General features: G+C 46.5%; 2 protein-coding genes and 1 long non-coding RNA gene across 5 annotated transcripts in view; 1 reads left to right on the forward strand and 2 right to left on the reverse strand.

Moving 5' to 3' along the window:
- Positions 1 to 12,553: 12,553 nt before the first annotated feature.
- On the forward strand, positions 12,554 to 90,538 carry LOC121271679 (transmembrane protein 184B-like). 2 transcript variants are annotated; one of them, XM_041177817.1, is made up of 10 exons: positions 12,554 to 12,984; positions 30,562 to 30,783; positions 45,794 to 45,959; positions 70,268 to 70,358; positions 75,624 to 75,699; positions 76,923 to 77,014; positions 78,325 to 78,494; positions 83,391 to 83,585; positions 85,245 to 85,265; positions 90,301 to 90,538. In XM_041177817.1, the coding sequence occupies exons 2-10, from the start codon at positions 30,562 to 30,564 to the stop codon at positions 90,525 to 90,527; spliced, it is 1,260 nt and encodes a 419-aa protein (XP_041033751.1). In that variant the 5' UTR covers positions 12,554 to 12,984; the 3' UTR covers positions 90,528 to 90,538. The 2 variants fall into 2 exon arrangements, with proteins under 2 accessions (XP_041033751.1, XP_041033752.1); XM_041177818.1 differs by lacking the exon at positions 85,245 to 85,265.
- A 14,724-nt stretch (positions 90,539 to 105,262) lies between these two features.
- On the reverse strand, positions 105,263 to 109,940 carry LOC121271555. The gene is made up of 3 exons (XR_005941738.1): positions 108,857 to 109,940; positions 106,336 to 106,525; positions 105,263 to 105,636 (listed from the first exon to the last, which is right to left on the reverse strand). It is a non-coding gene; the product is annotated as an uncharacterized LOC121271555 (long non-coding RNA).
- An 11,052-nt stretch (positions 109,941 to 120,992) lies between these two features.
- The window catches only part of LOC121271554 (transcription factor MafK-like), an 87,332-nt gene continuing 64,145 nt past the window's right edge, over positions 120,993 to 144,179 (reverse strand). For both annotated transcript variants that reach the window (XM_041177553.1, XM_041177554.1), the window contains 2 exons: positions 125,188 to 125,250; positions 120,993 to 121,445 (listed from right to left, as the gene is read on the reverse strand). In XM_041177553.1, the coding sequence (XP_041033487.1) occupies positions 121,035 to 121,445; positions 125,188 to 125,220 (444 nt within the window). In that variant the 5' untranslated portion in view covers positions 125,221 to 125,250 and the 3' untranslated portion in view covers positions 120,993 to 121,034. The remainder of the gene's footprint in view (positions 121,446 to 125,187; positions 125,251 to 144,179) is intronic.

The raw sequence follows: 144,179 nt of genomic DNA on the forward strand, positions 1-144,179 counted from the left end.
GCTCTCCGTTGGCCAACACTCAAAGGGCAGCCAAAGGAAAAGTTATAAGGATACGCTCAAGGCTGCTCTAAAGCATTAACACCACTGACCAGGAGGACAATGCTGCCAATCGCTCAGCATGGCACTGCCCGGTCCATCAAGGTGCAAGACACTTGGAGGCTCAGCGACTCGACAGTGAGGCAGAGCGGCGGTGACAGAGGGAGGAGAAGGAAGCCAACCTGGGGCTGCGATTTCTACTCCCCTGAACAACAACGTCCTCCCCCCCCCCCCCAACCCCATTGTGGAAGAACATGTGGATCCAGGATGCGGCCCCTCAGTCACCTGAAGTCTCACCACACCTGACGGACGTCATCTTCGATTCTGAGGGACCGCCAACTCTGCCAAGTGGCCCTACTCCTGTGAGATGTGGTTTCAAATCCAACTCCACGACTTGATGGCCACGGAAGGTGTGGCCAAACCAGCTGTAAACCTTTCCGATGTGCCCGATGGTAGGAAGCAGGTGTGGGAGGGTTTCCTGGGCAGCCATTCTGCAGAAGGCACTGCCGTGCTTTGCCAAGCGTAATCGTGGGCCGTTCCAGTGGAAGCCCTCCTGGGTTCGGTACCTGAAGGAGGAGGAGGAATGATACAAAGGCCTGTGAAAGCAGGATAAGTAAACATGATTAACAGAAGCTGGAAGCACAGTCTGTATATTGTACCGCATCACAAAAGGAGGACCGTTAATGGAAAACCAATCTGTGTTGTCTTAGATGCTACGTATTGACGTGCAACGGAGCCCACAATAAAATAAGCTCTTGAACCTGTAACAAATGAGATTGAAAATGACAAGTGGCTTGTTCAATGATTAAATGTCTAATGAATGGGATTCTACTCAACATAGAATAATCAATGCTAAAATGTTCAGTGTGTTCCATTTTAATAAGGAACTAAAATTCCAGCAACACTGGGTTCAAAGGGCCATTTACAGTAACATTTTATTACGGGTAAGAATGAACCTGAAACAGAGGTGGAAGCTGCGGCTCAGGAAAAAATTTGTTAAGATATGGCCAGAAGCACAAATAGACTGAATGTTTTCACCATGGGAAGGTATTCTCTTCGTTTACTCTCTCTCTCCCAAAAAAAGCTTGTACTTGAGATTCTTCTTATGTGCCTTTCAAAAGTGAGTAAATCAGCTCTCTCGCTGATCTTCTGGGTAATAACACTCGCCAGCATGCTGCTGGATCTAGACCAGATTCCCTGGTCAGTCCTAGAATTGCATTATCCTCCTGAGCTATGCAGAATTAAAAAAATCATCAGCTGTATTCTCCAGGTCCTGATTCCTATCCAGAGATTGCAGCTGGGGAACAGACATTAGGCGGTGCAGACGTGAGACTGGATGCCCTGCGCCCGGGAGTCCAAAACTCTGTCCCATTCCACGTGTGAGGAACGATGACTTGGGAGATTATCAGTGATCAACACTGCACAGAATCTACAGCACAGAAACAGACCATTTGGCCTAACTGGCCTACCTTGGTGTTTGTGATCCACACGAGCCTCCTCTTGCACCAGTTACCTTCCCACCCTAACCCTATATCGCTCCCCTTTTTCCTTGCATACGTATCTAGCCTCCCGTTAAATACTCAATCCTATCTCCTTCAACCACTCCACGTGGCTGCGACTTCCACATTCCCACCATTCTCACGGAAACCCTTTGAAATTCTCTGTTTGGCCTGTTGGTGGCGATCTCATCGTTGTGCCACCCCTCCCTGTTCTGGACTCACCCACAAGTGGAAGCAGTTTCTCTACTTAACCCATTGAGAACCCCTCCATAATTTTAAAGAACTTCGTCGCTTCTCCTCTTTGCCTTCTCTTTGCAGTGAAAAGAAGTCCAAGCTTGCGCGATCTCACCTGATTATCCTTTTAATTCTGATAACACCCTTTAGAAATCCTTTCTGCAACATCTTCAGTGCTTCAATATCCTTTTTGTGCTGCAGACTGTGGTCTAACCAAATTGCTGTGCTTCTGTAACCTATTCCTCTAGATATGAATCCTGGCAACTTAGCTGCTCTCCTGGTGGGCTTATCAACCTGTGTTGCTGCTACTTTTAGTCATATTTGCATTTTTAAGAATTCTCTTATGGGAAGTGGGCATCGCTGGCTGGGCCAGCATTTATTGCCCATCCCTAATTGCCCCTTGAGAAGGTGGTGGTGAGCTGCCTTCTTGAACCACTGCAGTCCATGTGGTGTAGGTACACCCACAGTGCTGTTAGGGTGGGAGTTCCAGGATTTTGACCCAGTAACAGTGAAGGAACGGCCAATATATTTTCAAGTCAGGATGGTGAGTGGCTTGGAGGAGCACTTGCAGATAGTGCTGTTCCCATGCGTCTGCTGCCCTTGTCCTTCTGGATGGTAACGGTCGTGGATTTGGTCTTTGCTGCTACACCCCTTTTAACTTTTTACCTTCCAACCAATGAGTGACCCCCAATTTCTTGTGCCAAAATGAATCATCTCACACTTCACTATATCCCAATTTAATTTGTCTTTTAACCACGCAGGCAGCAGTCTTGTGCATCACTTCCCCTGGATTTTGAAGCCAGATTCCCTTCACATTATTGTCTAAACATCTCAATGCTGTGCCCCCTACAAATGTTGACATCATTCTTCCGACTCCCAAGTCCAAGTCATTTATATCAATGATATATAACAGCAACCCTAGCACAGATTCCTTAGTAACACCACCTTTCACTTCTCCCCAGGCAAGACACTCCCCTTAATTCCTACCCGCTGGTTTGGATTTGTAGACATCTTTCTATCTATTCTGCAATGTGGTTCCAGACTCCGCACGGTCTAACCTATGTCCTAAGTCTCTCGTGTGGAACCTTATCGAAACCTCCATCTATACCACATGCGCTCCATTACTCTTGCCTACTTTTGACTTTTTAAAAATTTGTTCATGAGATGTGGGCATCGCTGGCTGGGCCAGCATTTATTGCCCATCCCTAATTGCCCTTGAGAAGGTGGTGGTGAGCTGCCTTCTTGAACCGCTACAGTCCATGTGGTGTAGGTACACCCCCAGTGCTGTTCCAGGATTTTGACCCACCGATCTATCACCTTAGCTAGAGCATCTCCAGAAATGAGCTCTGAAGAAGTGATATGGACTCAAAACGTCAATTCTGTTTCTCTCTCCACAGGACCTGCTGAGTTTTTCCAGCACTTTCTGTTTTTATTCCACCGAGAGCTTGCCTTCCTGCTCCTGTACAGCTGGAAACCCCTCCCTCCTCCTTCTGAATGTTGTCTCCTGGCAACATCCTCTGCAGACATAGGGCCAACTTTTACCTGAATGTTTGTGATACCCGGCTTCACCTCTCCATCACCTAGTCATTTGGTACTACAGAACTTGAGTGTTGCTGAAAAAAGAGACATGTGGAAACTTTTCGTCTTGCACTCATCAGGACACTCGCAAGAACCCTGACATCAGTAATCTTGCAATTGTCCTGATAAGTGCAAGACAAAAAGCTTCCATATGTCTCTTCATTCTCCATCACCTCTTGTGGCCCCCCTACTGCCTGACTGCTGTCAGAATTCTTCATTGTCATCAAGTCTTGGGTGAACCGCAGTTTCCTTGAGTTGAACATTGGGAAGACCAAAGCCATTTTCTTTGGTGTCCAGCGCAAATCCCTCATGATTGACCCCATCCCCCTCTGTCCTCACCAGCTCAGACTGAACCAGATTGCTCACAACCTTGCTGTCCTACTTGACCCACCCTGTGCCCTCTCCATCACAAAGAATGTCCACTTCCATCCCCATAACATCCCCGTCTTCACCTCTGCCCATTTGTGGCAGGAGGCCCCGTTCATTCCTTTGTAATCCCTAGAGTCAAATATACCGAAGCTTTTCTGGGTGTATCCCATACTCACTCTATCTAAACATCAGCTCATTCAAAACTCTATTACCCACATCCTGTCTCATTTGCCCATCACCTCTTGTCCTTAATGATTCACAATGACCCCAGTCCCTCAGCTTTGAAACTGTTCATAGCATCACACCTTCCTATCTCAGTGCTAAACCTCAACTCTCCCAAACTCCCTGTTCCTCTGACTGCAGCCTCTTAAGTGCTTCCCTTCCATTAGTGTCATAGAGTCATTTATGGCAAAGGAGGAAGCCATTTGGCCCATCGGGTCCATACCAGACCCCTGCGCAGCAGCCCTGTCAGTCCTACTCGCCCACTCGATACCCAAAGCCCTGCAGGTTTATCTCCTTCAAGCCCCCACCCAATTTCCTGTTCAAATCATTAATTATTTCCACTTCCCCCACCCTCTTGGGCAGTGAGTTCCAGGTTATTACCACTCACTGTGTGAAAAAAGTTCCTCCTCACATTCCCACTCTATCTCTTGCCAAAAAAAACCCTTAAATCTGTGTCCCCCTAGTCCCATCAGCTAATGGGAAGAGTTTTTCCTTGTCTACCTTATCTAAGCCTGTCATAATCTTGTGCACCTCTGTCAAATCTCCCCTCAATCTCCTTTGCTCCCATCCTTTCCAATCTCACCTTCTATCTAAAATCCCTCATCCCTGGATCCATTCTGGTAAATCTCCTCTGCTCCCTCTCAAGGAGCTTCACTTCCCTTCAAAAGTGTGATGACACTTGCACTACCATTCACAGCTGTGCTGCCAGTAGCCTAGGCTCCGCACTCTGCAGTTCCCTCTTTAAACCCCCCATCTTTGCACATCCCACTCCAGCTTTAAGTTGGTCCTTAAAACTCCCGTCTTTGCCCAAACACATTGGCATTCTTCCCAATAACTCCTTCATTGGGTCAACCTCCAAAGAATGTAACTCGTCACCGCCCCCAACCAGCCTAACCTACATATGGCTAAATGTCTGTAAAGTAAATAGGAATCTGTAATAAATGCCCATTTGGCAAGAGCAAGAACAAATGAAAAATGAAGTAAAGCATTGAGGCTGTTTATAGTAGCAACTGTTTATGTTTGGTGAGAATATTAAAGGATATGGAATGAATGCGGGAGTTAAGATATAGATCAGCCATAATCTAATTGAATGGCAGAATACTCTTGAGGGGCTGAATGACCTACAAAAGAGACTTTTGGTGCCTTTAATGTGGTAAAACATCCCAAGGCTAATACTCACAGGAGTATTAGCAAACAAAATTTGAAACAGAGTCACAAAAGGAGATAGACTTATAGACGTTTACATTGCAAAAGGAGGCCATTCAGCCCATCATTTCCACGCTGGTCAACAAAGATCTGACTACACTAATCCCATTTTTCTAGTGCTTGGCCCTTAGCCCTGGAGGCTATGGCAGAGCAAGTGAATATCTAAATACTTCTTAAATGTTATGAGAGTTTCTGACTCAACCACCCTTTCAGGGAGTGACTCCCACCACCCTCTGGGTGAAAATATTTCTCCTCAACTCCCTTCTTAGCCTTCTACCACTTACCTTAAATTTATGCCCCCTGGTTATTGACCCCTCTACTAATGGAAAAAAGTACCTTCCTATCCACCCTATCTATGTCCCTCATAATCTTATACTCCTCTATCAGGTCTCAACCTTCGCTACTCCAAGGAAAACAACCCCAGCCTATCCAATCTTTCCTCATAGCTCAGACCCTCCAGCCAGGCAGCATCCTGGTAAATCTCCTCTGCACCCTCTCCAGTGCAATCACATCCTTTCTATAATGTGGTGACCTGAACTGCACACAGTACTCCAGATGTGGCCTAACCAGCATATTATACAGTTTCAGCATAACCTCCCTGCTCTTGTATTCTATGTCTCAGCTAATAGAGACAATTATCCCATATGCCTTCTTAACCACTTTATCTACCTGCCCTGCTACCTTCAGGGATCTGTGGATATACACACCGAGGTCCCTCTGATCTTCAGTATTTTCCAGGGTCCTATCATTCATAGTGTAATCCCTTGCCTTGTTAGCCCTCCCCAAATGCATTACTTCACACTTTTCTGGGTTGAATTCCACTTGACACTGCTCTGCCCACCTGACCAGTCCATTGATCTCCTCCTGCAGTTTACAGCTATCCTCCTCACTATTTATCACCCTAGTAATTTTCATGTCATCCGTGAACATCTTGATCATACCCCCTACATTTAAATCCAAATCATTTATGTACACCACAAACAGCAAGGGCCCCAGCACCGAGCCCTGCAGAACCCCACTGGAAACAGACTTAAGTCACAGAAACATCCCTCTACCACTGCTTCCTGCCTCTCAGCCAAATTTAGATCCAATTTGCCACTTTGCCTTGGATCCCATGGGCTCTTACTTTCTTGACCAGTCTGCCATGAGGGACCTTATCAAAAGCCTTGCTAAAGACCATGTAGACCACATCAAATCATTAAGGGAGGCAGTAGCATAGTGGTATTGTTACTGCACTGGTAATACTCTGGGGACCTGGGTTCAAGTCCCAGATGGTGAAATTTGTAATTCATTAAAAGTCTGATGATAACCAACAACTAATGCCCTTTAGGGAAGGTCTACCATCCATACCTGGTCTGATCAATACTGCCCTCTGATCATGCTGGCTTAGCCAGTGACCCCCACCAATGAGCAATAAAACAAAAATTGCTCTCATCAATGCTCCTCAAATTTGTCAAACATGACCTTCTCTTAATAAATCCAGGCTAACTACCCCTGATTAATCTTTATAGATGTATTCTGTCCCTCAGAATTCTTCCTGACCAATTTCCTGGTTTATCCCTTCCTCATTTTTTTAATAATGGGACAATGTTAGCAGTCCTCCAATCCCCTGGCACCTCACCTGTGGCTAGAGAGGATTTGAAAATTACTGCCAGGGCCCCTGATATCTCTTCCTTTGCCTCCCTCAACAGCCTGGGATCCATCTCATCCAGGGCCTATGGATTTATCCACTTTTAAGGCCATTGAACTCACTAGTACCTCCTCTCTCTCTATGTTAATTTCCTCTAATATTTCCTCCACCCTAATGTCTATATCTGCATCGTCCTTTTCCATTGTGAAGACCGACACAAAGTATTCATTGAGGACTTCCGGGTCCACACACACATTACCTCTATGGTCCCCAATTGGCCCTACTCTTTCCCTAGTTATTCCCTTGCTCTTTATATATTTAAAAAACCCCTTTGGGTTTTACTTTATTCTACTAACCAATGCTTTCTCATGTACTCTCTTATCTTTCCTAATTTCCTTTTTAAGTTCCTCCCTACACTTTTTACACTCCTCTAGGGACTCTGCCATAGTGAACCCTCAGTATCTGCCATAAGCTTCTCTTTTTTTCTTAACCCTAACCTTTATGTCCCTTGACATCCAGTGTTCTCCAGACTTGATCCCCCACCTTTGTCTTTATGGGAACATATTTGCCCTGTTCTCTCACTATTTCTTTCTTGAATGCACTTCACCCCCCCCCCCCCTCCCCACTACTCTGACACAGTTTTATCTGCAAGTAGCTGCTCCCAGATATTAGGACCAAAAGATTAGAGGTAGTTTTAAGGGACATCTGAAAAGTGGAGGTAAATGTAGAGAGGGTGGAGTGGCTTAGGGTTGGAATGTCAGAGCTTAAGGCCCAGGCAACTGAAGGCATGGCCGCCAGGGGAGGAGCGATGGAAATCAGGGGTGTGTAAGGGACCAGAATTTGGAGAGGTGCAGAGACCTTGGAAGATGGCCGTGGTTATAGGGTAAGGTGGGGTGGGGGTGTGGGGGGCAGGGGTCGGAAGAGGCCTGGATAACACAGATGAGAATTTTAAAATCAAGGCGTTGCTGGACTGGGAGCCAGTGTAAGTCGATGAGCGCAGAGGTGAAGAGGCGCTGAGCGAGGTGATGCGCATAGCAGCAGAGTTTTGGATGAGCTCATTTCCCTGCTCAATGACTGCTGCAAGTGTAACGCTCTAAATAAGGTGAATAATGTAATTTTATTAATGAGAGGTGATCTTATTAAAACATGTAAGATTCTGAGGGGCTTTGACATGGTAGATGCTGAGAGAATGTTTCCTTTTATGGGGGAACCTAGAACTAGGGGTCACAGTTTGAAGATAAGGGGTCAACCATTTAAGACAGAGATGAGGAGGAATTTCTTCTCTCAAAGGGTTTGGAATTCTCTTTCACAGAGAGCATTGGAGGCTGGGTCATTGAATATATTCAAGGCATAGTTAGACAGATTTTTGGTTGACAGGGGAGTCAAGGGTTATGGAGTAAAAACAGAAAGTGATGGAAAAGCTCATCAGGTCTGGCAGCATCTGTGGAGAGAGAAACAGAGTTAACATTTCGATCTAATATGACTCTTCAGAACCAGTGGGGTGGGGTTATGGGGGACAGACAAGAAAATGCAGTTATGGACATAATCTGATCAGCATGATCTTATTGAATGGCGAAGCAGGCTTGATGGGCCAAATGGCCTCCTCCTGCTCCTATTTCTCATGTTCTTAAGTTCAATGACTGCTGCAAGTGCAGCAGAGAGGAGTGATGGTGGTGCCGTGTTAATGTCACTGGGCTAGTAATATGGAGGCCCAGTCTAATGCCCTGCAGGCACAGGTTCAAATCCCACCATGGCAGCTGGTGGGATTTAAATTCAATTATTAAAACCTGAAAATCACAGTAATAGTGACCATGAAGCTCTCACTGATTGTCATAAACATCCACCTGGTTCACTAATACTCCTTTAGGGAAGAAAATCTGTCATCCTTACCTGGCCGGGCCTACATGTGACTCGATAGGAAGTAGGAGAAGGCCATTCAGCCCCTCAGGCTACTCCACCACTGTTCAACTGATCTTCTACTTCAATGCCATTTTCTCCACACTATCCCCATATACAGATCCACAGCAATGTGGTTGATTCTTAACTGCCCTCTGAAATAGCCTAGCAAGCCACTCATAAGGTTGCCAACTGTGATTAAGTGTATTCCTGGAGGTTTTATCACATGACTTGCCCCCACGTTCCAGCCATTAGTTGGCCAACATGTCCATCCTTGTGACGCACTGCCTTCCTACACCAATTGGAAAGCAAAAAGACTCAGTCCCCAATTGGATGATGCTTGACTGTCAGCCACACAGCCCTTCCCCACTGCAACCCCCATCCCAACCATTTTCACTATATTTATATCTGGTAAAGAAAATGACAAAAAAAAGTCCCAATCTTTTTGAATGTCCCGACGATTTTTCTCCAGGGAGATTGACCTTCAATTCCTGGAGACTCCAGGTCAATCCTGGAGGGTTGGCAACCCTAGCCACTCAGTTCAAAGGCCATCAGGATGGGCAACAGATTAGGTTGCCAACCCTCCAGGATTTCCCTGGAGTCTCCAAGGATTGAAGATTTGTTTCTTGGACATGGACAACGTCAAGGAGAATAATCACTGGGGCATTGTGGGGTTTTTAAAGGCAATTCTTTTAAACTAATAAACAAACGTGCTCAAAGTATTGGAAATGGGGGTGGGGTGGGAAGAAGCTATTTGACTGGGTGGGGCAGTTGGAGTTGGCAACAAATGCTGGCCTTTTCATCATGGACTTCTCTATTCATAATTTGTTTTTAATACATATTTTTTCTTTTTTTTGTAATTTTAGTTTTAATAATTTAATCCTGATGAAATTTCTTCTGTTTTTATTTTCACAATCAGGTGACGGTGGGGTTTACTGACACGGACAGCTAAATTCCCAGCTCTCCTTGAATTGGTTTCCCTGCTGGTGAACTCTGCAGCTCCGATGTAACTTCCATCTACCCCTTCCTTTCTTTCCTCTTTAGGGAATTTGTTTTTTATTTTACAAACAAGATGACAACATGGATGAGCTATGTTAAACATCAAAATGTACACTGTGGTTTATTAACGTTTAGCAGGATAGTCTCGTGGCACAGTGGGTAGTGTCCCAACCTCCGGGCCAGAAGCTCTGAGTTCAAGTTGGACTTGATGGCCAAGGAAGGTGCATTCATTGTAATGTGGCCAATCAGGTTGTTAATCATTCCAATATGCCTGGTAGCAGAGTGGGAGAGTTTCCTGCCAGCCATACAGCTGAAGGCAACAGCCAACCACTGCAGTACTTGGCCAAGCATCATCATGGACCAATCCAATGGATGTCCATTGCCACCAATGCCCTCTCAGGGCACGGTATCTGGATAGGGTTGCCAACCCTCCAGGATTGGCCTGGAGGTCTCCAGGAATTGAAGATCAATCTCCCAGGACACTGCTGTGTGTGCAACCCTGGAGAAAAATCTTTGGGATGTTAAAAAAGGTGGTTTTTTAAAAAATTCTTTTGAACATTTCTCTTTACCAAGTATAAAAAAAAATTGAAAATGATGGTGGTGGTGGGGGTGGGGGTGAGGGGGTGGTGGGGAAGAGGGGATTGTGTAATGGGGTGGGGGAGGGCTGTTTGGCTGACAATCAAGCATCATCCAATTGGGTAATGAGTCTTTTTGCTTTCCAATTGGTTTAGGATGCAGTGCGTCACAAGGATGGACGACTAATGGCTGGAGTATGTGGAAAGCAACAAAACCTCCAGGGGAGGAGGTGGCATAGTGGTATTGTCACTGGACTGCTAATCTAGAGACCCAGGTTTGAATCCCACCATGACAAAAGGTGGAGTTTGAATTGAATAAAAATATCTGGAATTAATGGTTGAATGATAACCATGAAACCATTGCTGTAAAATCCAACTCTGTAGAAGAGTCACACAGACTTGAAGTGTCTTTCTGTCCACAGATGCTGTCAGACCTGCTGAGTTTTTCCAGCATTTTTTGTTTCTGTTTCAGATTTCCAGCATCCGCAGTATTTTATGTTGTAAAAACCCACCTGGTTCACCTTTAGTTTAGGGAAATCAAATAAAATTTAATAGGAAAATAGTTTAGAGAAGGAAATCTGCTGTCGTCTCCTGGTCTGGCCAACATGTGCCTCCAGACCCACAGCAATGTGGTTGACTCTCAACTGCCAACAACCCCCCCCCCCCCCACCCCCCCACTAAAATGGCCCTAGCAAGCCGCTCAGTTCAAGGGCAATTAGGGATGGGCAACAAATGCTGGCTCACATCCCATGGGAAGAATAAAGGAAAAAAAACAGGAAATTTATACATTCCTTAGATACTATCACCACCTTCAACACCTCTTGTCCTTTTATTTGTGACATTTTTTGTCTATCTCCACCTATCACTGGCCCTCTATCCAGCTCTACTTGTCCCACCCTCCCACCACCACCACCCAAATCAGCTTTTCTTTCACCTCTTTTCTATTTTTCCTTAGTTCTGTTGAAGAGTCATACGGACTTGAAGCGTTAACTGTGTCCCTCTCTGCAGATGCTGTCAGGTCTGCTGAGTTTTTCCAGGTATTTTTATTTGTTTTGGATTTCCAGCATCTGCAGTTTTTTTGCTTTCTTTTAAAAAAAAACAGGAACTCTGGCCAATTTCAATTTCAACAATGGGTAAAAATGCCCTCTGAACAAGGGCAATTAGGGATGGGCAACAAGTGCTGCCCACATTAAAAAAAATAAAAGAATATATTTAGTTGGAGTTGGCAAACACTGGAGGAGGTGGTGGAGGAGAAGTTGAGAGATGTCCACCTCCCATGAAAGAATCAACAATAATGTTTCCTTAATTAAAAGAAAAGAGAGGCGGGTTTTTTTTTTGCAAAAATATACTTTATTCATAAAATATCTTCAAGAACATTCCAAACCATTTCGAAATCACCATCACCAAAGTACAATCAGGTTCAAAACAAAAAACAAAAAACTGCGGATGCTGGAAATCCAAAACAAAAACAGAATTACCTGGAAAAACTCAGCGGGTCTGGCAGCATCGGCGGAGAAGAAAAGAGTTGACGTTTCGAGTCCTCATGACCCTTCTGTCGAAGGGTCATGAGGACTCGAAACGTCAACTCTTTTCTTCTCCGCCGATGTAGAAGGGTCATGAGGACTTGGAACGTCAACTCTTTTCTTCTCCGCCGATGTAGAAGGGTCATGAGGACTCGGAACGTCAACTCTTTTCTTCTCCGCCGATGTAGAAGGGTCACGAAGACTCGGAATGTCAACTCTTTTCTTCTCCGCCGATGTAGAAGGGTCACGAGGGCTCGAAACGTCAACTCTTTTCTTCTCCGCCGATGTAGAAGGGTCACGAGGGCTCGGAACGTCAACTCTTTTCTTCTCCGCCGATGTAGAAGGGTCACGAGGGCTCGGAACGTCAACTCTTTTCTTCTCCGCCGATGTAGAAGGGTCACGAGGGCTCGGAACGTCAACTCTTTTCTTCTCCGCCGATGTAGAAGGGTCACGAGGGCTCGGAACGTCAACTCTTATCTTCTCCGCCGATGCTGCCGGACCCGCTGAGTTTTTCCAGGTAGTTCTGTGTTTTTGTTTACAATCAGGGTTCAACTTTTACAGCGTGGATCACGAGGTGCATCAATACAATCAATGAATGTTACAGTCATTAGCAGACGTTCGTTTTCATGCCTGTGAAGTGCAATGTCCATCCAAACCCTCACTGCTCCCTCCCCGCGCAAGGCTGTGAGGCGCGGCCCCTTTAAGAGGCTGGAGGGATTACATCATCCTGTTTGTCTGTCTGTATGTGTGTGTGTATGTGTATGTGTGTGTGTGTGTGTGTGTGACAGGGCTGGGGAGACTGGCAGCCGTCAGTACGCAGGCGCCGGGAGCTGTAGCCCCTTTAATCCTGGATCGTTCGTGGAAGCAGCGCTGGTCCCCACCGAGCTGCAGCGCTCATTTCCCAGCCTGGCCATTGTGCTGGGTTGTTGCTGGCGGTGCTGGTGCTGCTGCTGCTGCTGCTGGGGGAGGAATTGCAATCTGCCTGGTGAATGCATCAACCTCTTTTTTTTTTTAAAACTCTTCTGGCTGCCCAACAACCCCCCCCATCCATAGTCCCTACCTCCTCCAAACCCCAGTGCTACCCCCCCCCCCCCCCACCCCTTTTCTTCGCGAAAGAAAATTATCCCTGAAAACCTTCCCTTCCCCTGTGTGTCACAGTCTATCACTGGAAATGCATTTCATCCAGCACCTCATCATAGACACAGCCATGTAAAAAGGTAAGCAGGGGAGGTTAGTGAGGGGGTGAGGAAGAGGATCTCTTTAATGCCTACATCTGTATTGGTTTAAATATATTTTCTCTCTGGTTTGTGTTTCATTTTTAAACTTGAACTCAGCATTTTCCTTGTTTTCCACCTTCCCCCACCACCCCCCCCCCCCCCCTCCTTTCCACATCTCCCACACTGTAATGTAGTTAATGCATTAAATTCCATTTCATGATGCTGGTGGGAGAATTGCACTTGGTAAAAATCTTTGTTTTCAAGTTTTCTTTCTAAAGGCATAATTCTTGAAAGCTGCATTTGTGAGAGAACTTTTTTTCCCTCCCCCCCACCTCCCCACCTCCCTAGCCTTCAGCCCAATTTTCACCTGGGGTGCTGTTCAATTTTTTTGAAAAGAAATTAGATCTAGTCTATCGTTGCTTTCTCTTTCCTGCCCCCGATTCGTTGTTAGTTGAAAATGTTTTGATTTGAGTAATTTTTTTTTCTGGGGATGGCGTTCTGTTGATCCCTTTTCTTCCCCCTCCTTCCCTCAACTGTTTCTCAATGGAATGTTGTTTTATGAATTTTTGTTTTGCTGAGGCAAAGTGATGTGGAGTGAGTTGGTCTTGTTTTTTCTGTGGACTCTCTCAATACTGGCAGCCAAGAACCAGACCTAGGCCTCAAGCACTAGCAGTTGTTTTTTTCTGGCAAATTGTGTTTAATTTTGCCCCTGCTCCACTGGAGTGGGAGTCAGGAGGTGGGGGGGGGGGTGGCGGTGGTGGTTGTGGTGGTGGTGGGAGCTGACCAGTGCTCCTGAACTCTTTCCTCCTCCCTTCATGTCCTCTCCCTGCCGTTAGCTAATGGTTCTACACAAACACTGTTTGGCTACTCCAGAAATGAAGCTGTCTCCCCACAAACCTCGAGATGTGGTTATTTAAATAGCAGATGCCCTGGCGCTATCTCAATCCTGTTTTTGTTTGGTGGGTGGGGGGTGTCTGTGTGTCGTTCAGACTTTTAAGCTTTGGTCTTGGTCTTTGATATCAGTTTTAATTAGATTGCTTCCCTGTGTGCTTGCAGTTTAGTTGACTTTTTTGTGACTGGTATCCTTTTTTGCAATGTGACATTTAAAATGATTAATCTTGAGTTAGTTTTGGGCCTCCTCATCTTTTAGTTTTGCAGTGGAATGCAACAGGTTTAACACTGAATGATGCCTAAATCCTCTGAATTGGTTGACATAACCATCCTCGAACTCCTGTGTTTATCAAACTCTTGCACGCTCCTCGCTCTGTTTCCTCGTTCATTGGCACCCATTCCTTCACCCACCTAGCCCCTGATCTCTGGAAATCCCCCTCTGTCACACTTTTCTCTCTCCTTTTTAAGACCCTTGCTGAAGTAAAACCCTTATATTGCCCCTCCTGACAACTTCTGCTTTGGTTTGGTGTTAATTTTTATACGTTTTCATTCCTGTGAAGCACCTTCGCGTGTTTTCCTGTGTCAAAGCCACCATCTGAATGCAAGTTAATGTTTATTTTTGGTCGTGACCTTGTGTCAGCCGGATTTCCAAAGTAGTTCGATTGAGTTTGTAGTCAAGAAGCAGAGTATGGTGCAGATAGCATATGCTGTGCGCTGTGTTTAATGAAATTATACATTTCACCTCCCCCCTGCCCTCCCCACCACCGTCTCTGTGGGCAGTCAGTTGGTTACTGTTAACATGTTTTGAATTGGAAAAACTGCCTCTGTGGAGACTTGATGATGTCAGTCAGCATCATCTTTGGCTCCACTAATCAGCGCTATTCTCCATTGTTTGTGTCCTATCTGTGCCCGGGTTCCAGTAGAACACCTGAGAGCAGCGTTGTCCTTTGCGGTGAGATACCACACGAAGGTCACGTCCACCTGTTCCATTGGGTCTTAAAAGATCCCACGGGAGTGAACGAAGAAGAGCGAAATGGCAAACAGAAAATGCCAGAAATACACAGCAGGCCAGGCAGCATCTGTGGAGAGAGAAACAGAGTTCAGATCAATGGATAGTGTTTACGAAAGGACCTGAAACATTAACCCTGTTTCTCTCTCTCTCTCTTTCTCTCAATGTTGCATGTTTCCAAGCATTGAGTTTTTGTTTTGGATTTCGAGCATCCACAGTATTTTGAAGGAAAGTGAGTTGGGCTTTGCCAGGATTCCACTTCCTTCAACCAAATACAAGTTTGTAGATGACTCATCTCCGCATTTAAAATGTCTGCCCAGCTCACCCACATAACAGCTATGTTACTGTATATCGGTTTCAAGACATTTGATGCGTCACTAGAACGTGTTTATTTTTGGTTTAAAAGGAGAAAGACTTGCATTTATATAGTGCTTTTCATGACCACCAGATACCTCAAGGTGCTTAAGCAGCCAATGTAGTACTTTTGAAGTGTAGTCACTGTTGTAGGAAACAGGGCTTCCAATTGGCACACACCCAGTTCCCACAAACAGTAATGTGTTAATGACCAGGTAATCCGGTCTTGTGTGGCGTTGATTTTTTTTAAAAAATTCATTTACGGGATGTGGGTGTCACTGGCTGGGCCCAGCATTTATTGCCCATCCCTAATTGTCCTTGAGAAGGTGGTAGTGAGCTGCCTTCTCGAACCGCTGCAGTCCACGTGGAGTAGGTATACCCACAGGGCTGTTAGGGAGGGAGTTTTAGGATTCTGACCCAGCGACAGTGAAGTAACAGTGACAGTTAAGAAGGTGAGTGGCTTGATCAAGGGATAAATATTGGCCAGGACACTGGAGGCAACTCCCCTGATATCCTTTTGAAGTGGTGCCATGGGGGTCTCTTGCATCTACCTGAGGGGGGCAGGCAAGGCCTTGGTTTAATGTCTCATTAGCAAAGCAGCACCTCTGACAGCGCAGCACTCGCTCAGTGCTGCACTGGGGTGCCAGCCTGGACTTTCATGCCGGAGTCCTTCAGTGGGACTTGAATCCAAAACCTCTTGACTCAGAGGCGCGAGCGCTATCAACTCAGCCGCTATTGCTGCTTCTTAAGTCCTTACATGTCTGCTGACTTAAAAAAAAATTGTCCTCTGCTCGTGACGTTATCGATTGGATATGGCTTGTATCTAGCTGCCTTTTAAACCAGCTGCAGAGATGCTCCGTGTAAACAGCATGTTTACGAGTCCTTGCGCTCTTTTTGTGGGCCGTTTATCGGTCGGTGCGTGTCCTGCGTCATGAGCAAGCTGACTTGTACAAAGAGGACGTTCTGGCTTAATTGGAAAAAATTGATCTCACAGATAATTTGCCAAATGCTAATTGTCGTCTTGCATTGCCCAGGTGCGCAGTGTGCCCTCACTTGAGCTTTTAAAGCTACAGCGTATTATAAGAAAATGGTGCCACTTTACTAGATAATATTGGGGACTGTTTGGGAGGAGGTGTTCATGCTTTGTAACACCGGAAGTGGACACTGTCCTGCCTCCCCTAGGTATTGACGTATAGGCCAAGTACGTTGTACATTTTAAAAATTATTTATATCACAGAAACAGGCCATTTGGCCCAACTGCTACATGCTGCTCCACATGAGGCCCTCCCACCTATTTTATTAACATTCCCTTCCAATCCTTTTTCCCTCCTGTCTATCTAGCTGCTGCTTCTTAAATGGATCTGTGCTCCTTGTAGTAGCGAGTTCCACATTCATCCCAACTCTCTGGAATTTCTCCTGAATTGCATTTTGGATTTATTAGAGGCTATCTTATTTTTGTCCCATGGTTCTGGCCTTCTCTGTAAATGGAAACATCTCCATTTCTACCCTTTGAAATCTTGTAGTGCTCTATTGGGTCAATTCCTCAGTCTTCTCCCTTCAGAAGCAAAGAACCTGACCCTGCTAAATCTTCCTGCTGGCTAGAACCTCCCAGTTCAGACATCTATCTAGTAAATTTTTTTTTTTGGTACCTTTTTCCCCTCAGATAATGAATAGGAGTCTTGAGATTAAGGAAGTTACTGGGGTCCAGAAGATAGTGGTGAAGGAAAACTTGACATTCTTAAGACTGTTTCCACAGGAGTCGAGAAGAGATTTAGCGGAGATTTTTTTTTAGAAATGTATAATCATAATGGCCATAGCACAAAAGGAGGCCATTCGGCCCATTGTGTCCATGCTGGCTCTCGGCAAGAGCAACTCAGCCAGTCCCACTCCCATGCCCTTTCCCTGTAGCCCTGAAAATCTTATCCCCTCAGGAAATTGTTCAATTCCCTTTTGAAAGCCATGATTAAATCTGCCTCCACCACACTCTCGGGCAGCGCATTCCAGATCCTAATCACTCGCTCCGTTTATATATTTAAAAAAAGGTTTATCCTCTCTTGGCTCTTCTCTCAGTCAACTTGACTGAGTGACCTCTGGTTTTTGACACCTTCCGTTAATGGGAGCCGTTTCTCCCTATCTATTCTGTCTAGACTCCTCGTGGTTTTTAAACACCATCAAATCAGGTCAAATGGGGTGAGGAGTAAGGAAAGACTATTTTCTCTGGCTGGGAGTCATTGATTCCAAATTGTTTCTGAGAGGGGTGAGGAGAAATTTGTTTGTGGGGAGTTGATGAGAGTGATGTAGCGATTGTTCCGCTGTTGACCCAAAGGTAGTGTCATAGACATGAGCGTTGGATCATTTTCCCATGGAGTTGAACTGTAAGGAGATACTTTACATCTGCTGTACGTTGCTCTATCCCTCTAGTGTAAGAACACCTTTACCATGAACTTGTTCCCAGCTGGAAATAAAGTGCAAAGAAAGATCCCATGGTTTGCGTTTATATAGTGCTTTTTACTACCACCGGATGTCTCAAAGCATTTTATAGCCAAGCGTCACTTTGAAGTGTAGTCACTGTTGTAATGTAGGCAATGCAGAAGCCAACATGTGCACAGCAAGCTCCCACAAGGACCAATGTGATAATGACCAGTTAACCTAGTTTGGTGATGCTGATTGAGGGATAACTATTGATCAGGATACTGGAGGTAACTCCCCTGCTCTTCTTCAGAACAATGCCATGGCATCTTTTACACCCACCTGAGCAGGCAGATGGGGGCCCTCGGTTTAACATCTCATCTGCAGGCCTCCACCTCCAACAGTGCAGCACTCCCGCAGTACTGCACCGGAGTGTCGGCCTAGATTTTTGCACCCAAGTCCTGGGATGAGACTTGAACCTGGAACCTTGTGAGAGCGAGTGCGACCAACTGAGCCACAGCTGACGTTTAATGGGGGAGGAAAATAAACTGCCAGTAAGTACTGGGAATCTGAAGTATAAAAATTGAAAGTACCAGCCCTTCCTTCCTTCCTTCTGATTCACATCCAGTAACAACAGTGACTCCACTTGGCAAGTGTTACAATATCTGTAAACAGGCTTTGGATCATTCTGAGGTTGTGACGGAGGCTAGACAGATGCAAGTCCGTTCCTTTCTGGAAGATTTGCTGCGTGTTGAAAGTCTCTTTCTTTTTTCTGTCTCTATTGAGGAAAATGACATCCGTGCTTTCTTGTGTAAAGGCTGGAACGGACTGGCCAAAGTACAGTAAATGTTGACATGACTCATCCAGGAACTTTGATAACATGAAAGGCGCTGCATAAATCACCCCCTTCCTCCCTTCATCTGGCAAAGCAAATCATTCACGTTACTTCCTCTCGGAATTCGAATTGATTTTTTTTTTCTCTTGTTGTGCTCCGTGAAATCTTGGTCTTGCTTTCCCATTCTGGGAAAATGTCGGTCTCTACCTCAGTCACTAGTGGGCTCAGGATGTTGCCTTAACAGGAGTGTGAAAATGAGAGACTGCTCCCAATGTTACCATGAAATGGCACCATTTCGTCCATAATACACTCTAGCCAGATCCTCTCTAATGCACCCCACCAAACTGAGGATAGATGGTATTAATAGAGTCTCAAATATTGCTGAAAAGAGAGACATGTTGCTGAAACTTTTCATCTTGCACTCATCAGGACAAATGCAAAAATGCCAAATTTCAAACAATCTCAACAATTTGTACTTCAGGAGAAAAGGGTGCTGATTGGTTAAGGCATTGCGCAGGAGAAAGCAGCAGGGAGCTATAGGCTCCCCATGTAATTCAAAAATTGTGCAAGGCTTGAACATATCCCGTTTGTATATGGGGACCTGTTCTCTGCAAACAAAAGGAATATGTTCAAGCCTGGCATCTCTTTTTTTTGAATTGCCTGGGAACTTGGGGAGCCCATAGTTCCTTGTTGCATAGCCAATCAATCAGCAGCTTTTCTCCAGTAAAATTAAATTGTCGTGATTGTTTGAAATTTGGTGTTCTTGCATTTGTCCTGTTGAGGAGAAGATGCAAAGCTTTGGCACCGTATCTCTCTTTTCAGCAACACTCAAGTTCTATACTGCCAAGCAACTGTTTAACAGAATCTTACACTAGAAGTCCTGCTGTCTAGTCTATTCCTGTTGTCACTTGCCTTCCTCTTGTACCCTTTCTCCCCTCTGGGATCACTGGATAATACTTGGGAGTAGGACTCCTGGCTGATCTTCCAGGGAGTACTTGGGCCACTGTAGCACTCTAACAGCGCTTCCCTGGGAGAAGCTACCTCCGTATAAACCTGAGAAGGAGTCGGGCATTTTCTACAGTGTCAACTGCGATTCGGTGGAAAGCATTCTGGCCTCTGAGTTACTTTTTGGGTTTGAGTCCCCCTCCAGAGACAAGAGCTCAAAGCCCAGGCTGATGTTCCAGTGCAGTACTGAGGGAGTGCTTCATAGTCTTCTGGATGAGGTGTTAAACCCAAGCCTGACCTGGCCTCCTGGGTGGATGTAGAAGATCTCATTTGAAGAATGAGCAAGGGAGTTCTGTGTCCTCACCAAGATCACTAAAAAGAAACAGGGGGTTGTCCAGTCATTATTCCGTTTGCTGTTTGTGGGATCTTGCTGTGCACAAATGGGCTGCTACATGGCAACACTTCAAAAAGTACCTCATTGCTTTGGACATCCTGAGGTTATGAAAAGTGCTATGCAAATGTAACTTTTCCCTTTTTTTCCCCTGAACTGCACTGCCTTAAACTGCACCCAGTGATAAGATCTCCTTATGGATATGAGACCCTGGTTTCTTTATTATGCCTGCCCGCCAGGTCATTGACGAGTGCTTTCTGAATCATTCCTGAACCTTGCTCTTGCTTCTACGATAAGTCTAACTAGCAGTTTGGTACTCGCCGATGTCTCAGCTGGTTAACTCAGTGAGTAGTTGGGCAACCACAAGCTTGGGGGGGGCGGGGGGGGGGGGCGGCGCTGGGCCGGTGACAAGGGTATGTCAGTGGCCTGTCTCCTGGTTAGGGAGAGGAACACTGCACAGAATTCCCATTCTTGGTTGATATCCATTGACCTTTTGCTGGATGTATGGACACGTTGGCTGGGGGAGGGGGAGGGGACAAGCTCGGGCTGACAATCCCTGCGGTGTTGGTTAACCCGCGTTGAATGGCCACTTGCCTGGAACTGGTGGAGTTGGCTGGCCGGTGACAAGCAGATCCCAGGTAGGAATCAACACCCTGGGGAGGAGGGGAGAAAATCTCGGAGCGAGGGGTAGGTAGGGGGGATTGGGGTAAGATAGGTTTGTATCAAGTAATTTGTTATCAAGCGAGAGAGAGAGGCCCATTTCCATTTCTCCTGTTTTCCAAAAGAGCAGGTTTAAAAAGCCACCTGAGGTATATGATTAAATAGGATACACAGAAACAGACCACTTAGCACTACCAGCCCATACCAATGCTTATGCTGTACTCCTTCCATCTTTTCTCCTCTAACTCTACCATTGTAATCCTCTGTTCCCTTCTTTCTGGGTTAACTATGCCATCAGTTTTGCTCCGTTTAGACTGCGATCACTCTCCCACCCCCCCCCCTCTTCTTTGCCCCCTCACCCAGAGGCTTGGTTTGGTGGGGGAGAGGAGGAGAGAGAGACAGAGTGAGGAATGCCTGTGGACCAGGCCTCTGCCAAAGGGAGCTCTGGAATTTCGATAGCCTCCAGGGTCTGCGTTGCTCTCTTCCCTATGGAGAGTTGCCCAGTCCTATTTGGTGCCTCACCATGTTTGTACAGCTACGTAGGCCAAAACTAGGATTGTGTGTTCACAACGTCACTGTGATGGCCCCGACACACTGGTACTTGAGTGCTAACTGCCCTTGAATTCCAACCTTGCCGTCTGCACTGATTTTTCTTTTTTGGCCTACATGTGACTCCAGATCCACAATAACGTGGTTGATTCTTAAATGCCCTCTGACCAAGGGCAATTAGGGACGGGCAATAAACGTTGGCCTAGCCAGCGACGCCCACATCCTGTCAACGAATAAAACAAAACATACTTAGTAGCAACACAAGGCCGTTTAAATAAAAGAGAAAACAAATGTGAATGATATAGGATTGAAAAGCAGCGCCGTTACGTTAAGCATGTGTTGAATCTCGGTGAGAACACATTTGGAGAATTACAAGGATGAGGCCTAGAATTAGAGGTTATAACCGTCAGCAAAGAGCAAAACCGTCTGGGGCCCTTTTTTTTCTAGCGGGATGACCAGATAGAAGCCTTTAAAATTATGAAGGGGTTTGGTAGTTTGTTCGTGGAGAAGACATTTCCACTTGTGGGCAGACCAAGACTAGGGGGGGTCATAAATATAAGAGAGTCACTAATAAATCCAACAAGGAATTCAGGGATAACTCCTTTAGTCAGAGTGGTTAGAAAGTGGAAGATTCGACCGCATGGAGTAATTGAGGCAAATAGGATGGATTTAGGGGGGAGTTGGATAACCACATGAAGGAGAAAGGAATAGGAGGATTGGCTCTTAGGGAAGGACGAGGCTTATATGGGGTTATAAACACCAGCGTGGGTCAGATAGGCTGGTCAGCCTATTCCTGTGTAACAAACTCGATGTACTCCAGTTGTAAGTGCTGGACTCGCCCAGCCACTGGGGAATTCCTGTTTGTTCCCTTTTTTTTAAAAAATTATTATGAGCACACCTAGGTGAGAGAGAATGGAGCTGCTGGGAACCTTCCCCTGTTTTGCGTTCAGCACCTCGCACTCCCAGCTGAGATGTGGCAGCAGTTCCACGGGCATCTTGTTAAAGAGGAAAAAGCAGATAAACACCTTTTGTTGGGGGGGGGTGGGGAGAAACACGACCGGCGGCCATGGAGGGAGAGCGGGCTGGCGGTAGGTTTAGGAATGCACCGGCGTAGAGACCGGTGATCCAAATGGCCACCTCCTGCTCTGTTAGTGTCGGTGGTTCCAGGGAGAGCCTCGTCAGTGTTAACTTCTTTGCAATCTATCGCTCTCCAAAAGATTAGCTGCAATTTGCTTGCCCGTTTTTTTTTCTCTCTCAGGCCCAGGAAGCTGAAGGCCTGCCCACCAATACTGGAGGGATAAAAATCAGCATTGCACATGGGGCCAGAATTGGAGGGGAGTGTACGACCCTGGGGGTGGTGGGGCAGGAGGAAGGTCTGAGAGTTGGGGGAAGGCCGACGTCCCGGAGGGATTCGGAAACCAGGATGATCGTTTTAAAATTCGACGGGTGGCTGGAGCAGGGAGCCGGAGTGGGCCAGCGAGCACAGGGATGGACGAGTACGAGTTGCGATACAAATGGTGGAGTTTTGTCCGAGCTCGAGTTCATACAGGAGGCCGGCCGGCCGAGAGCGAGTTGGAATGGTCAAATTTAGAGGCATTTTTTTTAAAAAAAAAGTGGCAGCGGTGAGGGTTTCAGCAGCGGATGAGCTGAGGTGGGGCGGAGTGGGGGGAGGTTACAGAGGTGGAAGGAGGTGGACTTGGTGAGGGTGCAGATATGTTTTCCAGAGCTCACCTCATTTGCAAGTGGTTTGTGCTCCTAATGAAACACTATAACGTCCTGGGAGGGTGTGTGCGAGGAGGAGGGAGTAGAAATAGCCAGGTAGACACTTGTGTTGTTTTCCTCTGAGGCCTTGCAACCTCTCAATACCAACTTGCCCAACACCAAATTTATATAGCGCCTATGACTTGGGGAAGTGCCCCAGAGTGGCATAATAAGACACAAATAAGCTTAAGACGGTGCCATTTAAGATGACTGAAAGCTTGGTCAAAGAGGCAGTTTTAAAGGAGTTAAAAGCAAAATACAGCGGATGCTGGAAATCTGAAACAAAAACAGGAAATGCTGGAAAAACTCAGCAGCTCCAACAGCATCTGCGGAGAGAGAAAGACTGAGTTAACGTTTCGAGTCCGTATGCTGTTAGACCTGCTGAGTTTAAGAGAGCGTTGGAGAGGTTTAGCGTGGGAATTCCATAGATTCGGATCTAGGAAGCTAAATGCATTTTTCTTTTTAATCCTGTTGTGGGACGTGGGTGTCGCTGACAAGGCCAGCATTTGTTGCCCATCCCTAATTGCCCTTGAATGGAGTGTCTTGCTGGGCCATTTCAGAGGGCAGTTGAGAGTCAACCACACCGCTGTGGGTCTGGAGTCCAGACCAAGTAAGGACGACAGATTTCCTTCCCTTAAAGGGACAGTAGTGAGCCAGGTGGCTTCTTACAACAATTGATGATAGGTGGCATGGCCACCATGACGCCAGCTTTACATTCCAGATTTTATTAGTTGTATTTAAGTTCCACCACCTGCCATGGTGGGATTTGAACTCGTGACCCCTAGGCATTAGCCCGGGCCTCTGGATTACTGGTCCTAGTGAGGTTACCACTCCGTCAGCAACTCCCCTCAAGGTAGTCAATGATGAGGGGGGACGGTGGATGGGTGGGGTTGGGGGGGCGGGGAGTGGTGTGTGGGGATGTAGGGGGAAATGAGTTAGAGGAGCAGAGTTGGGGAGGGGGTGTGATTATGGAGTGCAAGGGTTTGCAGGGATGGAGGAGGATACAGGAATGGGGCAGATGTGGGCGGTGGGTTGCTAAGGCCAAGAAGGAATTTGAAGACCAGGATGAGAATTTTTAATTGGGAGGATTTGGAGGAGTTTCATAGTTTTGAGGCCTTTGGGAGGAGGAATCAAGAGTTCAAGATGGTGGGGTTGACCCTGATTCGATCCCGTGGGGTGGATGTGCATCTCGATGGTGTATTTGGAGATGAAACGACATGTCCAGTGTAACACCCGTTTTGCCCTTTCCTCCGTCAATGCACCTCTCCCACATGAACATGTCACACTGATGAAGTATGCAAAACTGCCTGCTCGCTGGCCCACTCTGTGTCTGGTGGCCTAGCTCGGGAAGCACTTGTTTGTAAACAGATTGGTCCCCTCTGGGATGCTTTTAGAACTTCGTTTTACACTTGGCAATGGAACCAGGTATGCAGCAAGCCCAGACAATCTGTCTTTGGGAGGCCGCTGTGCTGCCTTGTTAAATTAAGGCTCGTGTCTCATCTTGGAAATTGTTCTCCTCTGCATGTCCATGCAGGGCCAGGGGTTATGTGGTCGAGGAGATAACTCCCCCTCCCGAAAGCGCTCCCCGCCCCCTCCCCCACCAACCCTGCCACCACATCCCCCCCCCGGTACCCCCCCTTTCCCATGCAGTAGGGGTGTGCTGCTTTCACAACACGTAACTTGGCATTGTATGACTTGAGAATTCCTATTATTATCGTACGGAGCGAGATTCAGTGACTGTGAAACGAAAGTGTCTGCTTCAGTCTCGCTATTCTGTACAAGAAGCCGGGGAGGTCGTTCGTACCTTAGCAAAAACAATGTGCAATCATATAGCGCCTTCCACATCCCAAGGGGATGTGACCTTGAGCCACATCAGGAGGCTTCAAGAGGGTTGACCTAAAACTTTAGTTAAAGGGGGCAGATATAGCGTCTTTGAGGAGAGTAGAGTTTGAGGGAGGGAATTCCAGAGCCTGAGGCCTAGGCGGCTGAAGCCACCTCAACCGGTGATCTCCTGTCGCTTTAACCAAACTAGGTTTGCTTCATCAGGTAAATTAATTATTTTTTTAAAATAACAAAATATCCGCAGGTGTTGGCAGTCAGAAAGCCTGAAAAGGGTATGCCTCAAACATCGACCGACATCCGTTTCACCACAGGTGCTGCTCGCAGACTTGCCCAAGCACCCCCAGCTTAATTGCTGCCTTTTTTGTTTTCTCTTGGGTTTGCAGCCATCCTGTGTTAAATAAATAAATAAATAAATAAATAAATAAATAATTGTAAAAAGTCCTTCGTTGTGGGAGCCAAGTTTGACCTTGTGGGAAAGGTTCAGCCCTCTCTGTGACCTCTGACCTATAGCTGAGCAGTCGTGGAGGGTGAAATTAATGTTGGACAACGCGGCTGCAGGAGTGGGGGGGGCCTTTCAAACTGTTGGGCAATCAATGGGAGGGATGTTAAAGGTGGGCATTCTGCTGAAACCGGTGGGAGTTGGAGCATGGTGCATGCCGTGGGCCTTTTGTCCTTCAAGCCCATCTGTCGCCCTCCTTTTCATGGCTTCAGCCTAGCGACCAGTTCTAATTTTTGAGTCCTCCAGTAAGTTGGCCTTGAATCTTTTGAGCGCAGTTTAGATGGACGGTTACTACGAAATGAGGGCAGCACTGAAAGCGCTTGAAATGTGAAAGGAAGAATCCCTTTTCTCTTGTGTTGTGTTTGTTGGGTGCACAGAGCGTGGGCTGTCTTTGAGGAATTGTTCACTGACAACGAAAGGAAGAGAGACTTTCGTTTCTAGAAGCGCCTTTCATGACCTCAAGATGTCTCGAATTGCTTTACAGTCACTGTTGTAACGTAGAAAATGGCGCAGCCAATTTGCGCACGGCCAGCTCTCAATAGCAATCTGATAATGATCAGATGTGTTTTTCGTCGTTGGTTGAGGGATGTAAGTATTGGCCAGGGTACCCCCTGTTCCACTTTCAAACTAGTGCCGTGTGAGCTTTTGCATCCACCGATATAAGACGACAGACAGAGCCCTGGTTTAAGGTCTCATCTGAAAGACTGCACCTCTGACAGTGCAGCACTCCCTCAGCACTGCACCTGGAGTGCCATCCTGGATTACATACACTCGTCGCTGGAGTGGGGCTTGAACCCACAACCATCTGACTCTGAGGCGAGGGCAGTACCTACTGAGTCATGGCTTAGGGCAGCCTAAAACTGGGTCACTCTGTATATCTCTTCAGTAAAGATAACCAGATATGTGTCAAAGGCGAGATTTAACATTCTTGCACTTAACCGATCCTTGATCAGAATCAGAGGACTAGGACCTCCAGTGTGGGAGCTTATGCAGAACATTTCTGTGTGGGAATGGGATTGTTATTGTAGACTTGGTGTTCTTGGAGTGGTTTTTTCCTGCTGTGTTGGTTTTCAGAAGCTCATGTGCTTACCTAAAGGTCATACAATTGAGTTGGGAGTGGGGAAAAAAATATAGAACGATTCTCACTCACTCACTCACTCAGTATATTGGTTTAAGAATAGCCCCCACCCCCACCTCCCAATTTTAAACCAGATCGAGGGCTGGTATTCCCTTTCCGTCATAAGTGACTGTGAAAAAGGCCACTTCAAAAAGACGGAGAGCGGTCCATTTAGCGACATGTTAGCATCACACCGGTCAGAATTTCAAGCCAACCCATCCCCCTCCCAAATAACTGCAGCCTTCGCTTGGGCAGACTTGACTTGCTGACGTGGAAGATTTCTCGGCCTGCCTTTGTGTATGGCTGACAGTGAGTGTATCCATCCGTATGCAGCTCATCTGCCAGACACTCTTCAAACTATGTGACTGCTCTTTATAGCTTTGTGGCTGCTCTCTTGCCTCTTGTTGCCAGTTGTGTGTCTTGGCTACGCAGAGGGGAAGTGAAGTTTTTAAAAAGTGTAATTTTCCGAAGTTGTGGTCAACTCCTCAAATTATGGGAATCATAGTATTTGGGGATCGTATTTCTTGCCAGCTGGATTTTTTTTGTGTGTGTGTGTTGTAAGACGAGACCAGTGTTGATCGAGGGCCAATGGAAAGATCCGCCCATTTTTCTTTTTCTGCGTTCTTTCATGGGATGTGGGCGTCGCTGGCAAGGTTGGCATTTGTTGCCCATCCCTAATTGTCCTTCAACTGAGTGACTTGCTAGGCCATTTCACCCATGTGGCAAGCCACTCGGTTCAAGAGCAACGAGGGATGGGCAACAAGTGTTGACCTTGCCAGCAGCCGTTATGACAGAATCAAAAAAATATGGTCCCCCAAAAACTGATGGTTAAACCTGGAATCTCCACATTAAACTGATGTAAATCCATGACTTTGACTGTCCCAACTCTCTCTTCCCTTCCTCACTTCAGATATACGTGTAATATTCTAACTACAGTAACCCCCCCACGTGTAAAACTGTGTTCAGTCATTATGAAGATCCTGACTAGCAGAACCTTCCAAGATGCTTAACTGGAGCAAGGAAAACCAAACAGACAAGAGTCTTGGGGGGAGGGGTGGTGGTGGGGGGGAGTTGGGGAGATGACTGAATGTTGGATAGAAGACGAAATTTGAAGAGGTTTTGAAGGTGGCGAGATGCAACTGGATGAGGAGGTTTGGACAGTAGCTTTGAGTGTAGGCCTTAGGCCTCTGGTCATTGAAATCTCTTAGATTGATGGATCAGAGCAAGGGAGCCTGCAGTTAGCAGAAAAATGAAGGGGGCAAACTGGGGTCTAGGGCTGGGGCATGTCACAGAGGTGGAAAGTTGAAGGCACGGAGCCGTTTTGAAATCAGTACGTGGGGTGGGGGAGCAGGGAGTCCATGGAATTTGGGTGCTCGGCTTGGGATAGTTGGTATAATTTTGAACGAGGTTAGAGTGTGTAGAGTGGAGCTTGGGCACCCTAGTGAGGAGAATTTGAGCCTGGAGGTAACAGAGCTGTGACTGAGTTCCTGAAGGGATGCATGGGTGCAAGAAGTTGAAATAGGTGGTTTGGTGATTGTTGGGATGTGAGGGCTGAAGCTGAATTCTGGATCGAAAAGAGAAAATAAGCTTGAAGCAAAACCAAGGGGGGGGTGCAATGGAATTGGGACAAGATTCCCAATGGCACCCAACAAGTGAACAGGCCACTTTCACTGTTGGTGGATATCAGCACTGGGAACTTTTGACTCAGCATGCCAGCTTATCCAGTGCTCCAGTGCGTGGCTGCGCCTCCCACGTTTTACGTTAAATTAGCTGACACCCTGACCAAGTGGTTGAGAAGGTGGCCGCTATTTTAGATTAGGTGCCCCGTGGAAGGATCCGCCAGGGGTCCTGCTCCTGGTTGTCATCTGCCCACCCTAGCTGGAATCGGGCATGTGGGGGCATTGGGTGTGCAGGCTCAAATGTGATTGCCCGCCCTTCCACCGCCGTGTATTGTTGATGATACCCCATGGTCAAGACCCCCACAAATGGCTGCATTTGTGCCCAGCGTGAAACTAAGACTGACTTGCATTGCTGTAGCGCCTTTCGTGACCTCAGAATGTCTCGAAGCACTTTTGCCAACAAAGATACCTGGGCTAAGGATCGCCTGGGTTTTTCTTGTTACAATTATCCTCGTGCTCCTTTTGCTGTAGCACTCGCGTCAGATGTAGCGGGTAGCTTTTGCCACTCTGCTGCCCTGCCCCCTGAGGGCGCTGGCTATGACCTTCGCTGAGCTACCAGGCAGCCTACTGGCACCCCCACCCCCAATCAATCGTCACCCGCCGTGAACTCCAGCATGGCTGGCAGGAGGTTGAACCAGGAAGGCCAAGCAGCCGAGGCCAATCCTGTTTGCACCTTCCCACAGAGTCCGCACCACTGAGATTGGGGAGTGTGACATTAAATGCCACTCTTTTTCTTTAATTCATTAAATAGCACCTTTCAAAATGCCCATCTACTCCTCTCCCCCCTCCCCGCAGCCCTGCCCAAAGTGCTTTTAGAGCCAATTAAATGCTTTCTGAGGTGTAGCCACTGTTGTAGTGCAGAAAACCAATTTGTGCACAGCAAGCTCCCACAAACAGCAATGAGATGATCTGTTTCGGATAAAAATTGCCCAGGACAGTGGGGTGAATCACTCCTGTCCTTTTCCAAAGTTCTGCAATGGAGGCCTTTGGCCTTCGCCTGAGAGGGCCGACTCGACCTCAGTTTAGCATCTGATCCGAAAGGTGGCACCTCTGACAGTGCAACACTCCCTCAGTACTGCACGGAGGGTGTCGGCCTAGATTGTGTCCTGGAGTGGGACTCGAACCCATTCTTAACCTGACTCCCCAAGGTGAGAGTGCAGCTCTCATGAGTCGTGGCTGATGTGTGAGTGTTATTTTAATTTCCCATGCACTGTCTCATCCCGTTGCTTTACACATTCGGCAACAGATGGCCTTACCCGAGTGTTGTGGCAGATCGAGAGGCTGCACAGTAGGACTGTTAGTTCACAAGCAACAAGCTGGCAGAACAGTGCAGGCCCCAGTAACCACTGAGAGACCAAACACCACATCTGGTGGCCAGGGTTTTGCAATGTGCAGGTACAGGGACTGACGCCATGTGAATAGTGAAATGCAGCTTAGTCTCTGATTCCACGGCATCTCTGATTTCCCCAATCCTGGTATGGCAGTGATCAACAGAAAGAACAAGCTTGAACTTATATAGCACCTAGCTCAGCCTCCCTAAGTGCACTCCAATCAATGAAGTACTTTTCGAAGGATCATGGCCATTGCAATGTAGATCCCAGTACACTATTTTGAAGATAAACATGGTCAATCTCCCTGGTGTCCAGTTGAACACTTGTCCCTTACCCAACGTCACTAAAAACAGATCATCTGGTGGTTGCTGTTTATGGGAGCTTGCCTTGCGCCAATTGGCTGCCACTTTCCAACATTACAACAATTATTACAATTCAAAAATATTCCATTGACTGTGAAGCAAGGGGAGACGGCAGCTTAGTAATAATATCACTCGACTGACAATCTAAGACACCCAGGCTAATGGGGACATGGGTTCAAATCCCGCCACAGCAGCTGGTAGAATTTAAATTCAATTAATAAATCTGAAATATAAAACTAGTCTCAGAAAAGGTGACCATCGATTGTAGTAAAAACCCATCTGGTTCACTCATGTCCCTTAGGGGAGGGAACCTGCCATCCTTACCTGGCCTACATGTGACTCCAGACCCAGAGCAATTAACTGCCCTCTGAAATGGCCCAGCAAGTCACTCAGTTCAAGGGCACTTAGGGATGGGCAATAAATGCTGGTCTAGTCAGTGACAACCACATCCCATGAAAGAATAAAGGGGAAAAAAGTCTCTTTGGGATACACTGCGGCTGGGAAAGGTGCTGTAGAAATGTGCATTTGTTCTTACTTTGCTTTTACTTTGTTTCTTACTTATCTTTGTCCTTTCTTTGTTCTTGCCCCTCTGTGTTACAGGGAACCATTTTCAGGCAATAATCTTATCTCTGGAATGTTGTTGTCTCTGTTTATGATGTCAGGGTTGCCCTTGGTTGGGTTACAAGCTTGTGGTTCAGTCCGTGCTGTTTTCTTGTATCTTTTTAATGAAGCTGTGGCATCTCACTGGGGGCTTGGCCTTCGCTCAGAACATCTATGGTGGAAAAAAAAAAGGAAAGAGCCAAACAATCACTCACTCACTCACTCCACTGTGTTCTCATCTCTCGCTCAGACTGGCATTGGGATGCCTGCCTGTTCCTGCTTTTCTCTTTCTTTGCCCCGTTCATTCTATTCTGTTCTCTCTCTCTCTCTCTCACTCTGGCAGATGAGCAGTGGGCCGAGCAACAACTCCACAAGCATCAACATGGTCTCCGCGGCAATGGTGGCTCCAGAGCCAGGCTCCAGCAGCACCGTGGCCGACCCCAGCGTCTCTTGGTTACCCGACACTCCGACAGCGGTGGAACAGCCGATATTCTTGATGACCACAGCGGCACAGAGCATCTCAGGGTTCTTTGTGTGGACGGCTCTCCTCATAACGTGCCACCAGGTAAGGGTGGTTACTTTTCTTTTATTCATTCACGGGATGTGGGCATCGCTGGCTGGGCCCAGCATTTATCGCCCATCCCTAATTGCCCTTGAGAAGGTGGTGGTGAGCTGCCTTCTTGAACCGCTGCAGTCCCATGTGGTGTAGGTACACCCACAGTGCTGATAGGAAGGGAGTTCCAGGATGTTGACCCAGTGACAGTGAAGGAACGGCGATATAGTTCCAAGTCAGGATGGTGGGTGTCTTTGTGGGGAACTTCCAGGTGGTGGTGTTCCCATGTGTCTGCTGCCCTTGTCCTTGATGGTAGTGGTCATGGGTTTGGAGGGTACAGTTTAAGGAGCCTTGGTGAATTCCTGCAGTGCACCTTGTAGATGGTACACACTGCTGCTACTGTGCATCGGTGGTGGAGGGAGTGAATGTTTGGGGATGTGGTGCCAATCAAGCGGGCTGCTTTGTCCTGAATAGTGTCGAGCTTCTTGAGTGCTGTAGGAGATGCACGCATCCAGGCACGTGAGGAGTGTTCCATCACACTCCTGTCTAGTGCCTTTAAGATGGTGGACAGGATTTGGGGAGTCAGGAGGTGAGTTATTTGTCGCAGGCTTCCTAGTCTCTGACCACTTGTAAGAACAGTATTTATATGGCTGGTCCAGTTCAGTTTCTGGTCAATGCAACTTCCAGGATGTTAATGGTGGGGGATTCAGTGATGTGCCATTTTGTCTCTGTTACCATCCTATGCCACATGTTAGAATGTTCTGGTTAACCCCACTTCATTCAAGGCAAAAGGACGACGAAGGTAATATTGTTTCAGATTTCCATCCTCTAAGCATTTTTCCTTCTCAGACTTTCAGGATACCCCAAAACACTCCGTTACCAGTGAATTACTTCTTAAGTGTAGGCCTGTTAGGTAGTTTATTTACACACCTTTTTTTAACAATGAGCTACATAACCAATCTGTTCTTGGTGATGATGGTTGAGGGATAACACTTTTTGGCCAAGACACCAGGAAGAACTCCCTTTGCTCTTCAGCTAGTTCCTGAGGGCAGGCAGGTCCTTGGTTTAATGTTTCATTCGAGCGATGTATGGCACCAAAACATTGGCCTAAGTTACACGCTAGTTCCAGAGCAGAGTTTTGAGAGACAATCTTCTGACCACCAATGGAGTCACTTAGATCGCAGAATCTTTCTACGGAGAACCCACCATTCTGGGCACCTTTCCTGCTGCCCCTTTGTCCTGGATAAGGAGGAGCAACAGCACCTTGCATTTATGTAGCACCACTAACATAGTAAAGCATACCAAGGAGCTTCACAGGAGTTATCAAACAAAATTTAATGATGGGCTTTAAGACATGTCTTAAAGGGTGAGAGAAGTAAAGATACAGAGAGGTTCAGGGAGGGAATTTTGGGAACTTAGGCCCGAGACAGCTGAAGGCACGGCTGCCAATGGCGGGGTGGTTAAAATGGGGATGTACAAGGGGCCGCTATCGGAGGAACTCAGAGATCTGAGAGTTGTTGGGTTGGAAGAACTTGCAGAAATGGGGAAGGGGTGAAGTCATGGAGTTATTTGAAAACGAGAATGAGGATTTTAAAATCGAGCTATTGCTGGGTGGGGATTTTTTTTATCCCTTCACGGGTTGTGGACGTTGCTGGCAAGGTTACCCATCCTCAATTGCCCTCAAGAAGATATTGAATTGCTGCAGTTCATTCTACAGCAGCTTCCTGCAACTAAGGGGCTTGCTAGGCCATGTCAGAGGGTGGCTAAGGGTCAGTCACATTGCTGTGGGCCCGGAGTCACGTGTAGACCAGACCGGGTAAGGACAGCAGATTTCCTTCCCTAAAGGACATAGTGAACCAGATGGGTTTTTATGACAGTCAGTTAGACTCTCATGGTCACTGTTGCTGAGACTAGCTTTCAATTATAGATTTTTTTTTCCAATAATCAAATTTTTAAAAAATTATCAAATGGTGGGATCTGAACCCACGTCCCCAGAGCTTTAACACAAGCCGCTGGATTCCAATCCAATGACATTACCATTACGCCACCATCTTCCCCAGTTAGCGTGTACCCTGTAGTGGCACTGATCATTTTAATGGGGGAGCTTCTGACTTGCTTGGTGGTAGACTCGGGACCCCCACCCACAGTCCAGGCAGCATGTGCTGCGTACATGCTGGTAACAGAAATGGAAAGGCAACGCACTCAGCCCATTTTGGGATTTATCTTTTAGGCGCAGGGAGGATGCGCTAATTGGGTTGGGAGGAGGATCCTGGGGAGTGTAAACACTGGTATGAACTCATTAGGCTGAATAGCCTGTGTCTGTGCTGTTAACACCATACAATGGTGTAAAACTATGTGACTATTATTCCCCCAGTCTAGCATCCCACTCTGTTTTGGCCTTTCCCTTGGACTTTGCATGCATTTTGGAGAGTTCCTTCTGCAGTTCAGATGGGGAAGAGAGCACATTGCGCACAGCAGAGTGGGAACATTAGGACATAAGTAGGAAAAGCCATGGCTGACAATGGTTTACTGCCTAAACCCATCACACGTGGGCTGTCACACTCCCTCAACTACTTTTGTTCATCCAGCCTGTTTACTGCTGTTTTGTGTTGATGTATTGGATCGGGAGGGGAGGGGGGGTGGAAATCTGTTGTTCTGGGTATTTTGATAGCAGTCAGGCAGGTATACACCTCGTGGGAATATCAGCATGGTACGAGATTCTCCAAACAAAGTCACTGTGGAAACTATATGGGTAGAGCCACAGTTTATATGCCAGATTCTCTGAGTGTGTCTCTTGCACTCACTCCACACCCCACCCCCCCACCACCCCACGCACTGGAATCTATAATCAAGGAAGTTAGTTTTAATAGTGCACTTAGGAAATCATACTATGATTACAACGGGTATCTTGTTGACAAATTTATTAGAGTTTTTTGAGGTTGCAACTAGTAGGATAGATAAAGAGGAACCAGCAGGTGTGGTAAATCTGGATTTCCAAAAGGCATTCAACAAGGTCTTGCTCAAAAGGTTAATGGGCAAAATAAAGGCTCATATCCATTAGCGTGGCTAGCGGATTGGTTCATGGGTAAAAAGCAGAGAGTAGGCATAAATGGGACTTTTTCAAGTTGGCGAGCAGTGACTAGTGGAGTGCTGGAAGGACCAGTGCTGGGACCTTGGCTGTTTTACAACCTATATTCATGACTTCGATGAAGAGACAGCGAATAATGTATCTAAATTTGCTGATGATACCAGACTAGGTGGAAAGGGAAGCTGTGGGGAGGACACAGAGAGGCTGCAAAGAGACATAGACAGGTTAGGTTAGTGGGCAGCAGGATGGCAGATGGGAAATGTGAAGCTTTTCACTTTGGTCGTAAGAACAAAAAACCAGAATATTTTTTAAAAGGAGAGAAACCCTTAAATGTTGATGTCCAAAGACATTTGGGTGTTCTTGTACAAAGAAGGCAAATGGAGAGCATGTGGGTGCAGCAAGCAGTCAGGAAGGCAGATGGCAGGTTGGCCTTTATTGCAAGGGGAATTGGAGTACAGGAATAAAGAAGCCTTGCTACAGTTGTGTGGGGTATGGTGAGACCGCATCTGGAATATTGTGTGCAGTACATTTAAGAAAGGATATATTTTCAATGGGGACAGTACAGCGAAGGTTCATTAAATTGATCCCTGGGATGAAGGGGTTATCCTATGATGAGAGGCTGAGAAAATTGAGCTTACATTCTCTGGAGTTTAGAAGAATGAGAGACGATCTCATTAAAACCTACAAAATTCTGAAGGGTCCTGATAGGGTGGACTACAGATTGTCTTTGCTGGTCGGGAAGTCTAAAATAAGGGGGTCACAGTCTCAGGATTAGGGGGCCGATCATTTAGGACTGAGATGAGGAGAAATTGCTTCACTCAAAAGGTCGTGAATCTTTGGAATTCTCTACTCCAGCGGGTTGTGGATGCTCCATCGTTGAATACATTTGAGGTTGGGATGGACAGATTTTTGGTCTCTCAGGGAATTAAGGAATATGGGGAATGGGTGGGAAAGTGGAGTTGAAGCCCAAGTTCAGCCATTGTCGTATTGAATGAGGCTCGATGGGCCGTGTGGTCCTGCTCCTATTCCTTATGTTCTTATGTTCCGGTGTCAGCACTGTACAGATTCCATTGCTTTAATAGGGCACCTAAAGCATTCTTAAATTGTGGCCTAACCATTGCCTTATGAAAACTTATCATTGCTCCTCTGCTTGGAGCCGCTGTTCGGAAAATCCAGTTACAAGGATGGTCCCAGGAATATATGGGTTTACAAATCAGGAAAGGATTGACAGGCTGGGCCTGTCTTCTCTTGAAAAAAGGCTAAGGGGTGACCTAATCGAGTTCTTTAAAATGACGAAAGGTTTTGATAGAGTGGATACGGAGAGAATGTTTCCTCTTGTGGGGAAGAGCAGAACTAGAAGCCGTCAATATAGGACAGTCAGCAAGAAACCCAATAGGGAATTCAGGAGAATTCTCTTCGCCCAGAGAGCGGTGAGAATGTGGAACTGACAACAAGGAACGGTTGAAGCGAATAATATAGATGTGTTATAAAAAAAACTAGACAAGCCTATGAGGGAGAAGGGAATAGAGGGTTATGATGATAGATTTAGATGAGGAAAGATGGGAGGAGACTTGAGTGGAGCATAAATACCAGCATGGACTGGTTTGGGCCAAATGGCCTGTTCTATGCCAAGTATCCCATGTAACCACGCTATTGGCATTCTGAATGTATTTTAATCTACTTGCGTTCTCGCTCTCTCTCTCCTCTCTCGCTCTCTCTCTCCTCTCTCGCTCTCTCTCTCCTGTCTCGCTCTCTCTCTCCTCTCTCGCTCTCTCTCCTCTCTCGCTCTCTCTCTCTCTCTCTCGCTCTTTCTCTCTCTCTCTCTCTCGCTCTTTCTCTCTCTCTCGCTCTTTCTCTCTCTCTTGCTCTTTCTCTCTCTCTCGCTCTTTCTCTCTCTCTCTCGCTCTTTCTCTCTCTCCCTCGCTCTTTCTCTCTCTCTCTCGCTCTTTCTCTCTCTCTCTCGCTCTTTCTCTCTCTCTCTCTCGCTCTTTCTCTCTCTCTCTCTCTCTCGCTCTTTCTCTCTCTCTCTCGCTCTTTCTCTCTCTCTCTCGCTCTTTCTCTCTCTCTCTCGCTCTTTCTCTCTCTCTCTCTCGCTCTTTCTCTCTCTCTCCTCTCTCGCTCTTTCTCTCTCTCTCTCTCGCTCTTTCTCTCTCTCTTGCTCTTTCTCTCTCTCTCGCTCTTTCTCTCTCTCTCTCGCTCTTTCTCTCTCTCCCTCGCTCTTTCTCTCTCGCTCTCGCTCTTTCTCTCTCTCTCTCGCTCTTTCTCTCTCTCTCTCGCTCTTTCTCTCTCTCTCTCTCTCTCGCTCTTTCTCTCTCTCTCTCGCTCTTTCACTCTCTCTCTCGCTCTTTCACTCTCTCTCTCGCTCTTTCTCTCTCTCGCTCTTTCTCTCTCTCTCTCTCTCTCGCTCTTTCTCTCTCTCTCCTCTCTCGCTCTTTCTCTCTCTCTCTCTCTCCTCTCTCGTTCTCTCTCTCTCTCTCTCTCCTCTCCTCTCTCGCTCGTTCTCTCCTCTCTCGCTCGTTCTCTCCCTCTCGCCCTTTCTCTCTCTCTCTTCTCTCTCTCTGTCTCTCCTCTCTTGCCCTTTCTCTCTCTCTCCTCTCTCGCTCTTTCTCTCTCTCTCTCTCTCTCACCTCTCGCTCTTTTTCTGTTTCCCCCACTCGATCCCCCCTCATTCTGTCCTTTTCCCCAACACCCCCCCCCCAACCCTTTTCTCTGTGCGGTGCAGAGACGCAGTGAGAGAGGCACCTTCTTTAACTGCTGCAGTCCACATAGCGTTGGTACATTCTGGTTCCTCTGTTCTCCCCTAACCGCTGTGTGCCCCCCCGTCCCACCCACCCAGCTACCCCTGGCAACCTTCCCGTGTTCCGTTCCATTTCTCCCCTGCCTCCCCACCGTTCTCTTGTTCCATTTTCCCCCCCCCCCAACCCCTCGCCAGCCCCCTCCCCCTTAAAAAGGGAGGTAGCCGGACGGAGAACAAGACGACTGCTTTCCTTGGGAGATTTGTTTCCGTTTGGCTTGGTCTTCTCTCAATTTAAGTTCCTTTGACTTGACTAATTCAAACAGCAGCTCCTGTGCTGAAGGGCTGTCCTCACCAGCCCCTCGCTTGCTGCCTGCCCATTGCCGCATGACTGAATTCCTGATCAGAGCAAGCTCCAGTGAGCAGGTTCCATCAGCGTGGTGTGGGATGTCATGTTGGAGAATCCCGTGCCCATTCCTGTACTCAGCAGTGTGAATGAAAACGTTTGGCAGTCCTATCATGCGGATTATCTCGCACACGCTCATTCTGGTGCCCGTTAGGAGAATCTAACTCCCTCTCCGCAACCCCCCCCCCTTCCCCACCCGCCATGTATTGTATTTTGCTGATTAGGACAATTTTCTTTAAGTTACTATTGAATCTGCTTCCTCCAACCTTTGCCAGAAGTGTGTTTCAGATCATTAGTCACCGCGTTCATTTTTTTAAAAAAAAAAGTTTCCTCATGTTACCCCTGATTTTTTTTTTTTGGCCAATCACTGTAACACTCTGTCTACTGGCCCTTCTACCATTGGAAACAGTTTCTCCTTATTTGCCCTGTCAAAATCACGGCTGGTTTTTCTGTGCCTATCAAACTGCCTCTTAGCCATATGTGGCCTAAGGATGTTCATCCTCGTTTCTTCAATCTCTCCACGTGAATCATAGGAAGTTTATGGCACAGGAAGAGGCCACTTGGCCCATCGTGTCTGTACACCCGGCCCAGCTCCACTTCCCAGCGTTTGGCCTGTAGCCCTGCAGGCTGCTGTACTTGAGGTTTGTATCTATTTAGTTGAGGGTTGCTGCCTCTACCACCCTTTCGGGCAGTGAGTTCCAGACCCCCACAGTCCTCTGAGTGGGGGGAAAAAAAATTCTCCAGCTCCCCTGTAATCTCTCTACCAGTCACCCTCAATCTATGCCCCCTAGACACTGCCCTCTCTGCTAAAGCAAACAGGCCACTCCCCTCCATTCTATCCAGGCCCCTCACAATTTTGTACATCTCAATCAATTCTCCCCTCAGCCTCCTCTGGCCCCAGGAGAACAAACCCAGCCTATCCAATCTCTCCTCACCGCAATTTTCCAGGCTTGGCAATATCCTTGCAAATCCCTGCTACCGTTCTCTAAATTCTCTTCTGAGGCTTCTCCAAGGTTGGCATCATTCCTAAAATGTGGTGCCCAATGGATCAGACACTCAAACCCAATCTTGTCCTTGCCCGCATGCATATTTCTGAACAGGCACTTGAGATGGAGATCAAGAAATATTTTGGCCTCTCTCGCTCTTTTCTTTACTCTCTCTGCTGTAGCAGTCGGGAATTACCCAATAACATGAAGATGGAGAGAAGTGGCTCGCCCAACACCTCCTGAACTTGCAGTTATCGGGTGCTTTGCTGCAGTTTGCCAGGCTGATTCACTGGCCCAGAGAGGCAGCGAGAGAGGCACCTTCTTTAACTGCTGCAGTCCATGCAGCGTAGCTACATCCACAGTGCTTTTTCCTCTAGCAGTTTGAAACAGCTGCCATTTCAGAGGGAAGTTAAGAGTCAACCACATTGCTGTGGGTCTGGATTCACACGTAGGCCAGACCAGGTAGGGATGACAGATTTCCTTCCCTAAAGGGTGCTACCCAGAAGGGGAAACAATAGTTTGGACCAGTACTCTTATTTCCCAGTTTTTACTGTTCCTTTGTTTCTGGGTAGCGAGCCATTTGGGTTTTTAACGACAATCTGATAGCTTCACGATCATTAATTATTAATTAATTGAACTTAGATTCCACCGGCTGTCGTGGTGAGATTTGAACCCATTCTTCTGAAGCATTAGTCTGGGCCTCTGGATTACTAGTGCAGCAACATTACAACTATACCACCCTTGGGATCACGTTACCACTTTGATTTATCTTCCCTTCTCTGCGACTGCCTGAATTCGTGACTGTGTCCTGCATGTGAGGCCTTGAACCTTGCATTCCACAGTTGAAGTAAAAAAGCATTTAATCACCTGGCTTTTTATAATAAAAAAAAACAATTGCGAGGTATAATCATCCTGCTGGGAATAGACTACACTTAAGTATTTCTACAGCTTCTCATGGGCCCTTTAAAGAGGGGAACCACATGACAAAGGCCTAGTAGTCCATCCAAGCCTGTCGTTTTATTTTCTTGAGGAAGAAGCAGAAATCCAGGAAGGCCTTCATTTTATTTTGGCATCCAGAGCCTCCCTTGGGTAGAACTCAAGTTGGAGGAGCTGCTTCCCACCCACACCTCCATCCCACACGCCCGCCACCCATCAAACTCCCTAACCGCCGGCTGATGCCGGCTGCTGTTGCCCTGTTAACCATGGACGTCAGCACCAGTAGATGGTTGCTCAGCAACTGCTAACACACTCTTGATAAGTGGAAGCTTAGTGGTAGTCCTGCCTCTTTTGAGCTGAGACGAAACCCAAAGCCCGGTGTGTTGGATGGTTATCTTGGGAGTTGCCAGCCCTCCTTGTTATTTTTAGCCTAATAAGAAGGAAAACACACATCGAAGGAGTTGGGCGTGGCCTCTTTTTCAAGAGGTGGAGCTGCTGATGAAGCAGCTCTGCTAATATCTAAATTGCATTTGTTGATCAAATGCTTAAATCCCTGTTTGTTTCAAACAAAACCTAATCTTATTTTGCTACTGCTGATGTTTTCTTTGGTCAGGGAGGGTAATGGGCCATTGCTGCTCACTTTGACGCTAACTTCCACTTGCTTATCACCTTGATGAGGCAGAGCTGGTTTGCAGGCTGACAAGCCTGGGTGGCGTTGATCTTAATTTCAATTGTTAGCACCTTGCATAATTTTTTCACCCCACCCCCCCACCTTCCCCAAATTAAAAAAATTACCTTGCTTGGGTTGGGGAAGCAAGTTGGCTCTTCACTTCACCTGACCGATTTCCTTTTGCACTTTCAACCCTCGTGGATCCAAATGGTGGTGTGAGCCCCTCCTTCTGTTGTCATGTTGGAGCATGCGCTGGAGATTCTACCTCGACTGTCAGCCTTCCTCACACTGCCCCTTTCCAAACTCCTTCACTTCTCTGTTTCTACAGTGGCTCAGCGGGTAGCACTCTCTCCTCTTGAGTCAGAAGATTGTAGGTACCAAAAATCTAGGCTGACGTCCCATTGCTGTAGTGAGGGAGTGCTGCACCGTGTTTCAGAGGGAGGTGCTGGACTGAGGTCTCCTCTGCTTTCTTAGGTGGATGTCAGCGATCCCATGACGCTATTCAAAGCGGCGGTAATTATTCCGGGTATCCTGGTCCAATATTTATTACTGGGAGGAGGCAGTTGTATTGTCACTGGGCTTGTGTTCCAGAGACCCAGAGTAATGCTCTGGAGACCCAGATTTGAATCCCACCACGGCAGATGGTGAAATTTGAATCCAATAAAAAATCATTAAATTGAATTAAAAACCATTTAAAAAAAAACCATTGTCATTAAAAAAAACCCATCATGTTCACTAATATCCTTTAGGGAAAGAAATCTGTCATCCCTTACCTGGTCTGGCCTACATGTGACTCCATAGCAATGTGGTTGACTCTTAACTGTCCTCTGAAATGGCCCTAGCAAGTCACAGGAATGGCTGTGGGAGTTTGCGTATGCAAATTGGCTGCTGTGTTTCTTATATTTACACTTCAAAGATGTAGTTTTGTAGTCCAGCATTAAGGAAAAGCACTATAAAAATGCAAATTCAATCTTGCCTGTATTTTGCCAATTGCTCCCTCTTTCTGTTGTGAGCCTCTCCAGTCTGAACGATGTATTCGTTCGATTTGTATTGTGTCTTTAATGTTGCGAGAAAACCTCCCAAAGTGCCAGATGTGGGCAGAATCAGAAAAAAGTTGAAGGACTCCAAGCCAATGTGAAACCCGTTTACCAAAAACTTGGTCAAAGAGGTGGGGAGGTGGGTTTTCCAGGAGGTGGAGGGAGAATGGATTTACTTCCCTGGGAGAGAATTTTGAACCTAGGTGGCTGAAGGATTGACCTCCATTGGTGAAGTCAAAGGAGTGAAGAGCCACGGGCAAAGAGATTTAGAAGGGACAGTGATTTTAATTATGAAGCATAGCTCCCACAGGTCAGGTAGTACTTGTTACTTAGTGTTACTGAATGAGGAGATGGTGGTATAGCTGTAATGCCACTTGAACTAGTAATCCAGAGGCCCTGGCTAATGCTTTGGGGACATGAGTTCAAATCCTAGCACGGCAAGTGGTGGAATTTAAATTCAATGAATAAATCTGGAATATAAAGCTAGTCTCAGTTATGGTGACCATGAAACTATCATCGATTGTTGTAAAAACCCACATGGTTCACCTTTAGGGAAGGAAATCTGCCATCTTTACCTGGTCTGGCCTACATGTGACTCCAGACCCACAGCAACGTGGTTGATTCTTATTTGCCCTCTGCAATGGCCCTAGCAAGCCACTCAGTTCAAGGGCAATTAGGGATGGACAGAAAATTTGGGTCTTGCCAGATACATTCATCTTGTGTTGCTGGACACACCTTGGTACAGGCTGGGCCCTGTGGTTCTGCCTCGCGGTAACCACCCAGGGGCTGCAGATGCTGTCAGGTAAGAAAAGCAGCCCTCTAGGGTTGAGCTGTCATCTGCGGCCATGATGGGTTAGTCCTGAAGGCACTGCTGTGAGTAAGCACAGGGAGGAAAAGAAACATTGGGGAATTTTTCTCCTTTTGTGAAGAATTGATTTCAAGAATATTGGAGGGGCTTGGGGGGTGGGGGCTGGGGGCTGGTGGTGGGGGCGCTTTTTGACAGTCAAGAATCATCCAATAGGGTAATAAATGCTTGGGTGAGTGCAGCTCCCACAACACTCAAGCTCGACACCACCCAGGACTAAGCAGTCCACTTGAATGCCACCCCATTCACCACCTTAAACACCCATTCCCTCCACAGTCGCAGTAGAGTGTGCCATGCAGAAAATAAAGTGCAGCCACTCACCAAAGCTTCTTCGACAGCACCTTCCAAATCTGTGACTTCCATCATTTAGGTGGTTGGCAAGGGCAGCAGATACATGGGAACAACACCACCTACAAGTTCCCCTCCAAGCCACTCACTGTCCTGACTTGGAGCTAATATCATTATCCCTTCACTGTCGCTGGGGCAAAATCCTATTGGTACATCCACCCGGCAATGTGGCTGTACCTACACCAGATTGCCTGCAGCGCAGCTCACCACCCCCTTATCAAGGGCAATGAGGGATGGGCAATAAATGTTGGCCTAGCCAGCGACGCCCACATCTCATGAAAGAATAAAAAAAGGAATGTTTACTTTCAGTTGGCATGGGAAGGCAGTATGCTGTGAGGATGGAGGAATAGGACGTGTGGGAAGTGTGAACGTAGCATTAGAAATAGGAGCTGGAGTAGACCACATGGCCCATTGAGCCTGCTCTGCTGTTCAGTACGATCATGGCTGATCTTGGGCTTCAATTCCATTTTCCCACCCGCCCCTCCCCCATATCCCTTAATTCCCTGAGAGACCAAAAATCTGTCTATCCCAGTCTTAAATGTATTCAACAATAGGGCATCCACAACCCTCCGGGGTAGAGAATCCCAAAGATCCACAACCCTCAGAGTGAAGAAATTTCTCATCACCTCCTTCCTAAATGATTGACCCCCTTATCCTGAGGGCCTGGCCCCGTGTGGGAGGGGCTGTAAGAGGCAGGAACTCACGATGGAACCTCCAGGAAGGTGTCCTAATTAGAAGTGGCAACCCTACTTCATCAGCCAGATGCACCCCCTCAACCCCACCAAGCGCTGTCAGTTCACAGGTGTTTCTGGGGATCTTTTGCAGGCAAGCGCAGTCTGAATATTCTCACATTCCCAGAATTTGCAGCTAATACATATTCACAGAATTATTATGGCTAGGAGGCAGCCGTTTGACACTCTATAGAGCAATCCAGTCAGTCTCAATCCTGCTGTATCTCTTGCCCAAAGCCTTAACTCTCTATCCCCCCATCCTTGTACCATCAACTAATAGGAAAAGCTTACCAACATACAAATTAGGAGCAGGAGTAGGCCACTCAGCCCCTCAAGCCTGCTCCCCCATTCAATCAGATCATGGCTGATCTGATTGTAACCTCAACTCCACATTCCCACCTACCCCTGATAACCTTTCACCCTCTTGCTTATCAGGAATCTATCTAGCTCTGCCTTAAAAATGTTCAAAGGCTCTGCTTCCATTGCCTTTTGAGGAAGGAAGTTTCAAAGACTCAGGACCCTCCTGAGAGAAAAAAAATTCTCCTCATCTCTGTCTTAAATGGGTGACCCTTTATTTTGAAACCGTGACCCCCTAGTTCTTGATTCTCCCACAGCCGATGGTAAAGGCCGAGTTGTTCAAATCCCAGACAGAAACTTGAAACAACTGTCATAACCCATTTTTTGCAATTTGTAATTTCAAGATGCAGACTTTGAATTCACTAGGAATAAGACCACCGAGTCTAATGGTTTTTATATAAAACTAAATTAAACATTTATTAATTTAACAATAAAGTAAACACATACACATGGCTACAAATTACTACTATAATAAATTTTTAACAAATCCCCAAATTAATCACCCCCAGGAAAATCGCCACTAAGGTAACAGTTACCCATAGAATTTAAATAGACACCAGGCAAAGCACCTTTGACCTTAACGAATTCCAAATGAGGTTCCTTTGCAAGTTGGTTGGAGTTGTATAGGTTGGTTAGGAATTAAAAGCCTCTAACTTACACACCCAAACTCCTTTCTTTACATAGCTAGCTTTCCCTTTGAATGTAAGTTTTCCATTGTATCACTAAGCCTTTTGGACTTCAGCTCTTCTAAGAGTAAAACCCCTTTCATAGCACCAATTTTATTAGTAATGAAAAAATAAACACATTGTTTGGCTTCTTCTAGCAAGATTTTACCCGCGGCCTTGAATGGTTTATTCAACAAATGCAAATGAACACTTTACCTTACTGTTTACCCAATTAACATTTCAAAACTATTATACATCAAAGCACCCAGACTTTAATCCAATTAAGACACACACGCCTAGACACAGACTCCACCCCCGCCACTAGAATTCTATTTTAAAAAATAATTTCCAATAACATTGTACACATTAATATCTCTTCATCACACACTCCACATCCACCCCATCAAGACCCCTTGGGATCTTATGTTTCAATCAAGTCATCTCCCCGGTGGATACAAGACTAGCCTGTTCAACCTTTCCTCATAAGACAACCTGACAACTTTTCTTTGTCTACCTTATCTAAATCTGTCATAGTCTTGTGTGCACCTCTGTCCATCTCCTTTGCTCCAAGGGGAATAATCCAGCTTCTTCAACCTAACCTTGCAGCTAAATTCCCTCCCCCTCGAAGCAATTCGGATAAATCTCCTCCTCATTCTTCATATGTAGCACCTTGTTGAGTGCCTTTTTCAATTCAAAAACTGGTTCCCCTTTATCTACTCTGCTAATCCTCAAAATAATACTCAGTCAATCCTCAAAAAACCTCTAATGAATTTGTCAAGCATGATTTCCCTTTCATAAAACCATGTTGACTCTGCCTAATCAAATTATGATTTTCTCAGCGTCTGTTAACACTACCCAATAACTGACTGTCAGGCTAACTGACCTGTAGTTCCCTGTTTTCCCCCTCCTTTCTTTCTTGTACGTTTGCTACCATCCAATCCGCTTAGACCATGCTGGAATCTTAGGAATTTTGTATGATCACAACGAATATATCCATGACCTCTCTTTGAGCCTTGGGATTTATGCCCATCTATGGGTTATTTTCCTTGTTCCCGAATGGGAATCAGGTGGAAATTTCCCATGAGTGACAAATAAAGAGCATGACTTCACATGCCCAACTTTATTCATTCATGGGATGTGGGCATCACTGGCTAGGCCAGCATTTATTGCCCATCCCTAATTGCCTTTCTTCACTTTGTAGGCCAGACCAGGTAAGGATGGCAGATTTCCTTCCCTAAAGGGCATTAGTGAACCAGATGGGTTTTTTACAGCAATCAACAATGGTTTCATGATTCCAGATTTTTATTGATTCAAATTCCACCATCTGCCACGGCGGGATTTGAACCCAGGTCCCCGGAGCATTTCCGTAGGTCTCTGAATTGTTAGTATAGTGACAGTTGCTCTATGCCATCGCCTCCCCTTTAATGTGCTGATGAAGCATGCCACAAGGTACATGAGCTATAAAGAATAACTGTTGTCCATTTAGGAATTGAAGCATTAATCTGATTATTATAAAACTGCAGTCATATTGGAGGTGTAAAGTTTATTGTAGGACTCCCCAAACAGACTTTAACAACCAGGGGTAGACTGAGAGACTTCAATAACCCAGCTTCATAGCTGTAGATTTTAATGTTCAGCTTTATTTTTCCCAGTGTACTCTTCCCCACGCTCTCTCGAAGCCACTATGATATGTGGGAGCTGGTGTCATTGTGGTAATAGTGCCAGTAGTTCAAAGGCCCAGGCTGATACTTTGGCTTCAAATCCCACTAAGGCAGCTGGTTGAATTTAAATTCAAATGAATAAAAATCTGGATTACAAAGCTAGTCTCAGACATGGTGACTGTGAAACTATCATCGATTGTCAAAAGGACCCATCCAGTTCACTAATGCCCTTTAGGGGAGGAAATCTGCCATCGTTACCTGGTCTGGCCTACATGTGACTCCAGACCCACAGCAATGTGGTTGACTCTGAACTGCCCCCCTGAAATGGCTCTAGCAAAGCTGGTCAGTTCACGGGCAATTGGAGATGGCCTTGTTGGCTGCACCTACATCTCGTGAAAGGAAAAAAAAGAATTTGGTGGAAATTCTCTGCCACCAGCTATTTTAAGCCCACCCCTCGCTGGGTTTTGTTGCACTGAGCAATGCCCTTCCCCACCTTATCTCTCCTGTGCTGACAACTCTTTGCATTTTTTTTTGGCAGATTTATATGCACCTGCGGTGTTACAGCACACCAAATGAGCAGCGCTACATCGTGCGGATCCTCTTCATTGTCCCCATCTACGCTTTCGACTCTTGGCTGAGCCTCCTCTTCTTCACCAATGACCAGTACTATGTCTATTTCGATACAGTCCGTGACTGCTACGAGGGTAGGTGAACGCTGTGGCTGTGGTGTTTGCAAGCAGTGGTTAAACCAAGTTCTTCTTTGGAGGGTTTCTGTTCTCTCTGCCCCACTGATGCTGGACAAGTAACTCGAAAGGTCATGAGTTCAAATCTTACCAAGATAGCTGTAAATGTGATAAAAGCAAAGTACTGCAGATGCTGGAAACCTGAAACAGAAACAAAAATTGCTGGAAAATCTCAGCAGGTCTGACAGCATCTGTGGAGAGAAATACAGAGTTAACGTTTCAAGCCCATATGACTCTTCTTTAGAACTAAAGAGATGTAAAAATGTGGTGAAATATATACTGTTTAAGGGGGATTGGAACAGATGAAGCTGGATAGAAGGCCAGTGATTACAAGCCCCTCGACTCCCACAGCTACCTTGACTACAGCTCCTCACACTCTGCTTCCTGTAAGGACTCCATCCCATTCTCTCAATTCCTTCTCCTCCATTGCATCTGTTCCAATGATGCCACTTTCCAAAACACTACTTCTGACATGTCTTTCTTCTTCCTTAACTGAGGTTTCCCACCCCCAGTGGTTGACAGGGCCCTCAACTGTGTCCGACCCATCTCCCGCGCCTCTGCCCTCACACCTTCATATCCCTCCCAGAACCATGATAGGGTCCCCCTTTGTCCTCACTTATCACCCCACCAGCCTCCGCATTCAAAGGATCATCCTCCACCATTTCTGCCAACTCCAGCGTGATGCCACCACCAAACACATCTTCTCTTCACCCTCACTGTCGGCATTCCATAGGGACTGTTCCCTCCAGGACACCCTGGTCCACTTATCCATCACCTCCAACACCTCAACCCCCTCCCACGGCACCTTCCCATGCAATCACAGAAGGTGCAACACCTGCCTCTTTACTCCCCCACCCCCCTCCTCACCATCAAAGGGCCCAAACACTCCTTTCAAGTGAAGCAGCATTTCACTTGCACTTCCCTCAATTTAGTCTACTGCATTCGCTGCTCCCAATGCAGTTTCCTCTACAGTGGAGAGACCAAATGCAGACTGGGTGACCACTTTGCAGAACACCTTTGGTCTGTCCGCAAGCATGACCCAGACCTCCCTGTTGCTTGCCATTTCAACACTCCACCCTGCTCTCATGCCCACATGTCCGTCCTTGGCCTGCTGCATTGTTCCAGTGAAGCTCAACGCAAACTGGAGGAACAGCACCTCATCTTCCGACTAGGCACCCTATAGCCTTCCAGACTGAATATTGAGTTCAGTAACTTCAGATCATTAACTCTCTCCTCCTCCCCACTGCTTTTTGATCCCCTTTTTTCAAATAGTTATTTTTCAATATTTATATATACATATTTTTTCACACCTATTTCTATTATTATTTTAAAAATTTATTTCCATTCATTGTTTTATCCCCACCTTTTAGCCTATTTTGATCTTTTCTCCCACACCGTCCCCTCCCTCCACCCCCACCCCCACTAGGGCCATCTGTCACTTGGTCATCCTGCTTTCTACTCTTAGTGTCACTGTTAACACCTCCTTCAGCCAGTATCACCACCAACAACACCCCTTTGACCTTTTGTTTAAGATATCTTCCGCAATCTCTTCTTTGCCTCCACCTATGGCTTGCCTTCTATCCAGCTTCTCTCTCTCTCTCTCTCTCTCTCTCTCTCTCTCTCTCTGCCCCTTCCTTCCCCTCTCGCCCTCTGCACCGCCACCCCCCCGCTCTCTCTCTCAGTACCATGGGTAACATTCTCTAGTTTCCCCGCAGCGGTACTAACAGGTAGCAGTTTCTAGCAGTTAACACGAACACACTTCCCTTGGGCAGCCGCGGCTGGAAGAACGGTCTTATACAGCTTTGAGGTTGGTTGTTTATTTTTTTCCACTGCCCTGTCCCCCTGGCACAGGCCCAGCTGGGTGGCCTGTTGTTCACATCGGTTATTGTTGGCATCCGGCCAGGAATTGAGGCCAAATCCCAAAGTGGCTTTCCTGCTAACATCCAACTGCTGACCATTATAAACTGCAAGCACAGCAAGTCCCATTCCCCTGTCACCCTGTGCTCACTGACCTACATTGGCTCCCGGTCAAGCAACTTAAAATGCTCACTGTTGTTTTCAAACCCCTCCGTGGCCTGGCCCCTCCCTATCTCTGTAATCTCCTCTAGCCCCACAGCCCTCCAAGATGTCTGGCTTCTCAAATTCAGGGTGCTTGAATATCTTTGATTATAATCGCTCCGCCATAGGTGGACTTCAGTTGCCTGGGCCCCAAGCTCTGGAATTCCTTCCTTAAACATCCCCGCCTCCCTACCTTACCTTTCCCCTCGAAGGCACTCCTTAAAACCTACCTGTTTGACCAAGCTGTTGATCATCTGGCCTAATATCTCTTTTTATGTGGCTCGGTGCCGCGTTTTGTTTTTTAATGTTCCTGTGAAGCGCCTGGGGACGTTTCACTACGTTGAACGTGTTATAGGCGTTATATAAATATAAGTTTGTTGCTGTTACATAGCAATGAAATAGAGAATGGCTGGGGTGGCTGCGTGCTGTACACACTTTAAAAACTTCTCTCCCCCAGGTCAGAAATGGTAACTCACCATCTCTGCTCCTTCATCCCTTGGCTCTAGTATTTCACGTCACCCCTGTCATTTAAGGCTTGGGATAATAACTTTTGCCATCGGTTAGCACAAGTGTTTCCTCTGCCTTGCTACTGAACAGCCCCACTGTTATTGTGCTAGTCTGCATGTGTAACATACACTAACATACATCACACTAACAGGAATGGGACTGATTGATTGGATTATCTAGAGGGTACTGCATGGATTTGGTGGGCTGAATGGCCCTCTTCTGACACTGTTGTGACCCTGGTGACTCTTGCTGCTTGCTCAAGGGAAGGGACCTCCCTCCAGCCTGAGTATTGAGGAGGGAGTGGGTCCCCTGGCTGATGCTCATGGGACAAAGTCTCTGGTACGTCAGAGTTGTCCGTTTTGTTTAAGTGTTCTGGGTTTTGGCCCCCAGAGCCTCCTGTGCTATGCAGCGATGAATTATAAGGCCTTTCAAATGGTCCCTACAACTCTGTTTTTTTTTTTGGGCAGATTTGTAACAGCCCAGTGTCCACTTTTTGGCTCTGTGTCGTTTTGCCAGCCCTATCGCCAGTGTGTTTGCAGGTCACCGGTGGTCGGGAGCATTGAATTGTCTGATTTAACTCAGTTGGTACTATTCTTCCCCGAGGCTGACGTTGAGGCCAGACATACATGGCAACACACCCAGAGCTGCTGCCTTGGTCAAGATGTTAAGCCAAGGTCCCTTTGTGCCTATTTGTGTGGAAGTTAAAAACCTGCCATAGCAGTGAGAATATTCTGGGCCTAGAGGTCCTTGCTCTCCCTTGCAAGATACTAGACTTTGATTATGATATCACCTTGCCCTTTCACAAGCATATCTTGGTGTTCCACAGGTAGAGTTGCCAACTGTGATTAAATGTATTTCTGGAGGTTTCATCACATGATCTTGCTCCCACACTCCAGCCATTAGTCGGCCAAGACATCCATCATTGTGACGCACTGCCTTCCTACACCAAGTGGAAAGGAAAAAGGCGCATTACCCGATAGGGTGATGCTCGACTGTCAAAGAGATTCATTACCCAATTGGATGATGCTTGACCGTCACTCAAACAGTTTTCCCCCACCACCCTCTAATTTTTAGTATTTTTATGTCTGGTAAAGAGAAATGTTCAAAGAAAATGACAAAAAAATTTTTTTTATTGTCCCGATGATTTTTCTCCAGGTTTGCGCACACAGCCATATCCTGGAGATTGATCTTCAATTCCTGGAGACTCCAGGCCAATCCTGAAGGTTTGGCAACCCTGCCGACTGTTGATGTTTATATTTGTAAGCCTGCAACGAGGCGTGTCTCAGTTCTGAACAAGAGTCATATTGGACTTGAAATGTTAATTCTGTTCCTCTCTCCACACATGCTGCCAGATCTGCTGAGTTTTTCCAACACTTTGTTTTTATTTCAGGTCTGCAGCATCTGCAGCATTTTGCTTTTATTTTACATTATTGGCTTATCTCTTTCGGGCTCCATTACAAAAAGCACATAAAGCAAAGGACATATTCGCATCAGAAGCAGTTCAGCGAAGGTCCACTCGACTGACCCCTGGGATGAAGGGGTTATCTTATTAAGAAAGGTTGAACAGGTTAGGCTTATGCCTATTGGAGTTTAGAAGAATGGGAGATGATCTATTGAGACATAAGATCCTGAAGAGTCTTGACAGGGTGGATGTTGAGAGGATGTTTCCCCTCGTGGGGGAGTCTAGAGCTTGGGGGCACAGTTTAAAAATTAGAGGTCACCTCTTTAAGACGGAGATGAGAATTTTTTTTCTGAGGGTCTTTGGTCAGTTGAATTCTCTTCCCCAGAGAGCAGTGGAGGCTGAGTCATTTGATATATTCAAGACCAAGTTTGCCAGATTTTTGATCGACAAGGGAGTCGAGGGTTATGGAAGGGACCAGGCAAGACCAGCCATGATTTTATCATATGGTGGAGCAGGCTGGAGAAGCCGATGAGCCCACTCCTGCTCCTAATTCTTGTGGCATTGGATGGGGCATCAGCCTTGACCACTAGGCCTGCGGACTGACCTTTAGTCTGGCTCATACCCGAGGGCCTCTTTGGGCTTTGGTGGCTTTACCAGAAGTTACACTACTGGCAGCTAAGGTTGCCAACTCTTCCAGTTTATCCTGGAGTCTCCAGGAATTGGAGATTCTTTTTTTTGCACTTGTTGTGAGTAAAATGCAGGAGGAAAGAAAAAACGGGTATTGTGAAAATTGTGTGGTATATTTCAATCTTCTTCCCTCAAAACACTTGTGTTTATTATTTATAAGAATATTGAAGACAGTCAGGGAAAGGTGGAGTGGTTGGAGGCAGGAGGTTATATGGTAAAACCTTCAGGAATATGTCCAGCCAGAATTGGTAGCTTAAGGTCACAGGAGCAAGCAAACCCTTTCCACCGTATTAAGGTGCAATCCCTCGAGAAGCTGTAAAGGGTGACTGTCAAATTGATAAGATAGTTACAGTACAGCAGAAGGCCATTCAGCTGATCGAGTCTGCGCTGATTCTAAGCCAGGGCAACCCACCTGGTCCCATTCTCCCACCTTTCCCCTGTAACCATGCAAATTTTTTCTCTTCAGACAATTATCCAATTCTCTCTCGAAAGCAATGCTTGAACCTGCCTCCACCACACACTCAGGTGGTGTTCTAGATCCTATACACTCTCATTTTTTTAAAAACAAAGGTAATTTCCTTGTGTCGTTCCCATTTGCCAATCACAAATCGATAATCCTCTGATTCTCCTTCCGTCGATGGGGACACTTTCTCCCTACCTACTCTGTCCAACCCCTCTTGAGGCACAGGGCCTTCAGCCACCCATGTTATAAAAGGAATCCATCGTGGTAATAGGGCCTCTAGCTTTACAAAACCTGAAGATGCTGGAAGTGGTCCACTGGTCAGTTAGTGTTGATTCAGTTTAACAGTTCAGGTGTGGACCATTGACTAGAAGATCCAATGAGGGAGCCATACCTGAAACTGCACCTTTCTATTCAAGAGAGAATTGGATTATTATCTAAAAAGGAAGAATATACAAGACCACCGGGAGAAGGTGGGAGGAATGGCACGAGGTAAATTGCTCCCTTGGAGAGCTGGTGGAGACACGACAGGCTGAATGGCCTCCTTCAGTGCCGTCACAATACTGTGAAACCTCCGTCTCCTTCCTTCTCTCCACAGACGCTGACCGACCTTTGGAGCGTTTCTTTCTCCTTTTTTCTTTTAGGTTCAATTTTCCAGCGGATGAGGATTTTCCAATTTCCCGAGGGCAGTCAGATGGAGAACCATTCAAAAGCAGTCTGAGCCTTTTTTTGTTTTCTCCCGCTGACTTTTCTGTTTATATTCCAATAATTTTGTTGAAATGGTTCTGTGTTGCCAAGGAACCTAAGGCCCAGGCTTGAAGGAATTGCCACCTCTAAATGGTCGATTTTAAGCGTTGGCCTTAGACTTACCCAGGAGTGTATAGAGCAGCATTGTGGATCAAGTGCTCCGCTGTTTTTGAGTGTCTGCAGGCCGGGGCCAGAACTATCAACCTGGCCTACTTTGACCTACGACCTCCAGTGCAGCTGCTCCCGGTGTGAGAGAGCTCAAAGGTCAGCCTCTAATGAGAGAAGATGGGTTGGTACTTTTTCATAAGTGCAGGAGGAGGAAGGACGACAGCTGTTCTGGACTAAAAGTTTTCCTTAGTCTCACAACAAAGTGGGATATTTATCTCCATGCATAGTTGTATTCATATTAGGGATGGGCCTAGCCAGTAGCAGCCACATCCCATGAAAGGGTTTAAAAAAAAACATAGTCTTATGAAGAAATTACAACTCCGAAAAGGGCTGATAGTTTTTTTTACCCCAACCAAACAGCTCATCCTCCACATGAACAGTGTTCCTAATCCCATGTGCCCATCCTGCTCCCATGACCCTGTAAACACCTTTTCTGGTGGACTGCCTGACTAGGGTGCCCCCAGTGAGCATCATAATAGTGGTTAGTCCTGTGGGATCTTGCTGTGCGCAACTGAAGCGACTACACTTAATTTTTCTTTTTAAACAAAGGATTTAATTGGCCGTGAGGCGCTTCTGAAGGTCGTGAAAGGCACTATATAAATGCAAGTCCTCCTTCCCTTCAGTTATCTAACCAACGGACATAAGCTTTGTTTCGATCCCCAACAATGGTAATGCATTCTGTGGCCTTGCAACCTCCTGTTTCCTTACGCTAAATCTCTTGTGAGCATAGTGTTGCTTTTAAGATTGATTTTTAAAGGGACATTCTTGAGACGCGGATCCCTTTCCCTATAACCTATTTCCCAGGGAGAGATGGTGACGTAGTAGCATTGTCACTGGGCTGGTAATCCAGAGGCCCAAGCTAATGCTCTGGGGACGTGGGGTTCAAATCCCACCATGGCACTGGTGGAATTTAAATTCCAGATGTCCTCTATCCAGATAATAAGTCTGGAATTGAAAGCTAGTCTCAGTAATGGTAACCCATGAAACTATCATCGATTGTTGTAAATGTCCTTTAGGGAAGGAAATCCTTACCTGGTCTGGCCTACATGTGACTCCAGACCCACAATATTGTGGTTGACTCTTAACTGCCCTCTGAAATGGCCGAGCAAGCCACTCAATTGAGGGGTAATTGGGGATGGGCAACAAATGATGGTCATGAAAGAATAAAGAAAAAATATCTTCCATCCCCAATTGCCCTTACTCCAGTTAATTAATCTCCTACTTAAAATGAATATAAACTTTACTGCAGCTACCCGAAATGCACTTTTAAACCAAATGTATGGATTTGTTTGTTTTTTTTTGAGCCATTTTCAATCGAGCTGGGGCGCTGCATATCTGTACTGCTCAGCTGTTGGTGTTGGTGATTTTGGCAGATTGACCTGAGACAGCCAATGTCACCAGCTCTCAATTGTGTGATGAGATGGATTGTGAGAAGGGTGATGTTCTCACAGCCCAGAATACACTGTGATGGAGGCACATTCAGTCGTGGCTTTCAGAAGGGGTTCGGATAAGAACCTGAAGGGAAAAAAACTTGCGGGGCTACAGGAGTGGGACTAGCTGAATCGCTCGTTTCTTTTCTTTCATTCGTTCACGGGATGTGGGCTTCACTAGCTAGGCCAGCATTTATTGCCCATCCCTAATTGCCCTTGTTCAGAGGGCATTTAGGAGTCAACCACATTGCTGTGGACCTGGAGTCACATGTAGGCCAGACCAGGTTATGACAGCAGATTTCCTTCCCTAAAGGGCATTAGTGAACCAGATATGTTTTTACAACAATCAACAATGGTTTCCTGGTCATTATCAGACTTTTAATTCCGGATTTTTATTGAATTCAAATTTCACCATCTGCCGTGGGGGGATTTGAACCCGGGTCCCAGAGCATTAGGCTGGGTCTCTGGAATACTAGTCCGGTGAAAATACCACTATGCAGCTGTCTCCCCAGGAAGAGAGCTGGCACAAACATGATGGGCCGAATGGCTGCCTCCTGTGCTGCTGTCACCGGCCGTCACTCATTCAAGGATGACGTCTACTCTAGTCACGAATTTCTGCCACGGATCTTAATGTGACTGAACAGGTTGATTTTTCGACCTGTCAATCTTTGGGCACAGGGGGCAGGACATTCCAAGAGTTTGTGGGACCCGGAGTGCAGGATATGCTTCCTTTTCTTTCCTTCTCTGCCGCTGCTCTGCCTCATCACTCGGGCGTTGTGACTCGAAAGGTGAAGCTGCTTGATAGACAAATTGCCGCCATTCTAAGAAATAGGTAGGAAGCTCCTCCCAGTCATTAATGTCGATGCTGCCCAGCTTCAGCACGTCCTTCAGAGTGTCTTTGAAGCATTTTAATTGTCCTGCTCTGGAACATCAGCCATTTGAGTCGAGACAACAGGATCTGGCGAGAGAGATGGGTTTCCAGCCAAGCAGACAAAGCATCCAGTCTGTCGAAGTTGATTTGGCAGGAGTTTTGCATCAATTGCTTCTGGAGCTGGCTTCAAGAAGGACGCTAGCGTTTGCTCGCCGGTCATCTCATTGAATCTGGCGGAGGGAATTTTTCTGGCCCTCTTGTGTGCCTTCTGTGCTACAGCCATGCCGTGATTCCATGCACCAAACAGAGCTTTGATCGCTGCACCTGTGTGACCTGTAATTTCCACCGCCCTTGACTTGGCCAAGTTGAGATTGTCTGCTGGCGTTGGGGGTTTCTTCCTTCCTCTGGTTTCCAGCCTCGGAACGTGAGCCCTGTCTCTCTCTCCACAGATGCTGCCAGACCTGCTGAGCTTTTCCAGCATTTTCTGTTTTTTGTTTCCAGATTTCATCCGCAGTATTTTGCCTTGATCTAAGTGAAGTGATAGGACTGTGTGCAGACTCACTGAGCTACCTAGCTTAACTTTTAGCAAGTGAATGGTGCCTATTGTACCGCAGCTTATCTTATTGGACCTGTCTGTTCCGCGTCACTAATATTGACTGTGGCACTGGCTCAAGGCTTTTGTGGTGTTTCAGACGAAGTGCGACAGTGTAAAACAGATAATAGTGAGTCAGCAGTTTTACGCCTCTGAATTTATTTTAAAAAATTGACTTGTCTAATTGCTAACTTAAGAGGGTGGTTGCGTATTTGTTCACTGGGTCAGAATCCTGGAACTCCCTCCCTAACAGCGCTGTGGGTGTACCTACACCACATGGACTGCAGCGGTTCAAGAAGGCAGCTCACCACCACCTTCTCAAGGGGCAATTAGGGACGGGCAACAAATGCTGGCCCAGCCAGTGACACCCACATCCTGTAAAAGAATGAAAAAAAAATGTATATGCCATATATTAGTTGATTTTTTAAGACCAATTTTTTTAGGTAGAAAATTGAAGGGTGGACATTTACACTAATAATATTTGAGGGATTGACATACCTGCTTGATTTGAGTCCGCACAGCATGGAACAAAGCTTGCAACAAAATCTTGAGTGGAATCCAACAAAGGACCATCACCCTGTTAACTAACAAGTACAAAGTCGTAGGCTTAATTCCAACTCGCAGCTGTCATTATTTTACTTGCTCAGTGCGCGATGAGACTCCACAAGCTGTTTAATAATCAGCAGAATAATATCAAAACCCCACAAATGTCCAGTTGAAATATTGAAAACAGGAGCAATTCGTAAAATCGACGAGCGATATCTACCCTCTCACTCCTCGGTGCCGGCGTTTGGTTTCCAGATTTCAGATTTGGATTATATAGTCTGTACGACCCGTTTGCGAATCGATTTGCTCGTATTTTTTTTTTGTTTTAATATTTATACATTTCCGGCAAAATAGAGTCGTTAATTTACAGAGGGGCATTGAAGAAGAGACCAGGAGGTTTTGCCATCTAATCAGCGAGTTCAAGGAATCTCACCATCCCGTAAATGTGCTGAAAAATGCACTTCGATAATTTTTGATCTACCCCCCCTTCCACTTCTCTCCCCCCACCCCCCCACCCTCACCACCTTAAACCACCTTATATTTCAATCCTTCCTGGGATTCACCTAGTTCTGTCGAAGGGTCATGAGGACTCGAAACGTCAACTCTTTTCTTCTCCGCCGATGCTGCCAGACCTGCTGAGTTTTTCCAGGTAATTCTGTTTTTGTTTTGGATTTCCGGCATCCGCAGTTTTTTGTTTTTTGTTTTTAAAATTCTCATCCCTGTTTTCAGCTTGCTGCTGGGCCTTGCCCCTCCCTATCTGTGTAATCGTCTCCAGCCCCCACCCACCCCCACCCCCACCCCAGCCGAGATATCGGCGCTCCTCCAATCCTGGCCTCTTGTGCATTCCTGATTTTAATTGCTGCACCACTGGTGGTCATGCCTACAGTTACTTCGGCCCCAAGCTCCGGAATTTCCTCTCTCCGCCTCTCTACCACCTCTTTTTTTTTAAAAAAAAACACAATCTACCTCTGTGATCGAGCTAAAATATGACGTTGTGTGGCTAGGTGTGATAGTCTGTTTTATAATGCTTCTGTGAAGAGCCTTGGGAAGTTTCGTACAATTAAAGGCGCTGTACAAGCATAAGCTGTGGAGCGGCTCTCCTACTGCCAGCGACAGCAAACTGTGGACAACCCGGCCCCTTTAATTAAAGTTGGCTCTGATTTATGTGGGCGTTATGGGTGATGTTTGCGCGCAGTGTTGCGGGGTGGCTTTTGTGAGCGTTGCAAAGCCTTTTGTTTACCACCGCGACCTGCACAGTGACAACAGATGGCACACACTGAGGTGGCAGCCATGTTTGCTTTGCTGTGAGGCCTAAGGGGGGTGGGGGTGAAGATTGGATGTTTGCTCTAAGTCTGTTGCCTAGCGATGTGCTTTAGTTGATCTCCCTGGGGACTTTGGCGGCGCAGCATCTGCTGGGGTTGCCTAGGCAATGGGATGGGACGTCGCAGGCAGGAAGGGAGTCACCGGAGGGAGTGGGCATGGCTGACTCTCAGATTGAATTTAAAGCGCGTCATTAAGACCCCTGCAGTTGCGGCCCGTGCTTTAAATAGTTTGCTGTTGAAGCTCAAGGCTGTGCAGATTTTTTAAACAGAAGGTTTGATTGTCTGAATGAAAATACCTCTAATCCTCAGTGCTTGCTGTCCCTTTCCGACACCAATTTAACTGGCTTGGCCGGGAAAGGCTATCTTTGGCAAATGGTGCACGGAATCCTTTTTTTAAAATAACTTCCACTCGGTCCCTGAACAGCTCGATCTCCTGGTGGCCGACAACAGAAATAAAACTGCTCCTCAAACAGCTTTTTATTTACTTCCCACCACCCTCTTCCGCGGCCCACCCCCACCCGCCGCAATTCCCTAAATTTCTTCTACTGCCTCGTCCAAGTCGCATTCGAAGGGAAAACAAGCCCTCGCTTATCTGCTCACAGGCGCTGCACAGAATCGATATAGTGCAGAAGGAGGCCATTCTGCCCATCCTGTCTGCCCTGGCTCCCTGAGCCAGCAATTCACTTACTGCCGTTCTCTCGTCTTCTCCCCGTAACCCTGCACGTTATGTCATGTAATTTTTTTTGTTCCCTAGCCCCAGCCAAATAGATTCCATCGTCAGCCTCCTCTGGGACATCCTCTTTATCCAGCACTGCAATGCTCCCCTTAAGCAACATGGTACCCCTCCTCCCTTCCTGAACACCTTATATTCCAGGATATTTAACACCCCCCACCACCCCCCCCACCCCCCAGTCCTGTCCTCTTTTGAGTTTGTCCCCGTTATAGCTGCATCATATTTCCACGTGGCAATCTGCCTGTAACTGGCCAATCTCACTTGCCACGCTCCGTGCTTTCCCTTGGTGTTGGTCAGGTTCATCAGACTGGTCCCCGGGATGAGTGGGTGTCCTATGTTGAGGGGCGAATTAAATTGGGCCCATTCTCGTTGGACTTTAGAAGAATGAGAGGATTGAAAGGTACAGGATTCTGAAGGGAAGGTACGGAGAGGTTATTTCCGCCGGCTGGTGAATCTAGAACACGGGGCCACAGTCTCAGAATGAGGGGCCGACCATTAAGGACTGAGATGAGGAGAAATTACTTTACTCAAAGGGTTGTGAATTTTGGAATGCGAATTGATTCTTTAATTAATTAATTAATTGCCCTTCTCAAGCCAGCGATGCCCACATCCCATGAATGTATGTATCCAAAAAAGTTTCCCTTGGCTTGCATGTATCCTCTGTGGCCTTGAGGAGTCCGTGTTCTGTGCTCATGTGGAGTACACCAGGCCACAGCGCCTTTCGGTTTTATTTTTTTCAAAGGGCTGCTCCCGAGGTTTTGGCTGCAACTTGAGCCCCGCGCTCCTGACCTTCGTCCAGCCGGTGTGGAGGGAGCCGGGCAGGAGGGAGAGAGGGCCTCCTTGTAAACCCTGCCCCTGGGCCTGGCCAAGGTGGTCATCGATGGGCCCAGGCAGCGGACGGTCGAGGGGCTCATCTGGCCTGATTGTCTGCCCCTCTTCCGTGGCTACGTTCATGTCCCTGGAGGAGGAACACGTGGCGGTCCACTGGCGTGCTTGAGCCCTTTCATGACCGGTGGGCACAGCGGGAGTTGGAGCGCACCATCAGCGCTGGGGACAACATCTTAACTTAGTCAAGTTTCCTTTAAATCTTTTTTTTTTCTTTTGTTACAGTGCCCCTTTAAGGGGTTAACACTTTAGTTTAACTTGTTAATTTGTTAATTAGTCAAAAGTATAAACTTTTTTTTAACCCATTCATACCTCTACTATGTTGAATCTGTAGTGGTTAACGGATCAATGATATCTAAGGTGGGACACACTCTGGTATTCGTCTATTTTGTTTACCCGATTGATTCAAATAACATCCTTCCCAAAGCTGAGAAAGATGAATCAGCGTTTTTTATATAAATGGTAAGAAGCTGGGAACTGTAGAGAAGCTTGCCGATTTAGACGTCCATCTTCAGAAGTCACGAAAGCCATTGGACAAAAATTAATTTAAGCTAATCGAATACTGGTTCTAGTTCAAAGCAACGGCTATAAAGCAGTGGGTGCTATGCTAATTATACAAAGGTCCCATTTCCTCTAACCCAGCCGGTCGTAGAATCTCGGAACAATTTCTTCTGAAAATCCAGCACCTAAACATCAGTTATATTCCATCATCTTAGTTGTGTTTTCATAAAAATTCCATCGGGTTAGTTCAGCATGGCTTCCCGTGCTCCCCCTGATGGCTGAGATGGGTTAAGGCAGAAAGTAATTGAACCACGTCGCATTCAGTTAATCTGATTACTCGGGACCTCTTTGAGAGTCAGTTTGATTCTCAGAGGTGATGGCTGACTGTTCTGACTCCGCAAGTCCACGTTGAATGAGTGAGTGACTCGGCCAAGAGATACCAAGAGAACAGTGGAGCCACTTGATGCACTAAGTTAACAGCAGCTAGTTAGCTAGTTTAGACTGCCCAGTCTACCAATGCACTAAGAGGCGTGGTTGCAATAGATTTTCCAACAACAACTTGTCTTCCTGTAGCACCTTTAACCTAGTAAAACGTCCCAAGGTGCTCCCTGGCAGGACTATCCAACTGAATTTGACACCAAGGCTCATGAGGTATTAGGGACAGGTGAACAAAAGCTTGGTCAAGAGGTTGGCTTTAAGGAGCATCTCAAAGGAGAAGAGAGGGGCAGAGAGATTTAGGGAGAAAATTTCAGAGCTCGGGGTTGAGGCAACTGATGCGTGAGAGGCAAGATTTGGAGGAATGTGGAGATCTCGAGTGAGAAAAGGCCATGGAGGGATTTGAGAATTTTAAAATTGAGGCGCTACCACACTGGGAATCTATGAGAGCAGGGGAGCGCTATAAAAGCAATCAAATGGGCGATTGCATTGCTGTCATGTCACTCTAAGGAGTGTTTGGTCTCGGGTTTCTGCTCTCTTTGAGTTTGATGCCTGTGTACATGCTCACATCTCACTGCTCCATCCCTGGTTGGAATAGCAATGGGCACTGTCACCGATTTTGACTGTTGCTAACTTATCAGGCCGCGTATCTGACATCTAGTATCGGATGAGCAGAAAGTTTCTCCAATTATTATTGAGAAGACTGAAGCCATTGTTTTCAGTCCCAGCTCCAAGCTCTGCTACCTGGCTACTGACTCCATCCCCTCCCTGGCAACACCAAGATTAAGCCAATCTGTTTGCAACCTTGGTGTCATATTGAATGTCACAAGGAAGTCAAAAAGCATCGAGAACAAGCAGGAAAGTGGCATTGAGGCCCTAAAACCTGCTCAGCCAAGATCTTATCGAATGGCAGGGCAGGCTTGAGGGGCCAAATGGCCTACTCCCTGCTCCTAACTCACATGTTTGTATGTTCATTTGGCCCCAAGATAATCTTCTGGCCCCATATTCCCGCCATCGCTAAGACCACCTATTTCCATCTCCATAAACATTGCAAGACCGCCTCTGTCTCAGCTCATCTGCTGTAACCACCGCCCCTCTCCAGGCCTTCGTTAACTCTCTGCTCGACTTATTCCGACACACTCCTGACGGGTCTCCAACATTCTACCCGCCGCAGACTTGGGGTCATTCAAAATTCTGCTGCCTGTGCCTTGATTCGCAGTAAATCCTGTTTTCCCCCATCACCCCGGTGTTCACTGACCTACGTTGGTTGGTGGTCTAGCAATGACTTGATTATTAAAATCTCATCGGTGTTTTCAAATCCCGCCGTGGCCTTGCCTCACCCCTGTCTCTGTAATCTTCTCCACATCTGTCCTCTGATATCTACGCTGCTCTAATCCTGGCCTCCTGGTCCTCCCCAATTTTAATTGCTCCACCGTTGGTGGCTGTGCCTTCAGTTGCCTGGACCTCGAGCTCTAGAATTCCCTCCCTGCACCTCCCTGCCTCTTGGCTCACTCTCCTGGTTTAACACACTTCTAAGACTCTTTGGTCAAGCATTTGGTCATCTCACCTAATATCCCCTTATGAGGCTCCATGTCATATTTTGTTTTATAATGCTCCTGTGAAGCACCTTGATATGTTTCACTACATCAAGGTGGCTATATAAATACAAGTTGCTGTGTTTTAACAGAAAGGTGTATTTGCCATCAGGTGCTTGCACGTGCTGTTGCGCTGAGATTGACACGTGAAAGTGTGTAAATGTGATGTTTGTGTTTGCCATTTATTCTTTTTTTTTGTAAAATAACATTTTAGTTAAAAAGAATTGCAATATAAATAAATACCTGCCAGTAGGGTGTGTTAAGCCCTGGATGTATTGCCCTCTGGTGTAGAAAAAGAATAAAGGAGCCTTCTGGTTTTACACAGGAAGTAGGGGTTCAGAAGCAGATGTGTGTGTGCATGTGCGTTCATGTGTTCTACCCTGGGTGGTTTAGTGCACTTTTGTTTTTAACCCTAACAATTACCCATTTGAGAAACTAGAAGGGTTTCAAAGATGAGAGGTAACTATGAATTTAGTAACATGAAGTTTTAACCCATGATTCCATGATGCTCCATTGGAGTCAACACTCAAATTGCTGATGGTTTAACACTTTTTTTCCCCTGAACCCAGTCTAGATCACTTGTTAAATGAGTAAAAGCAATACTAGAGGGATCTTGGAGTGTAAATACAATAATATGTTTTCCCCATCAGGGAGCTATGTAGAGTTCAGTCAAATGAATGCAAGTGCCACATGTGTACTGGATAGCATTAAATAGATGTCACCATTTTTATAGTCATGAAAAATTCATTCAAATTGTGAGTGCATAGCTGTCACCCAACATGTGTGGGTTTAGTAATGTTTAAATAGTCTTTTTAACTATTACTTATGACATTTTTTTACATCATTGCATTGATGTAGTACCTTCAATATTGTACAAAGTGCTCAGGGTGCATCATTCATCAGGATCTGTCACTGAACCACTTAAGGAGATAATAGGACAGGTGACTCAAAAACAAGGTTAAAAAGGAAGCACTAGGTCTAGGAAGTACTTTAAAGGTGGACAGGTGGAGGGAGGGTGTTCCACAGCTTAGGACCTATGCAGCTGAAGACAGGACTGCCAAAGTGAAGGGAGGTGGGAAGCTGCACAAGAAGCCAGAGATGGAAGGACACTGAGATCTCGGATGGCAGTAGAGCTGGAAGAGGTTAGAGAAAGGGAGGGTCCATCACCAGCAGCAACAAATCCGTTATTGTCTCATGGCACTGCAGACCATTCGAGTGGGGGGAAGGGAGTGAACACTTGGCTTGTGGCAACTTGTGCTCAACTTTGTAAACACCTGCAGTTTAGTGTACAGTTTTGGTCTCGTTACTTCTGGAGAGATTCACTTGCTTTGGAAGCAGTTCAGAGAAGATTAACTAGGCTGATTCCTGGGATGAAGGGATTGTCTTATGAGGGCAGGTTGGACCTATACGCATTGAAGTTTAAAAGGATGAGAGGTGATCTTATGTGGGGGCGACGGTGGTGTAGTGGTAATTTCAAAGGGCTAGTAATCCAGAGGCCTGGGCTAATGCTTTGGGGACATGGGTTCAAATCCCATCAGAGCAGCTGGTGGAATTTAAATTCAGTTAAGAAGCCTGCAATATAAAGCTAGTCTCAGTAATGGTGACCATGACTTCTATCATCGATTTCTGTAAAAACTCACCTGGCTCAGGAAATCTGCTACCCTTACCTGGTCTGGCCTACATGCGACTCCAGACCCACAGCAATGTGGTTGACTCTTAAAATGCCCCTTGAAATGGCCCAGCAAGTCACTTGGTTCAAGGGCAGTTAGCAATGGGCAACAAATGCTGGCCTTGCCAGCGATGCCCGCATCCCAGGATAGAATAATTTTTAAAAGCATCAGATTCTGAGGGAGCTTGACAGGTTAGATGCTGAGAGCATGTTTCCTCTTGCGAGGGAATTTAGCAGAGTTTAAAAATAAAGAGCCTCCCACTTATGGTGTTCTCTGAGGGTATTTGGAATTTCCTTCTCTCCCCACCCCAAGAGAGCAGTGGGGGCTGGGTCACTGAATTCATTCATGGCTGAGTTAGGCAGATTTTTGATTGACAAGGGATTCAAGGGTTATGGGAGACAGGCAGGGAACGATTAGACCAGCAATGAACTTACTGAATGGCGGAATATACTTGTTGGGCTGAGGGTCCTTTTCCTGCTCCTTTTTTTTTCCTTATGGTCTTATGACCTCTAATGATAGACTAGTGAGTGCAGCAGACACTTGGTTATTATATCTAGGGTTCCTGGTTTTGATGCGTTTTCACGGGCAGGATTTTTCAGTCAGAGTGCGGGGGCCAGGCCCCGTGATGACTTCAGGCGTGTGTCCCGATGTCACAGCGCGGTTCGGTGATAGCGTGCCCACCGATATGTAAACGGCCTATTAAGGTCATTAAGAAAGTAATTTATGCCATTGGTAACGCTGCCCATCCACCCTTACGGTGAGCGGGGCAAATGAAAAGGCCAAGCGGCCTTTACGTTTTTTAGGAAACCTCATCCATGGGCGGGGTGAGATTTCCTTAGGCTTTTATTAAACGAATAAAAAAAATTTTTCCCCTAAATGTAAATACATGTCCCATCCCATGTGACACAGCCGCCTGAGATGGGGCATGTTTAAGTACATTTTTTCAACCATTTGTTTAATTACTCGAGCATCGATTCAGTCTCCCTGAGGCAGCGCCATGCGCGTGAAAGAGCGTTAACCCTGACTCTCCCTCCTTCCCCCCCTACCCCCACCTCTATGGTTCGTGTCTTACGCTGGACGGGCCTTAATTGGCGCGGAGCTGACCGCGGGCAGTGACCAGCTCCTTGAACGCCCCCGCTGAGTCCACCCGCCACCTGAAAAATTCAGGCCCGTGGTTACAGCGCAAGTGTGAGCTAAGTGTGAGCTAAGTGTGAGCTAAGACAGCCAATCTTATGGCAGCAATGATATCCTAATAATTGGTCCCAACTAGCCTTGGGGGGAAGATTCAGTAAGGATTCCCATTCTTAATCCCTCAGGTCGCTCTTGATGAGGGTTCCCATTCCAAGATACCATGAGTGAACAATTCCCTGGCTTGGGCCTGTGGTTTGGCAGCTTTTTGTGTTTTCTCTCCGTTTCTTCTGCTGGGCTAGAGCTTCATGAATGTAAGGGCACGAGGGGCTGAATGGCCTCCTTGTGTGCCTATCGTCTGGACATTGTTGACTTGCGCCATCGAGGAACCCAAGATCAGCATTGTTGGGATTTACATCTGTCGCTCAACTCAAAAAGTTAGTAACGTTGTGTTTGCCTTGGCTGAAAAGAGATTAAGAGAGAGGATTTATCGACTCCAAGAACTCGCATTCAATTAAGAATTTGTTTTGCTTCCGTGAGTAAGCAACCCTGAATGATTAATTTTGAGGTAAAATTAGCCTTAGGCCCCGCATTCCCCTCCCCCCACCCTTTTCTCTGTTGGTATTTCCCACACTGTAGTTGAGGTGAAGAACATGCTGTTTGTCAGTTCAGTGCATCGCTGATTCTGTGCACTGTTTGTCTCTGGGTACAGGCGATTGTCATCAGCTGTCTATTCGGGCTTAGCTCAAGTTGAGCGGCTTGCCTGAAGCATCTGACAAACTCGAATTCTTCTCAATCTTGCACCCCTTCCCCCCCCACCCTCCCCCGTATTTAATGAACAATAAATTAGCACCCCCCCACCTAATGGCCCAGAGCTCAATTTTACAAACCAGGATGTTTTAATCCCTGCTCCATGCTGAGCTAGCTGATTGCAGCTGGGCCTGGAATTCCAGTTGCTGCAGTCGGCTGCATTTCCCCCGCATTCCTGAGCCTAGTCACTTGTCCAGCTGGAGCCACAAGATTGGGCGCAGCGGTATTGCTTGCCTCTGTGAAGCCACTGTAGTTGAATTGCCAGTTATTCTGTCACTGCTTGGGCGTGAGTGATGGGGCCTTGCTTCAAAGGATGCCACAGTGAATCAGCATGAGGGTGGAAAGAGTTAGTGGGCTGTGCAATCAGTTGTGCGCGCGCCCGTGTGTGTGTGTGTGTGTGTGTGTTTGTTTGTGTGCGCCCGTGTGTTTGTGTGTGTGTGTGTGTTTGTGCGCCCGCCCGTGTTTGTTTGTGTGTGTGTGTGTGTGTTTGTGCGCCCGCCCGTGTGTGTGTGTTTGTGCGCCCGCCCGTGTTTGTGTGTGTGTGTGTGTGTGTTTGTGTGCCCGCTCGTGTGTGTGTGCATTTGTGCGCGCATGTGTGCGTCTGTGTACTCTACATGCTCATGCCTCCTCTTCAGTATTTGTCTCCCCCTACACTTGAATGTTTAGGGAGCTACCAGGCTGAGTTAGATAGGTTTCATGGACAAGGGAGTCGAGGGTTAAAGTGGGGCAGGGGGTGAAGAACAGGAAAGTGGAGTTCAGGTCATAAGCCATGATCTTATTGAATTGTCTAATCCTGCTCCTAATTGTAATGTTCTTGTAAATACAAAAGGGGGAAATGAATAGGAGAATATACAGATAGGATGAGATGCAGAGGGGTGGGTGGAGGATTGTATGGAACGTAAACCCCACCATGAACTAAATAGGCTGAATGGCCTGTTTCTGCGCTGTGCGTTTTGATTGACAAGGGAGTCGAGTTTTATGGGAGGCAGACGGGAAAGTGGAGTTAAGGTCACAACCAGATCAGCCATGATCTTAGCAAATGGCAGAAGCAGGCACAAAGGGCTGAATGGCCCACTCCTCCTAAATCCTGTGCTCCTCTTTCCAATATTTGTAGAGACGGAGGGGGGCACGGGGCGGTCCCATAGCGATGTTGTCACTGGACTGGTAATCCAGAGGCAGAGTAATGCTGTGGGGTCCCAGGTTCAAATCCCACCACAGCACATGGTGGAGTTTTAATGCAATAAATATAACTGTGAAATGGTTGTCGATTGTTATAAAAGAAAATTGCATCTGGAAGGAAATCTACTGTCCTGCTACATGTGATTCCAGACCCCCACACGCAGAAATGTGGTTGACTCTTTAACAATTAGGGATAGACGCTCACATCCCATGAACGAATAAAAAGAAAATATTCATTGAAAATGAGCAAAAACCACAGTTTATCTAAAAGATAAAAAAAGAAACTTCTCCTGGATGTAGCTCACAACAATGACCAGGAGGTTCATCGGTAAATTCTTGGTGACTCTAGTGCAAATCTGGAAAGTTGGTAGCTTCGGTAGGTGGGAGAGTTTGAGTTCCCAAGAGCAGGTGTATCCCCTAGAGCCTGCTCCACCACTCAATAAAATCACAACTGACCTTCGACCTTAACTCCCGCCAGATCCCCACGTCCCTCGATTCCTTTAGTGCCCAGAATGTACTTGATAACTGAGCAGTCGTGGCTTTCTGGGGTAGAGAATTCCAAAGACTCGCAAGCCTTTTTGAGTGAAGAAATTTCTTGGTCCTAAATGGTCAACCTTATCACAAACTCACGGCTGGATGGAAGGGCCCAGTGCTGGAATATTCCATGAAGAGAAATGATCACACCCAAGTGTGCGACTCAGTGAAATAATTTGAGCTCAGCCACAATAAGAGTAATGTCCTGTCCATGGCCTCTGCTCGTTTCACCACCCCTCACGTTTCTGTGCATTCCTCTTCAGTTGCCTGTAAGCACCTCCTTATTTTCCATTTCAATGGGCAATATGACAAGGGAAAAGAAAACATGAGGTGGTTTCCGGTTACCTTCCTCTTGTGTGTTTGAAGGAAACGCAGCCCTTTATCCAAATGATCCTGCTCGCCTGTAAGCAGCCATTGTCCTTCGAGGCTTTGGCTCTTCCGCTGTCACCGCCATTGGCCTTGGCTTGTAACCTTGAGCATGGGGCCCTTACCGGGACCTGGAGAGACTCTCAAAAGGGCAAGAATGACCACCCCCTGAGGTCTCAAAAGACCCAGTTAGACTGCAATCTCAATGACTTTTTTTATTGATGGGTATTTATACCCATCCCAAATTGCCCTTGAGAAGGTGGTAGTGAGCTGCCTTCTTGAATCACTGCAGTCCACGTGGTGTAGGTACACCCACAGTGCTGTTAGGGAGGGACTTCCAGGATTTCGACCCAGTGACAGTGAAGGAACGGCGATATATTTCCAAGTCGGGATGGTGTGTGGCTTGGAGGGAAACTGCCAGATAGTGGTGTTCCCATGCGTCTGCTTTCCATGCCCTTCTAGCTGATAACAGTTTTGGGTTTGGAAGGTGCTAAGGAGCCTTGGTGAGTTGCTGCAGTGCATCATGTAGATGGTACACACACTGCTGCTACTGTGCATCGGTGGTGGAGAGAGTCGATGTTTGTGGATGGGGCTGATTTGTCCTGGACGGTGTTGAGCGGTGTTGACGGTGTTCAGTCGGCCTGTGGGAGGGCGAGCCCAACACACCAACATGTAAAATGATGCGCGGTGATGTCGGGTGTGTGTCCCGACACCATCGTACTGTCTCGCGATGTTTCGTTCGGTGGACGTGCGCCGGAGTCGGCTGCGCACCCAGTGATATGTAAACGGCCTGTTAAGGCCATTGATGTAATTGTTAACGCTGTCCGTCCAACCATAAGGTGGGCGGGCAGGTGAAAAGGCCAAGTGGCCTTTGCGTTTTTTTTAGGAAACCTCATCCACGAGTGGGATGAGGTTTCCTAAAGCTGTTATTAATTTAATAAAAAAATTTTCCTATGTATAAAAACGTGTCCCATCTCATCTGACAGTCAGATGAGGGGACATGTTTAAATAAATTTTTACTCCATGTATTTACTATTTTCAGTAGTGATTCAATGTCCGAGGCAGCTCAGTGCCTCGGAGATTGAAGCACTCTGTAGTGCGCACGCCTGCAAAAGAGCGCTGGCCCTGACTCTTTCTCCTCCCCCACCGCCGCTCGCATAGGACTTGGCGTCTTACGCTGGGCGAGCCTTAATTGGCCCACCCACGTAAATTGGTGCGGAGCCGATCACAGACGACGGCGATCAGCTCTGCATCCGCCCGTGCTCCTGCTAAGCCCACCACCCCCCCACCGACTCTTGCTAAGCCCCCCACCCTCCCCCCCACCCCCCACCCTCCCCCCCCACCCCCCACCCCTGCTAAGCCCACCCGCCGTCTGAAAAATTCAGGCCTTGATCCGCAACTATTCCCTGGATAATGACCATTCTAACATGGCAAAGTGGCAAATAATACCTCGGTGTTATTATCCCTTTATAAAGGTTGCAGCCCTCAAGTGTTTGAAAAACCTCTGCCCTCACTACTTGGCTCGCATTGCCTAGGGTGTGAATATATACTCCAGGCTGACGCTACAGTGCGTTACTGAGGGAGTGCTGCAGTGCCAGAGGTGCCATCTTCAGGATGAACCAATGCGCTGCCAATGGAAGGTCCATGTCGCTAATGAGAAGTCTCATATACTCGATAAAACAGCAGCTGCTGCTATTACCGGGCAGGACACTTGCTGAAAGTAGGCTCGGACTCTGTATTTTCAGGGCTGTGGGTTGTGGCTGAGCTTAGAATTGAAAAGGTCAAGTTTGAATGAACATGGGGTGTTTGAGGCAAATACCATGGATACATTTAAGGGGGAGCTGGGTAGATACATGAAGGAGAAAGGTTAGAAGGATAGGCTGATAGGGTGAGATGATTAGGGGAAGACCGTCGGGTAGTGGTATTGTCGCTGGGCTAGTAATCCAGAGGCCCGGGATAATGCTCTGGAACACGGGTTCAAATTCCCACCATTGAATTGAAATTCAATGAATAAATCTGGAATTGAAAGCCAGACTCAGTGATGGTGACTGTGGGACTAGCATCGGTTGTTGCAAAAAACCATCTGGTTCACTTACCCGGTCTGGCCTACATGTGACTGCAGACCCACAGCCATGCGGCTGGTTTTTAACCGCCCTCTGAAATGGCCGAGCGAGCCACTCAGTTCAAGGGCAATTAGGGATGGGCAGCAAAGGTTGGCCTTGCCAGCGATCGCCCACATCCCGTGAAAGGGCAAATAGAGCAAATGAAGAGGAGGCTGATGTGGAGCAGCCGGGCTGAATGGCCTGTTTCTGTGCTGTAGTACAATGTATGTAATACTATGTAAACAACTTGGTGACTGAACACTGAGTATTCAGGCTTGGGTTTGCTTCAGTGATGAGCCGAGTGCTCCTGAGCCCACACCAGGTTGAGTCATTGAGCAGAAATTCGTGTGTTATTTTTGGCTGTAGCTTCTGTGGCTTGAAGGGAAATTGTTCAGAATCTGGATTCATCCAGAAATTTCTGGAACAAAGGAAGGTTGGTTTATTTGTTTCTCCCTCCCCTCCCCCTTCTTTTATCTATCCCCTATTTTTCATTGGGGTCTGGAGCGAATAAGCCAGTGGCATTTCCCTGTAATTATTTCTAAGATAATAATTGGACTGCTTCCCTCTTTGTCCACAAGAACGCACATCTCTTCGTAGCGGAAGTTTTATATCAATTTTCTGCTCAATGGAGAAGCCAGGGCTGAGTAGGACTCTATGATGTACATTTTTAGCAATGAATTCTCAGTATATGAATGTAACAACGCCATCTGGTCCCTGCTTACCCTGTGAAGGCATAAGCACACAAGAATCTAAGAAATAGGAGCAGGAATAGGCTATTTGGCCCCTCGAGCCTGCTCTGTCATTCAGTAAGATCATAGCTGATCTGATCTGATCTTGTCCTCAACTCCACGTTCCTGCCTGTCTTCCATAACCCTTGACTCCCCTATCATTCAAGAATCTGTCTATCTCGGCCCCCACTGCTCGAGAATTCCAAAGATTAACGACTCTCTGAGAGAAGAAATCCCTCCTCGTCTCTATCTTAAATGGGAGACCCCTTACTTTGAAACTGTGCCCCCTAGTTTGGGGTTCCCTCACAAGGGGAAACATCCTCTCAGCAGCATCTACCCTATCAAGCCCCCTCAGTATCTCGTCCGTTTCAATAAGATCAGCCCTCGTTCTTCTAAATGCCAGTGAATACTCCAAAGGCAGGAGTGTGTGTGTGTGTGTGTGTGTGTGTGTGTGTGTAGGGGTTTAGAAACATCAGAGTGGCCTGATCGACCTCTTTTGATGATGGTGAGGTCTCAACCACATTGGTTTGTGACTGGAGTCACACACAGGCTCAGTCTGGGCAGGAGCAGCAGGTTTCCTTCCCCTTACGAACCATGGATTGTTCATAAGCTCGTGGGCACTTGTGTAGATTCTGGACTATCATTCGGCTTTTTCTAAAAGCTGAAAATTCGAATTCTCAAACTGGGATTTGAGCTGGTCTCCTCTGTAATAGCGAAGGCGCCAAGCACTTGGTTACCGTCAGCTTCCAAGAGGCAGAAAAGCGTCGTGTTACCGTGTCATTGACTGATGGGCTTTCTCTCATTCTCTTGCAGCCTTTGTGATCTACAACTTTCTCAGCCTGTGCTACGAGTACCTCGGAGGCGAGAGTGCCATAATGTCAGAGATTCGTGGCAAGCCCATTGAGTAAGTCTCCCTTTCCCCCAATTGCAACTTTCGCACCAGTTTCACAACCAGCATCCTCCGGTTTTAGGAGCCTCACCCACCACTCCCTATCACAAGCCTCATTCGATCCCGATCACAAAATTCTGAGGACAAAATCAGAATTCTGATCATTCTCCGCCCCCGCCCCCCCCCCAACGAGTTATCTGCGCCCCTCCAATTCTGACCTCACACGCACTTCCAAATTCTGTTACTCCTTCAATGGCGGTGAGGCCTTCAGCTGCCTTGGCTTAAAGTTTTGGAATCCCTCCCCTACCCCACCCTCCCCCTCTCTTTCTTAAAGGGTGCTGCTTAAAGCCTACCACCTTGACCAAGTTTTTGATCACCAGTGCTAATATCTCCTCCTCATGTAGCTCACTGTCAATTTTTTTTTGTTCGATAGCACCCCTGTGACATGCCTTGGGGTGGTGCTCTGTGAAAGATGTGTCACCCCAACTTGTAAATCTTCGACCTCCTCCCTGCAAGCCAAGAAGGGAAACAACCAGGGTAGAAGCACTGCTGTGTTTGGCTGCCAGGAGGGAGAGTCTGGGGAGCCCTTGCTGTGTGGCATTTCCCAACCCCACCCCTTCCCAGCCCACCACCCCTTCCCAGCCCACCCCACCCCTTCCTTTCACCAAAAGTAACACCATGTGGACGAACTCAATGAAATGGAGGCTTCTAGCTGTATCTTAGTGCCAAAAATAGGCTGCTGGTTTAACAACTTGTTAAAGGACAAGCTGATTTGAAGAATTAGGCAGTAAGAGCGAATACGGTTGAGATCCTAAGTTTATGACGAGGGAAGTGGTTTGTTGATGTGACCTTTAACTAATTTAAGCAAAACGTTATTGGTAACCCTGTGCATTTGGGGCTCAAACAAAGTCCCAGTAGGACGTTGTCCCACAATGATGTCCCTCTTGTCTCATTGATTTATTCTCTATTGGGATCGCGGTACTATCACTGACTGGGTTAACTGAGAGCCTGTATCCTGGAAAGTTTACCTTGTGTTAGGATCCTTGGCCAGAACCCAGGGCGTTGGCGGGGGTGGGATGAAGAGCTCCTGTTAGGGACCAATAACGTTTTGCTTAAAATAGTTAAAGGTTAAGATTAAAGACCTGCTTTTGGAATAAAGTCACAAGATTCCATTGGTTTTGAACAAACACAATGAATTTTATAATAGTAAAGTTAGAAAAGTAAACAAATTTACTACACCTATACTCTAACTTTCAGAAATAACATGAAGTACACATGAATTAACAGACAAACTATGGTCGGACTCCCCATGGCACAGAGTAAATGACAGGGTGCAACTAATGGATTTCTCAAGAACCCACCCAGATGTTAGTATTCACTATGAGTTGCATCAAATCTCGGTAAAACTCTGGAATCCCTTATGAAGGAGACCATTCTGCACTTCTGAAGATCTAGCCTCACAACTCCCTCGGAGTCGCTCCGACTTGGGCTGCCTTGACAACAGCTCTCTTCCACAGTTTGCTCCTCAGGACTCCTCCCAAGCCCTGACTGCCTGGAGACTGCTCACCGCAACACCTCTCTCCCCACCCACCCAGTCACACATCCAGTCACCTGGGATTTCTTGAGCCCCAACTCTTGGCTGCACTGAGCTCTCACTGGCTCCTGAAGATGCTCCTAAGCTGAACTCTCTCAGCAGCACGGAAGCAGCAAATGGGACTTTGCCTGAGCCCCAACTGCACAGGGTTACCAAATGGTTCCCAGAGCCAACAGCAGCACTTTAGCTGCATGGAGAGAGTCACCTCCTTCACCTGCTCATGGCTAACTCTTTTTAGTTTAACTTAATGGGGACCTTTTTTTTGTCCCTCTGTCTCTGTGACACATCTTGCTGCAGACTGCCTCAACTGACCCTCTTTCTGGTCCCCAAGAGCAGTTCAAGGGTCAGTCAATTTTGGCCAATAAAAGCAGCAGGTACCTACCCCTGTTAGTAGGTAGAAACCATGTTAGCAGCTTTGGAACATCCTCTACAATCTCCACAGGGGCACACACATTTCCTAAAAGACACAGAGGCCACTTGGCCCATCGTGTCTGTGCTGGCCGCAAAACAATCCACCCAGCCTAATCCTACTTTCCAGCATTCGGTCTGTAGCCCTGCAGGTTAGGGTATTTGAAGTGCATATCCAGACACCTTTTAGATGAGTTGAGTGTTTCTGCCTCTACTTCCCTTTCAGGCAGTGGGTTCCAGATCCTCATATCCTTCAGGGTGAAAAAATGTTTCCTGATCTCCCCTCTAATCTTTCTACCAATCACTTTAAATCCCTAGACACTGACCTCTCTGCTAAAGTAAATAGGCCCTTCCCATCCACTCTATCCAGGCCCCTCACAATTCTGTACATCTCAACCAAATCTCCCCTCAGCCTCCCCTGTACCAAGGAGAACAACCCCGGCCTATCCAAACTCTCCTCATCGCTGCAGTTTTCCAATCTTGGTAACATCCTCGTAAATCTCCTCTGTACCCTCTTCATTGCAACTACATCCTTTGTGTAATGAGGTGGCCATAACTGCACACACTATTCAAGCTGTGGCCTAGCTAATGTTTTTATATTGTTCCAGCATAACCTCCCTGATCTTATATTCTATGCCTCAGCTAATAAATGAAAGAGTTCCATCTGCCTTCTTAACCAACTTATCGACCTGTCCTGCTACTTCTGGATCTGTGGATATTCCTGTCAAGATTTCTCATTTCCTCTACACCTCTGAGTACCTTCCCATTTATTGTGTAATCCTTTGCCTTGTTTGACCTCCCCAAATGATTCGCCTCTCACTTCTCTGGGTTGAATTCCATTTGCCACTTTTGTGCCCACCTGACCAGTCCATCGATATCTCCATGCAGTAGGGGACAGTCTATTTTTTATTCTCCTGATGGAGATGTGGGCATCACTGGCAAGGCCAGCATTTGTTGCTCATCCCTAATTTCCCTTGAACTGAGGGGCTTGCTCAGCCATTTCAGAGGGCAGTTAAGAGTCAACCACGTTGCTGTGGGTCTGGAGTTACACGTAGGCCAGACCAGGGTAAGGATGGCAGGTTTCCGTTCCCTGAAGGACATTAATGCACCAGATGGGTGTTTAGGACAATCGGAGATCGTTTCATGGTCACCATTACTGAGACTAGTTTTCAATTTGGTTTGAACCTGTTTCTCCAGATTTTTTAGCCTAGGCCTCTGCTTTATTCATCAGCCCAGTGACGTATATGCTATGCTGGCATCTCCCCTGTGCCAGTTACAGTTGGCATTTGACCAAATGACCTTCCACTCTAACTTCTTATGATAATTTTAAATAAAGTAGGTGGACAAAAGCTGTTTCCACTACTCGGTGGTACAAGACCTCGGGGACACCGATTCAAGGTTTTGGGCAAGAGATTTAAGGGGGAATGTGAGGAAGAAATTTTTTATGCAGTGGGTGGCCATGACCTGGAGCTCTGTGGCCCACAAAGGTGGTAAAAGTGGAGACAATCGGTGATTTCAAAAGGAAATTGGATGGGCGGCTCGAAGGAAATAAACTTGCAGGGCTACAGGGGAATGGGCATGACTAGACGTCTCTACAGAGAGCCAGCATGGACCCGATGGGCCAAACAGACTCCCTCTGTGCTGCTTTGACTCTCTGACTCTCTCACTCCTGAGGTATGAAGCCACAGTAGCTGACTGGCTTTACATTCTTCCCTTAAAATGAAAACTGGATTGTAGAGGGTGCTGCATGTAGGCCATACGAGATGCCCCGGGTCAGACTCGGTGTATCGATATCGGAGCCAGGCTAGTCCACAGTGTTCCAGTACTGCTGATCGGCAAACATTACCCATTGATTGATCTGGGGCGGGGTGGGGGGTTGGTGGGTAGTAGGTGAAGATTTGTCCCCAGTTGGCTCCAGCCAATGCTTTATCAATTGCAACAGAAGATGACCATTCAGCCCCTCATGCTTTCTCCACCATTCTGTTATATTGTGGCTGATCCATATTGGAAGCTCATTCATTCACCTTTGCTTCATACACTTTCCTAACAAAAACCTATGTCAGTCCTGAAATCTCCAATTATTTCCACAGCGTTCTGAGGCAGTGAATTCCAGATTTTTACTACTCCAGTGCTTCCTAATTTCCTTCCTAAATGGTCTTAGTCGAATTTATAATTGCGCCCCCATTCAGTGGTCTGGACAAGCATTGGGAAGGTAACCAACATGCTCTCCAAACTGCCTGAACCCCATCAGTGTCCCTATAGGAGATGTTGTATAAGCTTTAGCTCTTCCCAAACAGCCTATAGGATCTTTGGGCTTCAGTAAGTGGAGTGTCTTTACAGAGAGAGCCCGCATTTCCATGATCTCCATTTTGCCTTGCTTGGCCAAGGGTGGTCTGAGGGGTGGCGGGGGGAGCATGCTAGCCGTCCAATCAAGGGTGATGGGCTGCCCCTTGAGGCTGGAGGGCCAATACAAAGTCTCCAGCAGGGAGCGAGCTGCAGCCTTTAGTTGCCGGGATAGGAGAGAAGAGGGGGTTGGGGGGGGTGGGAGTTGGGGGGGCACCTCCACCTTGAGGTCATTTCCCAACTTGGGTTGCGCACCCAGGGCTTTAAAAAGTTTTCAATTAAAAATCGGCCACAGCTGCCAGGTCACCATTGTAGTGGAGGAGCCCCCCCTCCTATAGGTTGGTCTGTGGCCGCAGCAGTGTCCAAGTAGGTGGTGGTGGCAAGGTGGGTGGGGCTCTGAGCCTCTCCCTGGATTGCTGGTCCTCCCACCCTCACTCCTCACCTCCCCCGCGCACCCCCCCCCACCCCCCCACCTCCCCCAACCCATTCACATGGCACAATCTCCACAATCCAGCTCTGAGTTTGAAGGAGAATCCCAAAGATACTCTGCTGAAGTTGGGGAAAGTCTTTACTTAATCGGTCTTTCATTCATGAGGCCTGTTACCTCAGTGCACTGCCCCGCTCCTTGCGGGAAGTTAGCCGTTCTGCTCCTGATCCAACCTCTGGGGGGAGAAAATGGCTCAGTGGTGGGATGGTGCTGGCAAATTGGCACTCCACCAGCAGGGTGAAATTGTGTGCCCGTTTCCCCCCCTCCCCTCTTTCCTGCCCCAGAGTCTCGACTTGCCCGGACGTCTCCAGTAGTTTGCTTTCGAGACCCTTGGCAGCCGGTGAAAGAGAAATTCTTTTGAGGTTTCCAGACTCCGTCTGCTGTAGTTTAAGCAGATCTGCCACCGCTATTGCCGGGAATATTTCTAATCAGACGCTCTCTCCTGCAGGTCCAGCTGTATGTATGGGACCTGCTGTCTCTGGGGGAAGACATACTCCATTGGATTTCTGCGCTTCTGCAAACAGGTACAGTCGCACTTTGAACCTTGACCCCAGTGTTCCCAGGTCGTTGCCAGTTTTTACCATGGAAGCAGCAGATACTTAGGTAGATTCTTTTTTCCTTTCCTGGGTCTTGTTTAGATTTTCAAGCAGCTCATGCCCTATTATCCCTTGGGAATACCGAGGTGCCTGATGGCCAACTTTAACCCCACGAGAGTTAGAAGCAATAAAGAACTTAATTGTTAATCTAATGAAGACAAAATGCTCTAGTGATCTTTCACAGAGATAAAAACAAAAAACTGCGGATGCTGGAAATCCAAAACAAAAACAGAATTACCTGGAAAAACTCAGCAGGTCTGGCAGGACCTGTGGAGAGAAACAGAGTTGACATTTCAGGTTGAGTGACCTTTGACCATGTTGAAAATTCTGAGGAAAGGTCATCGAGACCTGAAACGTTGGCGGGATTTTCACGGCCCTGACATCGGCGGGTATTGCCGAGGGTGGGGAAATTTGGAGAGATGTTTTTTTTTAAAGAGAAAAGTCAACGGCTCTCCAAATTTGACCATCCCACCCACTACAATGCCCGCCGGTGTCGGGGCCAGAAAAACCCACCCGTTAACTCTGTTTCTCTCTCCACAGATGTCGCTTGACCTGCTGAGATTTTCCAACATTTTGTTTTGGTTTCTATTTCAGATTTCCGGCGTCTGCGGTATTTTGCTTTGGTGTTAGGAATTAAACTCCTCTACTCGGGGGGGGATTCGATTGGCTCTTGCCAGCACTTTCCTAGGTTTCACCTCGGCCCATCACATCATGACCACTTCTCCGCAATGGTAAAAGAAAGGAGTGCATGGCTTCATAAATTTAAGAAGCATGCTCTTCTCAGTGTTGGACCTGCATGTTACAGATTGATGCACCCTCTGCGAGTAGGGGCCTTATAATGTCAAACCCATCCTAGAATGGCCATTTAAGAGGAAGCTAGATAAGCGCTTGAGGGAGAGAAGAACAGAAGGAAATGCTGCGAGGGTAACTAGACGAGATGAGAGGTGTGGAGCAGAGAAGGTCAAACTAGACCAGCTGGGCCGAATGGCCGGCTGCTGTGCTCGAGGCTCCGTGTAAGTCGAGCTACGTCTAGGTTGTTGACGTGTACTTGTCTCTTGTGCCTGGTTTTAAATCTGTTGGGGTTCTTTTTAAGGGCTGCGCTCTGACCCCGCCGACCTCTGAGGCTGAGCTGAGTCTGCTCTTGTTTACAGGCGACCCTCCAGTTCTGTGTGGTGAAACCCCTGATGGCCATCATCACCGTCATTCTCCAGGCTTTCGGCAAGTACAAGGATGGAGACTTCAAGTGAGCAAAGCACGAGCTGTAACTCTACCATTTGATTCTTTCTGCAGCTGTTCCACCCTCCCCCAAAGTTACTGATTTCCACTGGTGCCCCTATTTCGCTGGGAATGCCAGTAGAGATGCAGGTCTAAGGGCGATACAGCTCCACTTATGTGGGGTACCTTTTGGGGATATGTTTCTAGGGGGTCCAATTCCACTGGCACATCATTAAAGCTTTGTTGCTGAGGGCAGATTAATGGTTGGCGGCCATTGTGCTGGGGCCCCTCTATGAGTCAAAGAGAGCCCCAGAAAAGAAGGTTCCCCCAACTTATTAAAATTCTTTCATGCGATGTGGGCGTTGCTGGCAAGGCCAGCGTTTGTTGCCCATCCCTAATTGCCCTTGAACTGAGTGGCTTGCTAGGCCATTTCAGAGGGCAGTTAACAGTCAACCACATTGCTGTAGGTCTGGAGTCACATGTAGGCCAGACCGGGTAAGGACAGTAGATTTCCTTCCCTGAAAGGCATTAGTGAACCAGATGGGTTTTTTCCAGTAATTGATAGTTTCATGGTCACCATTAATGAGACTAGCTCTCACTTCCAGATTGATTAATTGAATTTAAATTCCACCAGCAGCAGTGGTGGGATTTGAACCCGTGTCCCCAAAGCATTAGTCTGGTCCTCTGGATTAGTAGTCCAGTGACATTACCACTACACCGCAGTCTCCCCTTACAGCTGGTAACATACAACAGAGGCAGGAAGAGGCCTTTAATTGGCCACTCAGGCAGTTCAACTGGGCTCCAAGGGCACGGGCACCTGTTCCTGCCAATGGCAAAATGGCATGGCGGCGCGAAGATGGCTGGCGTGTTACCGGCGGACTTCGCCTGCCATTTTGTCAGCCTGTCCGCCTCCCAGCCCATCAAAACTCTGGTTAAACTCCAGTCCATTGGGACAGGTGAATGACAAATTGGGCCAAAGACTCGATTAGCATCCAAAAGGTAGGCTTTAAGCAGGGTCTTAAGCAGGCTTAAGGGAGGTTTCCGGAGGTATTTACAGCGCTTTGAGCCAAGACAGTTGAAGGCAAGGCCACCGAAGGTGGAGTGAAAGGAATGGAGGTGTTGATCAAGGATACAGAGCTGCAGCATTGCAGAGTCTCTATGCCAACACCTGTACTCCAGTTAGGTAGCGTGGGATCTCAATGTTTTGCCCATGAACTGGATATCCATACTTTCCATTTTACACCAAATCTGTTGTTCCCGATTACAATTAACAGTCAATTGTTTTTGTTTAAATCTCAGAACAATGCTTAACTCTGTTCTTTCCCTCTCTACATCCAGCGTTGCCAGTGGCTACCTCTATGTCACCATCGTGTACAACATCTCTGTCAGCCTTGCACTCTACGCTCTCTTCCTCTTCTACTTTGCCACGCGGGAGCTGCTCAGTCCCTACAGCCCGGTGCTCAAGTTCTTCATGGTGAAGTCTGTCATCTTCCTCTCTTTCTGGCAAGGTGAGTGCTCCTGTCTCTTTATGCTGGGAAACGGGGGCAGGCCCTTTGCCAGCTGGCAGCAAGGGCTGTGGAAGCAGATCCGACAGTTGCCTCCAAAAGGGAATTGTGGATAGACATCTCACAGATGTTATGACGCTGAAGGAGGCCGTTCGGCCCATCATTTCTGCACTGGCTCTCCCTCGTGTCATTCCCCTGCCTTCTCCCTGCACTTTGAAGAGAAAATATTTCCAGGGCAATGGGGCAAGAGTAGGGAGGAGCGGAACTAATTGGGGAGCTCTTTCAAAGAGCCGGCACAGACATGATGGGCCGAATAGCCTCCTTTCTTTGCTGTATCATTCTATGATTCTAAAGAAAATACGTACTTTATTGTTAACTGGGTTCCCTCAGAACCATTCTCCTGTCCTGAGCCTCCCACTGAAGCAAGAGTTGCATTTGGCGTGTGGGTGCCTGCCCGCTACTGGGCATTGCATGCGATAAGTCTTGGGTTGGGTTGGGGGCAGGGAAGAGATGCCCTTGCCCATCTCCCTCTGGGTGTGTGTTCTTAACGAGGCGCCACTGTTAAAAGTGCATCTTCCCTTTCACTTTCAAATATGATGTTTCTCTCATTACTGTCCAACTTCCAAAGACACTGGCCGAAGGAAAACAATATACATTTTTTAAAATATATCTTTCCCTCTAGATCCATACAGCCCAGGAGGAGACCATTCAGCCTATCATGCCCGTGCTGGCTCTTTGAAGGATCTATCCAATTAGTCCCAATACCCCCTGCTCTTTTCCCTTGGCTCTGGAAATATTTTCCCTTCAAGTATTCATCCATTTCTCTCTTGGAAGTTCCAATAGAATCTGCTTCCACCGCCCTTTCAGGCAGTGTATTCCAGATCATCATAAACTTGGCTCTGTGTTTTAAAAACAAAAGCCTTCCATCAACTCACTTCTGGTTCTCCTGAGGATCGGGCACAAAAGAGGAGTTGAGGCCTGGGGCAGATCAGCTATGGCCTTATTGAATGGTGGGGCAGGCTTGAGGGGCTGAATGGCCTACTCCTGCTCCTATTTCTTATGTTCTTATGCCAGTCAGCTTAAATCTGTGTCCCCTGGTTGCTGACCCTTCTGCCACTGGAAATGGTCAGTGATAGTTCAATGACAAAATAGTCCTGCTCATCCGGTCTGTTCTAACAATTTGTATCCTGTAAGTTGTTCCTTTAGACCTGAATGGTTTTAAATTAACCTGCAGAGTTCACTGGAGCTGATAGGGTGCTGTGTGACTGAGGCAGAGAGCACCCTCTGCTGACGGGAAGGTGCACCACCACAGTCCCAAGACTCCATTTTGGGATTAATGTTTAATTGTGGCAACAATATCCAAATAAGTCTTTAACCATAATCTGCCCAGCAACTGGCCGCAAGACCCCAACAATAAAATCAGGATCCTTCACAACCTGTTGTCATGTGGCCCTTTCCATCATTTCCTTTCTTTAGACCATTTTTCTTTTGTGATTGAAGGTGTTAAAAATCAGCAAAGACTTGCATTTATATAGCACCCACTCGGGCTGACCCAAGCTGCTTTACTGCCAGTGAAGTACTTTTTTTTAATGTAGTCACTGTTGTATTACAGAAAAACCTTCAACCAGTCTGCGCACAGCAAGTTCCCATAAGTACCAATGTGATCATTTTTTTTAAATTCATGGGATGTGGGCATCACTGGTTAGGCCAACAACTATTGCCCCTCCCTAATAGCCTTGGAGGTGGTGGTGAGCTGCCTTCTTGAAATGCTACAATCCCTGTGGTGTAGGTACATCCACAGTGCTGTTAGGGAGGGAGTTCCAGGATTGTGACCCAGCGACAGTGAAGGAACGGCCAATATCTTTCCAAGTCAGGGTGGTGAGTGGTTTGGAGGGGAACTTGAGAATTCAGTTTTTCGCCATGTTAGCTGAAGGATAAGCGTTGGCCAGGTCATCAGGAAGAATGCCCCTACTTCTTGGATAATCCTTCTCTGGGTCTTTTAGATCACCTGAGAGGGCAGACCTGGTCACGGTTTAGCAGTTCTGACAGTGCAGCACTCCCTCAGCACTGCACTGGACTGTCAGCCCAGATTTTTTGCGCTCAAGTCTCTGGAGTTGGACTTAACACCCACGACCATCTGACCAAGGGGCGGGAGGTCTACCCATTGAGCCACAGCTGGCACCAGAGAGAATTGGTACAAGGTCTCAAGCGCACGTTGTGTGAGCTCGTGTTTGAAGCAGTCAACCAGGTTTCCCTGGTGGCCGAGGTGAGCCCCTGCAACCACTGGGTGTTGTGTCTGGGTGTGTCTCGGAGCGTCTGTGTCTTGGTGCCCATCTGCCCGCCTGCCAAGCAATGAGCGAAAAAGCAATTGGCCTCCAGTTACCCATGCTGAAGGTTGGATACAGGTTGACAGCTGGTTAGGCTCTGTACCTGCCCAGGCCTGCCGTGTGGAGAGTGGCTCTGGTGCCAGATCACTCCAGCGGCTTCAAGACCAGTGGGAGTTTTGCCTTTAAATTGTCAGTGCCAGCTGTGAGGTGGTGGCACAGTGTTATCGTCAGTGGATTAATATTCCAGAAGACCCAGGGCAATTCTCTGGGGACCTGGGTTCGAATCCCCCCACAGCAGATAGTGAAATTTGAATTCAATAAAAATCTGGAATTAAAAATCTGATGATGACCTCGAAACCATTTCCGATTGTTGTAAAAACCCATCTGGTTCACTAATGTCCTATAGGCAAAGAGATCTGCTAGTTACGTAATCTGGACCCACAGACCTCACCTGGTCTGGCCGACATGTGACTCCAGATCCACAGCAATGGTGTTGACTCTTAAATGCCCTCTGAACAGGGCAATTAGGGGTGGGCAATAAATGCTGGCCCAGCTGGTGACACTCCCATGCCATGAAGGAATAAAAAATATGGTGTTAAAGCAGTGTTTTATCAAAGGGGGCCCCAAGTATACAAGCATTCCAAGGCTCTGTGTGGGACAGCTCAGACTGCCCACTCCAAATTGCCCCTTTAATACATCTGATCAAGATAAAGCCTCTACTGAAGGAGCAGAAAAAAAATCTTCCTTCCAATCCTTTCCTGTCCTCTCCCGAACCAAAGCCAATTGGAGCCCTTGCCGTTGCTAATGTTCTTTGACCACTGGTGGCTGGGGTGGTGATATATGAGAGAGCCTGGATGGTTTGGCTATTTAAACAAGCTACCAGCCAGTGTCTTTTCCTACTTATTCTCTTATGGGATGTGGTGTCGCTGGCAAGGCCGGCATTCATTGCTCTTGAAACGAGTGGCTTGAGTCGACCACATTGCTGTGGGTCTAGAGTCAACATGTAGGCCAGACCAGGTAAGGATGGCAGATTTCCTTCCCTAAAGGGCCTTAGTGAACCAGGTGGGTTTTTTTTTTGACAACAATCGATGATAGTTTCATGGTCACCATCACCGAGACTAGCTTTCAATTCCATATTGCAGTAACTGAACTCAATTTCTACCAGCTGCTGTGGTGGGATTTGAACCCATGTCTCCAGAGCATTATCCTGGGCCTCTGGATTACTAGCTCAATGTGGGACTTTAAGCACCCCTCCGCCACTCCTAAATTTCCTTCCATGCAGTTCCATGGGGCCCTCCTTGTGAGCTTTAATGATGTATGAGTGTTGGCAGACTATTTGACTTCAGGAAGCTTCACTGTTGGGGCCAGTTCTGTTCTTGCTCTGGAGTGAGGAAACCTGACTCGTGGTTTTTTTTTTGTAGTTAAGCTCGGGCATTAGCAGTAATTGTGTCAATGTGACCAAGATCAGCAAACCCTACCCGAACCTGGAATCGAATCAGACCAGGGCTTTCCTTGACACAGTGTACGTGTGAGCAGCGTGGAAGAGAGGTGCACAATCACCTTTCCAAAACTGTCAGCCGTGGCTCGATGGGTATCGCTGTCGCCTCGTGAATCGACAGATCGCACTCGAGCGCCAGAATCTAAACTGACGCCTCGTTGTGGTACCCGAGGGAGTGCTGTACTGCTGGAGGTGCTGTCTGTCAGATGAGACATGAAACTCAGGCCCCGTCTGTCCACTCATATCCCTTGGCACTATTTTGAAGATGAGCAGGGGAGTTCTGTACGGTGTCCTGGTCAATATTTATCTTCCATCCAACACCAATAGAACAAATTATCTGGTCATTTTCACATTACTGTTTGTGAGAGCTTGCTGTGCGCAAACTAGCTGCTGCTTTTCCTACGTTAGAACAGTGACTACACTTCTGGCAATCTGGGACACCCTGAGGTACCCTGAAAGACAGTTATATAAATACAAGTCCTCTTTTTTTTTTCTCTCCCTCTCTATTTGGCACCTTCTACAGCCCCATGTCTCATCCTTGGATTTTTAACCCTAGCCTGTCACAACATTTCTTCCCCTCACCCACCCCCCCCAACAACTCCCTCCGCCTTACCCCACTATCAGTAACTGAGCAGTCAACCCCCCCCCCCCCCACCAGGAGGTAAAATTTGGGAGATGACTGGTACTGGTTTGAACTGGTCTTGTACACCTTAAATAGGAACTCCAGGTCAGTTGAGCCCAGTATCAGTCATTTCCCAAGTTTTACTGGCCTTTTCCACTGGGCTGTTGGCCCGACTCTCTCCAACCCTTCACTGCCCCCCTCACCCTCCCTCACTTTTTTTTCCAGCTTCCTTTCCTGCTTCCAGGAAGCTTCCCCGAAACCCGCCTCCTTCGGTCGCTTCTCCTCTTGCTAACGCCGGTCTGATCGGCTCGGCCGGTGAGCAATGCCTCGTTATTCGTTGGGAGTTACCTGATATTTGACTGTGCCTCCCAAGTCACAGGCACTGCCGTTGGTCTTCCAAATCAGCTGCCCTCACGTTTTGTTCTCTGTGGGTGTCTCCTCTCCCCTCTCAGGGATGCTGCTGGCCATCTTGGAGAAGTGCGGCGCCATTCCAAAAATCGACTCCGCCGAGGTCTACGTGGGCGAGGGGACCGTTGCCGCGGGCTACCAGAACTTCATCATCTGCATCGAGATGTTCTTTGCGGCCATTGCTCTGCGCTATGCCTTCACCTCCAAGGTTTACGGGGATAAGCGAATTGACTCTCAAGGTAAACGTGACGAGGCCCTGACGAAATAACGGGCAAACTTCAACAGCGATAGATTTTCCGAGGGCGTTCGCGTTATATCAGAAAAAAGACGTCGAGTAAAATAGTTGCTAACACAGCAGTAGGGGTGGGGAGAAACAAAGGGACTTGCCATGAAGTGTCTTCAATCTTCCATTTCAGCCACTCGGTTTTTTAGAAATTCTGAAGCAGATGCTTCAATACCCTCCATCCTGGCTGTGCCAGCCCCCCCTTTGCCCTCATGGCAAGGATCTGGCTTGCCAGCGTGACTCTTAAGTCACCCAGGAGGCGGCAAACTTGGCACCTTGCCTCCCCACGGCAATTTAATTGAGAAACAGAACGTGCTCTGAAACAACTGACCTATTTATTGTGTTGAACCACGTCTTGACACGTGCACGCTCTCTCTCTCTCTCTCTCGCACGCACTCACTCGTTCACCCTCCCGTGCACACGTCCACTCGCTCCCACCCGTACGCTCACTCCCCCCACCCCACACACACACACACACACTCGCACAGAGTGGACAGAGAAAAATAAATATTATTGTGTTAGAGGTGGAATATTATTGAGCCTTTTCAAGCCCGCACTCTCTGCAATTTGTTAGGAGCTTCGAAGGTCTCTATGGGGCAGTTGTCACGAGCACTGTCACTGCACATCGGAACACCGATGGGAGATGCCGCTCGAGACACGGGTGGGCTTTTACTGGCTGTGCCAGTCCTGTCAGTACGGGGCTGAAGCGGAATTGGTCCTTGTGCGTCACACCATGGAGCGCAGTGGTTCTGTCACTGGGCTAGTGACCCCGAGAACCGCGCCTCAAACCGCGCCACGGCAGTTTAAAGTACAGAATTACCTGGAAAAACTCAGCAGGTCTGGCAGCATCGGCGGAGAAGAAAAGAGTTGACGTTTCGAGTCCTCATGACCCTTCGACAGAACTGTTCTGTCGAAGGGTCATGAGGACTCGAAACGTCAACTCTTTTCTTCTCCGCCGATGCTGCCAGACCTGCTGAGTTTTTCCAGGTAATTCTGTTTTTGTTTTGGATTTCCAGCATCCGCAGTTTTTTTGTTTTTATTAGTTTAAAGTACCTGTTGAGTTTGGGTGTTAAAGGGGTTTGGAGATGAGGAGCCAATATCGGTGATAATGACCACGCGACCACGCAGCTGTCGGGCTGTCGTTTTTAGAAACTCAGTTTGGTTCCCAAGTGCCCTTTTGGGCAAGGAAAGCTGCTGCTCCTCGCTCGGTCTGGGCCGAAGGGACTCCAGCCCCACCCTGCGCGCTGTTAACTCTTGGCTACCTAGCAAATCGCTCAGTTGTATCAGTCGTCAGTTCACGAGCACCCACCTGAGGCAACTGGCAGGTGTGGGGGGTTGTGGGGGGGTGGTTGGTGGCAGTGGGCCACAAACACCAACCTTGCCAGCGATGCCCACATCCGAAAAATGAGCCAATTGTCCAATTAAAGCTGCCCGATTGTACTTTTTTCTGTATTGTTTGTGTCTGAGGAGCTGAACGCAGGTGTTTTGTTTTGGGGGTGGGGGGAGGTGGGAGGTAGGGGGAGGGGTGGGGGTGGTGGGTGTTCTTTCTCATTCTCTCACTCTCTCTCTTTCTCTGTGTCTGTCTCCTGCTCTGCCAATCTTTCACCTTGGATAGTCCTGGCGTATGGGCCCTACGGTAGGCTGGATTTACCTTTTCTTAGTTGTTAAGCTTGATTCTTGCTCGGTGAATGTGCCGTGTTCTCGTCAGAACCCCTCCGTTCTCGCTTGCGAGTGTTGGCGCTGATTGCTCCAGCCGAGAGAGAGAGAGAGAGAAAAAGACTTGCATTTATATAGCGCCTTTCATGAACCCAGGAGTGGGGGTGGGGGAGGGGACATTCCGCATCCCTTCACAGCCGCTGAAGGGTTTTTTTGAAGTGTGGTCACTGTTGTAATGCAGGAAATGCGGCAGTGTCTTTGTGCACAGCAAGCTCCCACAAACAGCAATGTGTTAGTGGCTGGATAGTTTGTTGTAGCGATGTCCATTGGGAGAACAAACATTGGCCAGGACGCCGAGGGGAACTCCCGCATCCTTCTTTTGAAAGCGTGCCGTGGGGGGGTGGGGGGGGTGGGTCTTCCCCTCTGCTGGAGAGGGTAGGCGGGCCCTGGGTGTAACATCTCATCTGGAAGATGTCACCTTTGACAGCACAGCACTCCCTCAGTTAACGCGCTTGGAGTGCCCACTTCGCTGACTCTTGGTTTGCAACTTGCTGGAAGTGCCTTGGCGGGCTTTGGAAGTGAAAAGTCAGGTCGATGCTTTGGCTTTCGACCCTCAGACAGGACTGTTCATTTGTCACCTCTTTCTTTTGTTAATTTTTGAAGCTCGCCCAGCTGGTTCCCCCACAGAAAGATTTCCAATCTGAGCGATTCCGAGGACAGAGACTGGAACGAGCTCAGGCAGCGAGAGGCAGGAGTGGTTCTAAACTCTCCTCTGACCCGTGGTTTTGATCTGCGCGTATCTCTCTCTCTCTCTCTCTCTCTCGCATGCATGCACACGCACCGTTTGAATATTAATATATTAATCCTGGGGGAAGGTTGTTGCCAACTCAGTTTTAGCTTGGGGCGCCAGGAAAAATATTGCGGGTTGAAATTGGGCGCGATTGTGAGGATGTGTTCATTTTTTTTAAACTTGGGCTTCAACAAAAGAATTGACCCTGGGCGAGACTCTCTGAGCTGTGAAATCCAAGGCCATAACAAAAACAGAACTACCTGGAAAGACTCAGCAGGTCTGGCAGCATCGGCGGAGAAGAAAAGAGTTGACGTTTCGAGTCCACATGACCCTGAAGGGGTAATTCCGTTTTTGTTTTGGATTTCCAGCATCCGCAGTTTTTTGGTTTTATTTTTGTTTTTAATCCAAGGCCACGTTTGCCTTCTCAGATGGACAGCGCTATTTTGAAGAGGAGCGAGAGTGTTCTGCCTGGTGTCTTCATCACCATTTATCCCTTTACTGGCTTCGACAACAGATTAACCTGCTTACTTATCTCTTTGCTGTTCGTGGGATCACACTGTGCGTGAACTGACACCTTTCCCTACAATGGAACCATGCCTACTCCTCAAAGCGCTTAATTAGCTGAACAGTGCTTTGAGGTGTCTTGACTTCGGGGAAGGTGCTACACGAATGCAAAGTAGTTATGGTCATGGCTGCTGTATTAATTACAAAGCAAAATTGTGCATAGCAAGATCCCAGGAACTGCTCTGAGCTTAAATGGTTTGGTTCTGGTGTTGTTGGTTGATGGGGCGAAAGCCAGGGCACTGCCCCCTGCTCTTTCTGTAGTGCCGGGGGATAATGCACACCCACCTGAACATGCAGTCTCGGTTTAATGGCACCTCCGGCAGTGCAGCACTCCCTCTGTACCGCTCTGAGGTGCTGGGCTGCATTGCGTCTCCAGTGTCTGGCTGGGAAGCAGGGTTACTCTGGGCTGATATGTGGAGCCTTCAATGTTGCCTGCGTTTAACAGTAGCATGCGTGTTGATCAAAAATATTTATTGCGGATTGCTGGGCTGATCACTGTGTCGAAATTATTGGTTTGTTTGTCTCATGGTCCAGTTTTAACAATTTACTAATTGCTCCCCAACTATTCATGGGGTTGTAGTACAAACTGTGACATTCAACCCAATTGTATAATGGCCTTTGTGCAATCCAGTAATTAAATATATTTTCTGCTTCCCAAGTAAATTGAGATTTAAATTTGACTGGAAAAATTAGACACTTTTTTTGAAATATGAAAATAATGTTTCTGAAATAATCACACAGCATCGCACTTTACAGCAAGGAAATTACACCTGGCCCATCGCACTTGTCTCAATTCTCTGCTATCCAACTGGGCTCATTTCTAGCTAGCATTCCTTTTTATTAAAAGCAAATATTTTTCAAATATTTACCCATCTCCATTTTTAATAACGATTTGGGCCTCTGCTTCCACCCCGTGGCATTCCATGGCCTTGTCCGCTCCCCCTCTCTGTCACCGCCTACAGCCCTCTGAGATAGCTCTGCTCCTCCAATCCGGCCACATGTCCTTTGCTGATTTCCTTCACTCCACCGCTGGCAGACGTGCCTTCGCCTGCCTGGGCCCTAAGCTCTGGAATTCTCCCCCTCATCCCCTCCTCCTCTCTTTCCACCCTTTTAAGATGCTTCTAAAACCACCTCCTTGACCAAGCGTTTGATCACCTGACCTAATATTGTGTGCCCCAGTGTCAACCAGCGCTGATTTGAAGCACCTTAGGAAGTTTAACTAAATAAAAGTCGCTATATAAATGCAAGTTGCTGTTTGAACAACCCACCATGTGATCGCCTGACCTCTGCATTTGTTCCTTTGACAATGATCTTAAGTTTACGCTCTCTATTTGCTGACTCACTGTCCAGTGGAAATAGCTTTTCCCAATCTATTTCTATCAAAAAAAACACTTCAGATCTCATCGTTTATTTTGTTGGGCCAGCTGCTTAGTTCTCATTGGTTATCAAGCGTGGAAATGTCTTAGAACTTGCTCGTTCTTCTTTTTCGGAGGCCAGGGTTGATTCCAGTACATGTGCTGGACAGCAGAAAGGCCCTCGCTGTCACCTCCCTCTGCAGCTCCTAAACACAAGGGTATTGCCTCATCTTGTACCACATCACAGTGGAGACGAGAGCAGAACGTGGAATTTCTCAAAATGTCTCACTTACTGACACTGATTTGGCAACGCCCTGCAGAGAAGGCCCCAAAATAGAAGATGTGGAAATCGGGGTTGTTCCCAAAGAGTTGCACAATGTGCACTTGGCCTGCAGTGGTCCACTGGGAGGCGAGGTTGCCTCTGACCTCGCCAGTACCTGGTGTGTCCTTCAGCCTGTCCCTCACACTTGTGGGTGGACCCCGCAGTGTCAGGTGGGGAGCTACGGCTCAAGATGGAGATAGTGACTTTTTCTTAACCTGAAAAGCTTTTTTTATTAAGGGGAAAAAAAATGCCTAAAATAAAAATTATTGGGAGCCACAAGATGAAAATTTAGCATTTCTAAACCAAATACTTGGCAGAGGGGAGATGGTGAAGCAGTGGTATTGTCACTGGGCTGGTACCCCAGAGACCCCCAGAGAGGACCTAGTAGAATTTGAATTCAATAAAAACCTGGGATTAAAATGATGACCATGAAATCGTCACCGATTCTCGTAAGATAAAAAAAACCACCTGGTTCACTAATATCCTTTTTAGGGAAGGAAATCTGCTGTCCTTACCAGGTCTGGCCTACATGTTGCATCCAGATCCACAATAATGTATCTTAAGTGCCCTCTGACCCAAGGGCAATTAGGGATTGGCAATAAACGCTGGACTAGCCAGCGATGGCCGCATCCTGTGAATGAATAAAAATAAAGAAATAAATTTTTAAAAATTGCCAAGCAGTAGAGTGTAACGTGGTTGACCCTTAAATACCCTCTGAAATGCCCTAACAAGCCGTTTAATTCAAGGGCAATTGCTGGCTAAGCCATCGACGCCCACATCCTGTGAAAGGATAAATTTAAAAGCTGTACAATTTGCATATATGCTAAAACACATGTATTAAATCTTTGTATCAATAGAAAAAAAAAATCAACATTGAAATAGCCCCAACTAGTATTGTGATTTTTGACTTTCAAAACTATAATTTTGTCAGTAAAGTCACCTTTATGGCTGAAATAAATTTTTCAGCCCTAATAATGAAAATAGAAAATGCTGGAGAAGCTGGGCAGAGGCCTGTGGAGAGAGAATCGGAGTTAACGTTTTGAGTCCGTACGATCCTTCCTTAGACCTCTGCTGAGTTTTTTTTCCCAGCCTTTTCTGTTCCTATTTCAGATTTCCAGCATCTGCAGTATTTTGCTCTTTATTATAACTTTTCCAGCTATTGAGTCTAATGATTTAAAGAAAAGCTTCTAAAGGCACATTTGGAATAATTTAGCATCTCACCTACATTGAAAACGATAATGGTTGCAAGCATAAAACTAGTCCCTCGAATCGGAGGTGTTATCTAGAACCGTGATGTAGCTATATCCACTCAGACACCTTTATTCAGAGCAGGAAGATGCTTCTTGTTGAAATAACCCTTTGAAACAGCAGCTTATTGACGAGCTTTTCAATCCCCACAATAAAACGACAGCTCTTAATTTTTTTTAGGGTTTTTTTTTTTCATGTTAATCAGATCCACTGGAAAAAGGTTGTGAGCTGCAAATGATAGTGACAGGTTGCAGACGCCTGGTTTGGGTTAACATCTCCATGGTCATCCAGTGATCTGCTGGTCTCTGATGGGCTAACATTGGGTTTGGGGGGGGGCGGCAGGTGGGAGTGGGGACGGGGATGGTGGGGGGAACCGATCCACATCGACATCCACATCCTCATCCTGCATTCCCGTTGGGAAAACTGACCAAAGGCTGACCACAGGCCATATTTAACAACTTTCCTTTTCCCTCTTCCTCCTTCTACAACTTGCCCCTCCCCCACCCCCTCGCTTCCCCCTCCCCTGCGCCCCCTCGCTTCCCCCTCCCCCTCCCCCACCCCTCCCAGCTTGCCCCTCCCCCGCCTTGCCCCCTCTCCACTACAGTTCCTGTTCATTCACAAAAATAAATCGGTGACATTGGTGGCGAAAAGACGTAAGTGAATTTGAGTTGGTTCCACGGCTTCTCCGATGTCTAAAAGCTTCCCCCTCCCCCCACCCCACTTCCTCTCTCCGCAGGTCGCTGCGCGCCCATGAAGAGCATCTCCAGCAGCCTCAAGGAAACCATGAACCCGCACGACATCGTCCAGGACGCCATCCACAACTTCTCACCGGCTTACCAGCAGTACACGCAGCAGTCGACCCTGGAGCATGGCACCCCGTGGCGCAACGGGCACATCGTCTCCCGGACGCACGTCTCCGACACGGAGAAGACCCTTCTCCTGAGCTCGGACGACGAGTTCTGAGCCGGGCTGTGTGGGGGCGGGGGCGGGGGGGGGGGGCGGTGGCGGAGTTGTGGGGGCGCGGTGGGGTGCAAGGGACACGGGGAGAATCGGCCAGTGCAATGAACCTCAAATGGGCAAGTTCTAGAAAATTGGGGTGTTTTTTTTTTTTTGTCTTGAGGTGACCGTTTGCCCTTCAGCCAGGGCGAGTTTAAAACGAGGCAAGATATCATTCGAAATCAGTACAAAGAAAATTCCCCGCCAAGCGAAGGAGCTCTGTTTTTGCCTTTTTTTAAAAAAAAAAGTTTAATTTTAGCCCAGCGTTTTACAGTCGGCCGTAAGTTACATTCCGTTCTCAAGGCGCCTCGATCGATTATCGCCCGGGTGACGCGTGTCAATCAGTGCAGGCCAACCTGTCGTTTTTAAACATGTGATTTTTTAAAAAAAATGTTTTGGGGGATTGTGTATAGAGTAATCCAACAGGGCAGCTGTAACTGGAACAAACACAGCCTCTCGTCAGACCCGTGAAGTCTGTGGGTACACACACACACACACACACACATTTCTGGTGGGGAGTGTGTGCTGGAGATAGCAGGGAGATGGATACAGAGGCCTACCTATGGAGTCATGCACCCCACCTCCCCCCTTCTCGCCACCACAATTAGCAGCTTCTAATCAGCACTGAGACCTTTTGAGGGATGGGATTTGTATCCTTTTTGAGTAGGAGAGAGATCAATGGAGGGCCTCTAACCCCCCTCTCCTCCCCCACCCACTGGAGTCCACGATGGAAGCTTTGACTGCCCGGCAACCTCGCGACTTCCAACCTGCTCTGAACCAGTCTCTCTTCGGGAGGGCTTTAACTGGAATTTTTCAATACCCCCCCACCCCCCTCAGCGCATCGAGCGCTCCGCAGATACCGGAGGACGAGGCGATTGAGTGGGGGGGGGGGGGGGGGGGGGTGGGTGGGTGGGTGGGGGTGGGGTGGTGGGGGGGGGGGGGGAGGGGAGCGTGTTTTCTGTTTCCGTGAGCAACGACGGGGGGGAGGCCTCTTCCGCCTCCATGTTGCACTGCGCCGCCTCCCCTTTTCCCCGCCACCACGTGACCCTCTTCACCACAATTCAGCATGTAATCCAGACCGGCTGCGGCCTGGAAGGGTGTGACCGAGCTCACACGCCGTGACCAACGCTTCGCATTTCTTCAGACTCGAGGAGGAACGAGTTACCGTGACAGCCTGTCCTGCCATGTCGTGATTTGTTGGGGTGGTCAACTCTGTTTTTTTTAAAAAAAATCCTTCTCCTTTCGTGTTTACTTATTTAGTGTTTTCTCATTCGAAGCTCGTATTTATTAATGTAAGCCGTTTAATTTGTCGATGAATACTGGATTTTCACATTGAGCTTTTTGTTTTCACTGGACTCCCCTATAATGGTTGAATCGTATTAGCCAATGGCAAACTTTTAGGTCACATTTGGGGAATGGATGTTAACTAAAGCTGCCCATTGAGAGTAATACCTGGCAGAGTGTAAACCCCAGAGTTCTACCCTGGTTCCCGCTTGATGGGGTTGGTTAAAATTGACCCCCTTAATGTGAATTTTTAGCGATTTTCGACTCTTATTTAGGCCCATTCTGGAGCCACTGTTGTTGCCTAGATGAGATCCCACTGCCTGCTCACAGGCCAGGAGCTGAACCTGGGTCTTTGTGTGATGCCTGTGCACCTCCCCTTCAAACCAGTTGGTTTTGACCCAAGAGCTGTTGTTGGGCCAGTATGACTACTCTATTTTACAATAAGGCCTAACTGTCATGATTATTGTGCTTTTCTTTACCCTGTTAGTCAACCTAAAAGCGATTTGACTCCCTTCCACCACCCCAAGAATAGCATTTTCTGTATAGACTTCACACCAGCGCAGATAACCTGGTGCAAAATGGACAGGAAGCTTCAATCCAGGAGGTTTTGTTTAGATATCAGAACATGGAGTCCTTTAACAATCGGCAGGCTAATGGTACTAACTAGGGTGCTGATGGAACGATGTCAGTGGCCTGTTTTCTGTTTGCAGTGGTGACTTTGGAGACTGGCATCAGCAAGTGCAGTGTTCAGGGAGTTGGGTTAGATTGGGCTGGGTTGGGAGGGTGCTTTGGTACCTGGTGCCATCAGTGCCCGTTTGCTTCAATGTGTGAGTGACCCTCTCAAAGACTGCGGTGGCATTTCCCATGGCAAAAAAACCACACGGAATCCAGATTTTGCATCTCGCTTTTCCTTTCTGCGGGCCGAAGTGAATTAAAAATGTTCTGCGTATTCACCTACTGGCATTAGAAGTGAGCAGTGTTGCATTTTTAATGGCTTGTTTGACATGTTATCGATTGGAAGTTTTAAAAAAAAAAATCCTCCGAAGGATTGTTAGCTGCAGCTCTCAAGTCCGATCAGAATCTCCTTCTTTCTGAATGTTTGCTGGTTTCTCTGGTCACATTCTTCCCACATTCACATCACTCAGCACATCAGGTTGAAATCCAATTACTGTATCATTTTCCACTACCAAATGAATGTTACTGGTCAACTCAATATTGCGCATGCACAGTAACAGTTCGTGTTCTGCACATAGTTCTTCCTTTGCTTATGTGCACACATTTTCCTACCTAAAAACCCCTTTTCTCTTCAGAAGTGAACCGGTTGTTCCATTTCCTTCACGTGCATTGCCTCTGTTTTTCCTGACACCCTTCCCTCCCCCCACCTGCCTTCACCATCCCCCTTCCAGAACGTGCTTGGAAGCCGTGAGCCCCTTCTCCTGCTCTTCTAGACAGGTTTGCCTGCTGCACTGGGCAGGTGCCCATTGCCCCGCTCTGTGTTTTGACTGGAATAAGATGGCCCTTGATCCTGCCTTCAACAAAAAAGGTTGCCGAATGATTCCATCTCCGTGAGACCAGCTTTCCAAATTGAGGTAAACCAGAGGGCGCTTCTCCCAAGTGCTACATCCGGCACCTTAATGGCTGGCTTAAACCAACCCTACAGAATCTTTGGGATTGATGTTGCCATCATCACTCACCCATTGCTGAAACGTGGCTCTGCTAAAAGGGGACATGTTTGTGTATAACTCATTTAGTTACAATTATCGCAAATATCCCTCCTATTTTAAAAAAAAAGAATTCAGTCATTACAAAGATCCAAAAAATGCACACTTTCTTCACTAATGGAAGATTGTTGGTTGCTTTTTTTTTCAAAGAAAGTGATGCATTGCCCTGATCTACTACAATAATTGTTTAAATAGGTCCGTATTTTAATCACTCCAGGACACTAAGAACCGTGTTTCACCAGTGCTAATAAAGGCAAATGATTTTGTTTTGTCGTTGCCAAAGTCAACTTTGGAATGAATTTTTTAAGACTGACTCCATAAAACTAAATAACGCACTTGCACAGGATAAATTAGTCCAATGTTCTGGCTGTTTAGAGTAAGTTGGTCATTCAGAGTTGATTGTTTGGACCTATAACTGGGTTTAGTACCCTTCCAATAGCTTCCATGATGACATCTAATTTTTTTTTGTGGGAGAGAAAAGAGGAGGGTTTGGATTATTTAAATCTCTGTTGTCTAGTATTCCCGCCGATGTTGGAACAGTCAGCGGGATAGGAATGTGGGAGCTCTCCTGGACTGTCGCAAGCTCCTAAGGTAATTCTGAGGCCTCACGTTTGAAGCCAAGGCCTCAAGTGTTCTTTCGGCCAATTATCATCTTCTAATCCAGAATGCCATTCTGGAGATGCAGGAACAGGGGAAAGCTTAGTTGTGGCCTGGTGTTTGTAATCCCAGTGGAGTGCATTTTTCCCAGTTCAAAAACCTCTGGAACGAATCAAGAGGAGAAGGCCATTCAGCCCCTTGAACCTGTTCTGCCATTTATTTAGATCATGGCTGAAAATCATTTTACTGGTTCCACGTTTCTTCCAATCCTACCCAACTCTGCACGGCCCCCCCCCACCACTCCTCAATTTATAATGTCACTCATGCCATTGAAGTGTCCTGGGAGGTCTGCAGAAAGGAAAGTGCTGGTAGCCTTTCACACACCAGTTGGTGAGTTATTAGACCAACCTTTCTCCTGAATTAGTATAACGGTTTCTTCCAACATAAGCAGCTTAGAATATAGAAATGTATTTTTTTTTTAAAGACCACATTTTCTAATCTGATTTTTTTCCCCCTTCCTCCTGATCCACTTGAATTCCTTGTTTTTCTAGAAAAATCTATTCCTCATGAGATCTTCCTCAGCCTTGGCTATTCAGGAAATAACCAGCTAGTTGAGGAGAAAATGCTGCCTTTTGGACTCATCTTCGCATTGCGTTTAACTAAAAAGCCATGTGCAAAAGGGGCTCAATTATGGTTGAAGAGAGGCAGTACTTACAAGTTGTAGAAACCTTTGGGTTTCTCCCTGCAAGTGTATCCCAATCGGTGGATGTAAATAGGATGCAGAATTGTCCCTGGTCCTCTCGAACATTCTGCATGTCTCTTTCAAGAGAAAAATGGAGGGATGATGTTGTACAAATTGTACAATGTTGGGCGGTTTGATTTTTTTTTCTGCCATATGTTAGCTGCTGATCTCCCCTCTTGTCCTTGAGCTAGCTTGTATGTTTAAGTAACTGTGCTTGAGGAGATTTTTTTATTATTATTATTAATAACCAGTCAAATTGCGAGGCTCCTGCCTCCAGTTTTGCTCAGGAGCCTTCAGGCAATTGCCCCTTTTCCAAAATGCCTGGAAGCAGGGGGCATCTGTTCATTTGGGTGGGGTGGGGTGGGGTGTGTGGGAGAACTCATATTTATGGGGTTGTGGTGTAATATTGTACATAATATACATATATATTGAAATAATGTATGATATAAAGATCTCAGATGACAGAAACTCCTAGTTTTGTATCTTTAGCCACCATTTGTCTACATGAATTCAAGGAAGCTGCTTCTATTTTGGTTCTCGTGATGTTTCTCCTCGATGAAAGTTAATAAAGATCTTATATAGATTGTCACGTCAGGTTGTCTACTCTGCTTTTGTGACTGGAGAATTTATTGTGTGGTGGTGGAGGGGGCTTGTTAAGGAGCCTGGGTGTCTTTTACTTGTTCTAGTTTTCTTTAATGCATTCAAAGCTGAGCACAGCATAGACCCTCCTTGGTCGGAGTTTGAACCAGCGGCATTTACTCAAAGGTCGGAGAGGCTGTGCTCTGCTACTTTCTAATTATTCCATTTTCCTTTTACTGTTTACCACAGTAGCAGGGTTCAAGATATGTTCTCCTTCCTCACCATCTTCCTTAGGGTCCCCAGCTGGGATTAAATGTATTCCTGGAGCTTTCATCACACGACTGCACAGGACACACACACCCCGTGTTCCAGCCTTTAGTCGGCCAACACATCCATCCTTGTCAAAAACAAAAATAGCTGGAAAAACTCAGCAGGTCTGACAGCATCTGCGGAGAGGAACACAGTTAACGTTTCAAGTCCGTATGACCCTTCATCAGAACTAAGAAATGAGATGAAATATAAGCTGTTAGAAGGGGGTGGGACAGGAGGAGCTCGATAGGGGGCCAGTGATAGGTGGAGGCCAAGAAGAGACTGCCAAAGATGTCATAGACAAAAGGACAAAAGGGTGTTGATGGTGGTGATATTATCTAAAGGATGTGCTAATGGGGACATGAAGGGTAGCAAGCAGGACAAGCTAGTGGCAGATGGCCCTAATTGGGGTGGGGTGGGGGGAAGGGATTGAAATGGGCTAAAAGGTGGAGATGAAACAATAGATCAAAATGAATGTAAAAATAGGTGGGAAAAGAAAAATATATTTGTAAAAAAATTATAAATTATTGGAAAAGGGGGGATCGGAAAGGGGGTGGGGATGGAGGAGAGAGCTCATGATCTGAAATTGTTCAACTCAATATTAAGTCCTGAAGGCTGTAAAGTGCCTGGGCGGAAGATGAGGTGCTTTCTTCAGTTTGTATTGAGCTTCACTGGAACATTGCAGCAAGCCAAGGATGGACATGTGGGCATTAGAGCAGGGTGGAGTGTTGAAATGGCAAGCGACAGGGAGGTCTGGGTCATGCTTGCGGACAGACCGAAGGTGTTCCGCAAAGCGGTCACCCAGTCTGCGTTTGGTCTCCCCAATGTAGAGGAAACCACATTGGGAGCAACGAATGCAGGAGACTAGATTGAGGGAAGTGCAAGTGAAATGCTGCTTAACTTGAAAGGAGTGTTTGGGCCCTTGGACAGTGAGGAGTGGGAAGTAAAGGGGCAGGTGTTGCACCTTCTGCGGTTGCATGGGAAGGGGGTGAGGTGTAGGGGGTGATGGAGGAGTGGACCAGGGTGTCACGGAGGGAACGATCTCTGTGGAAATCCGCCGGTGGCTAGAGTTGGCGGAAATGGCGGAGAATGATCCTTTGAATGCGGAGGCTGGTGGGGTGATAAGTGAGGAAAAGGGGGACCCTATCATGGTTCTGGGAGGGAGAGGAAGGTGTGAGGGCGGATGCACGGGAGATGGGCCAGACATGGTTGAGGGCCCTGTCAACCACTGTGGGTGGAAAACCTCGGTTAAGGAAGAAGGAGGACATGTCAGAGGAACTGTTTTAGAAAGTGGCATCATCAGAACAGATGCGACGGAGGTGAAGACACTGAGAGAATGGGATGAAGTCCTTCCATCCTTGTGACGCACTAGCCTTCCTACGCCAATTAAGCAAAAAGTCTCATTACCCAAACAGATGATGTTTGATTGTCAACCAAACAGCCTTTTCTTTTCCAATCTTCAATATTTTTATATCTAGTTCTAAGTTCTAGTCTAAGAGAATTGTTCAAAGATAATAGTTTTGTAAAAAAAATCTTTTTTAATGTCTGGATGATTTTTCTCCACCCTCTTCAAAAAAAAGCTAAAGCAACTAATATTTTCTTTGTATGAGTTCAGGCTAAGTGCTAAATTCTCCACTTTGAGTTCCTTCTTGCTCTGGACAGAAAAGAAAAGGGAGATTTCTGTAGCACTTTTCACAACATCAGGACAACCCAAAGCACTTTTGAAGTACTTTTTTTGAAGTGTAGGAAACGGCAGTTCATTTGCACACAGCAAGCTCCCACACAAGGTAGGGTTGCCAACTGTCATTAAATGTCTTCCTGGAGGTTTCATCACACGACTTGCCCCCACGATCCAGCCATTAGTCGGTCAACCTGGTGATGCACTGCCTTCCTACGCCCATTGCACACAGCAGTGTCCCGGAGGTTGATCTTCAATTCCCAGATGCTCCAGGCCCAACCTGGAGGGTTGCTGACTTCATCCCCTCCCCAATCAACATTCACACTTACCGCACCCACTCCCACCACCCTCACTGTGTCTCTCTCTCTCTCGTTTTCTCTCTTTCCTTTGTTTCTTTAACATTGTTCATATCTACTCTCTTGCTCTCTCTCTCTCTCTCTCTTTCTTGTTCTAACTTTTAAAAGGAAAAAAAAATGGCAAACTGCTCCTTACTGGCCAGAAACAAGAGCGTTTCTGTTTCAGTTTCTCCCTTTTATGATGACTCGTGCATTTCTAGGCCTCTCCAAGCCTTGGCAGCCACTCTGAAGTCTCTTGTGTTTGGGATTGGCTTCAAGGAACAGTCTAGAAGCTGGAATTTGGGATCATGCCGATTGCCATTCTGGAGATGCTGGAACAGGGGAAAGGTTAGATGTGGCCTGGCATTTGTAATGCGAGTGGAATGAATTTTTCCCAGTTCAAAAACCTCTGGAATGAATCAAGAGGAGAAGGCCATTCAGCCCTTTGAACCTGTTCTGCCATTCATTTAGATCATGGCTGAAAATCATTTTACTGGTTCCATGTTTCTTAATACCTTTGCCAAACAAATAAAAAAAACCATGATTCAGTTTTGAAATATTCTTTCAGCTTCTAAGGGGAGAGTTCCAGGTTTCCACTAGCCTTTGACAAAGCTCCTGATTTTACCCCTGAACAGACCAGCTCTAATTTTAAGGGTCTGGTTCCTTAACTAGACTCCCATACGCACCCTCATCAGAGGAAATAGTTTCTTATCTGTCATATTAAATCCTTTAATCATCTTAAATAATATCTCAATTAAATCGCCCCTTAATCTTCTATGCTTAAGTGGCTGCAATGGCAGTCCGTCTTGTCCCTTTATAACCAAGGCTAGATCTAGGGGAAACAGTTTAAAAATAAGGGGTCTCCCATTTAAGGTGGAGACAAAGAGAATTTTTTTCTCTCAGAAGTTAGTTAGCCTGTGGATTTCTCTTCCCCAGAAATCAGTGGAGGCTGGGTCATCGAATATTTTTAAGGCTAAGTTATATTCTTGATTGACAAGTGAGTCAAAGGGTATAGAGAGGTAGGAAGGAAAGTAGAGTTGTAGAGCAAACTGCATCACCTGGATCTAGCTTCTCTTATAAAGGGGGAAACATTCTGTAGTGACAGGGCTTGCAGCTCCTTAATTAATTCACTCCTTAATCTTCTACATTTAAGGTGTGTGAGGCCACAATCAGGTCAGCCATGATCTTATCAAATGGCAGAGCAGGCCCTAAGGGCTGAACGGCCTAATCAATTGGTATGTTCATCTGTAACCTGCCCTTATTTAACTCTTTTAGCTCTGGTATCATATCTGGTGAATCTGCATCGTACCCGCTCCAAGATTAATATATCCTTTGATGCAGTCCGGTGCCCAGAACTGAACACCATACCCCCAGAGCTGGTCTAAGCAGTTTCGTATAATTGTAGCACAGCTTCCACCTCTGTGTTTTAGTCCGCTTGAAATGAAGGCTAGCATTCCATTAGCCTTTTTGAGTTGTTTTTTTTTTGTACCTGTCCACTAGCTTTTAGACATTTCTGTACATAAGCCCTAAATTTCTCTCTTCCTCTGCAGTTCCTAGCTTCACACCATATAGGAGATACCCTTGTCTGTCTTTATAGAACCAAAGTGGATGATCTCACACTTCCTCACACTAAACTCCAATAACCTCAGCTTCGCCCACTCATTAATGTGCCAGTGCACTTACTACCCACCCACACTATAATGTACCACATAATTTGTTGTCATTAGCAATCTTGACTATCCAGCTCTCTCCTGTCATCTAAATCATTGATAAATATAGTGAAAACCCTACGATCCCGAGTGTAGTTGCTTCAGAAATCCATTCATCACTTGCTGCCCAATTTTGTACATATTCCAATATCCCTGTTGTCCCTAACCATCTCCCTACCCAATTCATTAAGTAGCTTCCCATTTCATCTGCATTCATTTCTGCTGATACCTTCTGGAGATGGGGTTGCCAACCCTCCAGGATTGGCCTGGAGTCTCCAGGAATTGAAGATCGATCTCCAGGACACTGCTGTGACAGCAATCCTGGAGGAAAATCATCAGGATATTTTAAAAAAAGACTCTTTTTTTGCTATTTTCTTTCAACTTTCCTCTTTGCCAGATATAAAAATATTGAAAATGGGTGTTCGGCTGACAGTGAACCATCATCCAACTGGGTAATGAATCTTTCTGCTTTTCAATTGGAGTAGGAAGGCAGTGCGTCACAAGGATGGATGTGTTGGCTGACTAATGGCTGGAGCGTGGGGGCAATTCATGTGATGAACGCTCCAGCAGTATATTTAATCACAGTTGGCAACCCTATCTTGTGTGGGAGCTTGCTGTGTGCAAGTTACTTGTCACGTTTCCTACGCTACACTTCAAAGGAAAGGTACTCTGGAAGTGCTTTGGATGTCCTGATGTTGTGATGTTGTGACATAAATAACTCTTTTTGTTTCAGTCCAGAGTGAGAGAGAAACTCTAAATGGAGAGTTTAGAACTGGACCAGCCTGATCTTGTACAAAGAAAAAATTATTGCTTCAGTTTTTGAAGGGAGTGAAGTGGAACAGAGACTACTTCTATTAAAAGAACCCTTTCACCCATTCTTCCCAACCAATCCCAGAATGCTATTGTCTAACTTTAATCTCATTGTTGGAACATCACCTCCCTGTACGCGATTAGCACTGATTAACTCCCTCGCAGTGAAGCCTCCTATCTAGACCTTGATATTCACTATTTGCAGATCACCTAAACGGACTCAGCAGAAGTAGACGCCCTGTTTTTTTTTGGAAAACAAAGTTAATATATGGCGATTATTTCTGGTAGTTTTGATTTGAAGGACCAACTCTGCTGCCAAACTTTCTTTCAATGGTACCTGGCATTGAGCCAGGAGCCTTTTCAAAGAGTGAAAATCGTGGAATTAAAAAGAGCAACACAACAGGACAATGTGGCATTGTCCCACACTGGTGCCGTGAGATGGATTCCAGCTATTATTGGTTCATTTTTTTTTTAGCCATAGGAACTTAAGCAACAGGGAGCAGGAAGTGAAAAGGGTGAGATTTCAGTCCAACGTTATCTGGGAGGGGGAGAAAGAGAGCCCTAATGAACGGCTGTTTGTTCCAGAAAGGGAGAGAGAGAGGAGAGAGAGAGGAGAGAGAGAGAGATAGCTGGACAGCTGTTTGTGTTCACAAGTGCTGCCTCTTTAGCCCCGTCATTGTTAATGGGGCTTTTTTATTGCGACAAGTTAGGCCCTCCGACCTCAGAAGAAATTTAGGTGGTTCACCTCACGGCCAAGGGTGAAGATTGTAGGGGAAACAGAAAATAATATTAGTCGGTGGGGGGTTTGGCTTGATAACCTCAAGCTTTGGGTTGATGCAAACCCTTTGCCAATTGCTTGCCAGAGGTATCAGCAAGCGAAGCGATGTGTGTGTGTGTGTGTGCGTGTGTGTATATATATATATATATATATATATATATATATATTTATGTTAAAAGGCACATAGCTGTTTCAGTAGTTAAGGATGAGCTGGAAGGCCTGTGTTGTTATTCAAAGATGCTGCGCAGGGAAAAATTTTTAGTTGTTGGTTAAGGAGCCGATCTCCTGGTGGATTGTGGTAGAGGCAGGTTGAATCAAGGCATCCAAGAAGGAATTGGGTTACTATCTTAAAAGGAAAAATGGGTTATGGGGAGAAGGCAGGGGAGTGCCACAAACAGAGAGGTTGCAGAGCTCTGAGAGGAAGAGGGATCTGGGTGTCCTAGTGCATGAATTGCAAAAGGTTAGTATGGAGGTACAGCAGGTAAGTAGGAAAACTAATAGGATGTTACTGTTTGTTGTGAGGGGAATAGAATATACAAGTAGGGAGGTTAAGCTTCAGTTATACATTACATTAGTGAGACCACATCTAGAGTACTGTATACAGTACTGATCTCCTTATTTAAGGAAGGATATAAATGCCTTGGAAGTAATTCAGAGAAGGTTTGCTAAAGTAATATCTGGATTGGGTGGGTTGTCTTACAAGGAAAGGTTGGACAAGCTAGGCTTGTATCCGTTGGAGTTTAAAAGTGTAAGAGGCAACTTGATTGAAACAAATAAGGTCTTGAGGGGGTCTTAACAGGGTGGATGTGGAGAGGATGTTTCCACTTGTGGGAGAATCTAGATCTAGGGCCACTGTTTAAAAATAAGGGGCCGTCCATTTAGGACAGAGATGAGGTGAAATCTTTTCTTTCAGAGGGTTACGAGTCTTTGGAACTCTCTTCCTCAAAAGGAGGTAGAAGTAGAGTCTAAATATTTTTAAGGCAGAGGGAGATAGTTTCTTGATAAACAAGGGAGTGAAAGGTTCTTGGGGGTAGGCAGGAATGTGGGGCTGAGGTTACAGTTAGATCAGGCATGAGGGGCCGAGTGGCCTATTCCTGCTCTTAGTTCGTATGTTCCTAGTTGTTTGTGAGCCTGCCAAAAGTGTCTCCGTGTTTGCGCCCCTCCCTCTCCTCACTGCAATGGAATTTTTCAGCCAACGTGAAAACAATTTTGGGATGGCTGGGGGCAGAAGGTGGTGTTCACTGATGGTGTTCAATCACGAGCATGCAGATGAACAAGCATCCACAGAGCGGTTCTGGGATTCTACAAAAAGAGTTGGTAAATAAGGTCACCTGGGAGCCAATAACTTCTGTACAGGCCCCATTTTGTTTTCGAATGGGCAAGACACCAACCTTGGAATCCGTTACAACTCACATTGGCTTTGTGAGTCAGCTTTGACTCAGTCGGTAGCACGCTCAACCTTGAATCATCATGTTCTGGGTTCAAGCCCCACGCCAGGGTTAACTAAGATTAAGGCTGCTGCAGTACTGAGGGAGTGCTGCACTGTCAGAGGTGCTGCCTTTTGGATGAGATGTTAGCCCGGGGCCCTGTCTGCTCGGGCTGGTGTGGAAGATTCTGTGGCACCATTTTGAACAGGAGCAGGGGAGTTATTCATAATAGTATCACCCTGAGCCTGAAGGGAGCCACATGTGATTAAAGTTTCCACTTTTATTGGGAGTATTATTAATTTACTGGCTTATCCCATGTATCACATCCTCGCTTTCATTACCTCCAGGCTTGGCCACTCTCCCAGGTGGGCCTCCCATTATCCATCCTCCATGAACTTGAGGCCACCCAAAACTCTGCCACCCGTGTCCTAACATGCACCAAGACCTGTTCACATCAGCCCTATGCTTGCCAGCCACATTGGCGCCTGGACTGACAATGTCTCAATTTTAAGATTCTCACCCTCGTGTTCAAATCTCCCCTCCCCATCCCTGCAACATCCTCCAACCTCTCAAAACTCCGAAAACTTCAGGTTTCTCCGACCCGAGCCTGTTGTGCAAAGCTCTCCCCTCCCCCATCCCTCCCATTTCCTTTTTAAAGTGTCGTCACTTGCTATGCAACAGCAAACTATGCACGGGAAGATCCCATGAGCAGCGTTATGATAAATGACCAGGTAACCTGTGTTGGTGGCATTGGTTGAGGTGTAACTGTTACTCAGGATATTAGGAAAGCTTAATGCACTTTTTAGGATGGTGCATCTTCTAGATCCACGAGAAATAATACAGGAATTTGGCTTTACCATCGTGTCTGAAAGACAACATATGCTATACAGGAGTGTCAAGCTTCAATTATGTGCTTAAATCTCTGGTGTGGCGCTTGAGGTCACACTTCGGATTCAAAGGAATTGTTGCGTCAACGTGAGGTGATTTTGCTTTGCAAGTCATCAAATTGTACAGCACAGAAGGAGGACATTCAGCCCATCGAGCCTGTGCCAGCTCATTGAAAGAGCTATTCAATTAGTATCACACCTCGTATTCTTTGCCCATAGCCATTAGCACCTGTGCCTTGAGATGCCTAGGCCTTAACCTGTGGAGTTCCTTCCCTAAACCTCCCTGGATCTCCCTCAACCTTTAAGGTGTTCCTCAAAGTTTTTGGTCACCTATCCTACTATCTTCTTCTGTGGCTTGGTGTCAATTTTTCTTTGGTGACATCCAGGACAAAGTAGCCCGTGTGATTGGCACCCCGTCCACAAACATTCACTCCCTCCACCATCGCTGCACGGTAGCAGCAGTGTGTACCCTCTACAAGATGCACTGCAGGAATTCACCAAGGCTCCTTAGACAGCACCTTCCAACCCATGACCACTACCATCTAGAAGGACAAGGGCAGCAGACACATGGGAACACCACCACCTGGAAGTTCCCCTCCAAGACACTCACCATCCTGACTTGGAAATATATCACTGTTCCTTCACTGTCGCTGGGTCAAAATCCTGGAACTCCCTCCCTAACTGCACTGTGGGTGTACCTACACCACGTGGACTGCAATCGTTCAAAAAGGCCTTCAGTTTAAGAAGGCAGCTCACCACCATCTTTGCAAGGGCAATTAGGGATGGGCAATAAATGCTGGTCTAGCCAGCGATGACCACATCCCATGAACAAAATATTAAAAAGCTCCTGCAGTGCCTTGTTATGTTTTATTACGGTAATTTCAAGTTTTCATAGACATATAAGCCAATTTCCATTTGAAAGTTACTACTGAATCTGCTTTCACGATCCTTTCCAGCAGCGTATACAAGACCATAAAAAATAGACCATAAAAACACTTGTAAAAGCCAAGTGGGGAGCAGAGCTAAAAGGAAGCTCACTCACTCGCTTTTTTTGTTCCAGAATCTCCACAGCTTGTTTACATTAGCCTCAGCACAAACCACAAACTTATTCTCATCAAAGTTACCCTTGTCGTGTGAATGAATTGTCATTGATCTTCCCTATATATATATATATTTTTTAAATGCATACTTTGAAATGTCTGGTCAACTGGTGAGCAACATAATTGCAATCCCGTAAATTCCGCCAGGGACCTCTGAACTTCGGAATGTCAAAGGTGAGAAGACTGACCTTTGACTTTGCTTGAACTTATAGATGAAAATACCGTTGGGTTCCTATGATATGAAAAGAAATCCAACACTGTATGTTCAAAACTTTATTATTTTGCTTTTTTTAAAAAAATGGATTTTATGATGAACTGAAAAAAGATGGCTGCTACAAATCACATGAGGACAGGATTGGCCCTTTGTTCTGGGAGCTACCACCAAGAGTTACAAGTACAAAAGAATTTCTCACTCAACCTGTGGAATTTCATACCTCATTGTCCAGGCCCCTTGTAATCAACGAAGGCAGAGGAAGTGCAGATGAACTGGTTCCCCAATGTTCCGATGCGGCAGATGATGTATGCTAGGCAGATCAAATCCAAGAGGGAAACTTGATGCTGCTATCACAACGGTTTTTCAATTTGTATCATTTCAAGATGCATGCCCTGAGTTCAGTAATAATAAGTCCACCAAGACTTTAGAGATTTTTTAGAAAACTAAATTAAACATTTATGAACAAAAAAAAAGATTTTAAGCACATACATAGGTCTATAATAACTCTTAAATACTAAATATTAAATAAATTACTATAATAACTCTTAAAACTCCTAATTAATCTGGTTTCCAGTTACACCCCTATTAAGGCAACAGTTAAAAGAAAATAGATTTTGAACAGATGCCAGCAAGTTACCACAATACCCTAGACAGTTGAATCAAAGTGGCTTTTCCCAGTTTCGGTTTCTGTATATAGCAGGTTTAATGCATAAATATTGGAGGCTTTTCATACTTCTCCTAGATCTTACAATGCCTTCTGGCACACAGCTTCATTCTCCTTTATGCATGGAGCATGTGCTTGAAGGACCTTGTCACCTACTCCCGCTCCCTTTCCTTGATGTGGTTCCGTGTCAAGTTCTGTCTGATAAGCTTCCTGTGAAGTGCCTGGGGGAGATTTCACGGTACCTTAAAAATGCAAAAATGTTGTTACATTAGTCGCCACGAAGCACTGGGCTTTTACAAACCTTTCACTTTATTCCGGTTTGCCAAAGGATGTGCCGGCAAAGTAAAAGTTGCTGTCTAGACGTGAAGAGGGGTAGAAAGATCAACACGGGGCAATGCGCCTGTGGGAGAGATGGGCCTCAGGGCGAGGCGGCTCAGTGTTAGGAGTTTGCCAAATTAACAACATGCTGGGTTGGATTTTACACCCCCCCCACCCCCGCAAACCTAATCCCCACTGGGCGTGTTTTTGGTGGCGGGGGACAAATAAGATATATCGGATTATATAAGTGCGGTTAGTAAGCCGCCCACTAGTGCCTGCCCTTAGGCCCTTTGCTGTCCAATTGAGTGGTAACTAAGGGCCTCAATCCCGCCCATTTCCATGAAACATGGACGGTGGCTGGCAGGCCAGAGTTCAGAGGCCATTTTTGAAATGGCTTCTTTGAAAAGGTGGGAGGGAAGGCAGGGAGTGAGGGGGGGTGCGATGGCGGGAGTGGGGGTGTGGAAAAACTCATCAATCAGGGGTGCCCCGTGCGCATCGGGGGCAGCACCCACCCAGGTGTCACTCCGCCCTTTGTTCCTCCCCCACCCGCCCCCCCAAAACCGGCCCCACGTCCCCTCCCTAAGGCTGTCTGTTCCCTCCCGCCCTAAAAGCCCTGGGCCTACCTGGGTCCGGTTGCCGTGAATTTCTTCCGTGGGCCTGCTCGCACAGGTCTGGCTAGAGCTGCCATTCAATCAGATGGGCCGGCTTTTCTCGAGGGTGGGACTTACTGTCCACCGAGGTGGGAGGGGGGTGCAGTCAGGGCAAGCAGTCCGCTCACCGCTGGTGAAATCCAGCCCCCTGTTTGCAGAAAACCTTAAAATGGGAGGTTACAAACATAAAACAGGGTGCGAGAATTATGTTACCGGCCTAGAATTCAACGAGAAGGTCCTGACATAAAAGCCAGGATTCATAAAGCGGAAGTTTATGCAGCATTTGAAGATATGGAGACTCCCTGACTAAGATTAAATTATAATCATTAATTTCATGTTTTAAAATTATTCTCGCTCTGCAACGGCACCCCCCCCACCACCCACACACACCCCACCTCCGCACCCCCCCCACCACTTTTACTCTTCTGAAAATTCATAAACTTCATTGTGGGTAGAGTCCTATGAATCCCAGCAGCTTCCCACAGTAGCCAACCCTCAGGCATGAAACAGTGAGCGTCAGTAGCCTATTTGACCATGGGAGGCTTCGCAATCCGTCCCATTCACTCAGTTTAGTGGCTGAGGAATAAAGAGACCTAACTTGTTCACCTCAATCTGTTCAAAATGCGTCATTAATTTAAAGGCCTATTTGTTACAGTCGAGGTCCAGACAACTGACTATGATACACAAACACACGGTATATGGAAAAATGCTTTTATTGATACAGTATACAAAATAAATGCATTGAGGTACATTAATCTTACAAGGCAATAAATACGTGGAATTTTAAGAGACATGGTCATATAATATATAAAAACATACATCTTTTAATATCTACAAACAAGTCATATAGGAAAGAAAAAAACTGAAATAATTTATACAATAAATAATAAAATCAGTTCTCACAGCAGCTCTCCCAAAATCACCAGAGTCCACAGCTTGTTCTTATTACCATGGGAGTTCTCAAAGTTACCTAGCTGGGCCTATACTAGCCATAAGAGACTACTCCCACTGTGCTTCCCCAAAGCAGGAAGGCATGAGTGTTAGTCAGTGTCAAGGTTAAAATACATTTTGCACACGGCTTCGGTGACTAAATACCATGTGCCTTTTAAAAGTATCTCACGCTGTATTAAAAAAGTTTACTCTCTCCCATTTAAGAGGTCTTCTTTTTCCCTCCATTTTTTTTCTTGGTTCATGCCACTTTCTCTGTCATTTGATCATCCCCAGTTTCTGCTCAACTGTTGATGGGTGCGATAAGGAAGGGGAAAGCGAGAGAGGCTGAGATGTTCGCCACTATCCAGGAGGAAAAGAAAAGTAAAACTTGGAAATTAAGGGGGCCTGAAAAACCTGCCTGAACTGGTCTTGGGCACCTCAAAGTGGAGCTACAGTATTATTGGTGCCAGTACCGCTGATTTTTAATGGGATTTGAAAATTTTGAACTGTTTGGTTTCCACGAAAGACACTCTTCATTCCAAAGCTTGAGCCGATTTGCTCACTGCATCCTCCTGCTAAGCAGGACAGCAATGCAAGTCTTCGCCCCTCCCCCTGTTCTCCACCACACCTGCCCCACCCCTCATATTGGTGTACAGAATAGGTGGGGGGTGGGGGGGGGAGGAAATCTTCTCAGCTGAGCTTTCAAACTGGACACAATCCTGGGATAAGTTACTGGGGTGTCGTTAATCAGTCAAATCACCAAATCCTGATTTCAAATCACCGATTCCTGATTGCATACTGATTTCAAATCACTGATTCCTGATTCCATACTGATTTCAAATCACTGATTCCTGATTCCATACTGATTTCAAATCACTTGATTCCTGATTTCATACTCTTTAGCAGTCCAGCAGGGGGCCTATGGAGATGCTCTCTGTGCAATCCAAAACTGCAAGGCTTAGAAAAATATATCCCTAAAGCCCTAACGCATATCCACTGGAGGTTAATGCCCAGGAAACAAAATTGTTCCAACTGAATCCAACATGTCTCAACTTTATAGCACAGTCTTCAGGCATGTCTCTGGACACCTCAGATTGAGGCCTGCAGGTGTACTTGTGAAGTGGGCCCCACAATCATACAAAGAAAAAAGCACACGGCAGGACGTTACTGGAAACCACAGATCTGACCACATTTTATAGGAAGTGGGTGAAATTTTAAAATAGCCTGGGCCTCTGGGGTCCCATTGGTAGAGCATTACAGAGCGACAAGATTCTGTTTTATTTTTGCCAACAGTTTCTTCTCGTGTTAAGTTTCCAGTATCAGGTGAGCTTCCAGGGGAACTGTCAAGCGGGTTAAACATCGCCCCCCTTCCCCCACCCAGCCTCCCACACCCCCTCCCCCACCCAGCCTCCTACACCCCCCCACCCTGCCTCCCACAACCCCCTCCCCCACCCAGCCTCCCACACCCCCCCACCCTGCCTCCCACAACCCCCTCCCCCACCCAGCCTCCCACACCCCCCCACCCAAACAAAGAAGAGAAATAAAAATCAGAGGATAGGCCTACCTGAAGTGACGTACACAAAAGGTTTTAAGGGCAGATTGTTAGGGCCGTGCTGATGCTGAGAAACCAGCCTGGTCTACATGTGGAGAGACAAACCATGAAATTGGAATTTGCCCTTTATCAAGGGCAATTGGGGATGGGCAATACATTGTGGGCTAGACACATCCCATAAGCAAATGCAAAAAACACGTACAGTCATCCAATATGAAAGGACATCCATTTCAGAGACACTCCCAAATAATCCCAAGTGTCAAGGGCCTCATGGTAGTAAAGTAAGGCTGAATTGTGAAAACTTGTTCCGATTGACTGCTAACTTCATTAAGGAGGTTATATCAATATTCGCGCTATAAAAGCGCCAGTCAGTGTCTGTTGCGCTATCCGCATGCACTCCCCTCTCATTCAGCAGCAGGATGGGTGGATAAAGATCGAGGGGAGTGAAGAGTCTGTGAAGCAGCAAGCATGATGTCTGTGTGATCACCTCTGCCTTTTGCACTCCCAGCCTGAGATATTACCCAACTTAAGAGTGTATGTACACTGCACCCAACACTAAACAATCCTCAACTGGACCTGTTGTGTGAAGTATTAGAGTCATGACAGAATGAAACTAATAGTAAGCAGGTCATAAAAATGCCCAGCTCTTGGTTACCCTCCTCCACCATGAGCAAACCCACCCCACACACGTATGCACATACCCAATGCATAGCTCAAGCCGCTGCCTTAATCAGCATGCTTATCTCCCAAGTGGAAAGGAAATGTGCTAAAAGACGTGGCAAGATTGTGGCACGAATGTTGTCAGCCTTGTAAAAAGTGCAGGAGAGAGGTTAAGGGATCAACGAGATTGCTGTGGAGGGGAATTGGCCTCTGGTGTCCCCATGGCTTTGAGCATCAATGCAAGGAGACACAGTGCAGCAACTGGCCAAGGGTTCTTCCACAATACCTCAAAAACTACCAACTCCACCACCTTGAAGAACAAGAGCAGCAAGCACATGGGAACACCACCAACTCCAAGATACCCCTTCAGCCACTCACCATCCTGACTTGGAAATATATCGCCGCACCTTCACTGTCGCTAGGTCAAAATCCTTAAACTTCCTCCATAACAGCACTGTGGGTGTACCTACACCACATGGACTGCAGCAGTTCAAGGAGGCAGCTCACCACCACCTTCTCAAGGGCAACTAGGGATGGGCAATAAATGCTGGCCTATCCAGCAAAGCCCACATCCCACAAATAAACAAAAAAAAACCTCTCTAACTTCTTAGAAAATGTTACAAATTCTAGTGTGGTGACCAGAACTGGATGCATTACTCTAGTTGGGGCCTAACCAGAACTTTATAAAGGTTCAGCATAACTTCCAGGCATTTTACAGACAATATCCCCATTAATGAAGCCCAAGATCTTATACACTTTGCTAACCACTGTCTCAATATGTCCTGTCACCTTTAAAGGTCTATGCACATGAACTCCATATTTGCATGTGCACATTTATAATTCATTTTTCTTCAATTTCTTTTGCACTTTGCAGTCATTCCCCCATGTTCCTGTGCATCATCCCCATGCACCCCGCCCCCCCTTCCTCCTAAACCCAGGGCCAGCGAAGCTACATTTGGTCTCAACTTACTTTGTCTGGAGATCAAACTTAGAATTGACCTGCCTTTATCTTGCCAAATGACTCCCTGTCCACCAGCTCATCAACTTCAAAATCTCTGTCCGTGTTTCCAAATCCCTCCATGTCCTCTCTCCTCCTGCCTTCTTGCAACCAACTCCAACCCCTGCTCACATCCTCTGTCTTCCAAATTCTACTTACTGCTGCCCCTTCTTCCACTCATTGCACCTCTGTAAGCATCCCCAAACCCCAGCTCTGATCATACCTCCCCTAGCTCTTCCAGCTTCAATCTGGGTCCCAGACCTTCCCCCATCAGTCGCTTTTGGGATGCTTTGCAATATTGCAGCTGAACCTTGCTGAAGATATTCTGTATGGGCTCAACTATCAGTTTGCCTCAATAGGCAATGCCAAAATGGTGGTCCAGGCATGGGTTAGCAGTGATCTGGTCAACAATGGCAAAGCTTCACGAAAAATACCATTCAATACTGGGACTCTTCACCCTTCCTTTTCTGCTGCATCCTATAGACTTGGTGTCTCCAGCAATACAGCCTTTGCCTCTATATTGCCGCAGGCTATCGGAGAACAAGCAAAATCTCAACTGAGTTTTATTGACGGAGGTTTAGACTGTCTCGGCTACACTACGGTAAGAGGGCAGCCAAAGATGAAGGCAACAGGTATTTAGGATCGCCTGCAAGCTTTTCTATAGTAATTATTTATATTAAAATGCTGTCACAATATGGACGGCCATTATTGAGCTGATTCAATTACATTGGCTGTCCCACCTCAGCTGATATAATGCGGAGTGGTACAGGTTTTATCCTTTCTAGGCATTGCTGTTGGGATATGGTTGCGTCAAATTGGACAAACAATTTAAAAACAAATTATTGAGCTGATTCAATTACATTGGCTGTCCCACCTGAGCTGATATAATGCGGAGTGGTACAGGTTTTATCCTTTCTAGGCATTGCTGTTGGGATATGGTTGCGTCAAATTGGACAAACAATTTAAAAACAAATTCATTCGTGGGATGTGGGCATCACTGGCTGGGCCAGCATTTGTTGCCCATCCCTAATTGCCCCTTGAGAAGGTGGTGGTGAGCTGCCTTCTTGAACCGCTGCAATCCACGTGGTGTAGGTACACCCACCGTGCTGTTAGGGAGAGAGGTTCGAGGATTCTGACTGGCTTTAAAAACATAACATTTCTTTCCTCATCTTGTGGAAGGGTGTGGATGTCTCCCAGTTCCTAAGAGCTGCCATTATGAATGTGCATGTGGTTTCTATTGACGAGTTATGTACCAAGACAGGCAAACAAAAAAAAAATGTTTTGATTTAGATTCTACAGAGCAAACATCGAACACCCATTCAGGTGAAGTATTACAGCCTCAGTTAAGGACATAGACAGGTAGAGAGGGGCATTGCATAAAACCAACCGTTAACTCTAATTCCGGTGTTAAAAAATCGCGGCTCAATGTAGAGCCGCGGTCTCTAACTCTTTCTAGCAGCTCAAAGCTGTGGGACTCCTTACCTCCCCCAATTTGCCCTCTTATAATCCACATGCACAACCACTTCATGATCCATCTGGAGTTCCCTCCTTCTTTACCTTTCCAATTTCAGTGTCCCACCCTATGGAGCTTGGGTTTCTTAATTTAAACTTAGCCCTTGTGTACAAACACTCATTATCTGAACCGCCCACACCACTTAATTTCTTCCCCCATCAACAATCCTATCATAACTCACACGCCCACTTGCCAGCAACCTCTGATAAGCATGTACATGATTCCGGCCACAATCGCAGAATTCCAACATACCAAACCACTTCCTGCTCAATTCCATATATACACAACTTCTGAGCCAGGCATAACATTTAGATGTATAATCCTGATCCAAGGATAATATTTTGCCCAATTCTTCATGACTCAAGTCCATTATGTCCATCCTCAACCTACCACTAAACATCAACTGTTCGCCTTTCATTGTTTTCAAACACTGTTCTGTGTTCCTTTAGTCACTTCAATATTCAGGGCCACAAAATATTTCAAAATCCCTTTTGACCTCTAAACGATGGAGGGAGAATTGACCTGGCTGCTTTAGTACCTCAGTCGTGAGTGCACTCTTTTTGAACACTTGCAAAACGTCACTACATTACAGTAGCGAGGGAGTGCTGCACCGCTGGAGGAATTGCCTGTTTGGGTGAGACGTTAATCGGAGGCCCCATCTGCTCTCTCGGGTCAACTTTTAAGACGGCGTGGCACTATTTTGAAGAAGGGCAGGGGAGCTCACCCCAGTGTCCTGGCCAACATTTATCCCTCGCAAGAATGAGCAGATTATCCAGCCCTTGCTGTTTGTGGGAGCTTGCTGTGCTGCATTACCCACATTATAACAGTGATTACACTTCAAAAGTACTTCATTAGCTGTAAAGCGCTTTGGAACGTCCTGTGGGTACGAAAGGTGCAAGAGAAATGCACATTTTTCTTTCTTTACAGAAAGCAACCAGGGCAGTTTTTAACCACAGAAGTTTGGAATATTCAAAGTGTCTGTCACATCCCCAGGGCATTGCAAGTACTAACTGGCCAATTAATCCTTTTTTGGGCTCTTACCACTTTTGCAGGCAAGTGCAACAACAATTTGCAAAGGCCCAGAAACACCAGTGAGATGGACGACCAGTTGATCTTTCTGCCGTTGTTGACTGTGGGCTAAATAATAGTCTAGGCGCAAGGAAAACTTGTTACTACTCTTTGGTTGAAAGGCCTTCCACTTGAACAGGTTGACAGGACATTGGTTTTCATGTCTCGTCAACTCCAACACTGCAGAACCCCACTCAGTACTGCACTGAAGCGCCAACCTCAATTATTTGCTCCAGTCCTGGCTTCTTAAAGGATAAAGATTATGGGTGGGATTTTCCAGCCCCGCCCATTGAGGGCATCATGGTGGTGCGGGACTGGAAAATTTGACAGACCAGCAAAAGGTCCATTGACTTCGGGTGGCAAGTTCCAGTCGCTCAGCGGGTGGGACTGGAAAATCCCGCCCTATGTTTCATAATGTGGGGGACGGTTGGGATGGGTGGGACAACCTGGAGCACAAAACGTGATCCTCCAAGCTGGGACTGGTCATCTCCTCCAGGTGGGAGCCAGGTGAGAACCTGTGGGCAGTGTGGAACTGGCAGGTGCCCATGAGGTGCCTGTACTGACATGGGCACCTACTGCTGAGATGGGTGAAAGAGAAAGAACTCAAGTGAGACAACATGACTGTGATCAAGTCCCAAAGAGTTTCAGGCCCAGGATTCTCTTTAATATACTTTTTGTTCTGACATGGCAGGAGTTGGGTAAGGATTTTATTGGATGGCCTCATGATGGGAGAGATTACTTCTCTACTCTATCCACTCAAGGGTGTTCGATCAGCTATATCAAGAATTAGATGCTGCATAAAGTTTGAGCCACTAATGAAACCAATAAGGAATTCAGGAGAAACCTTTTACCCACAGAGCAGTTAGAAGGTGGAACTTGCTACCACACGGAATAGTGGAGGTGAGTATTTAAGGGGAGAACAGAATAGAAGATACGCTGAATGAATGAGAGATGAAGACCATCAGGATGAAACCTGTGTTTGGAGCATAAAGAGCAGTACAGACCACTTGGGTTGAATGTTTCTGTGCTGCTCATTCGATGTATAACGCTGCCTGAAAAATGTGTATTGGCACCTCAGCTTAAAAACCACCCGCATGAGCATGACATTTCTAACTTTCATTCTTGTGTCTTCTCCTGTTGAGCTTGCCAATTCTTGTGTTGCGTCACTGTCAACTCAGGCCTCGGTTTTGCCAACCCCCTCCCCCTCATTGCGAACTGGACTGACATTATGTGTGGGGCTTCTCCTGGTGGCAAAGGGATTTTCATCTGGCCGGGGTTTTAAAGGTTGACAATAACCAAAGGGAAAGCACCTGGTTTCTTCCCCCGCTCTGCATTGTGAAGTTCCACTGCAGAGGCGTGACAACTGGAGCTGGCGAATTCGCCAATCGCGTCATTATTAAAGCTAAACCTACACCCTCATTATCGCCTGGGTTCATGCCATGCATATTTACTTTTGCCTCAATAGCCAATACATCCATTTCCCCTTTGCAGACCTCCAACTCCAAACCCCTCATGCACATTCTTCGACTTTAACAAGATTGCCTTCAAACCAAACCTACACGATACCAGACGTCAACTTACACTGTCCTTCCGTGAAATTCCTTCTATGAAGCTTGCCCCTCAGAATAAAACATGCCCCCTTGAGAGGCACCGAGTCCACGCAAGCCTCGGAAGGTGTACAGTGCCCAATCTGCCTATTTATGCATCAGTTATCTATTATTTAAGATACGTCAGCTCTCATACCTCGGCTGTATGGACACAATACACTATCTCGCTACACCGGCAGCCTCCAAGTCCTGTCACCAGGCATCGACACAGCACTTTTTCTGGCTCTTGCTTTTCTGGAAGATTCCTAGGAGGGCTGTTGCTCCCCAGTTCTCTTAAGATGGCGATGAGGAGAAATTTCTTCACTCAAAGGGGCTGCGAATCTTTGGAATTCTCTATCCGAGGGTTGTGGATGCTCCCATCACTGGATATATTTAAGGCTGGGATAGAAAGATTTTAGGTCTCTCAGGGAATCAAGGGATTTGGGAAGTGGGCAGGAAAGTGCAGTTAAGGCTGAAGATCAGCCATGATCATATTAAGCGAAGGAGCAGGCTGGAGGGCCGGAATGGTCTGCTCCTGTTCCTATTTCTTACGCTCTTGCACACATCCTACATGCCATACAACAGTTCTACCTGTGCTCAAGTGGATCAACCCCTTTGCATGTTGAGGCCTTAATATTTTTGAAAGTGAGAGCTGGCCTGAGTTTTCTGATTACCCGGGTGAACCGTGGAATTCTTCACCTTGCTCTGATGCTCTAGGTTAAAGGCCATGGTCATGATGGTGCGGAACAGCTGAAGCAGTTACCATAAGCGGTATGACCAACAACGATAGTGTAGGTGGCTGATCTTTGAGGCAAGGGGAGGGGGGGTGGGGTACACTAGGCGGGAGGCAAACTGGACAACTCTCCTAAGCAGAAGAGGCAAAAACATCAAGCAAGTGACCTTCCTTATCTAGGATAAGGTGTGTGGAAAGGAGGGATGTTCAAGTGTTAATTTTGTGCGAAAGCTCCCATTAAAGGACAGTATAAAGTAAAAGCCAGTGACTTCAATGGAAACTGAGAGATTAATTTTCATCTTCACTGCATCACCTGTCAGATTCTATAAGACTGCCACCCCCATTCCAAAGGTGAAAATTGAGTTGTGTGTCTGTAATGAGCTCCCCGCTCTCACTCCCCAACAGTGCTTCAGTAAAGCTGCTCCGCCCATAACCTGCTGAGCTAAACATTTATGTAGAAAATTCTAGAATGGCACTGACAGGGGTCTCAAAGCACGAGCCGCACAATTCTGGTACTGGTCACAGGAGTATCCGCACCCCCCCACCCCCTGTTCGTTATCCAGAATATCTGCTGTCTTGTACTCAATTGACACACTAGACTACTGGCTATAACCTGTAACACAACCAGCACAGTTTGTCCCACTCCAAATGCAGAAAGCTGTTTAAATAACCCAAGACACAGAGCAGACCAGGAGAAGACCCCCATGTTATAAAGCCCTCGGTTTTAAAAAGGCCAAGGGTCTGAAGTAAACTCCGTCCTTGATCGTTGAAAGACTAGATCTTTAATCAGTCAGGGAATCAAGGGTAATGGGGAAAAGGCAGGAAAGCAGAGTCAAGGATTATCAGATCAGCCACGATCTCATCGAATGGCAGAGCAAGCTCGATGGGCCAAATGGCCTACTTCTGCTCCTAGGTCTTATAGTCCTGTTAGGGACTCCTCACCTTCATAGCATTACTCGCTGCTGCCATTGCTTCTGTTATGAGCTCAGTGGACCTCACCTCTGGACTTTTATTGACATGGGGTGATATGGATGTCTGATTCATCATGTACTTTGTGTGGATAACAGGGGAGTGCTCCAAAGTGAGGAGTCATCAGAATGGGCGCAATGTCCGACCTGGGGGAATTATTCATCTTCAAAGCGTGACTACATTCCCAATTGTGATGTTGTCATCGTGGAATTCTCTTTATTGCTCAATGTTACCAGGAGAGACGGAGGTGCTTTCATTCTTGTGGGGCAGCTGATTACTGCAGACTGACTGGGTGGCTGGTCCTGCGAGCTTTCATCTAATGTCGAACATTGCTTCTATCTGAAAGTTTCACAATAGTTTGACCACCTTAGGTGGAGGGAAGTAAAGCAGCTGTCACTTTGGATCCGGTTTCTGGTAGTTACAGGCTACAGGTAATTTTCCATTCTAATATGCTGCCTTTTGAGGTTATGATGATGATGAGACAAAACAGCCCAGTGACATTCCTGTGGGCGTGTCAGAGCTGTTCCTGAACTGGTTCATCAAGAGCCATATTGTGATGGCATAGGATGGATTCTGGCCTTTTGGCTAATTTTCCCTCTATCCTGCCCTGGCTAGGATTAGTAAATAACTTCCACATCGTCTCCACTTCTCCTAAGAAACCTAACATCAGTTAGACTGAGATGGAACCCACATCTCCCAAAGCTCAAAACCCACCAGTTGAGGGTCGTAGGATTAAGGCTGGCCATTACACAACAAAGGAACTTTCACAACAATGAGTCAATTAAATATTCTTCATTAATATCAATAAAATATGGCACAACACTAATATAAACGTCAGCATGACAAAATCTTCCTGATAAACAAGCAAGGTCTGACATTATGGTGATGGACGCTTGTGTTAACAGATCACCTCAGCTACAGGAGACTCTTTCTTAGTGAGGTGTTCACAAAATAATCGGACAAAATAGTCAATCAGGTCTAATTTAATATGTTAAATGAGGTCAGATGTCTAACGACTGTCAGGGCCAGCTTGCACAGTGTTTCTCCAGAAATTGATGGAGGATTTTTCTCAGTTGGGCTGTTGGCCTGTTATGGACCCAAAGCACCTACTGCCCCTTAACCCAGGCCCATCCAACCATGAATTTTAGCATTAATGAGTCCTGGCCTTGCTTATCTTGAGGCTTTTTCAGTGTTTCTCTGTCCAGTTTTCTGGATCATAACCTTTCCCGCTGCTGACTCTGTTAAGTCAGGTTTTGGTCCCTCAGTGTCTGTGATTGGCAGTAGACTTGTAAACTGAGTTTTACTGACAGGAAAAGAAGAGAAAAATCCCCAAATTAACACGGCTGCTGAAATCCAAATTGAAGCCACCAATACAAAAGTGCCTTAAAAATAGGACAATCTCACCCTATGGTCTACCCATTTACTGTGCACGGCAACTCTCCCACACCTCCCCTCAGCTTGCTGGGATATCAATTGAGGAATGCTCAGTAAACTTGGCCATTATTGAAATGTAGATAGCAAGAGTTGCTATTGAGAGAAGCTATTGGGAGAATTACAGGATGCTTCACAGACAAGGTTTAATTATCCTTCCCTCATCCAAGACTTATCCATATACAGTTCCCAGCGTATGTCACGTGACAGTGATCAGACACTGAAAGGCTAACTATACATCAAAACCCAGTGTAACACACCAAACAGCAGTTTGGCCTGTGATTCATTCAGCCATTGAACTGTAAGGGACTTACCTTTTCTATGGAAAAACATATTAAATTAGACCTAATATTTCCCAGGCAGCCAGAGCTCTCCCAATCAGTTCATTTTCAGTCTGAACTCAGCACACCCCAACGCTACACCAAGTGACTGATGTCTGTAGCAGCCCGACTTGTCTTAGAATATCCAGCTGATATAAACCATATACAGTCCGATCCTCCCGTGACACTTAGGTTCCATCTAATGTGTTGCTTTACAACATAGAGAAACCCAAATTCGCAATACTACGGAGGGGAGAACAGTCTTGGGTCAGTGCGATCCATAGAAAATAGTTCATTGATGGAGTTGATCTTGCACCATTTGTTCTTTAGGCTTGTGCAGTCTGATTTCATTCAGTGGATTATTTTTATGCCCCTCCCATTTTTGTACTATTTGCACACGTGTGACCACAGTTACTATTTTCTCTTCACACCAACTGGATGTCACAAAGCTATTAATGTATATAATATTATTAGAAAATATTTTTCTTTTAAAATAGAGGTTTAGTCTGTGGATGTGCATTAATTGGATTAAAGCCAGCTAGTCTGGGTGCTTTGATGTGTAGTAGTTTTGTAATGTAAGAGAGATAAGAGTACATTTGCATTTTTTGAATAGGGCTTTCAAGAAGTGGGGTGAAAACTGCCACCTAGCTAGCAGAGACCAAGCAATATGTTTATATTACTAATAGAATTGGTATTATGAAAGGGGTTTTATTGTAAAAAGGTGGAGTTCAAAGAAGCTGGTGATACAACGAGAATTTACATTCAATGGGCTGTGCTAGGTATAACTTCAGTAGTTTTGTATGTGTAGAGCAATATGAGGTCAAAAGCATCTGTAAGAATCCAACTGTCTCTACAGTGAAAAGAACTCATTCTGAATTTGTAAGGTGAAAAAGCTTCACCTGGTATCTGGTTAAGCCTATGGGTTGCTGTTGCCTTAATGGGGATTAGTTTGTGAATTTGTTAAAAGTTGTGATCGTAGTAATTTGTAGCCATGTGTATATATTTAACTTGTGTAAATTAATAAAATGTTTCATTTAGCTTAATATAAAACCTCTCGAGAACTGGGGGCATGATTCCTGAATTTAGAGTTGCATCTCAAACATAACACTTATAGATTATGACAGTTGTTTAAAGTTTCCCCTCTGGGATTTTTTTTATATAAATAACTCAGCTTTACCAACTGCTCGGTCACAGCACTGGGTGTAAAGTGTCCACTACTCCCTCTAAGAGGGTCACATGATTGTAAACTCCCTTTCCCTCCCTCCCTCCCTCCCTCAAATATACCCAAAATGACAATCCTGGCACAAAGTGACCCATGCAGATCTTTGAAGGGAACTTTCTTATGAATGGTTCATAGTTTTTTTTTTCATTCCGAGGAGAATGACAATGCTGGCCAGTGGTTGTCTTTTCCTCTGCTCGTAGCTCACAAAACCAAAGACCCCAAACAGCAAATTCTCATGGTTTTGGCTAGTCACTGGCTGATCTATTGTGTTCCATGGCTTCTAAACATCCACTATAACTGTGAACAAACTGGGGAGACATGGTCAGTTTTGTTTTGCTGCATTCTTGTCAGCAGTCCTGGGTAAAAAAACTAAATTGAGGTTTTAGACTACTGGTCTTACTTTCCGAAGAACTGATGATGTCACTTCCTGTCACAAGGAGCAGCCACAATTACCTATTTTTTTTTCCTGTTTTACATATAACTCCATAAATTAAGTCCATTAATTAAGACAAAAAAAAAGGTATTTGCGTGAGAAAACAAATTAGAACAAGACATGCATTGGCAAGATGTTTCTGCAGTAGGCCCTTCCTGTCTGTCTGTCCAATAGGCAGCTCCAAGGCAGCAGCCTGCCCATCAAAACAAACTTGGACCCACTGCTGTAGTTCAAAAAGAGGGCTGAAAAACACAGACATACACACACGCACACAGACACACACGCACAAGCACAAGTGAGGTTTCAGCTCATTAAGTTACATTTCAGGCTTGCTTGCCCCTCAAAGAGCCATTGTCATCAGGGGTTTGCGGCTTTCAAACCATGTGCCGATATAGAAACATTGCCCAATTCTGAAAGGCATTGGACAATTATGGGGTTTTTTTTTGGACAGTATTACAGGAAGGTGCTGGAAACACACTGTAGATCAGTTAGCTGCTGCTTGAAGTGCGGCAGGGTTCACGTTTAAGGGTGCTGTGCTTCGGTTCAGACTAGGGTCAGTTGTTAATTTTAAACCCGAGGTTGGCAGGTTTTTGTTAACCTAAAAGGTATGGAAGGAAAAACAGCAAATGCAGGTTACGTGGAGTTCGCTCACAGGTCAGCCACGATTCTCACTGAACGTCAGGACAAGCTCGAGGGGCTGAATGGCCTTCTCCTGTTCCTATGTTCTGGTGAAGGGATAAACCTCTTTTTATTTTTCCTTTGTAAATGCTCCCTGATCTGCTGTGTAATTCCAGTATTGTCCATTGCCGTTCATGCTCTTTTTCTAGATGGTTGAACACCTCAGGTTTCAGGGGCACAACCGGATGCCTGGCGAGAATAGCGGTTCACGTCTGCAGCTCAACCCCGGGACTCAGTCCAGGCACAGGCAGGTCCCCCCACTGTACTCCTAATGTATGACCTCTTTCAGCCTTGGCTCTTCCCTCCCTTTTAAGCCCCCCCGCCCCCCCCAGAAGCACTTTCCGCCTCAGGTCAGTGAACAAAAAAGTGAACAATATTTTTGTGCCGTGTAAACCTTGGCTCGGATGTTGTCTGAGTGCAGGGATCTTTATCTCGCAAGCCAAAAGTTCCCCCATCCACCGCCCCCTCCACCCCCACCCTACCCCCCACCCCCCCACCCCAACAAACCCACCCCACCCCCTACCCCAACCCCACCCGAGGACAGTGGCCCTTTGGCAAAAAACTGGCTCTCGCCAGAAGGCTAGCGCGAGGAGAAGTTGGACGACTTCACGATCGTGATCACACTCGTCGTGTTGACCTTTGTGGGCGTGATGGGCCCGCAGGCCACCGTCCTAGCAAAGCTCTGAAGGGCCTCGTACTTTGAGCGCAGGGCGTCCAGCTCCGTCTTCATGTCGGCGTTCTCCGCCGCCAGTTTCTCCACCTCCTGCTCCAGCTCGGCCTTCTGGCGCTCGAGCTCCTCCTTCTGCGTCACCCGCTTCACCCGGCAGCTGGCCGCGTAGCCACGGTTCTTCAGGGTCCTCCGCCGCTGCTTCAGGTTCAGGATCTCGTCTTTGGAGAGGCCGCGGAGATGGTGGTTTAGCTCCCGCACGGACATCGACACCAGTTCCTGGTCCATTAGCACAGGGGTATTTTCACCCGACTCTCTCTTAATCTGGAAGGAACAATAGCAACGATCGGCAACACAGCACAAAAGAATAGCTCTGCAGGACAATGCCCTGAGGGAATCTCAGTCTCAGATAAGCGATTGGCCATTTAGGGCTGACCGGAGGAGAAATTTCTTCACTCAAAAGCGTGCGAATCTTTGGAATTCTATACCACAAAGGCTGCTCAGAGGAGAGGAACGATAGCACTGTGGTAATGGAACTGGACTAGTAATCCCAAGGCCTAGGCTAATGTGTTGGAGATGTGGTTTCAAATTCACGGCAGCTGGGGCAAATTTAAAATCAATTCATTTCAAATTAAATTAATGGTTAAAAAAAAAAAGCTAACAAACATGAAACTACCAGATTATTGTAAAAACCCATCCAGTTCACTAATATCCTTCAGGGCAGGGGAAATCTGCCATCCTTACCCAGTCTGGCCTACCCATGACTCCAGACCTGCAGAAATGTGGCTGACTCATAGCTGCCCTCTGACTACCCTCAGTTGTATCAAACCACTATGGAAAGAAAGCCCCGTGCATGTACCTACACCATACGGGCTTCAGCGGTTCAAGAAAATGAAGAATACCGACAGGGCAATTTGGAATGGTTGACAAGTACAGAGATTGAAATGTGCTTGGACACTAGGGGGAATTAAGAGCTATGGGGTCAGGTGAGAGAGTGATGCTTATTGAATGGCTGAGCAGGCTCGAGGGGAACATGTGACCTGCCCCTGTTTCTATTATTTCCTTTTTCAAAGATTGCCTCATTCTAACAGACTTCCTCCCTGTGGCTCAGCAGCCAGTGCTCTGACCTTTGTGTCAGAGGTCTGTGGGTTCAAGTCCGAGTCCAGAGACTGGAGCATAAAAGTCTCGGCTGACACTCCTAATCAGAGGTGATGGCTTTTGGATGAGGTGCTACATAAAGGCCCGGTCTGTCCTTTCAGATGGACGTAACAGCACTATTTTGAAGAAAAGGAGAGAAGTTACCCCTGGTGTCCTGGCCAATACTTATCCCTAATGCAGGTTATCTGCTCATTATCACACTGCTGTTTGTGGGGAGCTTGCTGTGTAGAGATTGGCACCCACATTTACTGTATTACGACAGTGACTACACTTCAAAGGTACTTCATTGGATTAAAACGCTCTGGGACATCCTGAGGTTATGAATAAGGCGGTAAAAATGAAAAATATTATTTTCTTTTCCTCTGAAGCAATATCTTCAACTTTTTCCCTCTTTCTTTCTCTGTTATATAGGAACATAGGACTTGGGAGCAGGAGTAGGCCACTCGGCCTCTTCGAACCTGCTCTGCCATTCAATATAATCTTGGCTGATCTAGTTGTGGCCTCAACTCCACTTACCTGTCTGCTGCCCCCCACCACCCCCCACCCCACCCCCCCAAACCCTCGACTCCCTTGTCTATCAAAAAATCTATCTAACCCAGAATTCGATGACCCAGCCTCCACTGCTCTCTGGGGAACAGAATTCCACAGACTAATGACACTCTGAGAAAAAGTTTTTCCACAACTCCATCTTAAAAGGGAGACCTCTTATTTTTCAACTGGCCCCTGCTTCTAGTGTCCCCAGCAAAAGGAAACATTCCCCTGGTATCAAGTTCCTTATCAAGTCCCCTCAGGATCATACACGTTTTAATAAGATCATTTCTCATTCCTCTAAACACTAATGGGTGTAGCCTCAACCTGTTCAACTCTTCCTTTTGTTGCTAGGGTGCTGTTCCATGGGGATGAGGAGACCCTCCATCACCCCACCTAATTGGCCCTTCATCACCTGCCAGTCTAGACCGTAAATTGGTAGGGAAATCACGGTTTAGTCTGATCCCCCAATTTCTGAGTACATTTTACTTGGTCAGAAACTTTAAAGCACAGAAACAGGCCATTTGGCCCACTATTTCCATGCTGGTGTTTATGTTCCACAGGAACCTCCTCCACCCATCTCCATCGAATCCCATCAATAAACCTTTTATTCCTTCCTCTCTCGTGTGTTTACTTAGCTTTCCTTCAAATGCATCTCTGTCTTAGCCTGTGGGCCCCTGTGGTCCACATTCTCACCCCTCTTTAAGCAAGGGCATTCCCGAACTCACTACTGGATTTATTAGTAACTCCCTTTTATATTAATAACCCCAAATTCTGGCCTTGTCTGTGTTAGAAATAACATTGCTGGAAAATGAAATCAGCATCCAGAACCCGGGCCGAAATTTCTATCTCCCTCCCTGCCTCAGGGACATAACTCACTGGCTGCACCTCCAGCACATATTGATCAGGAGTTTGTCGGTCTGTGTAGCTCAGTACTGCACACCAGCTGGTCTATCAGGCTTTTCAGCCAGCAGAGGAACCTGCGAGCAGGTATTCGAACTGTGGCTAGACTGAATCTCAAACTTCACTGAGATGAGGTTCTCCTGTGATTCCCTTTATTAATTACTCACAAAAGTGAGGTGGCACTCCTGTTCGGAGAGGCTGAAGCTGGGATTTGAGAGGGTCAACCAGAGATTAAATTGTGCCGGTTGGGGGGGAGGCGGGGGGGGGGGTGTTTAAAAATTATGAAAGTTTTGATTGCGTGGATAAGAAGAAACTATTTCTATTGTCATGTGGATTCTTTAGATGTCTCAATGATAAGATTTTGAGACTTGTATATTTTAACACGAATCCTTTATTGTTAACCTTTAACTATTTACAGATCCCATGTTACTGTCAGGCATGGTGCTGTGACCTCCATGCAAGCTGGTTCCAGAGTGTTCTCTCCAGACTGTTCTCTCAATTTATTACCATGTGACTCTATACATCATACCATGGGCAGGGCTATTCTTGAATCCCATGTTAACCCTTGCTCTGCTGAGCATGCAGGCACAGCATACAACAGTTCCTATTGATGGAAGGGTCAGGAACCAGAGGGGACACAATTAAGGCAAAAGAATAAATGGGGAGTTGAAGAGTTTTTTTTTAAATTCAGCTCGACCTTGTGATCTAGAATGGACTGCCTGAAAGGACAGTGGAATCAGAGAGAGAGTGTAGAATCATAGAATGGTTACAGCACAGAAGGGAGACCATTGAGCCCATCACATCCGTGACCATCCAATTGGTTAGCTATTATACAGGCGTGATGAGCTGAGATGCTGTGCTGGGTGATGCTAAGGATCTCTAAAGAACAATTGAGAAACCATGAAAGGGGAACAGTCCATATGATCCATCATACCTATTCCTAGCAGGCTATGTATGATAAGTCCCATCATAAATTCTACCTTGCTTATTTAATCAAGGAAATACAATACCCCCGATCTCCATTGCAAAAGCTTCAGAAAAATCATTCATCCTTATATCTCCATTGGCTAACCCTGCTCTGCTGCTCTCCATAAGTGGCACCCCTGTCCCCAATCTAATAAGGTCTAAGGAATCAACCTCCTTTGCCTTTATTCACATTGAGTCGGATTCCAGTGGCAGCAATCCCTCCCCTTTCATCCCCAATGTACAGAATCCCAATGGATCTGCCCAATTCCCATTACAGAGAACACCAATGCATCAAACCATTTCTCACTTCTTTTATTTGCTTTTGGAATATGGGTGGCACAGGCAAGGCAGTATTTATTGTGTATCACTGGTTGACATGAGGGAATTAAGAGTCAATCATGGAATGTGGACTGGAGTCACCTGTAGGCCTAGCTGGGTAGAAGTTGGTGGGTCTTATCATGAAAAAGTACATGTAAATAAGCCCCCTTAGCCAAGAAGTATCTGCTCTTACCTTCAGTGCTTTGCTTGCTCTGTTGGCGCTCATTATGTGAGGAACTTGGCCAGAATGGAATCCCTGCATTGACAAAAGGAGAAAAGTTAGCTATTCAGTCTTCCAGGCAATGCTGCCAAAGTTATTCCCTCTGCAGTTGCTAATCCTTCCCAATTGGCGCCATTTTCCCCCTCCCTTCCCACCCCTCTTATGTTTCTCACTACTGGCAATCCTTCACAGGCCATGCTATAGACTTGTTCAGGTCATTGCTATTATCAGCGTAAAGAAAAATTTACTTACATGCAAGAATGTGACTCTTAACTATTTCCACCCAACCCCTACTCAAAGATGGAAAACCTAACCACTGCAAATGGAACAGAGCAGGTATGGCCAGTCAAAACCACCCCACACATAAATACTGGAAATACAGGCCCAAGGCTAGACAACCATGCAGCAAATGACTCCCCAAAACCTACCCACCATCTACAAGGCACAAGTCAGGAGTGTGATGGAACACCCTCCACTTACCTAGACGAGCGCAGCTCCCACAACACTCGAGAAGCTCAACATGATCCAGGGCAATAGCAACTCACTTGATTGGCACCCCACCCACGGCCTTAAAACATTCACTCCCTCCACCTCTGGCACACTGTGGCTGCAGTACGCACCACCGATAAGATGCACTGCAGCAACTTGCTAAGACTCCATTGACGACACACATGACCCCTACCGTCTAGAAGGACAAGTGCGGCAGTGGTAAGAAAACACCACCACGTCAGGCGTGCGCTACCCGGACTTGGAACTACATCGTCGTTCCTTTATCATCGCTGGGTCAAGATCCTGGAATTCCCTCCCTAACAGCACTTCGGGTGCACCTACGCCACATGGACTGCTCTCCCACTCTTACCACCTGCCATTGGCACGTTGGAAGGATTTGCAGGTCAATCAGCGACCAGCTTGGCCACATCTTAAACGCTCCTTCCCTGGCCAACGAGGCCTGGAGTGTGACTTTAACCCAGAGCTTCTGACTCAGATGCAGGGGCGCTACCCACTCTGCCACAGGGCCTCCCCAAATATCTGACCACCTTGCTACGAGTGTTAAAGGCCCAGGTCTGTGATCATTTACCATTAGGAAACTGGGCGTTTGCTTCAGTCGGGGGTCCCTGCCCCTGCCAGGGGTTTTGGCCCTGGCAGCGCCAATCATGTTGGTGTCATAGCGCGATCCCGCCTTTCTGGTGAAGTTCACATGAAGGGAAGCGAGGCAAGCAGCGCCCACCACCAATTCGGCATTCAGCAAGGTTGAAAAGGGTGCTGACACCTGGTGTACTTGGTTGCCAAACCTGAATTTCCAGGGGATATAGACATTGGCATTCCCACTTGTGTCGCCATTGGCGTAAAGTGGGTGTAAATGGCTGAAAAAACAGAAGCAAATTCTTGGGAAGTGTTCTTATTAAAAAAAAATATGGAAAATCGGGCAGAGAACCTTTCTCAATTCAATTTTATTCACCAAGGAAATTTCTCGTGCTTTTGCAGCACAATAAGTACACCAAATCCACTCCCAATATGTCCATAAAATGAGTTACCAGTTAAGGCTAAGAGTAACCGGCACGTTGCTTTTCTCCGGAAGGCCCTACATAATTACCAGGCACTTAACTGGATAGCATTGGGTCTCCAGTCCATCCCCTGAGAGCCGCCGGCCATTCAGAGGTTGGCAGCTCTCCAGTGCCAGCGGCGCCACCGGGAGCAGTGGCCACTGCCGGTATGACACTTGAGCCTTCACCAGGGATTGCCGACGGATCCCTGAGGAGAGAGTGAAGTACGGGCAGGATGAGGGTTGCGGGCAGGGGAAGAGTGGCTGATGGGGGCAGGGCCGGTGGTTTGGTATTCACACCGAAGGCAGGGGTTGGTTTACAGGGGGACCCTCCCCAATTGGGTACAAGGGATCCCCTCTGAGGGCCCAGGCAAATCCTGTTGTGGTACACCTTCTAAGTTGGGGGTGGCTATGCTTTCTGTGTACACCACGAGAGGGGAAATGATGCAATGCATCATGTGATTCAGACTTTAGTCTCAGTTTGTTCTGAGGAAGCTACCAACACATGGACAAGATCTCCAACTGTGTAATACTGCTACCTACTTCTCAAATCCTTAATAAACCAACCGAGGTATTTTGGTGTTAACCAATCCCTTATGCCTGGTCGATGTTTATCCACTAAGTAAGCCCAAGGAAAAGAAAAACACAACAAAGGGCTTGCTGTGCGGTCTCCTTGCATGGCAAGTACCCCCACCCATCAGTGGTTCAATGGCAGCGATGGTGGGTTAAATCCCTTAGGTAGCTACGTAAAGGCCTGAATTAGCCTCCTGGCAGGAATGCCGCTCTCCACCCTGAGCTGGATCGTGGGGAGGTGGGAAGTGGCAGGGCCCTCACCACCCCAATCACATGGTCTCCCCTTGCCTTGGACTCTCCTCTGGGTTGAGGTGGGGGCATTAAATTCTACCCTGAAGGTGTCTGTAATCAGGAGCAGGAGTTCATGTTCACCAAGTAACATTAGCCTCTTCTTCAAACATAATGAGTTTAAAGTTCTTTAAGACACAGGCCATTTAAAACAATGCACCCGTCAGGTAACTTATGATTATTGAGAGCGCATCTCAAAGATTTTAAAACAAGCTTCAACTACTCTCTGTGCCAGGCGATAAAGGATATATACCAGTTCAGAGTTCCTGAGCCCCTATTGAAATCATTCCTTGCATGTTGATCTTCATTCATTTAGTGAAGATGATATTCTGTTAGCAAGAGCTCAGACAAAGTGCACGAAATGTTACGTATTTGGAAATGTCTTCGATTCCCAGGAGCGGGAAATGAGTTCACAGCATATTGACATCTCAACATCAGTACACCCAAATTTCTCTGTTTTTTACCTTTTCTTCAATAGCTTAATGGCAATGGAGGGTGGTAGAAAGAGGCCCACTATTGAGGTCAGCTGACTCAGCACAGTTTTGAGGCCAGGGCTGAGATGTGTGTAAATAACTACCACGCCAACTGGTGCATTTACTCAACTTGCTTTTGTAGTCTTGTATTCCTCGAATCAGGGCATTCAGTTTTGGCTCTGTGTTGAGGTACCTCTGTGCTGAACCGTGGGTAAATGGTGTCTATTGTGGCACTGTCAAGCTAGTGGTGACCCCTCACCTCACCAGTCACAGAGCTGGCCCAGAACTGTGGCCCTGTAACCTGGCTGTGCTGGAGAAGTCTCCAGGCACAAAGGAATCATGGTGATCAGGCATGTGACGTTATAAGGGGAGGAGGGGTAGGTGGGTGGAGGTTAGTAGAAGGGGAGGGTGACGGATGAGCTTACTACCCCTTTCCTTCATCTGGCAAAGTTCCCCTGTTATGGTCAGCCTCTCAATAACAACTGACATTTGCATAGTACCCTTAATGTGGTAAACTATTCACAGGGGTGAATACCAAACCAAATTTGACACTGAGCCATGGAGAGATATTGGAAGAGGGAAGGTGTGTTTTAAGTGTTAAAAAGGAGGACAAGGGGTTAGGGTTAGGGAATGCTAGAGTTCAGTGCCTAGTCAGCAGAGCCACAAACGGTAGAGCAACGAACATTCAAGATGCACAAAAGGGCAGATTTGGAGGAACGGAGAGGTTCTTGGAGGATTGCAGGGGTGGAGGGGATTACAGAGACAGGGGCAAGGCCATGGAGGGGTTTGTAAACAAGGATGAGAATTTTAAAACCGAGGCATTGCCTGACCAAGAGCCACTGTAGATCGATGAGCACAGTGTATGATGGGTGAACCTGACTAGGCCTAAGTTAGGATCCGGGCAGCAGAGTTTTCAAAATGCTGAAGTTTACAGAGGGCGCAAGATCAGGACAGGGGAGCATTGGAATAGTCGAGACGAGGGGTAACAAAGGCATGAATGAAGGCTCCAGCAGCAGGTGAGCTGAGGCAGGGTTGGAGATGGTATGAAGGTGGAAGAAAACAGTCTCAGATGCCAAGCGGAGGCTACATGCTTTGCAATATGTACACACGTGTCATAGAGATCAGAGACTGCTCCTTTCGCATTGCATTCTGACTTTTTATTTTGACTCAAGCTCAGCAATGTCTCTGTCACTCCTGGGGGAAGACTGTCCACAGGACACTGATGGGAAGCAGTGGACAAACTTTGTGTGTCCAGAAATTCACAAGGCAGAGCTAGTAAAATGATATAACCTTTACATGTATTATTTCATGGGAGCTGAGCATCATTGGCAAAGCCAGCATTTGTTACCCATCCCTAATTGCCCTTGAACTGAGTGGCTTGCTAGGCCATTTCAGAGGGCAGTTAAGAGTCAACCACATTGTTGTGGGTCTGGAGTCACATGTAGGCCAGACCAGGTAAGGATGGCAAATTTCCTTCCCTAAAGGGCATTAGCAAACCAGATGGGTTTTTACGACAATCAGTAATGGCTTCATGGTCACCATTACTGAGACTAGCTTTATATTCCAGATTTATGAATTGAATTTAAATTCCACCAGTTGCCGTGGTGGGATTTGAACACTTGTCCCCAGAATATCAACCTGGGCCTCTGGATTACAAGTCCAGTGGCATTACCATTATGCCAGCGTCTCCCTGAAGAAAAAATATCTACTGAAGGAAACACACACACTTCACAGGAGATGTCACGCAGAGAGAGGCAGAGCAAAAGAGGAAAAGCACAGGAAAGGCATGCAAATGTTGCAGGAATGGCGGGACTGTCCTATGAAGAGAGATCGGAGAAGCTGGGCCTGTATCCTCTAGCGTTTCGAAGAATGAGAGGCAATCTCATTGAAACCTACAAAATACTTAAAGGAATAGGCAGGGTAGATGCAGGTAAGATGTTTCCCCTGGTCAGGGAGTCTAGAACCAGGAGACACAATTTCAAAATAAGGGGGAAGCCACTAGGACCAAGATGAGGAGAAATTTCTTCACTCAGAGGGCTATGAACCTTTGGAATTCTCTACGCTAGAAGCTCAGTCATTAAGTATGTTTAAGGTAGAGATTGATACATTTCTGATTAACAATTAATGTAAAGGGTATGGGGATAGTGTGGGTAAAAGGCATTGAAGTGTTTGATCAGCCATGATCGTATTGAATGGCAGAGTAAGCTCAACGGGCTGAATGGCCTTCTCCTGTCCCTATGTTCCTAAATGAAGAGACCAAGGCAACAGATACAGAAAGAAAAGCTACAGCAGAGATATCAGAGGCAGAGGAAGGGGTAAAAGTGATTCTCCTCTACTTCCTAATATAATACTACCTTGTCTACTTTAAAATTTCCAAGTTGTTTTCTCTGTACAATATCTTCCCAAGTATGGTTCAGTTAGTAGCACAGTAGATTCTGGGTTCAAGTCCCACTCCAGATGGACTCGAACACAAAACTCTAGCTTGACACTTCAGAGCAGAACTTAGAGAGTGCTGCAGTGTCAGAGGTGCAATCTTTCGGATGAGGCATTAAACCAAGTTTACCCTCTCAGGTGAATGTAAAAGACTCCATGGCACTGTTTGAGGAAGAACAGGGGAGTTCTTCATGGTGTCCTAGCCAACATCACTAAAATAGATTATCTGGTCATTATCTCATTGCTGTTTATGGGATCTTGCTGTGCACAAATTGGCTGCCATGTTTTCTGTATTACAAAGCTGGCAGTGCTTTCATTGGCTGTAAAGCCCTTTGGGATGTCCTGAGGTCATAAGAACATAAGAATAGAAGAAATATGAGCAGGAGTAAACCATGATCTCATTGAATGGCAGAGCAGACTCACTGGGCCGAATGGCCTACTTCTGCTCCTACGTCTTATGGTCTTATATGGCTTGTCATGCCAGCATCAGCATTCACTATGATAATGGCTGATCTTGGGCCTCAACTCCACTTTCCTATCTACTCCCATATGCCTCGATTCCTGAGAGACCAAAAATCTGTCTAGCTCAGTCTTAAATATAGTCAAATGATGGCGCATCCACACCCTTTAGGATATAGAATTCCAAAAGGTTCACAACCCTTCGAGTGAAGAAATTTCTTGCTTCAATCCTAAACGATCAACTGCTTATCCCGAGATTGTGTCACCTTGTACTAGGTCCCCCAGCCAGGGGAAACAACCTCTCAGTGTCTAACCCGTCAAGCCCCTTCAGAATCTTGAACGTTCCAATGAGATCACCTCTCATTCTTCTAAATTCCAGAGAATATAGACCTGATTTACTCAACCTCTTATCGTAGGACAGCCCTCTCATCCCAGGGACCAATCTCGTGAACCTTCACTGTCCTGCCTCCACGCAAATAGATCCTTCCTTAAATATGGAGACCCAAATTGCACTCAGTATTCTAGGTACGGTCTCAATAATACCCCTAAAATTGTGACAAAAATTCTTTCTGCTTGTACTCCAATCCCCTTGCAATAAAGGCCATCATGCCATTTTCTTTCCAAATTGCTTGCTGTACCCGTGTGCTAACTTTGCGTTCCTGCTTCGTACCAACCGTTCGCACGCCCAAGTCTCTCCGAACTTCAACATTTATAAATTTTAAGCCTTTTTAAAGATATTCTGCTTTTCTATTCTTACCACCAAAGTGAACAACCTCTCACTTCACCCACATTATACTCCATCAGCCACCTTGTTGCCCACTCACTTAACTTGTTCATATCTGTCTGGAGCCACTTTGTGTCGTCCTCAGTTTACATTCCTACCTACCTGTATTGTCAGAAAACTTCGATACATTACTGTCCATCTCTTTGTCTAAGTCATTAATATAGGTTGTAAATAGCTGACACCCCAGCACTGATCTTTGTGACTAGAGACAGCCTGCCAACTTGAAAATGCCCTACTCTCTGCTTCACATCTATTAACCAATCACTATTGACGCTAATGCATCACTCCCAAAACCATGAAACCTTCTCTTGTGTATTAACCTCTATTAACAAATGCCTTTTGGAAATCCAAGTATACTACATCTACTGGTTCCCCCTTTTTTTTTTAATTCATTCATGGGATGTGGGCATCACTGCATTTATTGCCCATCCCTAATTGCCCTTGAGAAGGTGGTGGTGAGCAACCTTCTTGAACCGCTGCAGTCCATGTGGTGCGGGTACACCCACAGTGCTGTTAGGGAGGGAGTTCCAGGATTTTGACCCAGTGACAGTGAAGGAATGGCTGATGTATTTCCAAGTCAGGATGGTGCGTGGTTTGGAGGGGAACTTCCAGGTGGTGGTGTTCCTATGTTTCTGCTGCCCTTGTCCTTCTAGATGGTAGTGGTCTTGGGTTTGGAAAGTGCTGCCTAAGGAGCCTCAGTTAGTTGCTGTTGTGCATTTTGTAGATGGTACACACTGCTGCTACTGTGCATCGGTGATGGAGGGAATGCTTTGTCCTGGATGATGTCAAGCTTCTTGAGTGTTGTTGGAGCTGCACTCATCCAGGCAAGTGGAGAGTATTCCATCACATTCCTGACGTGTAGATGGTGGACAGGCTTTTGGGAGTCAGGTGGTGAGTTACTTGTTGCAGGATTCCTAGCCTCTGACCTGCTCTTGTAGCCAGTACTTAAATGGTTAGTCCAGTTCAGTTTCTGGTCAATGGGAACCCCCAAGATGTTGATAGTGGGGGATTTGGCGATGGTAATGTCTTTGAATGCCAAGGGTGATGGCTAGATTCTCTCTTGTTGGAGATGGTCATTGCCTGGTATTTGTGTGGCACGAGTGTTACTGGCTACTTGTCAGCCCAAGTCTGGATATTGTCCAGGTCTTGCTGCATTTGGACATGGACTGCTTCAGTATCTGAGGAGTCGCGAATGTTGCTGAACATTGTGCAATCATCAGCGAACATCCCCACTTCTGACCCTCAAATGAATTTGTCAAATGGGATTTTTCTTTCATAAAACCATGATGATCTGTTCTAATCATACGATGCTTTGCTAAGTGCAGTGTCAAGACTTCCTTAATAATAGATTTCAGCACTTTCCCCAATGACTGATGTCAGGCTAACTGGCCTGTAGTTCCCTGTTTCCTCTCTCGCCCTCCTTTCTTGAATAGCGGAGTTGCATTAGCTAACTTCCAATCAGTTGTTGACTGTTCCAGAATACAGGGAACTTTGGAAAATCATGGCCCATGCGATCACCATCTCTTTTAGAACCGTAGGGTGCAGGGCATCAGATCCCGGGGATTTGTTGGATTTTAGCTCCTCGAGTTTCTGTGAACGATCTTAATTCCCCTCACTCTTATTTGCCTCTAGGTTACCCTCTATTTCTGGTTTGTAACTTGTGCCTTCGGCTGTGAACCACACAGAAAATAAAGGTCGTAAAAGTGCTATGTAGATGCAGGACTTCCTTTTACATAGAATAAGAGAGTAAGTTACGAAGGTGAAATCTACTGAAGTTCATAAAAGATCTTAAACTGGAAGGGCAATGTTCAAGCGACCGTAGATGGATCAGAGCTACCAGGTACTCGCCATGATGGAGAGGCTCTGTGAGGTGGCAAAAATGCCCAGATATTGTAAGTCCCGCTCCTGAACATAGCACTTCCCATTTTCGTGGGCCGGAATTGGGGGTGGGGCACGTTTTGCACATACGTCATTTACAGAGGGCAGCTGGCCTATTCCATCATCAGCTGCTTCCAGTGAAGTGAGGTTTTGGTAGGGCAGGGGTGTGAAACCCGAAGTGTACAGATTAGACCAGGTCTGAACTTGGTAGATTCGTTTGGATAGCCAGAATACTCCTTTGGATCTGGTCTCAGGACGCCTTTGGTGGTAGGTCAGGTGCCCTTTGGAAGCGTTAAAAATAGGAATAAATGTGAGTGAAAGGTGCATAGACTCGACTGTCAAACTCATTAAAACTGTCAGGCATGTCAAAATCAACTGTCAAAGGGACCTGGCAAAACAGTCAGAAGCATCTGTCAAAGGGAGCTGTCAAGCTGTCAAAGCATTCAAATGTCCAGTCATTTAAATCTTTGAAAAAAAATGTCTGGAGTGTTTAAAAAAAAAAATGCATGCTATTTCACTTTGTTGGTTGACATAAGTCTGAGGGTTTCCATTACTGGATTAGTGCTGCATAACTGATTTCACTACCATCCATTATCACAGGGTGCTTGCCATTTCACAGTTTGATTGTCAGCTACAAGTGGTTATAAACTCTTTGTTATGGGACTTCGAATTCCATTGCTTGTTGTTATAAGGGATTGTGCATTTGAATGAATTTTTTTTGTTATAAGACTTTATTTAGTTGAAAGAATGTAAATGGATTAATGACAGTGGTTTTTCAATACAGTAAAGCCTACAATAGACACTTAGGAGTTTATTTTATAGAATTTTATTTTATCTCATCTCTGCATGGGTCCTGAGGGTTTCCCAAGGTGGAAATGGATGAGCTGGCATGGTAGATATAAGGGCAAAGGGTGGTGGGTGGGGAAGGCATGGGTTGGCAAGAGTTGGCATAATGGCTTTGAAGGACAGGGGGGAGGGGCATAGGTCAACATATGGGCTATAAAGGCCCATGGCGGTGAGTGGAGGGGCATAGCTTGACATGGAGGGTATAAGGGGTTATGGGAGTGGGCATGAGGTGGCATAAATGGGGCATGGGGAGTACGGGGGGGGGGTGGTGGTGGTGGTGAGGGGTGAAGGCTGGAGGGACGTTTCGTGTTTATCTTTATTTTTAAACTTTGAAAACAGTGCCAGGGCCCCAAGGCAGGCTTTCCAGCCACCCCGTCTCCATACCCAGCATCCTCCTTAGCTCTTCCCGGGTATCCATGCCCTATTCTAGCCCTCCTTCCCGAGTGAAAATCTGGTGTCCAGGCAGCCATTTTTAAAGGTCGGGTTTGGAGGGCTGGGAATTCTTCCGTCTCTGCACCCAATCCGGGAGCTAAGGTCTGGGCCAGAGAGTCCCTCATGCACCTCACCCCTGTTACAACATGGGCTTGGAGAGACAAGCATATTGTGTACCATTAAAAGGTGGCGATTGGTGAACTGTGTTAATCTGACATGAAACACCTTGCGAAGTACAGTGGCCATTATAAACTGGAGATGGTCCTCCAAAATTAATATGGGAAGGGCTGCGTTATTGTTCATTTGTCGCAATGTCCTCCCCTCTTGATAGGGTTTCCACTGCTGACCTCTTCAGGGAGTGTAACGCAAGTGAACGTAGGCAGTGACAACAGGCTATTGGAATGTGTGGGGCATCACAGACAAGCCCAAGTCCATCCAAAGCCAACATCACCCAGCCAGGGATAGAAACAGGAAATGCTGGCAATATTCAGCAGGTCTGGCAGCATCAGTGGAGACAGAATATGGGGTGGCAGTGGCGTAGTGGTATTGTCACTGGACTGGTGATCTAGAGACCCAGGGTAATGCTCTGCGGACCTGGGTTTGAATCTCACCATGGCAGATGGTGATGGTGAAATTTGGAATTAAAAATCTGATGATGACTGTGAAACCATTGCCGATTGCTGTAAAAGCCCGTGTGGTTCACTAATGCCCTTCAGGGAAGGAAATCTGCTGTCCTGGTCTGGTCTACATGTGACTCCAGACCCACAGTGATCTGGTTGACTTTTAAATGCCCTCTGAACAAGGAGCAATTAGGGATGGGCAATAAATGCTGGCCTAGCCAGTGATGTCCATAGCCCATGAATGGATAATTAAAAATCAAGAGTTAGCATTTCAGGTCTCCGATCCTTCACCAGTTCTGCGAGGCACTGGTCTCGTGTTGGAGTTCAATACCGCGTAGAGCATTGCAAAGTCCCGGGGCAAGTCTTCCACAGTCCTTCATTCTTCTAGGTCTATTGGTGGCCTCTGCTTGGCATCTTCTCCCTGGAGGCTGACACAAAGGAGACAGGATGCCACAAGGCGGAAAACAGTCATTTATGTGCCACCTCTACTAATGCCCTGTGCCAGATCACCATTGTGTGCAAAGACTTCTACAGCACACAAAGGTTAAGGTACCAAATACCTGGGCGTGACTGGTACCACTCTTCCTGGAAGCTCCACCCACCAAGCAGAGTGTAGACAAATCCACCCTTTGAGTGACAAAGAAACCAGCTGCCACTCCTAATAAAAGGGGTAATAATAAAGTAATTTAGAAAACTATCCAACAGGGAAAGTTCAAACATCACAGCAGCTAGAACAAAGTCTTACAGTCAGTCCCCACCTGGCAGGAGCTTACACACACTGATTGGAACAATATATTATCTGTGTTAAATGTTGGCAATGTCCCAACTCAGCAAGGGTGGAACCTACTTAGGTCTCAACTTCCTGATTGTTCTATGGAATACACACATAGATAGCAAGTTTTTTTAAAAAAACTATTCCTGGACGTGTGATATTTTTGAGCAATTTACTTTGTAAATTCTCGGTATCGGTTTGGGCGGTAAGATGTTGTGCATCCTCTTCCGAGCTAAAGCAACACCCTGCAGTTGGTCTTTGGTCTCTCTGAGGAAGACAGTGGCGTAGTGGTAATGTTGCTGGACTAGTAATCCTGAGCCCAGGTTAATGTTCTGGGGACATGGGTTCAAATCCCAACACAGTAGCTGGTTCAACTTGAATTCAAGTAATAATCTGGAGTTGGAAAGCTTGTCTCAGTAATGTTGACCGTGAAACAAGTTGCAAAAACCCGTCGGGTTCACTAATGCCCTTTAGGGAAGGGAATCCGCCGTCCTTACCCAGCCTACACGTGACTCCAGGCCCACAATAACGTGGTTGACTCTTACCTGCCCTCTGGAATGGCAAGCCACACGGTTCAAGGGCAATTAGGGATGGGCAGCATCAAAAAAGGAAAAAAACTTCCTGGTTGCAATTCTGCAGCGTACGTTTATCTTCCAAATGCTCTGTGTCTGTCTCCCAGCGGTTTTCCCAACTCCCTGCTGTGCCCACTCTGCTGGGCTTCTTGCATTTCATATTTCCTCTTTGCAACTCACCAGCATTGCTCCCAGTTTCTTAGTGGTCTCCAGTACATCATTCTCCGACTGTGATAAAGTTACATTGCACCTGCAGTTCAGTAATTTGCTTTTCTTTTACAAGCTCTTCTATTTAAAGTACGCGCTGTGCGAGTTTTGACCAGAGGTTGGAGGAGCTCCCTCTTGGATGCTTTGTCTGCTAGCTGTACAGCCTACAGTTTCTCTTCCTTTACAGCTTGCTATCTTACACCCTGCTCAGCCTTCATTCTTTTCAGGTCAGCGTTATTATTCTCCACTTCTCTAAATTTTCATCTTGGAGTGCTGAAAGTTTCTGAATTTTTCCTCTCTAGCTCCCGGAACTTTCTGAATTTGCTTTCTTTTCTGTCACGAGCTCTTTGTGCCTTTCAACATTGGCCTTGAGGAGTTCAATACCTGACTGCAGCCCATTCATTTGTCTTTGCATATTCTCTCTCATAACAATGGAGTTTAGCCAGTCTGTAGGCTCTGTGGCTTTGGTGATCATTTTCTTTCCTTCTATCTCTTGGAGCGCTCTTTCAAACTTTCCTTTTTGTTCCATTGGTGTTTTACGTGGGGCGGTGGGGGGATGGATCACTGGTTTCTTTGTTGGATCTATTGTGATATGATACTCCAAACTTTCAAAGCATCGAACCATCTCAAAACACTTTGGATAGATTTGAACCAGATCTTCTTAGCTTCTGATTGGAGGGTGATTGGAGGGTGTCCTACCATCAGTCCTCAGTCTGCCTTCTTCACCTCATGGTTCACTGGGGTAGGCTGCAGCTCTTCACAACTGCTCAGTCCCAGGGTAACAGGACCATCTATTTCAGTGACATAGAACGATCAGTTAACATCTTTTCTTTTGTGTGCCCCATGGATTTGGGTTGTTCCTAGCAGTCGAATCGTGCGGATCCCCCCATATGCCATTGGTATAATGTAGCTCGGTTTTGGAGCATCTTTCCTTTGGTAACCATATTCTCTCAAATCTTCAGGGAAGATCTAAAGGTGTAGTCCAAGCGGGATGATGTTCCTCTGTGCTCTTATTCCCCTCCTCTTCCTGAGCTGAATGGATGTATGAATTTCTTTTCTCTGGGAACTGTCACATTCAGCCATTTCATGCAGTTGTGTCACTCCTGTGCCTATTGCGTTCTCAAACTCATTGTTATCTTCCATTCACCCTGCTGCTTTATTGTAAAAGTAGGTTAATAGTGGGGTTGGATAGGGTGTGTGTGCACGCATTTTAATTGAATTGGAGACAGCTGGTCTGGGAGGCTTTGATTCATCAAAAGAAGCCAGGTTTGAAATGCTAAATATGTAAACATGGCTGAAGTTTTAGAATGTGAGGTGAGGAGAATTTGCATTTTTAGATAAATTAGGGTAGTTTGAATTTCAAAGAGATGGTAGGATGCTACACCTAGCCAGAGAAGCTAGGCCAAGCAGTGTGTTTATTTTTCCCAAAGGTTACTGATAATATTAGCACCGTGAAATGATTTATATTATGAGAAAGGTAAAGTTCCAGAAACATATGGGAACAATGGGATATACATTAAAAGGGAGAATCATGTATAAAGGAGAATGAGGCTGTGTGTCAGGGAAGGCATTGTAAGGTCTAGCAGATGTGTGAAAAGCCTCCAGTATTTGTGCATTAAACCTGCTGTCTACAGTAACCGAAGCTTGGAAAAGCCACTTTGAATTCTACTGTCCAGGGCATTGTGTTGACTTGCCTGGATCTGTTTAAAAACTATTTTTTTTAAACCATTGCCTTAATGGGGGTGTAACTGGAAAGGGCTTTAGGAGCTATTATAGCAGCAATTTATGGACCTATGTATGCACCTGAAATGTTTTTTTTCTGTTAATAAATGTTTGATTTAGTTTTCTAAAAAATCTCCAAGTCTTGGTGGACTTATTATTACTGAATTCAGGGCACACATCTCGAAATAAAATACAAATTGCAAAACCGTTGTGATCGCAGGATCGAGTTTCCCCCGTGGATTTGATCTACTTCATCTGCCATGTCTTAGCACAAGTAATTCAGGTGATATGAATCGGCCAGCAGAAAACAGTTCATTTACGGGCGTCATCCGAGATTCGGTTAAGAAAATTTATATCTAGGCCTTCTGAATCTGATCGCATAAAATGGAGGCCATGAGACAGCCAGCTTTAATCAATCATGGAAAGCAGTTGCTAAGCATGTTGTCAAGTGTCATTTTTCTTCTGTGATGAACATGTGTTGTTGGGACCTCTGGTTTCATGTGCACACCAAGGGGTTCAGTTTGCACTCATTAACATGTTGACAGAAATTCCTATCTGTGTTTAATTTAAAGAGATTAAACTGTGCAGACATGAATTTTTGCATTTGCATTAATGGACACAGTGACAAAGCAGATGGAGAAGATTAATCCCTCTGGTGCCAGGAGAATTAATTATATATTCTGATGATTTAGAAAGGGTTGGAGTTTTAAACTATCAACTAAACTTAAAGGAATATGAGAAGCTATGGTCAATGCCCTTAAAAGACATAAAATGAGCTGCCAAATTTCATAAGAAGTAGAAGAAAGAGTTGACCATTCAGCCCCTTGAACCTGCTCCACCATTCGATACAATGATTAGCCTCAAGGTTTTGGGTTCAAATCCCACTCCAGGGCTTGAGTACAAAAGAAAAATCAAAGCTGACACTCCAGTGCGGTGCTGAGGGAGAGCTGCAGTGTCAGGGATTCCAGTTAAGGCCGCGTCTGCCTGCCGGGTGGATGTAGAAGTTCCCAGGACACTGCTTTAAAAGGAGAGCAGGGGAGTTATCCCCGGTGTCCTAGCCAACGTTTATTTAGCAAGAAAACAGGTTGTCTGATCGTTATCACATTGCTGATTGTGGGAGTTTGCGGAGTGCTTACCGGTTGCTGCATTTCCTTAATTACAACAGTGACTACACTTCAAAGAAAAAAAAAATCACTTAATTGGCAGTAAAGCACTTTGAGACATCCATCAGTGATGAAAAGCCCTATATAAATGCAAGTCTTTCTCCATGGTTGATCATTTGCCTCAGTTGCACCCTTCCTGCCCAATCACCATATCCCTTCATGTTCAAAGGTCCATCAATCTTTGACTTCAATTCACAAAACAACTGTGGCACCCTCTAGGTTTATTTATTCTTTCCTGGGGGATGGGCGTCACTGGCAAGGCCAGCACCTGTTGCCCTTGGAATGAGTGGTTTGCCGCACCATTCCAGGGGGCGGTTAAGAGTCAAACACATTACTGTGGGTTTGGAGTCACATGTAGGCCAGACTAGGCAAGGATGGCAGGTTTCCTTCCCCAAAGGACATTAGTTAGCGAATCTCAGAATTTTAAACGGCACAGGAGGCGGCCATTTGGCCCATCGTGTCTCCAAATGAGCATTATGGCCTAGTGCCATTGCCCTGCCTTTTCCCCATAACCCTGCACATTGTTTCTATTCAAATAATCATCTAACATCCTCTTGAATGCCGCGATTGATCCTTTTACAAGCGGGAACAGCTTCTCCCTATCAACTCTGTCCAGCCCCCTCATGATTTTGAGCACCTCTATCAAATCTCCTCTTAGCCTTCTTCTCTCCGAGGAGAACAGTCCCAACCTCTCCAATCTATTTCCATAACTGAAGTTTCTCAGCTCTGGAACCATTCTTGTAAACAATTAATGAACCATGTTACTGTTGAAATTGTGCTGCAATTGAATACATGCTCTAAGTTGGTAAATACCCATAGCTGGCCCCAGCAGGGGAAGGATTAGAGAATCATTGTGAGAGTATATGAACCAGTTCATCCTGGATGTCTGGGAGGAATTGGGTGAGTTTGTGACTAAGTTTTGCTGTCTTGGAAATAAACCTGCTTTAAGGTACAGGCTATTCAGGCTCACTCTCCCTCAACATACAATTATTGGACTTAACATCCAGAAGGGTTTTTACGACTATCAATGATAGTCGTCATGGTAACCATCACTGAGTCTAGCTTTGTATTCCAGATTTTATTAACTGAATTTAAATTCCACCAGCTGCCGAGGTACCCAGAACGTTTAGCCTGGGCCTCTGGATTGCCAGCCCAGTGACATTACCACAGCCCCCCCATCGCCTGATGCAATTGAGAATTCCAACAATTTACAGCCCTCCACATCTCAGTCCTAAATGGCCGATCCCTTGTTCTAGAAGGACAACTTCAAATGCATCTCAAAACAATTCGTGGTCTGTGAAATACATTGAAACATGCTGAGGCAAGTCATTAGGCGCTCTTATTATAACGGCAAGCTTTTAAATCTCATCCTAAAAAGGGTGATACAATTTACGGAGTGCACCTAATGTCCTTTGCAAATATTTCATACAATATTGGTATGTTTTAATGAGGACATTCAGTAAATCGCTCGAGCTGCATCAATTAAGGCAGAGCAGCGGGAATCTAATACAGGGCGCTCTTGTACAATCTTCCTTTCAATCACATAAACAAGGATGGCCAAAAAACAAAACAATTGTTGTGACAGCAATGTCCTCAGACCAAAAGGATGGAGGAGGAACAGTGAAACTAAAAGGAGCAGTGAATGAAAATGAGAGACAACTTTGCACTAAAGTGTCCCCACAAAACCCCACCCCACAGAGCTCTTGAGGCTGGGGGAGGGGGTTCGATGGAAAATTTTGAAACTGACGTTGATATTTTTCAGGCAAGGGGTATTACAGGCTACAGAATCAAGGCAGGTAGACAGGATAAAATATAGGTCCATCATGGTCTAACCGAATGGCACAACAACACGAGTTAGCAGCAGGCCGTTCACCCCACCCCCAGCCGCAAGCCTGCTCCACTATTCAATAAGATCGTGGCTGATCCAATTCTGGCCTCAAGTCCACTTTCAATCTACTTAACTTCACTTTCTACTTTGGTCTCAGGGAATCTTGGGGGAAGGGGAGCAGGCGGGAAAGTGCAGTTGAAGCCCAAGATCAGCCATGATCATATTGAATGGCAGAGCAGGCTTGGGGGGCCATGTGGTCTGTTCCTGCTCTTATTCCTTGTGCTCTTGAGTTTCCTGCCTGTCCTCCATAACCCTGGACTCCCTTGTTGATCAAGAATCTGTCTAACTCAGCCTTGAATATATTCAATGACCCAGCCTCCACTGCTTTATGGGGAAGAGAATCCCACAGACCAGTAACCCTCCGAGATAAACAATTCCTTCCCACCTCAGTTGTAAATGGGAGGCACCTAATTTTTAAATTGCGTGCCCTAGTTCTAGACTCCGCCACATTCTCTCAGCATCCACCCTACCAAGTCTCCGCACGATCTTATGTTCAATAAGGTCACCTCTCATTCTTTTCAACTCCAATGAGTATAGGCCCAACCTGCTCAACCTCTCCCCATAAGACAACCCTTTCATGGCAGCACAGGTTCGAGGGGCTGAATAGCCTCCCCCCCACACCCCCCCCACCCCTCCGTTCCTATATCTTCCTATCACATCAAGAATTGCTACCAAGCAAGTGATATTGTTTGATGGATAAGGTGTGTGTTCAAAGGTCAGGAAATACACAGAGTCCTAAGGGCTTGTTGCAACGTTCTGAACTTAGTCTTTCCACGTAGGCCACAAATGTTATGATTACATAAGATTGTATAGGATGTACAACATATAAACATGACCATTCAGCCCTCTGGTCCATGCTGGTATTTATGATCCACTCAAGTCTCCACCCATCTTTTCTCATCTAAATCCTCTATTCCCTTCTCCCTCATATGTGTCCATTTTAAGTATGCCCATACTATTTGCTTCAACCGCTTCACCTGACAGTTCCATTCTCACAATTCTCCGTCATGAAGAAGTTTCTCCTGAATTCACTATTGGATTTCTGGGTGACTATCTTATATTGATGGCATCTACGCTCTTCCCCACAAGAGGAAACATTCTCTCTCTATCCATTCTATCAAAACCTTTCATAATTTTAAAGACCTCTATTAGGTCACCCCTTAGCCCTCTATTTTTCAGGATACATACAGACGTCAAGATAATGGATGTATTTATAGCTTGCTCTCTGAGAAACAATTTCTCAAAGCTCCCCTATGCATAAAGAATTTTAACGCATTAGAACGTTCTGGAGTCCATCAAAAACCAGAGGTTAAGAATCCTCATTCTAAGACCACCCAGACCACGAACAAAAAGCTTATGTGGTGGTCACGTAGGTGGTGGAACCTCGTTATAAATTGATTGCGAGAAAGTGTTTGGCTGAAACCTTCCCAGACAAGCGAATGCACAGAAAATAAATAGCATTTATATGCGAGTGCGTTGCCATGGAGATGCTGTTGCATAGAAACGTCTCAGTCACTTCAGACTCGCAAATGCCTCAGACAAGCACAAGAGCCGCCTGCACCCCCCCCCCCCACCCCAACCTTACCACACCACCACCACCAACGCCACCCCCCCCCCACCCGCCCCCCCCCACCTCACAAACCCCACCAACTCCATCACTGTTTTAAATGCTTCGAGAACCCTGGGAACTTCATTTATAGGCACTGCTCAAATGAGCGAGCCCTTCAATATGGATGCAAGTCAAATGGTGCAATTATACTACAAGCTGGGCAAGAGGAAGCTCCGCTTCACACAGAGCGTAGGCTTGTGCTGTGTGAATACAAAGTTCTGCCCGACGCCAAACTGATGTTGAGTGAAAAGAAAAAGGAGCTTGCATTTATGTAGCGCCTTTCTCAAAATCAGGACGCCAACCAATGAAATATATTTGAAGCGTGAGCAGTCACTACTGTCATGCCGGTAATATGGCAGCCAATTTGCATACAGGGAGCTCCTACAAACTGCAATGCGGTACTGATGGGTAATCTGTTTTGGTGATGTTGCTTGAGGGATAAATGTTGGCCAGGACATCAGGAGATCTCTTCTTCAAAACAGTGACACAGGATCTTTTACCTCCACCTTCGGAGGCAGACGGGGCCTTGGCTTAATGTCTCATCTGTGAGATGGCACCTCCCACAGTGCAGCACTCCCTCAATACTATACTGGGAGCCTCAGCCTGGAGTATGTGCTCAAGTCTCTAGAGTGGGATTTGAACCCTGACCTTCTGACTCCAACAGAGACTTCTTCCTCAGGGAAACCTGACCCTCCTCGGCTGT

This window comes from Carcharodon carcharias, chromosome 31 (genome assembly GCF_017639515.1).
Source record: "Carcharodon carcharias isolate sCarCar2 chromosome 31, sCarCar2.pri, whole genome shotgun sequence".
Taxonomy (NCBI): Eukaryota; Metazoa; Chordata; class Chondrichthyes; order Lamniformes; family Lamnidae; genus Carcharodon; species Carcharodon carcharias.

What these genes read in the sequence shown, in the direction of transcription:
- LOC121271679 (XM_041177817.1), top strand. Translation starts at nt 30,562, where the DNA reads ATGAGCAGTGGGCCGAGCAACAACTCCACAAGCATCAACATGGTCTCC. An exon ending in TCCTCATAACGTGCCACCAG is followed by an intron (nt 30,784 to 45,793) that starts GTAAGGGTGGTT and finishes TTTTTTTGGCAG; the next exon opens with ATTTATATGCACCTGCGGTG. An exon ending in AGTCCGTGACTGCTACGAGG is followed by an intron (nt 45,960 to 70,267) that starts GTAGGTGAACGC and finishes ATTCTCTTGCAG; the next exon opens with CCTTTGTGATCTACAACTTT.